This window comes from Staurois parvus, unplaced genomic scaffold, assembly GCF_062004578.1.
Source record: "Staurois parvus isolate SC_StPar_1 unplaced genomic scaffold, SC_StPar_1.0 ptg001270l, whole genome shotgun sequence".
NCBI lineage: Eukaryota > Metazoa > Chordata > Amphibia > Anura > Ranidae > Staurois > Staurois parvus.
Window position 1 is genome coordinate 441405 of NW_028319066.1, and position 144179 is coordinate 585583.

General features: G+C 45.2%; 2 protein-coding genes and 1 non-coding gene across 9 annotated transcripts in view; 1 reads left to right on the plus strand and 2 right to left on the minus strand.

The window, feature by feature from the left end:
* Nucleotides 1-558: 558 nt before the first annotated feature.
* LOC149437677 (interleukin-12 receptor subunit beta-2-like) lies at nucleotides 559-80916 on the plus strand. The gene is made up of 16 exons (XM_089660738.1): nucleotides 559-703; nucleotides 15099-15240; nucleotides 23595-23849; nucleotides 32160-32280; nucleotides 35915-36090; nucleotides 42187-42326; nucleotides 45495-45642; nucleotides 51704-51783; nucleotides 53414-53630; nucleotides 57837-58040; nucleotides 62025-62126; nucleotides 66151-66309; nucleotides 68544-68681; nucleotides 70725-70815; nucleotides 78232-78331; nucleotides 80374-80916. Exons 2-16 carry the CDS (start codon nucleotides 15165-15167, stop codon nucleotides 80815-80817), a joined length of 2451 nt encoding a protein of 816 aa, XP_089516864.1. The 5' UTR covers nucleotides 559-703; nucleotides 15099-15164; the 3' UTR covers nucleotides 80818-80916.
* Nucleotides 80917-100038: 19122 nt separating this feature from the next.
* The window catches only part of SERBP1 (SERPINE1 mRNA binding protein 1), a 47689-nt gene continuing 3548 nt past the window's right edge, over nucleotides 100039-144179 (minus strand). The window contains exons 2-8 of one of the 7 annotated variants that reach the window (XM_089660746.1): nucleotides 127202-127388; nucleotides 124281-124424; nucleotides 124107-124178; nucleotides 115616-115690; nucleotides 112699-112876; nucleotides 111073-111279; nucleotides 100039-105157 (exon numbers count right to left, since the gene is read on the minus strand). In XM_089660746.1, the coding sequence (XP_089516872.1) occupies nucleotides 105101-105157; nucleotides 111073-111279; nucleotides 112699-112876; nucleotides 115616-115690; nucleotides 124107-124178; nucleotides 124281-124424; nucleotides 127202-127388 (920 nt within the window). In that variant the 3' untranslated portion in view covers nucleotides 100039-105100. Of the gene's footprint in view, nucleotides 105158-111021; nucleotides 111280-112674; nucleotides 112877-115615; nucleotides 115691-124106; nucleotides 124191-124280; nucleotides 124425-127201; nucleotides 127389-144179 lie in introns of all 7 variants that reach the window. The other 6 variants (XM_089660742.1, XM_089660740.1, XM_089660745.1 and 3 more) reach the window with 6 other exon arrangements.
* On the minus strand, nucleotides 113380-113512 carry LOC149437679 (small nucleolar RNA SNORA21). The gene has a single exon (XR_016308028.1). It is a non-coding gene; the product is annotated as a small nucleolar RNA SNORA21 (small nucleolar RNA).

The window sequence follows — 144179 nt, forward strand, 5'->3', positions numbered from 1 at the left end:
GTCCAGCGGGGACCAGATATAGTGAATGCAGGGTCCGGGGAGACCAGATATAGTGGATGCAGGGTCCAGGGAGACCGGATATAGTGAATGCAGGGTCCGGGGAGACCAGATATAGTGGATGCAGGGTCCGGGGAGACCGGATATAGTGAATGCAGGGTCCGGGGAGACCAGATATACCGTAGTGAATGCAGGGTCCGGGGAGACCAGATATAGTGAATGCAGGGTCCGGGGAGACCAGATATACCGTATTGAATGCAGGGTCCAGGGTTTAGCAACACTTTAAGGACAAGCATACAAGAGCGCCCTTCCGCACCACAAATCCTGTGTAGGAGGCAAATCCTGAATAAATTGCCTTGAATCCTGATATGTAGGCTGCTGTGAGAAACTCCAGCCCCATGCTGTTGTTAAAAGCATGACCACAAATTACAGCTCTGAGCCCGAAATGACTGTGTGAATTGCAGGATTGTGTACTCAGGGGGCGGGGTTTGGTCTGTGGTTTCTGGGGCTGATATTCTGCGCTGTTCTGAGACGGCACCACAAAGAAGGCTGCAAGCGTTGTAGAAGGGATAGTACGTGTCATTTGGTTGGATGGATGGCTGTTGTGTGAAAATCTGAGTGTTGCACGCTCTTCATATGAAATTTACGTCTGATGCAGAAAATTGGAGAAACAATGACCTTCCCCCTACAGCAACAGGATCTGCAGGTAAGTACTGGAGCTTGCTGTACTTTTTGTCTCAGTATGGTGTCGGACAGGTATTTTACATACCATGTCTAATTGTCAGACCAATGTCCTGGGGAATAACAATCAAAGTAATCAAATCACAGGATGCAAGGAAGGAAACAGCAAAATACAAGCATTTGACATCTCTGGTTTGAAAATGCTAACTGCTTGGCTGTGTTTAGCTTCAATACTACTGGAGCTAGCACTGAGATCAGAATAGACTGAGTGAAGTCAGAACTGTTAAACATGCTTGCTTTCATAGCTTCCAACGGTCCCTGATTTGGAGGGACTGTCCCTCTTTTAGAACAAAATCCTTCTTTCCCTCTTTACTCCTCATTTGTCCCTCTTTTTGGTCTGATGTATAGACCTCTACAAAGAAATGTACATTTTAGTTACTAGAAATGTTATACCGCAGTAAACCGTACATCCGACCACTAAATAATTGGATTTGTTTGTCTGAAATGTCGGTATAAAGAAAATGTAGTGGTGAAATAAAATAATTTACGGGTCCAACCAATCATTTATTATTTATGGTCCATGTAACTTGGGGCATCGCAGGGGTATGTCTTTCACCTACGTATATACTTTATATGAACATGTTCCCCTTTCCCATCTCAGAAAGTTGGGAGGTATGCTTGCTATGGTAGATTCAAAATAAAAATAGCAATCCCCTGTGCTATTAGTACTCTAAAAAATAAAAACTATAAATAAAAAAATAAGTCAAATTGAATCAGGAAAGCAGCTACCACCCAACAGTGCAATCCCTCCACTGGGTTAACGAGTGCTTCCAATATGACATCACAAATCAAATATCATATAACCTCATACCATTGCCCTTTATCATAAGTAGATTCCCCCAGTATTTAGCATCCTTTTGTGAATGTTCAAAACAAAAATATATATATATACACACACATATACATACATATACTGTATATTACATATATAGATAGATATAGTGTGTATGTATATATATATATATATATATATATATATATATATACACACACACTTTTTTTATATACAGACATATGCAGTATATTACACTTAGATAGATAGATAGATAGATAGATAGATAGATAGATAGATAGATAGACTGTGTATATGTATATACATTTTTTATATACATACATATGCAGTATATTACACACATATATATATATATATATACTGTGTTTTTATATACATACATATACAGTATATACAGTCATGGCCGAAATTGTTGGCACCCTTGATATTTTTCCTGAAAATCAAGTATTTCACACAAAAAAGGTATTGCATTAACACATGTTTTGCTATACACATGTTTATTCCCTTTGTATGTATTGGAACAAATATAAAACAGAGGCAGAAAAGCAAATATGACATAATGTCACACAAAACCCCAAAAATGGGCTGGACAAAAGTATTGGCACCCTTAACCTAATATTTGGTTGCACACCCTTTGGAAAACATAACTGAAATCAGTCGCTTCCTATAACCATCAATAAGCTTCTGACACCTCTCACCCGGAATTTTGGACCACTCTTCCTTTGCAAACAGCTCCAGGTCTCTCTTATTGGAAGGACACCTTTTCCCAACAGCAATTTTAAGATCTCTCCACAGGTGTTCAATGGGATTTAGATCTGGGCTCATTGCTGGCCACTTCAGAACTCTCCAGCGCTTCTTTGCCATCCATTTCTGAGTGCTTTTTGACGTATGTTTGGGGTCATTGTCCTGCTGGAAGACCCAGGATCTTGGACGCAAACCCAGCTTTCTGACACTGGGCCCTACAGTGCGACCCAAAATCCTTTGGTAATCCTCAGATTTCATGATGCCTTGCACACAGTCAAGGCACCCAGTGCCAGAGGCAGCAAAACAACCCCAAAACATCATTGAACCTCCACCATATTTTACCGTAGGTACTGTGTTTTGTTCTTTGTAGGCCTCATTCCGTTTTCGGTAAACAGTAGAATGATGTGCTTTACCAAAAAGCTCTATCTTGGTCTCATCTGTCCACAAGACGTTTTCCCAGAAGGCTTTTGGCTTACTCAAGTACATTTTGGCAAACTGTAGTCTTGCTTTTTTATGTCTCTGTGTCAGCAGTGGGGTCCTCCTGGGTCTCCTGCCATAGCGTTTCATTTCATTTAAATGTCGACGGATAGTTCGCGCTGACACTGATGCTCCCTGAGCCTGCAGGACAGCTTGAATGTCTTTGGAACATGTTTGGGGCTGCTTATCCACCATCCGGACTATTCTGCGTTGCAATCTTTCATCAATTTTCCTCATCCGTCCACGACCAGGGAGATTAGCTACAGTGCCATGGGTTGCAAACTTCTTGATAATGTTGCGCACTGTGGACAAAGGCAAATCTAGTTCTCTGGAGATGGACTTGTAACCTTGAGATTGTTGATATTTTGCCACAATTTTGGTTCTCAGGTCCTCAGACAGTTCTCGTCTCCTCTTTCTGTTGTCCATGCTTAGTGTGGCACAGACAGACACACAATGCAAAGGTTAAGTGAACGTCTCTCCTTTTTATCTGCTTTCAGGTGTGATTTCTATATTGCCCACACCTGTTACTTGCCCCAGGTGAGTTTACAGGAGCATCACATGCTTGTAACATTCTTATTTATCCGCAGTTGTGAAAGGGTGCCAATACTTTTGTCCAGCCCATTTTTGGAGGTTTGTGTGACATTATGTCGAATTTGCTTTCTTTCCTCCCTTTTTTTGTTTTGTCCCAATACACACAAAGGGAATAAACATGTGTATAGCAAAACATGTGTTAATGCAATACGTTTCGTGAGAAATACATGATTTCCTGGAGAAATATCAAGGGTGCCAACAATTTCGGCCATGACTGTATATATATATATATATATATATATATATATAAAGTGTAGCTCTTAAAGCATAAAAAACCAAAAATGTACAGTCCAATGTAGGAGTCCCATACACCAACCAATCATCGTGCAATCTTCAATCGATATACTCATTCTTGTCATGATAGCCTTTCATACAACACTGCCCATCCATTCCCACATGGCTGGAACACAGACCTCACACATGATATAACAGCCTCCATGCAGCACCATTAATCCGTTCCTACAAAGCTGTAAAACAGCTAACTATAGCATCCTCCATGCAACGCTATTCATCCATTTCTATGAGACTGGAACACAGAGCTCACACTCTACAACAGCCTCCATGCAGCACCAGTCTTCCATTCCTACATGGCTGGAACACAGACCTCACACATGCTATAACAGCCTCCATGCAGCACCATTAATCCGTTCCTACGAAGCTGTAAAACAGCTAACTATAGCATCCTCCATGCAACGCTATTCATCCATTTCTATGAGACTGGAACACAGAGCTTACACTCTACAACAGCCTCCATGCAGCACCAGTCTTCCATTCCTACATGGCTGGAACACAGAGCTCACGCATGCTATAACAGCCTCCATGCAGCACCATTTATCCATTCTTGCGAGGCTGTAAAACCGAGCTCACTATAGCATCCTCCATGCAACGCTACTCATCCATTTCTATGAGAGTGGAACACAGAGCTCACACTCTATAACAGCCTCCATGCAGCACCACCCATCCATTCCTACATGGCTGGACCACAGAGCTCACACTCCTAACGTGCTCTCCAAAGTTTTTACTTAACCGTTTAAAAAATGGGTTTGAAAGCACCCTACGGACATCGCCCTTTAGCCAGAATACTTCACAAGATATGTTAGACATGTTTTTTTATATAAGACATGCCTTGCAGGATAATATATCAGCTTTTACATTCTTGTATTTGTTTCAGTTGCTGGCATAGAGTTCATCAATCACTTTAGACAGAATGTGTAAATATTAAAAAAATAATGCTTTGAGCCTATAGAATCTCTCTGCTGCAGTTATAAACCCTCCAAGACGACTGGCTGCAGGAGGCAGAAAACACTGAACCCCTGTGATCTCTTATACACGAGCATGCTAGGGGCATACAGCCTAAAATGCTGGCTTTTCCTGCTCAAGGGACGTCCAGGTGCTTTATGCATCCACCCATAGATGTGAATGGCTCTGCATGGCTGGAAATTGGTATACGCTGATACTCCTGTCAACCCACCTATTATGTACAGCAGTATATCCGCACACAGTCATTCATGTCTATGGGTGGCTGTAACCAGCACAGGGCTTCCCTGGCATGGAAAAAAGGCAGGATTTTATGCTGTACACCTTTAATGGACAATGTGTATGAGCCTCTGCTTACCATTTACTGATCCCAGTCATTAAAAGGCTTGACCAAATGTCAGCTGAATGCAATCGGCTTGCATGTCTCCCTATGAGACTGTGTAGAGGGGGAGAAGTTTATGAGGACAGATTAGAGGAACAGAATTTATTCTCTCTTGAGAAGAGGAGATTAAGGGGGATATGATCACCATGTATAATACATAAGGGGGGATATGATCTCCATGTATAATACATAAGGGGGATATGATCTCCATGTATAATACAAAAGGGGGGATATGATCTCCATGTATAATACATAAGGGGGGATATGATCTCCATGTATAATACATAAGGGGGATATGATCACCATGTATAATACATAAGGGGGGATATGATCACCATGTATAATACATAAGGGGGATATGATCTCCATGTATAATACAAAAGGGGGGATATGATCTCCATGTATAATACATAAGGGGGGATATGATCTCCATGTATAATACATAAGGGGGGATATGATCTCCATGTATAATACATTAGGGGGGATATGATCACCATGTATAATACATAAGGGGGATATGATCTCCATGTATAATACATAAGCGGGGATATGATCTCCATGTATAATACATAAGGGGGGATATGATCTCCATGTATAATACATAAGGGGGGATATGATCACCATGTATAATACATAAGGGGGGATATGATCTCCATGTATAATACATTAGGGGGGATATGATCTCCATGTATAATACATAAGGGGGATATGATCTCCATGTATAATACATAAGGGGGGATATGATCTCCATGTATAATACATAAGGGGGATATGATCTCCATGTATAATACATAAGGGGGATATGATCTCCATGTATAATACATAAGGGGGGATATGATCTCCATGTATAATACATAAGGGGGGATATGATCTCCATGTATAATACATAAGGGGGGATATGATCTCCATGTATAATACATAAGGGGGGATATGATCTCCATGTATAATACATAAGGGGGGATATGATCTTCATGTATAATACATAAGGGGGGATATGATCTCCATATATATTACATAAGCGGGGATATGATCTCCATGTATAATACATAAGGGGGGGGGGATATGATCACCATGTATAATACATAAGGGGGGGGATATGATCACCATGTATAATACATAAGGGGGGATATGATCTCCATGTATAATACATAAGGGGGGATATGATCTCCATGTATAATACATAAGGGGGGGGTATGATCTCCATGTATAATACATAAGGGGGGATATGATCTCCATGTATAATACATAAGGGGGGGATATGATCTCCATGTATAATACATAAGGGGGGACATGATCTCCATGTATAATACATAAGGGGGATATGATCTCCATGTATAATACATAAGGGGGGGGGGATATGATCACCATGTATAATACATAAGGGGGGATATGATCTCCATGTATAATACATAAGGGGGGATATGATCACCATGTATAATACATAAGGGGGGATATGATCTCCATGTATAATACATAAGGGGGGATATGATCACCATGTATAATACATAAGAGGGGATATGATCACCATGTATAATACATAAGGGGGGATATGCTCTCCATGTATAATACATAAGGGGGGATATGATCACCATGTATAATACATAAGGGGGGGATATGATCTCCATGTATAATTCATAAGGGTGGATATGATCTCCATGTATAATACATAAGGGGGGATATGATCTCCATGTATAAATACATAAGGGGGGATATGATCTCCATGTATAATACATAAGGGGGGGATATGATCTCCATGTATAAATACATCAGTGGTTCATATAGTGAACTCGGTGTAGAGTTATTCACCCTGAGATCATCACAGAGGACAAGGGGGCACTCTTTACTTCTGGAGGAAAAGAAATTTAATCTCCAAACACGGAAAGGTTTCTTCACAGTATGAGCTGTGAAAATGTGGCATAGACTCCCTCAAGAGTTGATTCTGGCCAGCTCAGTGGATTGCTTTAAAAAAGTCCTGGATTCTTTCTTGGATACACAGAATATAACTGGATATAACATTTATAGGTAAAGTTGATCTAGGGGACATCCAATTGCCTCTCGGGGGATCAGGAAGGAATTTTTTTCCCCTGCAGGAGCAAATTGGATTGTGCTTTGCTGGTTTTTTTGCCTTCATCTGGATTAACTGTGGGTGTAGGATTATAACTTTTTTTTTTTATGGTTAAACTGTATGGTCTTTTGTCTTTTTTCAGCCAGACTAACTATGTAACTATGTAAGGGGGGTGTCCATTCCTTCCACTCAGGTGTCAGATTACACTAAGCTCAAAGCCCCATGATGTTTTGTATGTGACGTCAGATCCCCCTGCCTGCTGGAGCTGAAAAATAGCCTTTGATCTGTGTGTTTTAGAAAGCTGTAGAGAAGAGAAGACTGCAGATAGACAGGTACAACGCATGTAGGAGCGTTTGTTTCATCTCTGTGTATCGCGTGAGGCTAGTCACTTCACTGGGTACATTTAAAGTGGTTTACAACCACTTTAAATTAACAATCAGTGAACGAGGTAAAAAAATACAAAACAAAAGGCAAAAAACAACACAGGGTAATAAGTGAGCCAGAAGGAGGAGTAGACAAGTGGGCTACGAAATGTCCAGGAGGTGAGAATGGTCATAGACGTATATCAGAGCACAGCCTTTCTCAGACAGGTTTCTGTGGAATTCTAGAGTACCTCCAGAGACTGTAGGGGGTTCCTTGAGCTGTTGCTGATTGAACCCCCATTCAATGGTACGTACATAGATCCAGGCCCAAAGCCATGACACCAATGATCTGTTTATCCCTCTGTAAATGGGGCATTCTTCTCTCTGGCTATCAATGTAAAAGGCATGAGGTTCAAACTGAGCTTCAGAATGGGGAAGAAAGGGAATTTAAGTGACTTTGAATGTGGCATGGTTGTTGGTGCCAGACGGGCTGGTCTGAGTATTTCAAAAACTGCTGATCTACTGGGATTTTTAAGCACAACCATCTCTAGCGAAATCGAGAATCTTCAGACCAGGCAACGTTTTTCCAATCTTCTATTGTCCAATTTTACTGAGCCTGTGCAAATTGTAGCCTCTGTTTCCTGTTCTTAGCTGACAGGAGTGGCACCCGGTGTGGTCTTCTGCTGCAAGGTTTGACATGTTGTGCGTCAGAGATGGTATTCTGCATATCTTGGTTGTAACGAGTGGTTATTTAAGTTACTGTTTCCTTTCTATCATCTGGAACCAGTCTGCCCATTCTCCTCTGACCTCTGACATCAACAAGGCATTTTCATCCACACAACTGCCGCTCACTGGATATTTTATTTTTTTCGGACCATTCTCTGTACACCCTAGAGATGGTTGTGCGTGAAAATCCCAGTAGATCAGCAGTTTGCGAAATACTCAGACCAGCCTGTCTGGCATCAACAACCATACTACGTTCAAAGTCACCTAAATCCCCTTTCTTCCCCATTCTGATGCTCGATTTGAACTTCAGCAAGTCTTCTTCACCACGTCTACATGCCTAAATGCATTGAGTTGCTGCCATGTGATTGGCTGATTAACAATTTGTGTTGCCAACAGGGGCGGACTGACAACTCATGGGGCCCCCGGGCAATAGGGGATCATGGGGCCCCTGTGTCCTTGCCCAAACTCAAAGTACACCCAAAAAAGCCTATAAAAGGTACCAGGGGCGTTTCATGGGGCCCTCCACTGACCCTGGGCCCCTGGGCAGTGCCTGAGTGCCCGAATGGTCAGGCCGCCCCTGGTTGCCAACCAATTGAACAGGTGTACCTAATAAAGTGGCCTGTGAGTGTAGTTCTAAACCCCGATGAAGGGGGTGAAGTTTGGCCCCTGAAAAGCGTTCTCTTTTTGTTTTGGAAAAAGTACCTTTGGACTATAGAACATTTATTTCTGTTGTTTCCTAGAAATAGAAAACCTGCATGATTCTAATATTAGTTTAGTTTTATTGCAATTTTAAAGTAAATCATGCTTCACAAAGAGATGAAAAACAATACGAAGTGACCCACATAAAAGAAAAATATATTTGAAATATATTTTAAAAATATTCTGTCCAAATATATTGACATATAGAAATGCTACAATTTTGGCCATATTCAATATATTTCAAAATATATTTCAATATGTATACTGTATGTTCAAATGCGTTTTTATTACAAAATATCTGAAAAATATTTTTAAAAATACATTTCAAATATACTGTATGTCTTTAAAAATACAAATCTACATTTTTGGAATGCATTTACAAATATATGTAAAAAAACATATGTTAAAATGACTTTTTTATATGTAAAAATAAGTATATATTTTGAAATATATTCTTCAGATTTTTTTTAACATATAAAAAAGTAATTTTAACATATATTTAACATATATTTGTATATGCATTCCAAAAATGTATATTTGTATTTTTAAAGACATACAGTATATTTTGAATGTATTTTTAAAAATATTTTTCATATATGTTGTAATAGAAACGCATTTCAACATACAGTATATATATATATATATATATATATATATATATATATATATATAAATATATTGAATACGGCCAAAATTGTAGCATTTTAATATATGTCAATATATTTGGGAAGAATATTTTTAAAATATATTTCAAATATATGTTTCTTTGATATGGGGAAACAAGCTGCTGCATTCAGCCTAAGAAAATAGGGAATGTGGGATGGTGGTCAGACAGTTGGAATTTTATTCTTACTCTTCACATCTCTGAACACATAAAAGGAAAGTATTGGGAGAGAAGTTCATAGGCTGTGGTGTACTAGAGGGTGCTAGTCCCAGGCTATCATATTTATCCTTTACTATACTGCTTAGCTATTGATCTGAAACCACTAGTTATAAGATCCCTTAATGGGGAACCTGTTCCTAAGGAAGAGTAATTTGCTGTGGTGCAACTCAGAAAGTAATTAAAGTGTATGCATGAACTATGTTTTTGTTAGTTTTGGATAGAATTAGAAAGGGTTAAAACCCCTGCCAGTGTATTTTTGCTGTCAGTCTCCTGTTGGGGAAATTTCCCTTCACTTCCTGTCCAAGCAACAGAAAGTAAAAAAAATCTTTGCGAAGTGGCTGGAATTTACTTCTTAGACAGTTGTCACTGGTGGAGGTATCCACTGGAAGATTTCTTCTGATATTTGTTCTGGTGACAACTCAGATATTTGGGATTTTTAATCACCTTGGCAATGGTCATCAAGACAAATAGGGGTTTATTTACTAAAGCTGGAGAGTCCAAAATCAGACTCCCTTCTGCATAGAAACCAATCAGCTTCTAACCTCAGCTTGTTCAATGAAGCTTTGGCAATGAAACCTGGAAGCTGATTAGTTTCTATGCAGAAGTGAGTCTGATTTTGCACACTCCAGCTTTAGTAAATAAACCCCATAGTGTCAGGATGCTAACTATACCAATGTGGACCCTGTAAGCGATACCCAATGAGAGATGGTAGGCCTCCCGAAGAAGAGCAGTCCTACAGCCGATTCATGGTAAAGCAGGGCATCACGGGACTGGTAAAACCTGGGAGCTGGATCTGCCAAGTAGGAGCCACGCTGCAGCAAACTGCAAGAGAGAATTCCTGGAAATGGGTCTAGGTTTACTATGGAATGGATAAGACCTGGGAGTTGGATAAGGACATGGAATAGGAGGATGATCCTTCATGAGAGCAGGTGACATGGGATCCCCCAGTGTTTAGAATCTAATATCCACCAAACGTTACCAGGGACTCTCTTGCAGAGGTTTGTGCTTTGCTGAGAGAGAGAATTCCTGGAAATGGGGCTAGCTTTGCTATGGAATGGATAAGACCTGGGAGTTGGATAAGGACTTGGAATAGGAGGATGGCCCTTCAAGAGAGCAGGTGACATGGGATCCCCCAGTGTTCAGAATCTAAAATCCACCAATATCTACCAGGGACTCCCTTGCAGAGGTATGAGCCTTGCTGTGAGCTGACCACAGCTCACAAACCCCTGGGTACGCCCTGCTCTAAGTACCACAGAGAATGAGTTGGAGGTCACTGGGAACAGTCCAGAAGTCAGGGCTGGCTGTGAACACAGACAGTCAATAGCAGGCCTGAGGTCTGAACAGGCAGCAGACAGGGATAACCAGGAACAAGTCAGAGGTCAGGATGGGCAGCAGCCATTGATAACCAGGAACAAGCCAGAAGTCAGGAAAGGCAATGGACAGGAATAATTAGGAACAAGCCAGAGGTCAGAACGGGCAGCAGAGATAATCAGGAACAAGCCAGAGGTCAGAATGGGCAGCAGACAAGGATAACCAGGAACAAACCCAAAGGAATCAAATCAAGGATACAGGCTGGATAGCAGGAAGGTGTACTGGGGGCTTGGCATTTAGCTTGCAAGAGCGTTGCTCGGGCAGCGAGTCAGAAGTTGCCCCGAGTTTAAATAAAGCAGGCAGAGGAAGCCGCTCTGATTGAGTATGACAGTTTCAGAAGGAGGTTGGGGCTGCAATGCTCTGATTAGATGTGGTGATGACATATCAGTCAGGAGGCAGAAATTGGACATGGCTACGACACTCTGGGTAAGACCTGGAGGTGTGGGTGGATGGGTGCCTTAGAAGCAAATGCGGTGCTGGAACAGGGAAGGCAAGTAGCACTGACATACATAGAGTGAATCTACCTAGTGGGGTCTCAGACAGCAACAAAAACCTATCCACATGGGACGCAGTTATATGGAAAGCTTCAGGTATCATAATATTATTTATGAAAAAATATATGTACCGATAGCCTACAAAAACACCACTTTGGTAAAAACAATTAAAACAAAGTGGAAAATAACCACATTGCCTAAAAAAAAATTCCCCAAAATTCTGAAAATACAAAAAGTCCCCATATCATATACAACGTTATTCACAATGTAAATTGCAGGTACACCCGGATCCACAGTCCTAGAAATACGCGTCTTAGCCACATGAAGGAGAGACAGTACTCGAGTGTCAACGGAAAATATATGACAGTGATGGCGTGATCAATAGACACCTCTTCCCTAGTGAAAGATCAAATGTAATCCACCAAGATACACACAACAAAATATTCCACTCCAAAAACCGTAGTCATATATGAATATTAGATATACATTGCTGACTCATGAAAGCTTCATCAGTCAGTTGGTGTTAATAGTTTGATCGTATGATATAGGCAAAGAACTGTTCTGAAGTTCCAGCAACATTTGTTTCGTATATATTTCTTTTTATTACAGGTATTTATATGCCACTGACAATTTATGTAGCACTTTACATATTGTACATTCACATCAGTCCCTGCCTTTAAAGTATAACTAAAGGCATGTTTTTAGTTTAGTTTTGGATGGAGTGGAGAGGGATTACAACACTTTTCAGGTTGTTGCTGTCTGTGCCCCTGTTAGAAAGATTCCCCCTCTCCATTTGTCCTGTTTACCATTATCTTCAAAAGTGAAAGTTAAAGTGTTACTAAACCCCGAACCCTGCATTCACTATATCCGGTCTCCCCGGACCCTGCATTTACTATATCCGGTCTCCCCGGACCCTGCATTCACTATATCCGGTCTCCCCGGACCCTGCATTCACTATATCCGGTCTCCCCGGACCCTGCATTCACTATATCCGGTCTCCCCGGACCCTGCATTCACTATATCCGGTCTCCCCGGACCCTGCATTCACTATATCCGGTCTCCCCGGACCCTGCATTCACTATATCTGGTCTCCCCGGACCCTGTATTTACTATATCCGGTCTCCCCGGACCCTGCATTTACTATATCCGGTCTCCCCGGACCCTGCATTCACTATATCCGGTCTCCCCGGACCCTGCATTCACTATATCCGGTCTCCCCGGACCCTGCATTTACTATATCTGGTCTCCCCGGACCCTGCATTCACTATATCCGGTCTCCCTGGACCCTGCATTCACTATATCCGGTTTCCCCAGACCCTGCATTCACTATATCCGGTCTCTCCAGACCCTGCATTCACTATATCTGGTCTCCCTGGACCCTGCATTCACTCTATCCGCTCTCCCCGAACCCCGCATTCACTATATCCACTCTCCCCAGACCCTGCATTCACTGTATCTGGTCTCCCCGGACCCTGCATTCACTATATCTGGTCTCCCACAGTACACACAACATGCAAATGCAATTATTTCAGTAAATATAAACTGCTAAATACCTTTTCTCATCAGCAGTATATAGTAGTCTTGTGACTGAGCACTGGTTAAAACTTGTAGGAGACGTTTTCATTCTGCTCTGACTGTCCTATGAGGCTGCATGACCCCTAACCCTCTGTCTGGACAGTGCTGATTGGCCCTGTGCTGATCACATGCACCCTCCCAAAGGAAAAAAAACCTCTCTAGCCATACACACTAAACTGATCATGTGCAGAGTGACTCCTAGAACTCTGTACTATCAGCAGATGGATTGGGGACAGTAGAAGAAGGGGAGGATCAGAGAAGACAGGCTCAAACAGCCTTTTTACACAATGAGAATTAACCCCTTAGGTTCCACAGTGAGTATAACAAGCATTTACTGCATATACAGACTGATTTTACTCTTGGGGTTTTAGTAACACTTTAAAGAAAATCCCAAATTTTGGGCTGTCCCCAGAACAGGAATAGAGAGGAAATCTTCCAATGGGACACTAGTCCTGGTGAAAACTGAAAGGGGTTATAACCCTCCCATATTCTATCTAAAATTAAAAAAAAAAAAGATTTTGTCTTTTAAAAGGAAGTGTGGGATTTGAAAAAAAAAACAATCATACCTAGGTGGATGCAGCATTGGCCCGATGCCAGCTGCCACTCAAACATCTGGGTGGATCCCAACATTAAAATCGGGATCCCTCCAGAGTCCAGGGTCTGGACCAGCTGACGTCAGCCGACAGAGGACTTTAGCCCACTGTCAGCTTAATACGGGTCACAGGAGTGCAGAACTAGGTACACTTGGGGCTGTGGATAAGGGGGTACCACCGGTCCTCCTGTACGGGGCCCAGGCCAGCAGGGGGGCCCAGCCAGCTGGGTGAATCGGATGTGGGCAGGGAGGGTGATCAGCAAGGCAGTGGGGGGATGGGCAATTACTGGAACTGATCCCCTATATCGCTCTCTCTAATGCAGCTGAAAGCTGGCTTCTTTCCCTCTGCATTCTGCTGGCATTAAGCTTCGGTAATTGCCCTCCAGCCACACCCATCACCCTCCCTGCCCACCATATGTTTCCCCCTGTTGCCCACGCCCCCTGCATGCCCACATCCCCAAAGTGCTGCCGGCTTCCCTCCTCTCCTTCCCACTGGCAGCTGCAAGAGAGTGGGGGAAGGGTCAAGTAAATATGTCACATTTACCAGCCCCTTCCTTTCCTGAATGAACACAATGTGTGATCTCTGGTACCGATCACTATGTTCATTCATAACTGAAGCATGATAAACTGTGCTTATTTGGTGGGGGGTGGTGGCCCTTTCAGGTTGGCTGTATGGGGCCTCTTGGTTTCTAGCAGCAGCCCTTGGTACAGTCCTATGACCCAAAGGAGAAGTAGGGCCAAAAGAGCTATAAATGGTTTGGACCAGCTTGGACATCATATCATACAGTACTTCACTAAGGGCTCGTTCACACTAGGCTGTTTTGCCAACGCTTGCCAAACGCCCCTATAGCGTTTGGCAAGCGTTGGTCCGGTGTTTGCGGAGCGTTTTTAACGCTCGGCAAACGCTCCGCAAACGCCGCATGCGCGGTTTAGCGGCGGTTGCTAGGCGTTTGCCGAGCGTTAATAACGCCCCACAAACGCCTATAATGCATTTGAGTGGTGTTACCGCTCCGCAAACGCCCCGCAACCGCGTCGCAACCGCACCGCAAACGCCGGCCGGGCGTTTGCGGAGCAGCACCATAGACGAGAATAGGAGGCTTCAAAGCCTCCTGACTCGACCAGAGGCGTCCGTTTTGCCGCGACGCGACGCAAACGCTCCTGTTAGAACAGCACCATGTGCTGTAATGTGCAGAGCTGGCAGAGGCGTTTGGGAAGCGGTAAAAACGCTTCCCAAACGCCTCTCTGCCGCCTGCACACAAGGCTAGTGTGAACGTAGCCTGACTGTTGTCTGTTTAGTGTTTAGATTTTCTTAAAATTGCAATGTCCTTTAACTACCATGTTTGTTCCAGGGTCCCTATGCAGAAGCACAGCATGCACCAAGCGAGGATCGATGAGCCACCTTTAATGTGACATTCATGGAGAGGCAGGTTTTCATATACTGGACGGCCTTTCATATCACCCTACTGTGTCAATTTATTAACGCATATTCAGGTCAGTAAAAGAAGAATCCAATTCTAATTATGGTTGAACTGGATGGACTTTTGTCTTTTTTCAGCCAGACTAACTATGTAACTAATTGGGTAGCAGCACCTTCCTTAACCACCTCCCGTCCGGCCGTTGTATATAAACGGCCGGACAGTGGCAGTGCCGGGGCGGGTGGCCGTTTATAAACGGCCTCCCCGCACCCTGCTTGTGCGCGCTCCCTGGGAGCACGCAGCACCGCGATCCGGTGCCCGGTGCCCGCTGTGTCACTTGTGACATCATTGCTTACTACATGTGAAATCTGTGAGTGATCACAGCGGTCACATGGTACAAGGCTATTCACAACAGCCTTGTACCATGTGACAAACTGTGACCAATCACAGCTCATTCAGTAGTTCTCAATGGCTGCAAGAATGCAGCTAGAGAGCAGAAATTATTGCTTTTACAGCCTTTATGGGTGTAAAAGCAATCAGTGTAAAAAAAAAAAAAATCTTCAACACCCCCCACAAGTAGTACAGTGTCTCTATGCTGACACTGTACTGCTAGGGTGACAAGTATGTAAAAAAAAAACATAAATAATAATATAAAAAAATTAAAAAAAATTTAAACATTTTTTTAAAAATTATAATTTTTGGTTATAAACTAATTTGGGTTATTTTTTTTTACTAAAAAGATAACGGCATAAATTTTGGCCAAGATTATGAAGAAAGATTATTTATTTGCAAAATTTTATAAGAAAAACACTTTTTTTTTTAAATTTTTTGGACTTTTTCATTTACATAGCAAAAAAAATAAAAAATCCCAGTGGTGAATAAATACCACCAAAATAAAGCTTTATCTGTCTCAAAAAAATTCTAAAAAATTCATATGGGTACAGTGTTGCATGACCGCTCAATTGTCATTCAAAGTGTGATAGCACTGAAAACTAAAAATTGGCCTGGACAGGAAGGGGGTAAACGTGTCCGGACTGGAAGTGGTTAAAGCTGAACTTGGGAATCATCAAATATTGTCTAAATCCATTTGTCATGCATAACCTTCTTGAATCTTGGTGTGCTTTGTGTATTTCCTGTAATAAAGACCGCTCACTGTGATGTCACTACTACTTTTACAGTGTAATATCTGGGTTTGGTGAATTTATAAGGAATATACGCGGTGGTATCAAAACGTTTCGAGACTAGCTCTGTTTACAAGAAAGTACTTTATTTAATCTACGTTTGCACACTATCACCTTCAGAATAGTCCCCTTGCACAGCAATACAGCGCTCCCATCATCCTGCCACTTCTGGAATATGTCCTGGAAGTCTTCTTTTCGAAGTGTGTCAAGCATCTTATGGATCTCTGCAATGTTGTCAAAATGGCGAACTTTGAGCTGGATCTTCATCTTTGGGCAGAGGGTGAAGTCCGCAGGAACCAAATCTGGTGAGTAAGGTGAGTCCAAAAATGAGATCATTGCAGCCTGGAGCAACACGGCGCATGTTCAAATCACACGTGAAGATTGCCTGGACTGTTCCGTATGACACACGGACAATGGGAGCAATGTTGTGGATTGTTCTCCGATGATCATCATGCACAAGTTGCCAAATGGTTTCAACACTGAACAGTTTCGGGGGTTGAGCTCGTTGAAGGTCTTCCAGTGATGTTCTTCAGCTCTTGAACTCAAAACACGTTGAACGTCTCATTACAGCATCGTCATAAACTTGCCGAATCATGTCAAACGTCTCTGTGGCAGATTTCCCCAGTTTCATGCAGAATTTCACGTTTGCTCTTTGTTCTAACATGCTGTCCATGATGAAATAGCAACCATGGTAACGCACATGATCAGAATAGCACCAGTTGCACAGCTCCCGATGTACTCAGAACAATGTCTCTTGGCATACTGATTTATGAAGGTAGGCACTCCCTGTGACTGTGTGTGCAGCCTTGTGCTGCTATCTTTTGCCATCTTACAAAACTAGTCTCAAAACTTTTTGATACCACCTCGTATATGTAAATGAAAGTTACAGCTTTAAAAAAAGAAAGCCAGAGACATGTCTAAATATAACCAATCATCATCTTCCATATTTGCTCTAGAGCTACATTTATGTCAATGCCATAATCTGCACCCTGCATGCTGAAAAGGCAAGAATTGTGGCAGCACAGTGGCTAAGTGGTTAGCTTTTCCACCTGGCAGTACTGGGGTCATTGGTTCAAATCCCAATCATGGCACCACCTGCCTGGAGTTTGCATGTTCTCCCTGTGCCTGCGTAGGTTTCCTCCAGGTACTCCAGTTTCCTCCCATAGTCCAAAGTCATGCTGGTAGGTGAATTGGCTCCTGTCTAAATGTGTATGTATAAATGTGAGTTAGGGACCTTATATTGTACACCCCTTGAGGGTTAGGGACTGATGTGAATGTACAATATGCAGGCGTACCTCAGTTTACAAATTTAATGTGTCCCCCGGGATGTTTCATATTGCGAAAAATTTGCGGTTTGCCATAGGAATGCATTGAAAACCAATTAATCCATTCCATAGGTCAGAAAAAAGTAACAAAAAAGGCTTTTATCTTTTCAAAACTCTTTATAAAGTGCACTTTAAAGGCATAAATACTGTACAGGGACATGATTAAAAATTAATTCGTAAATGCATTGAAAACAAATTAATCCGTTCCGGAGGTCAGAAAAAAGTGAAAACAAGTCTTATCTGTTCAAAACTCTTTATAAAGTGCACTTTAAAGGCACGGGGCTGGCGCTATAAACCTCCCAGGTGCAATGCATCCTGGGTAAATTTACTTCGTATTGCGAAAAAAAATTGTAAACCAAGGCATTACTTTCAATGGATTTTCATATGTAATGGCTTTCCCCCATGTATACATTATTACAATATACAGCGGGTAAAATAAATATTGAACCTGTCCTCATTTTTCTCAGTAAATACATTTCTAAAGGTACAATTGAAACGTTCGCCACATGTCAGTAACAACCCGTGCAATCCATACATACAAAGAAACCAAAATAAATAGGTTCAGAAATTAAGTTATGTGTAATAAAATTGAACAGCACAGGGAAAAAGTATTGAACACACTAACTGAAATTTATTTAATACTTCATACAAAATCCTTTGTTGGTAATGACAGCTTCAAGATGCCTCCTGTATGGAGAAACTATTCACATGCATTGCTCAGGTGTGATTTTGGCCCATTTTTCACACAAATAGTCTTCAAATCTTGAAGGTTCGGTGGGCCTCTTCTATGAAATCTGATCTTTAGTTCTTTCCATAGATTATCTATTGGATTGAAGTCAGGTGATCGGCTGGGCCATTCTAGCAGCTTTATTTTCTCTCTTTGACACCAATTGAGAGTTTCCTTGGCTTTGTGTTTGGGATCATTGTCTTGGTGAAATGTCCTCTCTCGTTTCATCTTCATGATCCTGGTAGATGGCAGCAGATTTTTATGAAGAATGTCTCGTTACATTTTTCCATTCATCCTTCTTTCAATGAAATGAAGTTTGACAGTACTGTATGCTGAAAAACAGCCCCACACCATGATATTCCCACCACCATGCTTCACTGTTGGTATGGTGTTTTTAGAGTGATGTGCAGTGCCACTTGACCTCCAAACATGGTGTGTATTATGGCATCAAAAGAGTTTAATTTTGGTCTCATTTGACCAGACTATATTCTCCCAGTATATCACAGGCTTGTCTAAATGTTGTGCAGAAAACTTTAAACGAAAGTCAACATGCTATTTCATCAGCAATGGAGTCTTGCGTGGTGAGCGTGCATACAGGCCATGGCGGCTGAGTGCATTACTTATTGTTTTCTTTGAAACAATTCTACCTGCTAATTCCAGGTCTTTCTGAAACTCTCCACAAGTGATCCTTGGCTCTTGGACAACTCTTCTGATAATTATTTTCACTTCTGTGTCAGAAATCTTGCGAGGAAGACCTGGTCATGGCCGGTTTATGGTGAAATTATGTTCTTTTCACGTCTGGATTATGGCCCCAACAGTGCTCACTGGAACATTCAGAAGTCTAGAAATTCTTCTGTAACCAATGCCATCAGTATGTTTTGCAACAATAAGGTTGGGAAGGTCTTCAGAGAGCTCTTTGCTTTTACCCATCATGAGATGTTTCTTGTGTAACACCTTTTTATAGGCCATCAGTTGAGACTAAACCAGCTAATATTAATTTGCACTGAAAAGGGTCAGGATTGTTTTCTAATTACTGAAAGATTTCAGCTGGTGTCTCAGCTTTCCATGCCTGTTTGCACCTCCTTTTCTTCATGTGTTCAATACTTTTCCCCTGTGTCATTCCATTTTATTACACATAACTTAATTTCTGAATTTATTTGTTTTAGTTTCTTTGTATGTATGGATTGCACGGGTTGTTACCAACATGTGGTGAAAACCTCATGTCAATAGCGCCTTTATAAATATCTCCTAGATTGTAAGCTCCCAGGATCAGGGCCATCCTATCCCTCTTGTATTGAACTGTATTGTTGCTGTATTGTCTCCCATTATATTGTAAAGCGCTGAGCAAACTGTTGGCGCCATATAAATCCTGTATAATAATAATAATAATATTACCGTATTTGCCGGCGTATAAGACGACTTTTTGACCCTTGAAAATCTTCTCAAAAGTCGGGGGTCGTCTTATACGCCGGTACACATGTTTAGGGGGGCTGCGGCATTAAGTACAGGGGTTTGCAGGGGCTGATGTCTCTTACCTGGATCCAGTCCCACGACGATCCGGTCCAGGAAGCGCGGCGTCTCCTTCAGTTCGGCCACTGGATGTTCGTGCGGCTGCTCGGCTCCGCGTCCTCACCGGTGATTGGCCGCCAGAACTGTAGCTCAGGAAAGGCACACAGGCGGCCAATCACCGGCGAGGGGGCGGAGCCGAGCGGCCCCGCGAAAATTGAGTGCCGGAGCAGCAGGTAAGTGTTCTGTGTAGAGGTGCTGCTGCAACCACATATGCTGGCTGCAGCAGCACCATACGAGAACAGGGTCAGCAAGTCTCAGTGGGAGGAATAGTGCCCCATCATTGGTGTCACTGATACCAATGATGGGGCACTATTCCTCCCACTGACACCAACGATGGGGCACTATTCCCCCCCCCCACTGACACCAATGATGGGGCACTATTCCCCCCCCCACTGACACCAACGATGGGGCACTATTCCACCCCCCACTGACACCAATGATGGGGCACTATTCCATCCCTCACTGACACCAATGATGGGATACCATTCCTCCCACTGACATCAATGATGGGGCACTATTCCTCCCACTGACACCAATGATGGGGCACTATTCCTCCCACTGACACCAATGATAGGGCACTATTCCTCCCACTGATACCAATGATGGGGCACCATTCCTGCCACTGATACCAATGATGGGGCACCTATTCCCCCCACTGATACCAATGATGGGGCACTATTCCTCCCACTGATACCAATGATGGGGCACTATTCCTGCCACTGATACCAATGATGGGGCACTATTCCTCCCACTGACACCAATGATGGGGCACTGTTCCTCCCACTGACACCAATGATGGAGCACTATTCCTCCACTGATACTAATGATAGGGCACTATTCCTGCCACTAATGCCAATGATGGGGCACTATTCCTGCCACTAATACCAATGATGGGGCACTATTCCTCCCACTGACACCAATGATGGGGCACTATTCCTCCCACTGATACCAATGATGGGGCGCTATTCCTGCCACTGATACCAATGATGGGACACTATTCCTCCCACTGACACCAATGATGGGGCTCCATTCCTGCCACTGACACCAATGATGGGGCACTATTCCTCCCACTGACATCAATGATGGGGCACTATTCCTCCCACTGGTGTGCATTGGAAGAGGGGTAGTCTTATACGGCGAGTATAGCCCAAACACTACATTTTAGCAGGAAAAGTAGGGGGGTCGTCTTATACGCCCAGTCGTCTTATACGCCGGCAAATACGGTAACTAAGAAAATTGGTGACAAGTTCAACACTTATTTTACCCGCTGTATACAGAGAACCACATTTTTTTAACACATATTAATAACACTATTTATATCAAACAGACCTCTTGGACAATAAAAAAAAAAAAGGCAATGCATTTCATTAAAAAAGAAAATCAAGTGCTTAACCCCTTTGCGCCGGCCGCACACAAATGTGCGGCCTCCCGGCGTCTGGGCATAGACGCCGAGCGGCCGCACATTTGCGTCCATGTAACTAAATACATGTGTGGTACTCACGGAAAGGTCCCGGTCCGCTCTTTCGAACGGGACCTTTCCCGATCATGTGACCGCCGTGATGCGTCATCACGGCGGTCACATGATTCCTAAGCCACGCCCCAACCGCCCCGCCTCCCGGCGTCTGAATCTCTTAAAGTCCCGGGAGGCACCGGGAGGCATCGGCGGGAAGGGGTTAAAAAAATAGAATTATCACTTAAAATGGCAAAAAAGCTTCACTTTAAAGCGTACCCAGACCCAAAACCAAAAATGTAATATATTGCAGCTTGCCAGTCCTTAGATGTGGTGGCTGCGTTTGTTTTCTTTTTAGGGTGTTTTCTCTTTATTTTTACTTGGTGATCTGGCCAGTAACACACCTCCTGTATTAGAAAGACAATTCACTGTATTGCATCAGGGCAATAGAAACAAGATAGGACTACCAAACCCCGTACCTGGTCCCTTTTCTATCCTACATAACTAAGGCCCCTGTGGGTGAACTCTGTTTGCATTGGCAGGAGATCTGTCGCTGATCCCTTGCAGATCAAAGCAGAGCAGGTGGATGACAGGGTTGTGTCCGTTGAGTTTATGCAGAGTGGACACAGACTGAGCCAGCTCTGCTGTATGTGAACTCTGATGTCTTTTTTCACCCCACTGCCGTCCAATCCGCCTAGAACCCTGACCCTACATTCAATCTATCTGATCTCCCCGGACCCTGCATTCACTATATCTGCTCTCCCCAGACCCTGCATTCACTATATCTGGTCTCCCCGGACCTTGCATTCACTATATCCGCTATCCCCGGACCCTGCATTCACTATATCCACTCTCCCCAGACCCTGCATTCACTATATCCGGTCTTCCCGGACCCTGCATTCACTATATCCGGTCTCCCCGGACCCTGCATTCACTATATCTGGTCTCCCAGACCCTGCATTCACTATATCCGGTCTCCCCGGACCCTGCATTCACTATATCTGCTCTCCCCGGACCCTGCATTCACTATATCCGGTCTCCCAGACCCTGCATTCACTATATCCGGTCTCCCCGGACCCTACATTCACTATATCTGCTCTCCCCGGACCCTGCATTCACTATATCCTGTCTCCCCGGACCCTGCATTCACTATATCCGGTCTTCCCGGACCCTGCATTCACTATATCCGGTCTTCCCGGACCCTGCATTCACTATATCCGCTCTCTCCGGACCCTGCATTCACTATATCCGCTCTCCCCGGACCCTGCATTCACTATATCCGCTCTCCCCGGACCCTGCATTCACTATATCCGGTCTTCCCGGACCCTGCATTCACTATATCCGGTCTTCCCGGACCCTGCATTTACTATATCTGGTCTCCCCGGACCCTGCATCCACTATATCTGGTCTCCCCGGACCCTGCATCCACTATATCTGGTCTCCCCAGACCCTGCATCCACTATAACTGGTCTCCCCAGACCCTGCATTCACTATATCTGGTCTCCGAGGACCCTGCATTCACTATATCCGGTCTCCCCGGACCCTGCATTCATTATATCTGGTCTTCCCGGACCCGCATTCACTATATCCGCTTTCCCCGGACCCTGCATTCACTATATCCGATCTCCCTGGACCCTGCATTCACTATGTCCAGTCCCCCATAGTACACACAACATATAAATGCAATTATTTTAGTAAATATAAACTGCTAAATACCTTTTCTCATCAGCAGTTAAAGCAGTCTTGTAACTTCAGCAAAGCACTGGTTAAAGCTTGTAGGAGGAGTTTTCTTTCTGCTCTAGAAGGATGTGAAACCTCTGACCCTTTGTCTAGACAGTGCTGATTGGCCCTGTGCTGATCATATGCACTCTCCCAAGAAAAAAAAAACCTCTCTAGCAGTACACACCAAACAGAGCATGTGCTTGCAACTACGGATTCATTCTGTATCTGGTGGTCATTTCAGCAAGAGGAGGGGCAGAGAAAACAACATCAAACAGCCTTTTTACACAATGTGGAGGATTAACCCCTTAGGCACCACAGTGAGTATAACAAGCATGCTTTACTGCATCTACAGACTGATTGTACTGTTGTGGGTTTAGTAACACTTTAAATAATGAAAAAGGTAAAAACATGTTTGAATAATTATTAAGTGGCTCCTTAATGTTTCATTGCTTGCAGAGACCTGTGACTACACTCAGATGGAGATCAGACCCAGCAACGTCGTCCTCGTAGGTTCCATCGTCACCATTACATGTACCCGTAAGAGCAACGGCAAGCAAGGTGTCAAAATCATTCATGGAGATAAGAGATGGGAAAATCGACACGGGAATTCCATCACCATTAACGACACCAGTTTAACTCCCAGCAGAATACCGTACTTGTGTAATGACGCCGCCAACAGGCTGCTCTGTGGAGCAGAAGTATATTTTGGATGTAAGTGCCCATCATACAACGTTGCTGTCACTTTAGGGCTCGCTCGCACCATCACGCCTTTTGTGTGCTACAACTCAGGATCACAGCACAGGTGGTTAATCTGAATTTTTACACCACCTCGACTTTCCATCTACAGCTGGAAATGTTGCTGCTCGGTTGAGAACACTTTGAAAAATGTCCCTTCCCTCCGAGCCCAGTGGGGGAACACCAGGGCCCAGTCACAAGTGCGACCTTTGTAACCCCAGTAGTTCCGCCACTGGTGTCAGTAATTTTTTTAAATTTTTGTTATTTTATTTTTTATTTTTTTTTACCATTTTTTTTTTTTTTTGCAATATTATTTTTTACTTTTTTTTTTTTTTAGGCACCCCGTTGGGGGACTTTGGTGAAATATCAGGGGTCTAAACAGACCTCTGATGTTCCACCTTTGGGACAGAGAAAGGAGACTGAGAACACAGCCCTCAATCTCCATTTCTGCAGCCTCAGCTGCACAGAATGAATGGACAGGAATAGCTCTCTGGGAGAGTGGAGGGAGGAACTAGACAGCACTGCAGGGGAAGGGGGGGCTGTAAAGGAGCACAGCAGGGGGCCTGAAAACATGGGGGGCCAAGGAGCACAGGGGCAGAGAGTACAGGGGGTGGAAAATGGGGGGGGGGTTGGAGAGCACTGGGGGCAGCGAAAGAATCTGGATAGGAGGAGTGGCTGCATATATTATTATTATTATTATTATACAGTATTTATAAAGCGCCAATAGTTCGCTCAGCGCTGTACATTACAAAGGGGGACAGAACATGTGACAGAACAATACCAATACAATGCAAAACATGAGGGGATCAAGGGCCCTGCTCTTTCGAGCTTACAATCTAGGAGGGAGGGGGTGGCGGCACAGGAGGAGATAGCTGTGGGGGATGGAGTGGTAGGAAGAGTGGAGGAGGTCGGCAAGTTAGCAGGGGGTGGGGTAGGCTTCCCTGAAGAGATGGGTTTTCAGGGTGCGCCTAAAGGAGAGGAGAGTAGGTGATAATCTGATGGGTTGGAGTAGGGAGTTCCAGAGGATGGGTGACACCCTGGAGAAGTCCTGGAGGCGGGCATGGGAGGAGGAGACCAGGGAACTAGAGAGAAGGAGGTCTTGTGAGGAGCGGAGTGTGCGTGTTGGGTGGTACTTGGATATTAGGTCAGAGATGTAGTACGGGGCAGTATGGTGGACAGCTTTGTACGTCAGTGTTAGGATTTTGAATTTGATCCGTTGCGCAATTGGAAGCCAGTGGAGGGATTGGCAGAGGGGGGTGGCGGAGACAGAGCGGTTGGAAAGGTGAATGAGTCTGGCAGCCGTATTCAGGATCGACTGAAGCGGGGATAGCCAGTGGCGAGGCAGGCCAGTGAGGAGGGAGTTGCAGTAGTCGAGTCGTGATATGATGAGGGAGTGGATGAGCTGTTTAGTGGTTTCTGGGGTTAGGAACGTGCGGATTTTGGCGATGTTGCGGAGGTGGAGTCTGCACGAGTTTGTTAAAGATTGGACTTGGGGCTGGAAGGATAGGTTGGAGTCCAGAATGACACCCAGTACTCTGGCCTGCAGGTCGGGTTTGATGGTGGAGTTGTTGGATGTGACGGAGAAATCAATGGGGGGTGGTGTCCGGGCTGGGGGGAAGACAAGAAACTCGGTTTTGGAGAGGTTCAATTTAAGGAAGTGGAGTGTCATCCAGTCTGATATGTCGCTCAGTAGATGTGTGATTCGGGCTGAGACCAAGGGGGTGAGGTGGGGGGTTGAGAGATAGATTTGTGTGTCGTCGGCATAGAGGTGGTAGTTGAAGCCGTGAGAGTGTATGAGTTGGCCAAGGGAGGAGGTATAGATGGAGAAGAGAAGGGGCCCGAGGACAGAGCCTTGAGGGACCCCAACAGAGAGGGGGAGTGAGGGGGAGGTGGTAGCATTATAGGTAACGCTGAAGGAGCGTTGTGACAGGTAGGATGAGAGCCAGGAGAGAGCAGAATCTCTGAGGCTGAGGGAGTGTAGTTTTTTGAGGAGGAGGGGGCGGTCGACTGTGTCGAAGGCCGCAGAGAGGTCAAGGAGTAGGAGCACTGAATAGTGGCCATTAGCTTTGGCGGTTAGAAGGTCGTTGGAGAGTTTGAGTAAGGCAGTTTCGGTGGAGTGTAGGGGACGGAAGCCGGACTGTAGGGGATCGAGGAGGTTGTTGTTGTTGAGGTGAGAGCATAGGCGGGTGTAGACTAGGCGCTCGAGGAGTTTAGATGTAAATGGGAGCAGGGAGATGGGTCTGAGGTTGTTCGGGTCATTGGCGTCCAGGGAGGGCTTTTTAAGTATGGGGGTGATGTGTGCATGTTTCAGAGGGGAGGGGAAAGTGCCTGAGGAGAGGGAGAGATTGAAGATGTGGGTGAGGGAGCGTAGGATGGAGGAGGAGGAAGGTCGTAGGAGTTGTGAGGGGATAGGGTCGAGGGGGCAGGTGGTGAGGTGGGCATCAGAGAGGATCTTGGAGACTTCCTCGATGGTAGTAAGGTCAAAGGTGCGGAGTGTGGGGGGAGCTTCAGTATGAAGAATGTAGGGTGGGGTGGAAGGGGAGGTCAGAGCAGTGGTGGGGCTGTGGGAGAGGGGTGATGAGGGGGTAGCTGAGTGAGGGTGAAGGGGGTTGGAGAGAGTATGAGCAGCGACGAAGTCCCTGCGGGTTATGTCGAGGGGGAGGGGGGATAAGGGGGTAGCTGAGTGAGAGGGGACGGGTTGAGAGGGCGTGTGAGTTGCGGCAATGTCCTTGCGAATTGTGTCAATTTTGTTTTTGAAGTGATTGGCAATCTCAAGGGCAGTGTGTGAGGTGCTGGGTGGAGGTGGGGGTGGAGAGAGTAGAGAGTTGAAGGCAGAGAAGAGTCGGCGAGGATTGGAGGAGAGGGCCTTGATGAGGGTCAAGAAGTAGGCCTGTTTGGCAGCATGGAGGGAGGAGGTGTAGGTGCGGAAGGCAGATTTATAGCGGGTGAAGGCTTGTTGGGATTGTGTTTTGCGCCATAGTCGCTCCAGGGCACGACTTTGTCGTTTGAGGGTTTTGGTGTGATCAGTCTGCCAGGGCTGGAGCGGTCGGGGTCTGATGTTGCGTGTGGTTAAAGGCGCTAGTGAGTCAAGGGCTGTTGAGAGCGCATTGTTTTAGGCGGTCAAAGCCAAGTCGGGGCAGGACAGGGGGAGGATGCGGTCATGGAGTTGATCAGCTGCAGAGTGGAGGGAGGCAGGGTTAAGGTTGCGGAGGTTACGGCTGGTAGTAGTGTGACATTTGGAGGGGTAGGCGTTGGAGGACGAGGAGATAGAGAAGGTGATCAGGTTGTGGTCAGAGAGAGGGAAGGGGGTGTTAGTGAGGTTGTGGGGAGCGCAGTGGTTGGAGAAGACAAGGTCCAGGATATTTCCGTCGGAGTGGGTGGTGGATTGTATGCACTGTGCAAGTGCAAAGGAGGAGGTTAGGTGGAGGAGACGGGCTGTGTCCGGGTTGTCGAGGTTGACAGGGATGTTGAAATCCCCAAGAATTATGGTGGGTAGCTCAGAGGAGAGGAAGAAGGGTAGCCAGGAGGAGAAGTCATCCAGGAAGCGGGGTATGGATCCAGGAGGCCGGTATATCACAGCAATCTTCAGGGGGGTTGGGGAGAATAGTCGGACGCAGTGGGCCTCGAAGGAGGAGAAGGATAGGGAGGGGGGGTTTGGGAGGACTCGGAAGGTGCTCTGCGGTGACAGGAGCAGACCAACCCCACCACCTTTACGACCGTTAGGCCTGGGTGAGTGGGTCCAGGTGAGACCTCCGTAGGAGAGTGCAGCAGGTAGAGTCAGTGGGCTGGATCCAGGTTTCCGTGATCGCCAGGAGGTTGAGGGAGCGGGAAACAAAGAGGTCGTGGATGGCGGTAAGCTTGTTGCACACCGAACGGGCGTTCAGGAGTGCACATGAAAATGGGGGGGAGATTTTAGGGAGCAGGGGGACAGATACTAAGTTGTGGGGGTTGCAGTAGGACGTGGAGGTGGGAGGGTGTTGAGTGGGTGAGGGAGGTGGAGGGCCAGGATTCGGGGAGATGTCCCCCGCGGCTAGGAGGAGGAGAAGGGTGAGAAAGGTGGCATGGGAGCGGGATGTGCAGGAGCGTGAGAAACTCCTAGTGGAGGTGTTGGGGTCAGTGGGAGAGTGGAGTAATAGGAGGAGGTGGTGGGTGCCATAGAGGGGTGAGGGAAGCAGTGAGGACACGATATACAAATGTTTGGGAGGGGCAGAGGGATATAGTGAAAGGATTTTGGGAATGGAGGAGAGGAAAATGAGAAGGAGGAGTGGAAGAGACATTTTGGGGAGGTGAAGAGAGCAATAGTAGGGAGATGATAGCAGTGAGGGGGAGATGTACAGGTTGTGGGGTGGAGCAGAGGGGTAAAGAAATGAGATTTGGGAACAAAGGATAGTAATATGATAAGGAGAAGAGGGGTGTATTATATAAAAGGCACACAGAGTGGGTCTCAGGCATGTAAGAGGTTTCCCAGGGTGTTTGCTTGCAGTCTTCCAGCATGCAGTAGAGCTTCTGGCTGTTGTTGTGTCTTCCTGCTGCTTGAGTTCTCCTGCTTTAGTTCAACTGCTGCGTTTAACTGCTTCTTCTATGCACTCGTTCTAAGCCGCACTCAATCTGAAGCCGCACCCCCATCAGAGACTGTGCCCCCCATCAGAGATCTCCCCCATGAGCTGATCTAAATTTATAGGGAGATGAGGAATTTAGAGGAATTGATTTCTAAATTTTCCTCCTGCAGTCACTGAATGCCTGCGGGAGGGAGAGCAGGAGAAGCAGGCATTCAGCAGCTACAGGAGGAAAATGTAGAAATCAATTCCTCTCTATGCAGTTGCCCCCATCGCTCCCTCTATCCAGGCATGCACGGGCCCCTGCAGCATGGGGCCGGGTTACAGTTGTGACCCTTGTGACCCCTGTAGGTACGCACCTGCTGTCTGCATTTGTGGCCGTGCACCTGAACCCACATGGATGTCAAATAGGGAGCAGCAGCTGTGTCTGTGTAGCTGCCGCATCCCAGTAGACATGAATAGGACTGCGTGCACGGTGATGCATGGAAAACCTGTGCATTCCCATGCAGGTAAACATACGCTTTAGTACAACCTATGTGAATGAGGCCTAAAATGGCAGTGTTTCTGTAAAGCTCCCCCCAAACCCCTGATACTCACCTTGCCAGTATGAGAGCCATGTCGATGGGATGTATGGTCAGTGTTATTATTAGGAAAGAGATTAAAATGCTCGATTCACACTAGTGTGACTTCAACTTCCATGTCACTTTCACCCTCTCTGGCACTCACATCCCAAGAATGTCGCAACAAAATAGTGCAGGAACCTTTTTAAAGTCGCTGCAACTTTAAGACGCACAAGTTGGAACGGGTGCCATTGAAATCAATGGGCTGCGACTTTGAAAGGCTTGAATGTAAGAATTTCCCTAATTGTCCCCCGGAAACCAATATGTTTTTTACCTTTCCATATTTCCAGCCTGGTTATCGCGTTCTTATTGATACTATTGGCAGCAGGCCTTACTTTTACCTCAGAGGCCAGGAAAATACCGATTGGCCGACCACCCTATCACCTATAATGTGATTTCTTCAGCCATTTTTATACTTGAGGCTTACTGTGGTAAACAACCACACAGGGCCTCTGCAGACAGGAAAGGCACCAAGTGTTGTCTACAACCTATCACCTAGAATGTGATTTCTTCAGCCATTTTTATACTTGAGGTCAACTGAGGTAAACAACCACACAAGGCCTCTGCAGACAGGACAGGCACCAAGTGTTGTCTACATGTATGGCTCACCTCAGTGTATGTACAGAGAAGTGTTTCCTGTGGTGATGGCCCACATACATATCAGCAGCCATCTTGAGATACTTATTGGACCTCTGAACTCAGAAAATCCTCTCCTTATCCATTTGCTTGAGGGAATCCCTGGGCAAGGGAATCCAGTGCCTGCCACTTTAACCTCTTGGCGCCAAATGTGTGGCCTCCCGGCGTCTGGGACTTGACGCCGAGCGGCCGCACATTTGCGTGCAATTAAGAAAAACATATGTACTGAGAGTGCAGGCCCTGCGCGCTCCCAGCACACGTTTGGTACTCACGGAACGGTCCCAATCTCCTCTTGTGATCGGGACCTTTCCCGATCATGTGACCAGCAAATCACGGTGGTCACATGACCCGAAAACCCTGCCCCGCCTCCCATGTTCTGAAAACCTTAAAGGGCCGGGAGGAGTTAAGATGAAACAGTCCCAGGTAAGGAGCAAATCAGGTTTCCCACCAGAGAGCTCTTTTTTCCCTTAGCTGGCCCAGGGGGTGTAGGAATACTCACTCAGTCTATGTCCTGTGAACTGATTTAGGTAGGTAGCTGCCTTCAGGCCTTCCACTGGGCTGACTGCTTTCCCGACTCTACAGGTGGTCCTCTCTCTGGGGGCCAGTGAGGCCGAGTGATCCTCCTTTCCAGCTTTCTGCCTGTAGGTAGGCCCATTTCCACTGGGCCCCCTCCCAGGCTCCTACATCTCAGCTTTCCTTATGTCTTCCACCCGAATTCTCCTGCTTCTGAGCAGACTCAGTCATACTTAAGGGCTGCTCTGGTCCCATGACAAGCCCCCTGCTTGGGCATTGGCCAGAGTCCTGTGAGTATGCATACCAGTCCCTCCCCACCCTCTACTTCTAGAATCTTCTCCACGATTCCAGAGCAGGGGGAGGTATTGTAGAATTGTGAATTGTAGAGCCTCTCAGTCCTGACCCAAATTGACCCAGCTGACTATTGCCCAGACCGCTACACATCCTTTCTGTATAAAAATTAATCAGCTATCTCCCACTAGCTAACTAGGATGGTGCTACACAAAAGCAAATGTTGAAGTATGTAACAATGATTGCGCCACACTTGTGAGGTATCGCTGTGAAATTTGGACTGAGAGCAATAATTCCCGGGCCATAATTCATGGTTAAATGGTTAACTAAACTGGCAACTTTTAACCACTTCCTGTCCGGCCCATGTATATAAACGGCTGGACGGGAGCAGTGGAGGAGCGGGTTGCTGTTCAAAAACGGCACCCGCCATTTTGGACTGTGCGCACTCCCTGGGAAAGCACGGCACCGTGATCGCTGTACAGGACCTCTGTGTGATTGGCCAATCAGTGATCACATGAATAATAATAAGCAAGATGTCACTTCTGACATCATTGCTTACTATGTGTGAAATCTGTGAAGGATCATAGAGGTCACATGGTACCACAGGTTATCCACAACAGCCTTGTACCATGTGAGAAGCTGTGACCAATCACAGCTCTCACAGTATTTCTCAATGGCTACAAGAATGCAGCCAGAGAGGAGAAATGATTGCTTTTACAGCCTTTACGGGTGTAAAAGCAATCAGTGTAAAAAAAAATCTTCATAACCCCCCACAAGTAGTACAGTGTCACTATGGGGACACTGTACTGCTAGGGTGACAGTATGTTAAAAAATCAAAATAAAACCCCATAAATAATAATATAAAATAAAAATGTAAAAACATTTTCTTGAAAAATTATAATTTTTGGTTCTAAACCAATTTGGGTTATTTTTTTTTACTAAAAAGATAACTGAATAGATTTTGGCCAAGATTTATGAAGAAAGATTAATTATTTGCAAAATTTTTTTACTCTTTTTTTCAAAATGTTTAGACTTTTTTATTTATATAGCAAAATAAATAAAAATCCCAGTGGTGAATAAATTCCACCAAAATAAAGTTTTATCTGTCTTAAAATAATGCTAAAAAATTCATATGGGTACAGTGTTGCATGACAGCGCAATTGTCATTCAAAGTGTGATAGGGCTGAAAGCTGAAAATTGGCCTGGACAGGAAGGGGGTAAAAGTGTCCGGACTTGAAGTGGTTAAAGTGTCACCTATGAAAAATTTTAGGCACCATAGTTTTTCACAATTTCATGTCTTGAGATGTTTGGTGTCAATTTACTCAACGCAACATCATCTTTCATTTTTTACCAACAAAAAAATTTTTTTTTTGCACCAAAATTAATTTTAGTGCATTTTGTATTGAAAATATGTGTTTGATAAATAGTTATGCAAATATTGTGCAACATAAAAAAAATTCTCTGCTTTCAGAAAAAAATATAATTGTTCAAGGGTTTTAAGTAATTTTCTAGCAAACAAAATAAAGATTTTATCGAGTTTGTGAAAAATGAAAAAAAAAGCCAAAGAGGCCAAACATGGAGAAATGTGTGTGTATTGGAGAGATGGACTAAATGTTTTTAAAAATGTATTTTGCCCCGACATAATGTACAATCTAAGCCCTGCTTTTCAGTCCCCCCAGATCAACCAAGAATCGTCTCTTGTGAACAGCAAGGAGAATCTGGAAATGTTTCCTGCTTGTGGGAGCTGAAGAGATATAGTGGGATCCCAAACATTTGTACCTTGCAGTTGCAGTTGAGTATCTGTTTACGTATTCATTTATATCCTATAGACAAAGTATTTATAGCCTCACTGAGATTTCACTGAATGCCATACCCTAGGTTCACACCTATGCAGGTTGCGTTTGAGGCATTTCTGCATTGCGTTTTGCATTTTTTTAAAAAAAAATTCTTGTTGCTAAGCAGATTTTAAATGCAAAATGCATAAAAAATGAAGCAAAAGCACATCAATAACGGAATACATGCAGCGTTCCCATTGAAATCTATAGAACCAAAAACGCAACGTTTTGCATTCAAAAAAGTCCCTGACCCTTTCCAAAAAATGCAGCGTGTGAAAAATGCAAAGATGTGAACCTGTCCCATAGGAAATCATGTTAAATGGACTGTACTGCGTTTCTGCAAAAAAACGCTTAGGTGTGAACCTACGATTAAAGAGATTGCAAACCCTTACATATACCCAATGAAGTGACTGGCCTCAGGTGATACACAGAGATGAAAAAAATGCTCCTAAATACGTTGTTCCTGTTTATCTTCAGTCTTCTCTTGTCTACATACATAAGGGGGTGGAGAACTGAAATTACACACTGAAGAGCTCAGTGAAGAGAGCTCTGAGACCTGATTGGAGGGAAGAGGCACACCCCTCTTCACACAGCACACAAGAACTGAGCTGAGACTGTCAATCTGCTGGAGGTCCCTCCCCTGTCACCATTTTTCTCTTGGTGTCAGGAAAACTTGTCAAAAGTGTTTTATGCTGATAGCAGAGGAAAGAAGCAGAAGACAGAAATGACACTTTATGCTCTTAATTGAGACAAGCACAAATTATAGAGGGATATGCTTTGTTGATATTTCATGTCTGAGGTTTACAACCACTGTAAGCTGGCCATAGATGGATCAGAATTCAGCTGGTTTAGCAGGGGCCAACCATATTTTAATCCATGTGCATCCACTTCAGTTGGACAGAAGTTGATCAACCGCCATAAATGCCTCTTGATCAGCAGCTGCAGCCAATGGCCACAGCGCTGATCAGTGTATTCTGACAGTGGGGGGAGTCTCCCCGCTACACCATTGTATTCTGATAGCGAGTAGATTCCCCCCGTTGTCAGAATACACCGATCAGCGCTACGGCCATTGGCTGCAGCTGCTGATCAAGAGGCATTTATGGTGGTTGAACAGAAGTCGATTGGCAGATTCCCCCATCCACCTCAAATTTGTGGATGGGGGAATTGGTTCAGTTTTATCATTTAGCCCGCTAGCTGAATGAAAAGAAACGGAACCATGCATGGCCAAATTAACGTGCCTACCCTAGTCATGGGGCAAACACACCATAGGGCCAATTGTGTAATCTGAGACAAGAGTGCCTTCTGTTTCTTAACTGTCATGCTGCTTTATTCTTTCTTTTATTTCTTTTAATAATTTTATTATTTATTTATATTATTTAATTTTATTATTTTTATTATTTTTAGGTGTATCTAAAGCCAAAACATTTTTTTCTAATTGATTGATTTAGAGAGAATTCCCTGCACTTCCTGTTCTTCCTGTTTTTCCATGGGACAAATAGAGAGGGTGGATCTCCTCAGCAGAGACAGAAACGTTGCAAAATTCTGCAGGGTTTCTTGTTCTACCTACTCTATCCAGACTGAAATAAAAAGGTTTTGCCTTTAGATACACTTTAACCACTTCCATACCGGGCACTTTTACCCCCTTCCTGCCCAGGCCAATTTTCAGCTTTCAGCACTGTTGCACTTTGAATGACAATTACGTGGTCATGCAACACTGTACCCATATGACATTTTTATAATTTATTTGAGTCAGGTAGAGCTTTCTTTTGGTGATATTTAATAACCCTTTTTTTTCTGCTAAACAAATGAAAAAAGACCGAAAATATGGAAAAAAGTGTGTGCCCCAAGGGGCTTGCAGGTGGCAGGGTCCTGGGAGGACATCCATGGACACCCTCCCAGAACTGGACGACCGCATTGTAGCTGTCTTTTCGCTATAGTGCGGTCAGCAAGTGGTGAAAGCAGCCAAAAATAAGATAAAAATAAATATCACATTAAAAGTGAAAGTAAAAAAACCAGCTTTTGTGTCAATAGTCACCTTCAATCCAGAAATTTCCCCTGCAGTGCTTTTTACTGCCGCTAGATGTCCTCAGTCTGATGGCCAGCATCATTCAACCCACTTTCTGTAAACCCAGCTCATTCTGGACCAGGGGCGGACTGACCATTCGGGAACTCGGGCACTGCCCGAGGGCCCAGGGTCAGTAGGGTGCCCCATGAGATGCCCCTGGTACCTTGGGTGTAGTTTGAGTGGGGGCGAGGACACAGGGGCCCAATGATCCCCTATTGCCCGGGGGCCCCATGAGTTGTTAGTCCGCCCCTGTTTTGGACATTCCCTTTCCAGTAAGGGGAGTAGCAGTATAGTGATTATCTCATCTCTCTGTTACTCTGCTCTCTCCTCCATTCAGCATGTTCCTTACCAGCACATTAAACAGATTGGCTCCTTGTACAGGGTTTGTCAGAGGCTGAGTATAGGTCAAGTTCAGGTACTTACACTGCTTGTATTTTAAAAATACATTTAATGTTTTAATGATTACAGAGTTGCACTCATTTGTGTCTTTTATATCTGCCTAGAGTTCGGATATAATAGACATATGGGGGTTTATTTACTAAAGCTGGAGAGTCCAAAATCAGACTCCCTTCTGCATAGAAACCAATCAGCTTCTAACCTCAGCTTGTTCAATGAAGCTTTGGCAATGAAACCTGGAAGCTGATTGGTTTCTATGCAGAAGGGAGTCTGATTTTGGACTCTCCAGCTTTAGTAAATAAACCCCATGGTATCCCATATATTATCCTGACCCTATTCTGTGGGAATTAATACATTCCACCAATGATGGACCACACCTCCCAAAGAATAGAGTCCCCTCAAATACCAGGGCCCATAGTCATTAGGCAAGAGGTTAGCCTGTAGTCCCCTCCAAAAGCCTCTGTCCTGGTTGGGTCTGCCAAACCATCCAATCCAGTGGCATCCCTAAGGGGGTTCGGGGGGTGCAGGCCGCAACAGGTGACATCATTACAGAGGGTGCAGGAGCAGGATGCCGACACAGTGACAGCTGCCTCCGCCCTGGTGTAGCGGTAAAGTGAGTATCCCCTGAAGCAACTGCGCATGTGCCGGTTTCAGGCTGAAGAAGCCGATCGCCGGTTCTGTGCTAAAGTCGGAGATTGGCTTCTTCGGCCTGAAACCGGCACATGCGCGGTTGGTTCAGGGGATACATATCTTCAAGGGATACTCATTTTACCGCTACACCGGTATTATTATTATTATTATACAGGATTTATATAGCGCCAACAGTTTGCACAGCGCTTTACAATATAAGGGAGACAGTACAATTACAATACATTTCAGTACAGAAGGAATAGGAGGGCCCTGCTCGTGGAGCTTACAATCTAAAGGTACCGCTCCTTCTTCTCTGGAGGGGTGACACCACATGTTACTGCACCGGGTGACACCAACCCCTAGGGAAGCCTCTGATCCAATCCACAAGTCAATGCTCCAAGGCTACATTTTCTCCAAGGTGACCCTTTTCTCATGCCACCCCTGTGGGGCGCCACACGAGTTATTCTTCCTACCAATGTACACTACTTATATATTCCAGGATGAGACAGAACAAGATTACGGAAAGCGTTTTGGAGAGCTGCCAGACTGGAACCAATTTGCTGACCCTGCCTGTGAGAGCCAATCCTGGAGGCGAGTACACAGCTTTGGTGGTGACCTCTAACTCCCTGGGAAACAACACTTCACAGTTCTACAACTTCACTTTCTATGATATAGGTGGGTGACAACTGATGGAATGATGTCATGTGGCCACTTAGATTTCACGTTTTTTGTTGAGGTGGGGTACATTGTGCATCTGATGACCATTTAGGGGTTTATGATGTTTTTTTTTTATTACATTAATATACCAAATACATAATGTGATTATTGTTATGATTATTATTTCTTCACTGAACATTTGTAAATAAATTCAGCAGCAGAGCAAGGGGTAGGAAGAGAGGGATTATAAGACTCTCTGCAGCTCAGGTAATACATAGCCAGAGCATCTTACATTGCATGGCTTTTATAGGTGGATTGTCCAAATGAAACTTCTGACCCATACCATGTAACCTTGGGCAGCCCATCCCGTATTATTTTCACTGTAAAATGATCAATGAGTGCAGAGACAGAAAATGAAGAGGAGATCCTGTCTAGTATGAGTGGGGCAGGACAGTGGCTAAATGGTTAGCACTTCCACCTGGCAGTACTAGGGTCATTGGTTCAAATCCCAGCCATGGCACCACCTGCCTGGAGTTTGCATGTTCTCCCTGTGACTGTGTGGGTTTCCTCCGGGTACTCCGGTTTCCTCCCACACTCCAAAAACATGCTGGAAGGTTAATTGGCTCCTGTCTAAATTGGCACTAGTATGTGTATGAATGTGAGTTAGAGACCTTAGATTGTACACCCCTTGAGGGTTAGGGACTGATGTGAATGTACAATATATACGTAAAGTGCTGCGTAAATTGACGGCGCTATATAAGTACCTGAAATAAATAATAAAAGGGGAGGAAATAAATAACGTGTAATTAGGACCCTGCATATGGGAGGTCTTGCTGACTGGCTTGTATACTCTGCTAACTTTCATTTCTCTGTATGGACCTTTTGTGGTCAGAGGCAGGAAGAGTCAATGCTAGAGACCTGCACACATTTCCTGTTTTCTGGCCAGCCCTGTGTATTTTGGTAAAATGTAATTTAAAGGGGAGTTCCATTAGCCTTGTTTCAAAGTCCTCCACGTGATCCAGAAATTGGACTGGCAGTGAATATGTAAGGGCATGAATAGGGGTTGCCCCTTGGAAGCTCTAAAGTTTGACCATATGTGAAGGACTTCTTTCTATACAAGGTTGACTATCTTGGGGGAGGGGCTGGAGAAGAAGACAACATTGATGCATGCTAAGCAAAGTAGGTTTCCATGTAAAAACAGATTTCTGGCAGTGAGCCTGCCCTGGACTCTTCAACGGATTCCCCCATCATGGTGGACAGTCGTTGAAACTTTTTGTTTTCTGGTTCTTCCTCCATGTCATGCACACATCACCCCCATACTTAAAAAGCCCTTTCTGGACCCCAATGACCCGAACAACCTCAGACCCATCTCCCTGCTCCCATTTACATCTAAACTCCTCGAGCGCCTAGTCTACGCCCGCCTATGCTCTCACCTCAACGACAACAACCTCCTCGATCCCCTACAGTCCGGCTTCCGTCCCCTACACTCCACCGAAACTGCCTTACTCAAACTCTCCAACGACCTGCTAACCGCCAAAGCTAATGGCCACTATTCAGTGCTCCTACTCCTTGACCTCTCTGCGGCCTTTGACACAGTCGACCACCCCCTCCTCCTCAAAAAACTACACTCCCTCGGCCTCAGAGATTCTGCTCTCTCCTGGCTCTCATCCTACCTGTCACAACGCTCTTTCAGCGTTACCTATAATGCCACCACCTCCCTCTCACTCCCCCTCTCTGTTGGGGTCCCTCAAGGCTCTGTCCTCGGGCCCCTTCTCTTCTCCATCTACACCTCCTCCCTTGGCCAACTCATACACTCTCACGGCTTCAACTACCACCTCTATGCCGACGACACACAAATCTATCTCTCAACCCCCCACCTCACCCCCTCGGTCTCCACCCGAATCACACACCTGTTGAGCGACATATCAGACTGGATGTCGCTCCACTTCCTTAAACTGAACCTCTCCAAAACCGAGTTTCTTGTCTTCCCTCCAGCCCGGACACCACCCCCCATTGACTTCTCCATCATGTCCAACAACGCCACCATCAAACCCGCCCCGCAGGCCAGAGTACTTGGTGTCATTTTGGACTCCAACCTATCCTTCCAGCCCCTAGTCCACTCTTTAACAAACTCGTGCAGACTCCACCTCCGCAACATCGCCAAAATCCGCACGTTCCTAACTCCAGAAACCACTAAACAGCTCATCCACTCCCTCATCATATCACGACTCGACTACTGCAACTCCCTCCTCACTGGCCTGCCTCGCCGCTGGCTATCCCCGCTTCAGTCCATCCTGAATACGGCTGCCAGACTCATTCACCTTTCCAACCGCTCCGTTTCCGCCACCCCCCTCTGCCAATCCCTCCACTGGCTTCCGATTGCGCAACGGATCAAATTCAAAATCCTAACGCTGACGTACAAAGCTGTCCACCATACTGCCCCGAACTACATCACTGACCTAATATCCAAGTACCGCCCAGCACGCACACTCCGCTCCTCACAAGACCTCCTTCTCTCTAGTTCCCTGGTCTCCTCCTCCCATGCCCGCCTCCAGGACTTCTCCAGGGTGTCACCCATCCTCTGGAACTCCCTGCCCCAACCCATCAGATTATCACCTACTCTCCTCTCCTTTAGGTGCACCCTGAAAACCCATCTCTTCAGGGAAGCCTACCCTGCCCCCTGCTAACTTGCCGACCTCCTCCACTCTTCCTACCACTCCATCCCCCACAGCTATCTCCTCCTGTGCCACCATCCCCTCCCTCCTAGATTGTAATCTTGAAAGAGCAGGGCCCTCGATCCCCTCATGTTTTGCATTGTATTGTTATTGTTCTGTCACATGTTCTGTCCCCCTTTGTAATGTACAGCGCTGAGCGAACTATTGGCGCTTTATAAATACTGTATAATAATAATAATAATAATAATAATGGCAAACCTCCCATATTCAGATAATGGGAGGTTTATTAGTGGCACTCTCCAAAGCCAATAAAAATTTTTTATATTTTTATTCCAGTATGCCGGATAAGAAATAGCTATAACAAACAAAACAGAGTGCGCATTGGCCTAGTGCATTATCCTTAACCCCAAGGGAAAATGTCACCAGCACACCGAGGATCACCAATATGGGTCCAAACGTTTTAATGAACGATCACATAGTTACAACAAGGCAACGTTTCGGAGTCTCTCAGGACCCCTTCATCAGGCATGTGACCATGCCTGATGAAGGGGTCCTGCGAGACTCTGAAACGTTGCCTTGCTGTAACTATCTGATTGTTCATTAAAACTTTTGGACCCATATTGGTGATCCTCGGTGTGCTGTTGACATTTTCCCTTGCTGATTCTGTTCGGTTCCAGCCGACGGTCGCTGCAGCACCCACTTATACACACAGCCATTTTTAACGCAGGAACATGTGCATTTGGATTGTACACTTGCATTATCCTTAACCCCTTCACGCCTAAGGGTAAAACAAATCTAAATGCCTAAGCACAATTTTGCAACGTTGACCTGTGTTAGTAAAACCGTACATATCATCAACACTACTTTGTACATCCAGGTGAATTATACCGCATTTTTTTTCAGGACAAATTGGGCTTTCATTTGGTGATAAATGGTAATGGATATCTCCTGATTTCTTTTTTTTATTATCAAAGGAAAACTGGCCCAAAATAGTAAAAAAAAGATATTTTTTTTAAATTTAGCTGTGTTTCTTGTTACTACCATAACCTACCACCAAAGAACAACCCAAAATAAATTCTCCAGCTCTTGACGATCGCAGTGATACCATATATGTGTGTTATTTGTTGTTTGTACCCGTAGTACAGCCCAGAATCAATAGTGCGCATTTGTTTTTGTATTTTTTTACCTAAAACATACAGACACTGACACCAAATTTTTTTTTAAAAATCCTGACCTTTGACCTTGACCTTTGACCCTGACCTTGACCCAAACACTAACCCTGGCACTGAATTAGATCAAACCTTGATCTAGGTATTTTTTCTTTACTTTTATTTTTTAATATTTATTTATTTATCTTTTTTTTTCCCCTTTATGCCAGGAGTTAGAGAGATACAATGCATCTCTCTCCTCCATTCATAGAGAGAAAAAAAACCAAGGGGGCTGTACAGTGACTGTTCACTATGATAACCAATCAGAGGCTATCACAGCGATCATGTGACCCGGAATCGGGAGTCCTACCTGTTACCTACCTATGTGAGTGCAATTTTACCATCAAATCTGCCTGATTTTAACCATCTACACTTAGAGTGGCGCTGCTGTCTCTTTTCTCTACCTGCATTAGGAGTATCTACAAGCTCTTACAGCCGGCTGCCTCCTCGGACAAGTCCATACTACTATAAGCCCCCCACTACAGATGGACTTGGACACCACCTTTACATGGACCTTCTACTAACCCCCATTGCTGATGGTCCATCCCCAAAACGCACACAGGGTAGATGCGTCTTAGCGCTCCCTCCCCCCACTCCCCTCTGAATGTACTTTTATCCTGTGCACAGCTGACGACATGTGCGGTTTAGAAACAGTAAGTCAATAGCCTGTAATCCACACCTGAACCGATCCACCCTGCTCAGAAATTGTAGAGGACTCTTTTTCAATCCTCACTAAATCCGCATTGCCAGTGACATGCAGTATGTGAACAGGAAGCAATGTTATTTCACGTCATGTGGATTGGATGCAGTTCAAACCACATCCAATCTGCATATATGTGAACTGGCACTTAGGCTGCTTTCTCACTGATCTGTTTTTCTTCCACTTTTGTGTTTAAAAAAGCGGAAGAAAAATGTGTGACCATGTATTCCTTTGGAACTCTTCACACTGATCTGTTGCGGGTCAGGTGCGTTTTTTTTAAAATCTCACTTGGTTCATTTTGGTGCAGTAAAAAAAATGCACCAAAAACGCACCTCCCCATTAAAATTAATGGAAAATGTGGCAAAAACGCATAAAAAGGTGCGGTTTTGGTTTACATGTCCTTTAAAAAGGCACGGTAAAAACATGGCAAAAATGTGGTAAAAGCGCATATGCGTATTTGCTAGGATCAGAGTGAAAGTAGCCTTATTGTCACCTTATTTATTTCAGGTACTTATATAGCGCTGTCATGTTACGCAGCACTTTACATATATATTGTACATTCACATCAGTCCCTAACCCTCAAGGGGCGTACAATCTAAGGTCCCTAACTTACATTCATATAAAAGGGACAATTTAGACAGGAGCCAATTCACCTACCAGCATGTCTTTGGAGTGTGGGAGGAAACCAGAGTATCTGGAGGAATCCCACACAGGCACAGGGAGAACATGCCGTGGTTGGGATTTGAATCAATGACCCTAGTGATGCCAGGCGGGAGTGCTAACCACTTAGTGCGCTGCCCACCTTAGGACAGGTAGTATGTTGGAGCTACAGACCACCTTCCCCTCTCCTCATCCCCATAACATAGAGAAGAGGTGTTCCTCAGAGAAACAATGCAAATTAATAACAGTGCAAGCATAGATACATTTATCAGCTTGCGAGATTTCTGGCAGGATCAACCGGTATATTTAGCATTTAGAAAACAAATACAACAAAACACTTTTCAAAATGGAGCAAACAGGGAAATATTATCAGGGTTTACATATATATTTCAGGATTTGTATGCAGCGCTCAAACTGAAATTGAGGGGTACCTAGACTACCTCTATGGACACTTAGTACGCAGGGGCGGACTGACCATTTGTAAACTCAGGCACTGCCCGAGGGCCCGGGGTCAGTAGGGGGCCCCATGAGATTCCCCTGGTACCTTTTTCCTAGGCTTTTTTGAGTTTGGGCAAGGACACAGGGGCCCCATGATCCCCTATTGCCCGGGGGCCCCATGAGTTGTCAGTCCGCCCCTGCTCTGAACATTTCTGGACTTTTTCAAGCCACAATACTCATATCACAGCTTGGGCAAGACACAAACAATTGAATCACTGCTATTGTTTGCTAGAAATAAAGACAATTGGAACAATATTTGCAGAGTGTGGCTACTAAACCTATATACAGTGTTTACATTAGAATTTCCCTTGACCTAGCAAATTTCCGTACATGACTCTTAACCACATTAGAGTTGTTTTTCTTTTTTCCTCAGTGAAACCACATCCACCAACCAACATAACCATCAACTGTCACCAGACATCGGATGACTGCTCTGTGACCATCCACCCAGATGGGGATATACAGCACACCAGGCTGAGATATCGGGCCAGCGATGAGGGAGGATGGCAAGAGGTAATTTTGTTTAAGGGAGTTTCCAGGATAAAGAAAAAACATAATTTGTGATCAATTTAAGTATTCAGAGAGGTCTCCACCACCAACAGCCTTACTGTAAACTATGGCAAGACTTTCACCGTAGATACAAGTTATAGGAAAAGTTGATTTGACACAAAGGGCTCATGTACACTGCAGCTGATAAAGTCACGTTTAGGAACTTTTCTGCATTTTTTTCAGCAGCCCCTGAACCCTCCCTAATGTTTTCCTATGTGTCCATGCAGACTGACGAGCGGACTGACAACTCATGGGGTCCCCCAGGCAATAGGGGATCATGGGGCCCCTGTGTCCTTGCCCAAACTCAAAAAATCCTATGAAAAAGGTAACAGGGGCATCTCATGGGGCCCCCTACTGATCCCGGGCTCTCGGGCAGTGCCCGAGTTTCCAAATGGTCAGTCTGCCCCTGGTTCAGAGACTAGTGTTGACTTGTAAATGCTTGTCTGAAGAGCTTGACATGTTAAGGGCTTTGACAACGCAATTACAAAGGTACTAACAGGGGCGGACTGACAACTCATGGGGCCCCCGGGCAATAGGGGATCATGGGGCCCCTGTGTCCTTGCCCAAACTCAAAAAAGCCTATGAAAAAGGTACCAGGGGCATCTCATGGGGCCCCTTACTGACCCCGGGCCCTCGGGCAGTGCCCGAGTTTCCAAATGGTCAGTCCACCCCTGTGTCCATGAACACATCGTTGTTTACAGGCAGTTGAGTTTACAGTCGTTTTTTTTAACACACCAAACTTACGTTCAGGAGTAGAATGTACCAGCGTTTCAAACGCCAAATGCTTGTAAACGCGGTTAACCGCGTGTATAAGCGTTTGCGTTTAGAAGCATTTTTTAACTGTTCCATATCCAGATGCTATCCAGAGCCTTTTTTCATCATCAGACATACATGCAAAGCGTTTTCCATGTATTCAAATGGACCTGGTACACCAGCGCAGTCAGTTCCAGGTTTTGCGTGAAGGAAAAAAATGGTAGAACGCGCCTGGTGGTGAGTGATCCAACTGTGATCTTTATACACGGATTGAATTCCGAAATAATTTTCTTTCGAAAAATTTTTCTAAGAATTTTCGTTCGAATTTCGCACCATTAGCGGGTCACAGAAACAGACGATTTTGAGTGATCGACCATCGAATTTGAGTGGTTGGGCATGTTGGAAATTTTTTGAAAAACAAACAAATTTTGAATCAATGATGGAAGAATTGGGCAAGAAATGTAAGTTAGAAAAGAAATGAGTGTGAGCTGTGACCTAGAAAGAAAAGAAAATTCTTGGCCACGAAAATTCTTTTGTGTAGCAACAAGAGCTGAAATGAAAGGTTGAATTTCAAAATCAATGGTGGCACCATCAGATTATAAAATTTCTGATTTTCTAAAGAATATTAGTTCAGAATTCGACCTGCATTAGCAAGGCCTTATTTTGCATCAGTGGCATTTATTTAAGCATCTGTGTGGCTCTTGGCTGCTTTAATTGATGTTACTGACTGCCTGTTGACATTGCAGTCCGGACGGCTTATTTTATTGATTGTTGTGTGTTTTATGTGTCTGTTTACCTTGTAAGGTTTCATTTTTTTATTAAGGTTTTCAATAAAGTTTTGTATTCATTTTAAATAATAGTACTCTGCTTGGGTTTATATAGAACTGTCTTTTTACAGTCTGCTCTTACAGCTGTTTTTAGTTTTGCATTTTGCTCGGTTATAACCCACATCTTTATTTACGATGAAACAGATTCATTATGTAGGTTGGTCTGCCTACTTATGTAGGCAATAGATGGGTTGAAAACCGGCGGTTTTAAAAAAAACACGAAAAATCGGTCGTTCGATCAGCCGACGTTACCACCAACGGTAAAAAAATCGGCCGATTTTCGTCCCATCTTCGGCCGGCATTTAACCCCATAATTACTTCTGTCCCTTGCAGAGAGCTCCGCTATTATATTTTACATGAAAGTCTTGCGGTTGCAACAATGTATCCATTTGTATCCATTTTGGATACAGATGTTATTATTTGGATACAAATGGATACATTGTTGCAACCGCAAGACTTTTTCATATAAAATATAATAGCGGACTGGAATTCTTCTTCTTCTTCCTCTTCTTTATTTTCTTATTGTTCTTCTTCTTCTTTTTCTTTTTCTTTTTTCTTCTCCTTGCAGGTCACAGCTCATGTTCAGATTTTTTATCGCTAAAACGATCGGCCGAATTGCCCATCATTGCCGGGGAAATCGGCCGATCGTCAAAATCGGCCGCAAATTTTCCAACATGCCCGATAAAAAAATGTGCAAAAAGCCAGAAAAAACGGCCAACCAATTAACCCACTAACAGTGCGAAAATCGGCCGATTTTTTTTTTTCGGACGAACAATCGGTCAATTTTTGGCCCGTCTATGGCCCCCATTAGGTGGCTACTTTTCCATGACTTTATTAGGTACACCTCTTCAATTGGTTGGTAACATAAATTGCTAATCAGCCAATCACATGGCAGCAACTCAATGCATTTAGGCATCTAGACGTGGTGAAGACGACTTGCTGAAGTTCAAACCGAGCATCAGAATGGGGAAGAAAGATGATTTAAGTGACTTTGAACGTGGCATGGTTGTTGGTGCCAGACGGCTGGTCTGAGTATTTCATAAACTGCTGACCTACTGGGATTTTGAAGCACAACCATCTCTAGGGTTTACAGAGAACGCCTTGTTGAATCTATACCACGAAGAATTAAGGCAGTTCTGAAGGCAAAGGGGGGTCCAACCCGGTACTAGCGAGGTGTACCTAATAAAGTGGCCGGTGAGTTTAGTTTCTGCACAGGAAGTGTCAGTTTCCAGACTACAGAGAGGTTATGCAATAACCCATACAGTGCCATGCCTCATACCTTAATTTTGAACAAAAACTGCTGACACAGAGATGTGAACTCTACTACAGGCTGTACAAGCAGAGCAGCAAATGACACCATGAAACTACATAATCCATGCACATGTTATGCAGGTGAAAAGGTGCAGGTAGGAAGGTTTATAATACCTTTTAAAGAAGAGCCTGTTTCAGGCCCCCACTGCTCATGGTGATCATAGGAACTGGACATTTGGCTATGGTTGACGTTGTACCAGTGTAGACAACTGATAATTCCTGTGTTAATATTTCCTTTTAGGCAGAAAACTCAATTAATAGAAGCTTCTCATTCTATCATCTCCACCCAATGACTCAGTATCACCTGCAGGCTGCCTGCAAATACCGGTATGGACAGGGAATATGGAGTGACTGGAGCCGGCTTGTGACCTGGGAGACACCAGAGAGCAGTGAGTACATTTTATATTTTGTATTTAAAGGGGAATTCTGCCTTATAACACTTTGTTTTCAATCAATACCAATATGTTACAAAAACTACTGCATTGTCATTTATATCCAGTGGCTTCCTAATGAAGTACCTCTACTTGCTAAAGTGCAGTGTCCTAAAATAATGAAGGGCAGGGGCGGACTAACCATTTGGAAACTCGGCCACTGCCAGAGGGCCCAGAGTCAGTAGGGGGCCCCAAGAGATGCCCCTGGTACCTTTTTCATAGGCTTTTTTGAGTTTGGGCAACAACACAGGGGCCCCATGATCCCCTATTGCCCGGGGGCCCCATGAGTTGTCAGTCCGCCCCTGATGAGAGGGCTTCCACTGGTGAACTCATCCTGAAAAAGCTAATTTCCTGGCTTTTCTACTGACCCAATGAGTTCACTGCTAAAGCTAGCCATACACCGATCGAAATTCCTCTGGTCCAGCAGGGACTGGCCAAATTTCTGTCAGAGTGTGACTGTCTCTGCTTGACAGAAGTCAATCATTTAATCTATTTCTGTCAAAGGGATGTGTTGGAAAAGTTTCTTCAATCAGCGGCTGCAGCCAATAAGTGGGGCTGAACGAAAAAAAACACTGTGTATGGCCAGCTTAAAGCAGGAAATAGATGGGTTGAAAATCGGCCGAAAATTTGTCCGAAAGAATAATCAGCTGATTTTTGGATCGTTAGTGGGTGAATTGGTCGGCCGTTTTTCGTGATTTTGACACATTTTTTTAATCAGTCATGTTGGAAAAAAAAACGGCCGATTTTGTCCATCGGCCGATTTTCACGGCAATGATGGGCCGATCTTTTTAGCGATTAAAAAAATGCGCATGAGCTGTGACCTGCAAGAAAAGAAGAAAAAAAAGATGAAGACAAAGAAAAAGAAGAACATCTGTATCTATTTGTACCCATTTTGGATACAGATGTTTCTATTTGGATACAAATAGATACAATGTTGCAACAGCAATACTTTTAAATGTCAAATATAATAGCGGTGTCCCTGCAGAGAGCTCCGCTATTATATTTGACATTTAAAAGTATAGCGGTTGCAACATTGTATCTATTTGTATCCAAATAGAAACATCTGTATCCAAAATGGATATAAATAGATACAATGTTGCAACTTTGCTATACTTTTAAATGTCAAATATAATAGCGGAGCTCTCTGCAGGTACACCGTTATTATATTTGCCGGCCGTAGACGGGTCGAAAATCAGCCGATTTTTTTTCTAACAATAGTGGTAACGTCGGCCGACTGACCGATTTTTCGTTTAAAAAAAAAGGCCAGTTTTCTCCCCGTCTATGGCCTGCATTAGGCTGGCCATACACTATACAATTTTCTTACAATTTCTGCCTAATTTCCTTTAAATTTTTACTTTAGATTAACCAAAAACCATATAATGTGAAGTAAAACCTAAATAACACTTTCAATTGTATCCAATTAGGCAGGCCCTTGCACTACATAGCTGAAGGTAAATCTAAAGGAAATTGGACAGAAAATTGTATAGTGTATGGCCATCTTAAGTCCCTGAGCAACTATGCAGATTAGAAATTCAAAAAAGTCATCAGTCATTTGTATATTTGTCAGTGACCCAAGGTATTGGAAGGTCAGCATGACAACCAGGCAAGGAGCAATTTTCGAGTGTTTCTTGCCCAGGGGCAGACTGAGAACTCATGGGGCCCCCGGGCAATAGGGGATCATGGGGCCCCTGTGTCCTTGCCCAAACTCAAAAAAGCCTATGAAAAAGGTACCAGGGGCATCTCATGGGGCCCCCTACTGACCCAGGGCCCTCGGGCAATGCCCGAGTTTCCAAATGGTCAGTCCGCCCCTGTTCTTGCCCAAGGTATTTTGATATTTTTTGGGCATGTGCAGCCCGGGTTCACACTGATGCAGTGCGGAATTTGCAGCGTTTTCAGTGCAAAGTCTGCACCGCATCAGAATCACACCACGTTCATGCAAACCGATGCGGGTGTGTACCTTTGAAGTTAGCAACACCCCAAAAGTGGTCTGCAAAACGCGGTGCAATGTGCAGGATCGGATGTGAATACCTGTGCGATCTGATTCTAGTGCGGACCAAAAAAAATGCACCTTTTTGGTGCGGGTGTGGTGCGAATAGAGCCATACACAATGTATGGCTCCAATCGCACCGCACACAAATCGCATGTGATTTGCACAGGAATGCGGTGCGGTTTCTGTGCGAATCACATGCGATATACCGCACCGCATATATGTGAACCCGGGCTCAGAGTCCACAACTGGTTATAAACAAGGAAGCTACTTATAAAAGTCTTCAACATTACAAAAAAGACCAGTTAAATGGGACTAACTACTACTAGCTATTACGTGCAATGCAGCAAGAGGAATGAGTCTCTGTGTAATCAGACAAAGATGTCTATCCCTCCCCCACCGCAGCATTCACAAGGTGTAAAAGTACATGCATGCTTGCTATTTTTATAGCTGAACTATCATAAGCTCTCTTATTCATCAGTTTTCAGGAAGCGTTAGGTTCTTGGTGAGGCGGTTTTCTCGAGGTGTGAAAACCTTTGAAGTTTCATTTTATTTTGTTTTTTTTTGCACATTTCCTTAAGTTTGCATTTTCTGTTATGTGCAGAAAGAAACGTGTCTATGGAATGTTCCAGATCTGCGCTCCTGGTACTTACCGTTCTTAGTTATGTAGGAGTTCTAAATGTAAAGTGGAACTAAACCCATCTGTTTTCGAAAAACAATTACATTCCCGGCACATGGCGAGAATGCTCACTGTCGCATTCGCTTTTGCTCTCAACCGAACTGTCAAACCAAGCTGGTTGGTGTCATAACCAATCACATGTGCAGCATCATGGCAGTTGCAGATCGAACAGAGGCTAAGATGGCCGCTTCCTTCGGCACAGTGGCTAAATGGTTAGCGCTTCCACCTGGCAGTACTAGGGTCATTGGTTCAAATCCCAGCCACAGCACCACCTGCCTGGAGTTTGCATGTTCTCCCAGTGCCTGCGTGGGTTTCCTCCGGTTTCCTCCCACACTTCAAAGACATGCTGGTAGGTGAATTGGCTCCTGTCCAGGGGCGGACTGATAACCAATGGGGCCCCCAGGCAATAGGGGATCATGGGGCTCCTGTGTTCTTGCCCAAGCTCAAAAAAAAGCCTATGAAAAAGGTACCAGGGGTATCTCATGGGGCCCCCTACTGACCCCAGGCCCTCGGGCGGTGCCCGAGCTTCCAAATGGTCAGTCCGCCCCTGCTCCTGTCTAAATTGTCCCTAGTAGGTGTATGTATGAATGTGCGTTAGGGACCTTAGATTGTACGCCCCTTGAGGGTTAGGGACTGACAATATATATTGTATATATACAATATATATGTAAAGTGCTGCGTAAAAAATTGCTGAGTATATAAGTACCTGTAATAAAAACTATAGGAGGGTTTAGTTCTGCTTTAAATATCAAAAAAAGAATAAAGCCTAGAGAATATTGGACGAATTATCATTTGTTTTTGGGTTGTTTTTTTTTGCATACTAGTCTCATATTGAAAATGAAGAGGTTACTAAAAATACCAAAATTCTCATAGGACAGAATACAACTTCAGAAGTGAAGTGTTTTTTCGTTTCTGAGCATGCGCGGTCTTGGTCACTTGATTTTTTTCGTACAAATGCTATGCTAATTACAAGAAAATTGTTCGTTCTGTTATCTTAAGAGACAGATTTTCGTGCTTGTCCCTGCGGATATTTTTACATGGACCATCATCGACTCTCGAAAGTTGTTTATATTGAAGGGGGACATGTGTTGAGCATTTGGTTTGTACTCACGGGGATTGGCATTATTTTATATGTGGGGTGACCGGGTACTGTGTATATTTTTTGTGTTCATACTTGTTTCAGGTCAGTGACTCAAAACATTGTCAGTAAGTCCACTTAATTTACCTCCAATATGAGTTTTTCTGTAAGGCTTTGTTAGCAAATTTGTTGGGCTTCTCATATCTCTTAGATTGTAAGCTCCCAGGATCAGGTCCCTCCTATCCCTCTTATATTGAACTGTGTTGTTGCTGTATTGTCTCCCTTTATATTGTAGAGCGCTGAGCAAATTGTTGGCTCGATATAAATCCTGTATAGTATTAATACTAACAATCAGATTATCAGATGATCACTCTGAAAGCTTTTTTTTTGTTCGATATTCTCATCGTGTGTACGAGGGTTTAGTTCCTATGTAACACTCCCTCCTTTCCCAAACTGGTATGCTGGAAATTTATTTTATTTCTTTTTTTGGAACCCCCCACTGCCATTGCGGCTATGGCCAGATTTAGGTGTGCCTGGTCCTTCAGCCTCATGGGATACTTACATCATGTCTCCCAGGAGGCTGCAGGATTGACACATAGAGTGGCCTTTGGGAGGACTGGTGTGGGGGACGGGGCTTGGTGCATCATCAGAGCCGGCTGCCTGCACCCCAAAAATTGCGGTGTAGGAGCCACTTTATGGCACCCAAGCAGTGGATCGCAGCGGGATGACGCTGGATTCACTGTGCTTGTGAATATGTGTTTTAACCACTTGACCTCCGGGCAGGGGCGGACTGACAACTCATGGGGCCCCCGGGCAATAGGGGATCATGGGGCCCCTGTGTCCTCTCCCACAATCAAACCACACCCAAAAAAGTCAGGGGCATCTCATGGGGCCCCCTAATGACCCAGGGTCCTCAGGCAGTGCCCGAGTTCCCAAATGGTCAGTCCGCCCCTGCCTCCGGGTGATTTACCCCCCTTCCTGACCAGGCCATTTTTTGCTATACAGCACTGTGTTACTTTAACTGATAATTGCACAGTCACACTGTACATAAACTACATTTATGTCATTTTTTCCCCCACAAATAGAGCTTTCTTTTTTTTTGCACTATAAACAAAATGACAATTTTGGAAAAAAAAACACAACATTTTTTTGCTATAAAACATATCCAACATAAGGGAGACAGTACAATTTCAGTACAGAAGGTAGAAGGAATATGAGGGAACGGCTCGTGGAGCTTACAATCTATAGGAAGGGGGAGGTGGTACAAAAGGTGATAGCTGAGGGGGATAATCTGGTGGAGGTGATTCAAGTACAGTTCTTAGGTGGAGGTGGGGTAGGCTTCCTTGAATAAGCGAGTTTTCAATGATCGCCTAATGGCAGACAGGGTTGGAGCTGACCAGACATACTGTGGTAGGGAGTTCCAGAGGATGGGAGAGGCTCTGGAGAAGTCTTGGAGTCAAGCTTGGGAGGAGGTGATGAGGGAGCTAGAGAGGAAGATATCTTGGGAAGAGCAGAGTGGGCGATTCGGGCGATATCTGCGGATGAGGTTGGCGATGTAGCTGGGGACAGTGTTGTAGATGGCTTTGTAAGCTGTAGTTAGCATATTGAATTTTATACGTTGGGTTAGTGGAAGCCAATGAAGGGATTGGCAGAGAGGGGCAGAAGTCACTGAATTTGTTTATGATATAAAGGCTTTAATGTAGTAGCAATTTTGGCAAACAAGAGGAAACTCCGGACACGGACTTGAAGAATACAAATGATTTATTAAAAACAGCGCTGTTTTGACTCAACAGATGGCTCATGCTCTTATCTGCTAAAGGAGTTATAGAAAACTGCTTACAAGCGTATACACAACGATTACGTCACAAGGAATACATTTCTTCTTTCACTTTCTATTACTTTCAACAGGCTTTCTAAACTCTGCAGAATAACCTTGGTCAGCAGCTGCAGATAAGAATCCCAGCTAAGAGCTGATACATAATAGTCACAGGAAATAAGGTGGGGGGGAAGATGAGCCAAAAACCTTGCAAGCAGATACTGTTAGAAATGTTACAGTTTAAAGGGGAACTCTACAATATCTGGGTACTACCACATTAGCAAATGAAACGGCACTTGGGGCTACTTTACACCCAGAAACCGTAACCTATCACAATGCACACTGTTATGCTGCTTGTGCTGGTGTTCAGTGCAGTATGCTGGGTAACCCATTGATAAAAGTCCAAGGTAATTCTAAAACTGCTGCACACAAATTTGTTTTTATTTCTTTTTAAACCAGGGCCACGTGGAAAGCTTGAAGTGTGGTACAAATTGCGCATCATCACCGACAAAACATGGGCCATCACCCTTTATTGGAAGGTAAGGAGGAGCTCTGCTCCGTAGTGCACAGTGCTGCTACTAGAAGAGAGCTTTGGTTTCCTAAACTGGACACATAGGATAACACGCTGAGGGGTTTACTGACTGTAGAAAAAAACATCAAAAGCCAAAAGCAGCCGCTGTAATGAATTTTCATGAATTCCAAGTGTAAATATTTTATGCATTGTTACATTGTTGCAGCTTGGATCAATGTAAGTATGCCTATTCTATACCAGTCTGAATCTGTGGAAGAGGCAATTCGCTGTAGTAGCTGTCACTGCTCCAGTGATTGCTGATGTCTTCCAGATCCCATGCTGAGCTGATGTCCTTCTGTATAGTAACCATAGGGGATTGCTCAGCATGGGTGCCATTCAGAGAACGTCTTGTTACATATAGTTACATAGTTAGTCTGGCTGAAAAAAGACAAAAGTCCATCCAGTTCAACCATAGAAAAAAAAAAAAGTTATAATCCTACACCCACAGTTGATCAAGAGGACGGCAAAAAAAACCCAGCAAAGCATGATCCAATTTGCCCCTGCAGGGAAAAAAATTCCTTCCTGATCCCCTGAGAGGCAATCAGATATTCCTTGGATTTACTTTACCTATAAATGTTAGTATCCAGCAGGGGCGGACTGACAACTCATGGGGCCCCTGGGCAATAGGGGATCATGGGGCCCCTGTGTCCTCGCACATGCTCAAACCACACCCAAAAAAGCCTATGAAAGGTACCAGGAGCATCTCATGGGGCCCCCTACTGACCCCGGGCCTTCGGGCAGTGCCCGAGCTCCCCAATGGTCAGTCCGCCCCTGGTATCCAGTTATGTTCTGTGTATCTAAGAAGCAGGGGCGGACTGACAACTCATGGGGCCCCCAGGCAATAGGGGATTATGGGGCCCCTGTGTCATTGCCCAAACTCAAAAATGCCTATGAAAAAGGTACCAGGGGCATCTCATGGGGCCCCCTACTGACCCTGGGCCCTCGGGGTTTCCAAATGGTCAGTCCGCCCCTGCTAAGAAGGAATCCAGGACTTTTATGAAGCAATCCACTGAGCTGGCGAGAACCAACTCTTGAGGGAGTCTGTTCCACACTTTCACAGCTCTCACTGTATAGAAACCTTTCTGTCTTGTACATTTGTTTTTCAGTGCATTCAAAGTGTTCTATAATTGGACAAGCTGAAGATTGTGATGTCACTGCCCCACCACTTCAGCTCATCCAATCAGAGAACACTTTTCATTCTTTGTGAAAAGCGTCACCTATGGAAAGTTTTAGGTACAGTAGTTTGTCGCCATTTCACAGGAGCACACAATTTTGAGTCTTGACATGTTTGGTATCTGTTTACTCGATGCAACCCCACATTTTATATTTTACCAGAAAATCAGGCATTCATTTGTGTTTGTGAGCACCGAATTCATTTTAGCATATTTTTCCTGAAATTATGCATTTGGTAAATGGCTGTGCAAATATCATGCAACATCAAAAAAGCATTTTATTCTCCAAGGCCTCTGCCTTCAGAAAATATGTAACGTTTGGTAGTTTAGAGTAGTTTTCTAGCAAAAAATGCTGAGTCTAACATGTGTGTGAAAAATTGAAAAAATTGCCCCGTACAGCAAGTTGTTAAATGTCTTTTCTTGCAGAGAATGAATGCATCAGAGGTCAGAGGTCACATTCGGTTTTATCAAGTGGCGTTTCAGCGGATGGATCAGAGCAGCCCGGCATCCATACACAACACCACAGACACATGGTTCAGCAAAGACATTGAGGCGGATGAGTACGTCATTGCTGTGTCAGCTCACAACTCAAAAGGAAACTCAACTCCCACACTGAGCAGAGTCACTGGTCGGGACCTTTCAGGTAACTGCTCTTCCCAGCAATGTGTGCCTGTGTGCACCCAGCAACGTCTCTGCTCCTCTCCCCTCCCCAGGCTGGAACATTGCATAGTCTATGAAAACCCCAACAATGAATTTCTCATATTTCTTCCCATTTGGTCTGTTAGGCTCCATGTACACGGGACACTTCTGAACGATGGAAACGTAGGTCAAAAAACGTCTGTTTAGCCGCGTTTGCATACCGCGTTTGTGCGTGTTTACGTTTAAAAGCGTTTTTTAAAGATAACCTCAGGAGACCTTCCAAAATGCCCAAAATGCACTGAAAAGCAGTAAAATATTAACTATTTCAGACATTTTGAGAGAAATAGAGAGCAGAAGCAGAGAGAGCAGTATGTGCAAAAGTACATGCAAAGCGTTTTCCCGGTACTCAAATGAACCCGGTACTCAAATGGACCCGGTACACCATACTTTGAGGTTTTGAATGAAAGAAAATATGTTAGACACTGCTGCAATAATTTTTGCACAGAAATGAGCTGGAACACATCCAAACAGCAAAAAAATAAAAAACAGACAGTTAATCTCAGCATATACTGCTCTCTCTGCTTCTGCTCTCTCTATTTCTCTCAAAATGTCCGAAATAGGTAATTTTTTACTGTTTTTCAGTGCATTCTGGGCATTTGGGAAGGTCTCCTGAGGTTATCTTTAAAAAACGCTTTTAAACGCAAACGCTCATAAACACGGCATGCAAACGCGGCTAAACAGACATTTTTTAACCTACGTTTTCCAGCAGTCAGTTTCCATCGTTCCGAAGTGTCCCGTGTACATGGGGCCTTAGACAGGAGCCAATTAGCCTACCTGTCTTTGGAGTGTGGGAGGAAACTGGAGTACCCGGAGGAAACCCACGCAGGCACAGGGAGAACATGCAAACTCCAGGCAGGTGGTGCTGTGGTTGGGATTTGAACCGATGACCCGAGTAATGCCAGGTGGAAGTGCTAACCATTTAGCCATTGTGCTGCCCCAAAGTCTTAAAAGGGATAACCAATGTGCAGATATTACGGAACTGTACTGCATGTTTTTTGGCCTTGACGTATGATTTATTATTGGACAGTTGTCACCATAACAAGTGTCCCCATTGGAACAATTCCCCCCCTACTCCTGTTCTGGTGACAACTTTTACATTTCAGGATCTCCCATCACTTTCTTTCTATAGTACAGATTTATTTTAATGAACACATAACGAGGCTATATAGGGTAATATCTTTTATATTTGCCTGAAGGTAGTCTTTAATCACTTAAAGATGGACCAGGCCATTTTTTGCTATTTAGCGCTGCGCTACTTTGACTGGTAATTGCACAATCATGCAACGCTGTACCCAGATGAAATTTATATAATTTTTTTAGAATGCTGGCTTTTTCTCTTCTCCCTCCCATCAGCTTTCACCTGCTGCAGAGAACCATGCAGGGGATCGGTTCCAGTAAGTGCCCCACATCACCCTACTTGTGTACCATATGATTACCCCGGCTGCCCTGGCCCCCCTGTGTGCCCCCACCCCCATAGTGCGTGCCACACATCGCCCTCCTTGTGCACCATATGATTACTCCAGCTGCCCTGGCCCCCCTGTGTGCCCCCACCCCCATAGTGCTGCCGGCTTCCCTCCTTTCCTTCCCACTTGTAGCTACAGTCTACAATACAAAACAATAGAATCCTTCAGGATGCAGTGTGGAGGAAGGTTCCAGTAAATATGTTACATTTACCAGCCCCTTCCTTTCCTGAATGAACACAATGATTGATCAGTATCGATCACTCACTGTGTTCATTCATAATTGAAACCTCGTAAACTGTGTTGTTATTTTGGGGGGGGGCTGTCAGGTTAACTGTATGGGGCCCCATGGTTTCTAACAGTAGCCCTGTGTACCATACCTACAACAAGCAGACACTTCTCGAGGCTGCAGGTCGGACGAACACTCTAAAAGAGGAACATCATTCCCCTTTTGTGAGGCTCTGTTCCAGCAGAGGGCGGTACTTCCCCAAAATGCCCAGGAAAACCTGACCACCAGTGTTAACCCTTACCTCCTAGGGAGTACCACCTCAGCAGGGCAAGCACAACTACACAGCGCAACACAGAAATCTAGACCTAGGCATCACTGAAAAAACAGTAGAACATTTTAACTCCTTCTGCGCTGCCTTATAGCAGAAACACTACTACAGGGCGGCACGGGTTTGTAAAATCACGTGTGTGTATGTGTATATATATATATATATATATGTGTGTGATTTTGCAGTTCCAGTAGGGGCGCATGTGCACCCTACCCACGCCGCCTCGGCTGTCAATCACTGTGTTCAAGCCTGAGATTCCCCACCGGAACCCAGCGATCTCCAAGTATTACTGACGGGGGAAAGAGACCTGTATGTAAACAATACAGATCTATCCCTTGTCAGCTCCTGCACACTGCTTTGTATGGCTCTGCATAGCAGAGTGCTTACAGTGAAACGCACACAGTCCACATCATAAAACAGCACAAAATACACAGTTAACCCTTTGATCGCCCCACGTTAACCCCTTCCTGCCCAGTGCCATTAGTACAGTGTCAGTGCATTTTATTAGCAATGATCACTGTATTGGTGTCACTGGGGATGTCAGTGACACCAAGCCAGTTCCCCCCCCTAAGTGTCAGAATGTCCAGCACAGTCCCGCTATAAGTCGCTGATTGCTGCCATTACTAGTTTTCAAATTCAAGTATATATAACTCCATTTGTAGACGCTATAACTTTCACGTAAACCAATTAATTTACACGTATTGGGATATTTGTTTAGCAAAGACATGTAATAGAATACCTTTTGGCCTAAATTTATGATGAAATGTGATTTTTTTTTTTTACTGGACATGTTTAACCTCCCTGGCGGTATTCCCGAGTGTAGCTCAAGGTAAGGTTTCAGTACCACAAGCGGTAAGCCCGAGCTACACTCGGGCTTACCATGCGGCGTTGCTCCGGGGTCCCTCGATCACTTACCTTGTCCTGCGCTCCCGCGATCTCCCCCCTGCAGTGTCTTTGGCAATGTCCTCCGGCCGATGCCGGCATCTGTCTTCCGTTCCCTGCGACGTCGGGACGTACGGGGGACGGAACGGCGGGAAATTTGAAAATATCAAAAAGTGACATTCACTAAATACACTAAAATCACATAGTATAACATTCCTGTATCAAACCATTTCACATACATGTTGTCCCGAGTGCTTTGTCCGGCGCTCTGCCTGCATTTTTACTGTTCTTTCTGCCTGGAAACTGAGAAACGTCCATGGCGTCCAAAAAGCGTCCCTTTAGGTCAAAAGCGGTTTTAGATCGGCTAGAGAACAGCGATAGTAAATCAGAACCACTTGCAGAATTGAGTGATAATGATTCGTGGGGGAAATTCATCATCAGACACTGAAAACGATTCTGCGACTTTGCTCAGCGATGTGTGAACTTGGCGCTATATTTCACATTTCAGTGTTTTTGGTTTGATTATATTATTGAATTAAATGTATTATTATATTATTATTTTTTATGATTATTTATTAAATTATAATTTATGATTTCGTGTTTCAAATTGTAACTTACCGGGAAAGTTTACTAGGCTCTTGTTCAGACAGATTTCAGTGAGTTATTCCTAAGAATTACAGGCCTACAATAAAAAAATACATATTTCCATGCAAAAAAAGTACCGCTTTGAGCACAGAAATATGGACATAATCAGACTGCTAGGGAGGTTAATAACAAAAAGTCAAAAATATTGTTTTGTTTTTTTCAAAATTGTCAGCTTTTTTTGTTTATAGCGCAAAAAATAAAAACAATGAAATACCACCAAAAGAAAGCTCCATTTGTGTGGAAAAAGGACGAAAATGTAATTTGGGTGCAGCGTAGCATGACCGCGCAATTGTCAGTTAAAATAATGCAGCGCCGTATTGCAAAAAATGTCTTGGTCAGGAAAGGGGGGTAAATCCTCAGGAAGGCAAGGGGTTAATAGAACATAAACATTTAACATTCACCTGCTTACATCCTGCCCACTCATCTTCCTTTTCTTTCCTTTGTGGGAAAGTTTTCTGACACTTAATCCCTCTATCAGCCCCGCCTCCAAATTACAGAATGTGCGTGATGGCGTCACTGATTCCTCTTCTCAACACAATGGAATTTTGTTACTTTGGGCATTTTGTTAAATGAGCAATGTCTGACTTTATCTTGTTTTCTTTGCAGTTCAGGGTTTACCGCCACCGACAAATGTCATTGCCACAACGAATGGTGCCACCAACAGCGTAACCCTCAGCTGGGACCTGCCGGCAAGACATGAAGATTTGGGCTGGGATCAGATTGTAGAATGGGAAGATCCTACGGAGGACAAGCTGAGCCATACCAACTGGGTGAATGTGGCCAGGTTTACCCGGAATGTAACATTATCAGGTGAATTCAGTTTGTTTTATACCCACTAGGTGGAGCCTTTCCTAGGATGGAAACTGGAGAATGCAACATTTTATTCTCATGTATGTTCAGATCTACAGTGAATGGGGTGATTGGGATGCAACTCCCGCCCAAGCCGAGTTGGGGGGGATCAAATCTCCTGATCTGCGTCAGTGACTCAAAGTACTGAAACCATTTACTCAGCATGGCAGCCAGGCAGCTAGCATTTTTAGTAGAGGTCAGGAATGGCAGCCAGGCTTTCTTTAACTACTTCTTGGCTGAATCCTCTGATCACTTTTGCGGAGCGGTTGGGTGATAATATCAGGATGTTTCACGGTGCAGCCAGCTCACCCTTTCCCATCAGGATCCAGTCTACAAGAGTGAAATTACAATTTAAAGTCATCTAAAGTGTTATTAAACCCACAACAGTACAATCAGTCTGTAGATGCAGTAAAGCATGCTTGTTATACTCACTGTGGAACCTAAGGGGTTAATCCTCTGCATTGTCTAAAAAGGCTGTCTTCTCTGATCCTCCCCTTAATCTACTGTCCCCAATCTATCTGCAGATAGTACAGAGCTCTAGGAGACACTCTGCATATGCTCAGTTTGGTGTGTATTGCTAGAGAGGTTTTTTTTTTTTCTTGGGGGAGTGCATGTGATCAGCACAGGGCCAAACAGCACTGTCCAGACAGAGGGCAGGGGTTCTGCATCCTCCTAGAGTAAATTGAAATCTCCTTCTACAAGCTGCAAGAAATGCTTTGCTGGACACTGATAGAAGTCACAAGACTGCTATATACTGCTGATGAGAAAAGGTATTTATATTTACTAAAATAATTGCATTTCCATGTTCTGTGTTCTGTGGAAGACCAGATATATTGAATGCAGGGTCCGGGGGGACTGGATATAGTGAATGCAGGGTCTGGGGAGACTGGATATAGTGGATGCAGGGTCCAGGGAGACCAGATATAGTGAATGCAGGGTCCGGGGAGACCAGATATAGTGAATGCAGGGTCCGGGGAGAGCGGATATAGTGAATGCAGGGCCTGGTGAGAGCGGATATAGTGAATGCAGGGTCCAGGGAGACCGGATATAGTGAATGCAGGGTCCGGGGAGACCGGATATAGTGAATGCAGGGTCCGGGGTGGAGACCGGATATAGTGAATGCAGGGTCCAGGGAGAGCGGATATAGTGAATGCAGGGTCCAGGGAGAGCGGATATAGTAAATGCAGGGTCTGGGAGAGCGGATATAGTGAATGTAGGGTCCGGGGAGAGCGGATATAGTGAATGCAGGGTCTGGGGAGAGCGGATATAGTGAATGTAGGGTCCAGGGAGAGCGGATATAGTGAATGCAGGGTCTGGGGAGAGCGGATATAGTGAATGCAGGGTCTGGGGAGACCAGATATAGTGAATGCAGGGTCCGGGGAGACCAGATATAGTGAATGCAGGGTCCGGGGTGGAGACCGGATATAGTGAATGCAGGGTCCAGGGAGAGCGGATATAGTGAATGCAGGGTCCAGGGAGAGCGGATATAGTAAATGCAGGGTCTGGGAGAGCGGATATAGTGAATGTAGGGTCCGGGGAGAGCGGATATAGTGAATGCAGGGTCTGGGGAGAGCGGATATAGTGAATGTAGGGTCCAGGGAGAGCGGATATAGTGAATGCAGGGTCTGGGGAGAGCGGATATAGTGAATGCAGGGTCTGGGGAGACCAGATATAGTGAATGCAGGGTCTGGGGAGACCAGATATAGTGAATGCAGGGTCCGGGGAGAGCGGATATAGTGAATGTAGGGTCCGGGGAGAGCGGATATAGTGAATGCAGGGTCTGGGGAGAGCGGATATAGTGAATGCCGGGTCTGGGGAGACCAGATATAGTGAATGCAGGGTCCGGGGAGACCAGATATAGTGAATGCAGGGTCCTGGGAGACCAGATATAGTGAATGCAGGGTCCGGGGAGACCAGATATAGTGAATTCAGGGTCCAGGGAGACCAGATATAGTAAATGCAGGGTCTGGGGAGACCAGTTATAGTAAATGCAGGGTCCGGGGAGAGCGGATATGGTGAATGCAGGGTCCGGGGAGACCAGATATAGTGAATTCAGGGTCCAGGGAGACCAGATATAGTAAATGCAGGGTCTGGGGAGACCAGTTATAGTAAATGCAGGGTCCGGGGAGAGCGGATATGGTGAATGCAGGGTCCGGGGAGACCAGATATAGTGAATGCAGGGTCTGGGAATACCGGTTATAGTGAATGCAGGGTCTGGGGAGACCGGATATAGTGAATGCAGGGTCTGGGAAGACCAGTTATAGTGAATGCAGGGTCCGGGGAGACCAGATATAGTGAATGCAGGGTCCAGGGAGACCAGATAAAGTGAATGCAGGGTCCTTGGAGAGTGGATATAGTGAATGAAGGGTCCAGGGAGACCAGATATATAGTGAATGCAGGGCCTGGTGAGAGCGGATATAGTGAATGCAGGGTCCAGGGAGACCGGATATAGTGAATGCAGGGTCCGGGGGGGAGACCGGATATAGTGAATGCAGGGTCCAGGGAGAGCGGATATAGTGAATGCAGGGTCAAGGGAGAGCGGATATAGTGAATGTAGGGTCCAGGGAGAGCGGATATAGTGAATGCAGGGTCTGGGGAGAGCGGATATAGTGAATGCAGGGTCTGGGGAGACCAGATATAGTGAATGCAGGGTCTGGGGAGACCAGATATAGTGAATGCAGGGTCCGGGGAGAGCGGATATAGTGAATGTAGGGTCCGGGGAGAGCGGATATAGTGAATGCAGGGTCTGGGGAGAGCGGATATAGTGAATGCCGGGTCTGGGGAGACCAGATATAGTGAATGCAGGGTCCGGGGAGACCAGATATAGTGAATGCAGGGTCCTGGGAGACCAGATATAGTGAATGCAGGGTCCGGGGAGACCAGATATAGTGAATTCAGGGTCCGGGGAGACCAGATATAGTAAATGCAGGGTCTGGGGAGACCAGTTATAGTAAATGCAGGGTCCGGGGAGACCAGATATAGTGAATGCAGGGTCCGGGGAGAGCGGATATGGTGAATGCAGGGTCCGGGGAGACCAGATATAGTGAATGCAGGGTCTGGGAATACCGATTATAGTGAATGCAGGGTCTGGGGAGACCGGATATAGTGAATGCAGGGTCTGGGAAGACCAGTTATAGTGAATGCAGGGTCCGGGGAGACCAGATATAGTGAATGCAGGGTCCAGGGAGACCAGATAAAGTGAATGCAGGGTCCTTGGAGAGTGGATATAGTGAATGAAGGGTCCAGGGAGATCAGATATATAGTGAATGCAGGGTCTGGGGAAAGTGGATATAATGAATGCAGGGTCCGGAGAGACCAGATATACAGTGAATGCAGGGTCCGGGGTTTAGTAACAGTTTAAGTCTCCTTAAAAAGAAACCCGAAGCATCAAGGGCACTCAATGAATCATGAAAACACTTTTAGCTGCACAGTGCAAGTCACAAACTCCACTGTAGGTTTTATCTGAGTTTTGAATAATCTCTTACAGCCAGATTCAGCAAGCCTCTGCCATGTGCCTCTAGAGCAGTTACACTAACAAGTTAAAGCCAAACTCCAGCTTACATTTTATAAATAGTTACAGCAAACAGTTTTGTTCCTTCTGGGATAAAGGTTGTCTGTAAACAAATAAAAGCTGCTGACTGTAAGCACCCCTGCTAGTGTTTAAATGGTTTGTCTCAACCCTCCAACTGCCACATCTGCAGAACAGCTTGTTCTGTTGAAAAACAACAGACTTACTGGCCAGATCACCAAGTGCAAAAAAAGGAAAGAAAGCCTAAAAAAAAAGAAAACGAATGCAGTCGTCACATTTAAGAACTGGAACCTACAATGTAATAAATGCTTGCATTTGTGTTTAATACTGCTTTAAGTATACACTGTTACATAAATGCCATATTGCCCAGTAAAGGATCTATTCTGGCAATTTACCAAGAATGTTTCTTTTTGCAGGACACTATAAGCCATACATATGTTATCAGTTCTGGGTCTACTTTCTGCAGGAAGGAAGAGCGGGAGTCCCTGGAATGACAAGGGCCTCAACACAAGAGAGAGGTATAGCACCCTACCTGTCATCTATATGTTATGTCAGACATACGGGGGTTGATTTACTAAAACTGGAGAGTTGAAAATCTGGTGCAGCTGTGCATAGAAACCAATCAGCTTCCAGGTGTTGGGTTCTTTCACACAGGCGTTCTGTATGTCCGTTTTCATCTGTCCGTTTACAGATGAAAAACGGACACCCATGTATTTCTAAGGACTAGCGCAGGGGTCTCCAAACTTTCTTAACAAAGGGCCAGTTTCAGGGGCGGACTGACAACTCATGGGGCCCCCGGGCAATAGGAGATCATGGGGCCCCTATGTCCTTGCCCAAACTCAAAAAAGCCTATGAAAAAGGTACCAGGGGCATCTCATGGGGCCCCCGACTGACCCCGAGCCCCCGGCAGTGCCCGAGTTTCCAAATGGTCAGTCCACCCCTGGCCGGTTTACTATCCCGAAGACTGTGGGCCAGACTGTGGCCAGTGGGAGTAGACGATGCCTCGGGCTTGCTGGTCAGTGCAAGTTAACTTGCATAGTGCCTATGGTCTGAAGGAGGAGGATCAATGCCCCGTCATCTGTGTCAGTGGGGGGAGTAGTGCCCCCTCATTGGTGTCATTGAGAAGAATAGTGCCCCATCATTGGTGTTAGTGATAGGAATAGTGCCCCATCATTGGTGTTAGTGATAGGAATAGTGCCCTATCATTGGTGTCAGCGGGAGGAATAGTGTCCCATCATTGGTATCAGTGGAAAGAATAGTACCTCATCATTGGTATCAGTGGGAGGAATAGTGCCCTATCATTGGTATCAGCAGGAGGAATAGTGCCCCATCATTGGTGTCAGTGGAAGGAATAGTGCCCTATCATTGGTATCAGTGGGGGGAATAGTGCCCCATCATTGGTATTAGTGGGAGGAATAGTGCCCCATCATTGGTGTCAGTAGGAGGAATAGTGCCCCATCATTGGTGTCAGTAGGAGGAATAGTGCCCCATCATTGGTGTCAGTATGAGGGATAGTGCTCCATCATTGGTATCAGTGAGAGGAATAGTGCCCCATCATTGGTATCAGTGAGAGGAATAGTGCCCCATCATTGGTATCAGTGAGAGGAATAGTGCCCCATCATTGGTGTCAGTAGGAGGAATAGTGCCCCATCATTGGTGTCAGTATGAGGGATAGTGCCCCATCATTGGTGTCAGTATGAGGGATAGTGCCCCATCATTGGTGTCAGTATGAGGGATAGTGCCCCATCATTGGTATCAGTGAGAGGAATAGTGCCTCATCATTGGTGTCAGTAGGAGGAATAGTGCCCCATCATTGGTATCAGTGAGAGGAATAGTGCCCCATCGTTGGTGTCAGTAGGAGGAATAGTACCCCATTGTTAGTGTCAGTGGAAGGAATAGTGCCCCATCATTGATGTCAGTAGGAGGAATAGTACCCCATTGTTAGTGTCAGTGGAAGGAATAGTGCCCCATCCTTAATATATTAAAATATTAGTAATAAAAGTTATAAAAAATGTCCAAATAAATATTTGTGCCAAAATAAAGTCCCAATCCAAAAGATGAAACATTTTCAAATCCAATGTGCTCAAAATTCAACAAAATGGTGCTGTATACAGAAATTTCAGTGTGTTCACACCATCCGTGACATGTAACATATACTGCACTCACCAGATATATTGGACCAAGGGCAGACTGACAACTCACGGGGCCCCCGGGCAATAGGGGATCATGGGCCCCTGTGTCCTTGCCCACACTCAAAGCACACCCATAAAAGCCTATAAAAGGTACCTGGGGCATTTCATGGGGCCCCCTACTGACCCCGGGCCCTTGGGCAATGCCTGTATTGGACTCTCTAGAATTAAGAGTCAGATATGCCTTGTGGATATTAGATATCCTCCACAATTGGGATTTTCACTGCTCAGAACAAAGGGATCTCCCACACAAATCGATAGGTGTAAAAAAGAAAAGACTGATAGTGTAATACTGACAAAAATTTTAATTATTAAAAATCAAATGCATCATATGCACTCACGTGTTTACCATGAAAAAAACGCCTTATGGTCACTTTCCATGACAAAAAAATCGATATCTGTCAATGAAGGTTCCTATAGCCTGTACACTGGCAGCAACGGTCTGATCAGACACAGCAAAGATGGCTCTGGAGCGCAGCATCCAGCGTGCGCTCCACTAACCAGATATGACGTCAAGGCGTGGCATAGGAAACCGGGAGTTACATCAACGCGTTTGCCCCTCCTCCAGTCCCTGGATTATTATTATTATACAGTATTTATATAGCACCAAAAGTTTGCTCAGCGCTGTACATTATAGAGGGGGACAAGACAGTAACAAAACAGTACACGAGGGGTTCGAGGGCCCTGCTCTTTCGAGTTTACAATCTAGGAGATTGGGACTTTATTTTGGCACATATATTTATTTGGACATTTTTTATCATTTCTATTACTAATATTTTAATATAATGTTTCTTTATATTGTTTTCATTAAATGTATGTGCTGTGTTTTTCACTTCACAATTATTGTTTGATATTTTGTCAACAAAGAGCAGCAGCATTGGATAAATTGGATAAGGGTTTAATTATTTGTTTGGCGCAGGTTTTTTATTTATATTAGCAGATCTCTTTAACCTGAACAGCTGAGAATGCTGATTTTCCTTCTCCTGATTTAAAGGTTTTGCTAGTTTTAAACATTCAATGATTTCAGTGAATACCAGGGGTGGACTGACAACTCATGGGGCCCCCGGGCAATAGGGGATCATGGGGCCCCTGTGTCCTTGCCCAAACTCAAAAAAGCCTATGAAAAAGGTACCAGGGGCATCTCATGGGGCCCCCTACTGACCCCGGGCCCTCGGGCAGTGCCCGAGTTTCCAAATGGTCAGTCCACCTCTGGTGAATACATACATGGATTAAAATGTTTAGTGTCTGCTGAAATTTAGATTTAAAGCAGAACTCCAGGCAAAAAGGATAAAATGAATAGTCCATTAAAAGAAAGAATTACAAAACCAGCAATATTCAGTTTCAATCCAGATTTCCCCACTTATTCAACCCACTTCCTATGAATCCAGGTCATACTGGACCCTCCCACAGCCTGTACAATGAAAGGAGAAGCAGCACAGTGATGAGCTTGCCACTCTGTCACTCTGCTCTCTCCTCCTATCAACATGCTTCTTGTCAGCACATTACCTGTGTAGCTCCTTGTGCTGCTTCTTCCTCTCTCATTCCAAGCCTGCTGGGTCAAATTTGTGTACTTACACTGCTTGCATTTAAAAACACATGTAATGATGTACTAATGATTACAGAGCTGCATTAGTGTGTCTTTTATATCTGCCTGGCGTTCAGATTTAACTCTTTAACCCTCCTCTGCCCAGGATATCTATTTTGGGCAGAATGACACAACATCAGGGGAGGACTGACCATTTGGAAACTCGGGCACTGGCCGAGGGCCCGGGGTCAGTAGGGGGCCCCATGAGATGCCCCTGGTACCCTTTTCATAGGCTTTTGTGAGTTTGGGCAAGGACACAGGGGCTCCATGATCCTCTATTGCCCGGGGGCCCCATGAGTTGTCAGTCCGCCCCTGCACAACATTTCAGTTTTACAGACTCACTCTAATGTCCTTAAGGCAGGCCATAAGCCATGCAATTTTCATTTCTGCAACCAGGGGTTGCAGGAAAGAGAATCACTTGATTCCCCGATCAACACAGTCAGTTTTGATGGGGGAATCCCTCCCACAGAGCGTTGTGTGTTTCTGGCAGGGTGGGGGCATGGAGCGGAGCCGTCCCTGCCGGGAGAACACAGTGATTATAGCCCCTGTCAATATTTGCATGTTAACATCAAACGCACTGGTTGTACCAAAGTTGTACAATTGACTTGGGTGCCAGCAGCCTGCCCATAGATGATTCGAATCTCGGGCCGGTCCCTGCTGAACCATCTATGGCTGGCTTAAATAAATCTGTATTCTGATTCTGTGTTGTCATTCATGTCCATATATTTTGTGATCTCTTATCTTCTGTCACCTCCTGTCTGTTCCCAGCTCCTGAGACTGCTTTAGAAATAAACGTCAATGTGAACAAAGATGGCCCCATACTGGTCACCTGGAGGGGGATTCCACCAGAAAAACAAATGGGCTGTGTCCTTCATTACAGCATCTACCTGAAGGATCAAATGTCAAGTTTGACCAAAGAGGATAAAAGTAAGTAGGGCCAGAATTTTGGAAAGTGTCCCTTTGGCCATGACTTTCGGAAGAAAATTCTCTGGGAGGGTACAGGCTGTCCTTATTCCTTTTGTCTTATCGCTTATCACTTCCAAATATACGCAGGCAGGTGTTCCCCATAAGAAGATTTCCCTTCAATTCCTGTTCTGGTGACAGCTCAGCATTTTGGATCTTCTCAGCACTTCATGCCCCATTGATCAATTAGGGTGACTCTTCCTAGTGGGGACATCAGTAAAAGTCCAGCAAGGGTTCTAACCACCGACTACCAAAACAAAAAAAATAGGTTTGGGATTTTGATACACTTTAACCACTTGAGGACCTTGAGTGTAGGAGATACATCCTAAACAACCTTGACAAGGCTTTCAGGGTGCATCTTCTATCAAACCTGGAGTTTAGCTTTTAGACAAGTCATCACTCACCTCTGTAGCTGCAGCCACTGTGGAGTAAAAGTATTGCTCATGCAGGGTAATTGAATGGCAGGGGAGCACTGAGTAGGTAAGTAATGAAAGAATGCAAAAAAGTGGCCATTGCCCCAGTCTATAACTGGCTTTTGCAGCAAGGACAAATGAACAGGTGATGCATGTCAAAAGAAAAAGGGAGAAAAGAGAGTTCCTGGTCAACTTGCCAGCCAGCTTGCCAACAACCGAATTAACCTAACAGTATGTGTTAAAAACAGGGGTTTAGTTAGCACACATTTGCAAATACATACGTAAGCCACAGAGCCACGTCACGACACCCCGATATTCTGTGGTCCTAACTCTACAAATTTTGAGAGCCCCCATAGTAGAGACACATGTATTTAATGGATAGATCAAGGGCAGGTGGACCTGAGGGAGCCCACCCCTCTTTAAAGGCACAGGAGTGCACTGGACACCCAGCATGTAGCACAATGGCAGCTAGGGTGTTCTAGTGCACCCACTTACCTACATAATGTAATGAAAGAACCTGTCACTTTGGCCTGAATTGGGCAAGCAATGGTTATAATCTCAGTGACATTATCATCTCCTATGGAAAAATGCTCTGCTCCTGGGCACCATGGAGAAGGCATATATTCAGTGGCGTCCCAAGGTAGGTGTGGCCCGCACCGGGTGACACCGACTGCACGGGTTGACACCGGATCCACTCCACGAAAAGGTGAGTTGTAAAGCAAGCCGACGATCCCCGCAGGATGGATCCGATCCATCCTGCGTGGATCGTCGGCTTTCTTTACAACTCACCTTTTCGTGGAGCGGGTCCGGTGTCACCCCGTATAGGTTTCATGCTGACGATCCCCGCAGGATGGATGGGATCTGCAGATTGGGGAGCATAATGGATCGGACCCTGATCCGTTATGCTCAATCCTCAGATCCGAACCATCCTGCGGGGATTGTCAGCATGCAGCCTATACGGGGTGACACTGGACCCGCTCCAAGTAAAGGTAAGTTGTAAAGAAAGCCGACGATCCACGCAGGATGGATCGGATCTGCAGATTGAGCATAATGGAATGGAGTCCGATCCATTATGCTCAATCCGCAGATCCGATCCATTCTGCAGGGATCGTCGGAGGGGGTGTCACCAAGTGTTACTGCACCGGGTGACACCAACCCTAGGGACGCTTCTGCATATATTATTATTATTGTACAGGATTTATATAGCACCAGTTTACGTAGCACTTTATAATATATAGGGGGACAGTACAATTACAATACAGTTCAATGCAGAAGGAATAGGAGGGCCTTGCTCACGGAGCTTACAATCTAATCCATATACTAGTGCCGCATGTCACAACCGTGGGAGCCATTATTCCATAGGGAGAAACAGCAACTCCCAGCTGCACAAACAGGAAGACTGTATAAAAAGGAAGAATAAGGGACCTGTTCAGGAATACAGTGGGCCAAAAAAGTATTTAGTCAGCCACCAATTGTGCAAGTTCTCCCACTTAAAAAGATGAGAGAGGCCTGTAATTGGCATCATAGGTAGACCTCAACTATGAGAGACAAAATGAGAAAAAAAATCCAGACAATCACATTGGCTGATTTGGAAAGAATTTATTTGCAAATTATGGTGGAAAATAAGTATTTGGTGAATATGAAAAGTTCATCTCAATACTTTGTTATATATCCTTTGTTGGCAATGACAGAGGTCAGACGTTTCCTGTAAGTCTTCACAAGATTGGCACACACTGTTGCTGGTATGTTGGAAAGGTCTAAAAATATTTATTTACATGTTTTCAGTATTGTACAACCAATCTCAGAATTACCGGTATGAGATCGACAAGGGAAGTATGAACGGCAAGTATGTGCTGTGGATGACCTACTCCAATGGAGCCGGAGAGACGACCTCCAGACAAGAAATATATTTTACAATAGATGGTAAGAACACTTTAAAAAAAAAATATTTTTTTTAATGGAATTTATGCTCTGTTTACACATTTACAGTATTTTCATACGATCAGCTCCATGTAAATAATAAAGTTGTGTATAATTTATTGTGTTATATTATATTTCAATATAATTTGTTATTATATATGAAGGGGGGGGGGGGGAAGTCATACTTATTACATATGTGGGCCCTGCTTCCTGCTTGGAGGGGTTATACAGTGTATGCTCCAATCTGTCTGTAGAGAAGGTTTGTCCAGAAAACATCAGACTTTCCAGAACATCAAATGGTGATCACAACTGACTGCAAGCAGACCGGAATCCACTATGGTTGAAATCTCAAGCTGCAATAGTTTTCTTCGATTTGTTTTCAATAAACTATCAATATTTTGTGCCCAGTTTTGACTTCATAATCAACCTAATTTTGGTGGTTAATCAAATGTTTCGGCGGCAGATTGCTTCATTTCCGGTGATTAATAGCAATTGTACAGTTCCTTGAACAAGGATTTCCACATTTTCTCATGTTACAACCAAAAACGTAAATGTATTTTATTGGGATTTGATGTGATAAACCAACAAAGTGGCCAATAATATGTGATAGACCAAAGTGGCACATAATTGTGAAGTGGAAGGAAAATGATAAATCCACTAGATTTTAGTTGGGGGAGATTAGAGTAAAGGGGGCCGAATACAAATGCACGCCACACTTTTCGCATATTTATTTGTAAATTCTGAAAACCATTTCTCATTTTCCTTCCACTTCACAATCATGTGACACTTTGTGTTGGTCTATCATATAAAATCCCAATAAAATACATTTACATTTTTGGTTGCAACATGATGAAATGGGGAAAATTTTAAGGGGTATGAATACTTTTTCAAGCCGCTGTATTTGAAAATCCTGGTGGCTTAACCACTTGCCTACCGGGCACTTATACCCCCTTCTTTACCAGGCCAATTTTCAGCTTTCAGCGCTGTCGTACTTTGAGAGCGCATTCTGGGAGGATGTCATATGACGCCCACCCAGAACTGGCCGGCCGCAGTGCAGCCGTCATTCGGCTATCTGCGGTCGGCAAGTAGTTAAAGGAGTTGAAAATTGTTAAGTGCTTTTCTCTTTCTCTCTTAGGCTTGGTTCACATCTGCGCGGGTGGTGCCGCTGTGGATCCCCATGAAAATCCTTGCATCCGCACCACCCGCACAGGGGAATGCAGACCCGTGGGCAGGTGCCATTAGTTCTAATGGCACGCCACCCGCACTGGAAAACGCAACTGTACTGGGAACCGAGGTTCCCGTGCGGGCTGCGTTTTCAGAAGAAGTGCAGGGCCTTCTTCCCTGCGTGTCACGGGGCACAGGAGTCTGTTCAAATGAAAAGTTATAATCCTACACCCACAGTTGATCCAGAGGAAGGCAAAAAACCCAGCAAAGCATGATCCAATTTGCTCCTGCTGGGAAAAAAATTCCTTTTCCCGAGAGGTAATCGGATATTCCGTGGATCAACTTTACCTATAAATGTTGTATCCAGTTATATTCTGTGTATCCAAGAAACAAACCAGGACTTTTTTAAAGCACTCCACTGAGCTGGCCAGAACCAACTCTTGAGGGAGTCTATTCCACATTCTCACAGCTCTTATTGTGAAGAAACCTTTCCGTGTTTGGAGATTAAATTTCTTTTCCTCGAGATGTAAAGAGTGCCCCCTTGTCCTCTGGCATGACCTCAGGGTGAATAGTGCATGAGATTCGGAGTGAACCAGCTTTAGTAAATAAACCCCATGGTTGCCAATTGTTCTGAGGTTCCTGGGACATCCTCAACCCGGAGAGTTTCCCTGACTGAATGCCAATACAGACAGCGTAATTGCCAAATTTCTATTTTTTTCGTCGATGGTTCCCTGGTTGTCACGCTCATCCATTGACCCTACTTCATTTTTCTGCCGCAGACTTGGAACAAAGTTTGCAGCCACTTAATGTGAATCTGTTGCTGTGGTATCACATATCTGTGCAGGTTTTGAGGATTACATTCTGCTTTCTTTGTTTTTTCAGGGCCCCAAGAAGAATATGTGATTGTTTACACGTTCCTTGCTGTACTCGTATTAGTATCTTTTTTATTCCTTCTCCTAAGCATGAAGCAAAGGTACGCATGAATACGCATTTTTTTAAAATATTTATCTTTACCCCTGACCATTGGTCCTTTTTAAAAAAAAATTCCAACATAAGATGTTGCATGGGCTTTCCAAAGTTGCAAGCTGCAATTGGCTGTTACAGTGATCATATGATCAGGAGGCTATCCTATAGGCTCCAGACTGTCACTGTGTGACCACAGTCATGGTGTTGTCACCTCTGGCCAAAGCTCATACTTCTCTTCTGGATTACAGGGGTGCACTTTTTTATTATTATTATACAGGATTTATAAAGCGCCAACAGTTTGCTCAGCGCTGTACACTATAATGGGAGACAATACACGAGACAGTACAGTAACAATATGATTCAATACATGAGGGGTTCGAGGGCCCTGCTCCTTGGAGCTTACAATCTAGGAGGGAAGGGATAGTGGTACGGGAGGAAATAGCTGTGGGGGATGGAGTGATAGAAAGAGTGGAGGAGGTTGGCAATTAGCAGGGGGTGGGGTAGGCTTCCCTGAAGAGGTGGGTTTTCAGAGTGCGCTTAAAGGTGAGGAGAGTAGGCGATAGTCTGATGGATTGGGGTAGTCAGACCCCAGCGCTTCTCACCAAACTCGTGACCGAAGGACTAGCAGATCTAAAACCGCGATGTCACGTGCATAACAATGCCACACCCAGCTGCACCCTGAACAACGATTTTCCAGCTAATTGGACCACAATCGATGTACCAGCAGCCTGAGCGATTGTTACTGGGTCAGGTTAATTACGCAATTAACCCTTCACACTGTCACCACCTTTTTGTACAGAGAAAGAGGAAACTCGGCGATATCAGTTATAACACTATAATGGTTGAGGTAATCGTCTGTATAACACGGTTATACAGAGGGTTAAACAAACACAGTAGCGTTCTCCTTAGAGGCAGGAATTCGTAAATTGCAATAAAGCGCTACAACAGTTCAACACTTTCAGAAGGAAAGATTTATTACTAAAAGGTCAAATGGGTGCAATAAAAATATTTACAGAAAGGATGTAACTAAGATATATATATATAAATATACAGAGACTAACAGCACAGCAAAGAGATATCAGAGGGAGGTGAAAGGGTTAAGGTACTTGCCAAAGTCCTGGGTTAGCAGATCCAAGTTTCAGAGCAAAAGGGCACGGGTCTCCCCAGGTGGTACTAATGTTAAAATGGGAGACTTCTTCAACTTCTTCCTTTTTCTTAGGCCTGACAGCCTAATTTGTAGTTCCCCAGCAGGGGGTGTCTCTGAAGTCAAGGACCAATACCCCGTTTAGGGCGTGGAGGTCAGGGTGTGGACCTAAACTAGAGCCAAAATCTTTCCTAACTCATATTTTGGCTCATAACTCTTCATATGCACCAGTGACACTCCACCCGCGGGTAAATTATTATGCAGACATGTCTGAGGATTGATTAGATATGAATTATGAAATTATACACTGAACGGTTCACAACATCTACTTTTTGGCTTTCCTATGTATTCGAGACAAGGCAAGTGACCTATCAAATTGTTCGTCTTCTCTTAGCCAATCTGACGATATTCCAAGATATGAGACATAGACATGGATTTTTAAAAGTGTTAGCTGGTCTCGCCTTCCTTGGAATGTCTTGAACTCTGGGAAAGCTTGCCTTATCTTATACGAGGTGTTACATTTTACAGGTTCTTTGGACAGCTGGGCCCCAGCTCCCTTGGGGACTTTATAGCTCCTAGCCCCCTGCTGGGCCCTGGCCTCCTGTGACACTCCTAACACACATACACACTGGCCAAATGTCACTGTGACTCTCAGAAAGGGAGGGGGAGAATGAGGGGGAAATATGTTTGTCAGGATGGATAACCCCTTTGCCAAGATGGAGGTTCTTAACAAAATGGAGGACTGCGTCAGTCTCCGGGTATACGCTGTTACAGTAGGGAGTTCCAGAGGATGGGGAAAGCCCTGGAGAAGTCCTGGAGACAGGCATGGGAGGAGGAGACCAGGGAACTAGAGAGTAGGAGGTCTTGTGAGGAGCGGAGATTATGTTTTGGGTGGTATTTGGATACCAGATCGGTGATGTAGTTTGGGGCAGTATTATGAACAGCTTTATACGTCAATGTTAGCATTTTGAATTTTATCTGTTGGGCAATCGGAAGCCAGTGGAGGGATTGGCAGAGAGGGGTGGCGGATACGGAGCGGTTAGTAAGGTGGATGAGTCTGGCCGCAGCATTCAAGATAGACTGAAGCGGGGATAGCCTGCGGTGAGGTAAGCCGATGAGGAGGGAGTTACAGTAGTCGAGGTGTGATATGATAAGGGAGTGAATGAGTTGCTTAGTGGTTTCCGGGGTTAGGAACGGTCGTATCTTGGAGATGTTGCGGAGGTGAAGTCTACACGAGTTTGTCAGCGAATGGACCTGGGGCAGGAAGGATAGATTGGAGTCTAGGATGACACCTAGTATTCTGGCTTGAGGGGAGGGACTGATGGTGGTGTTGTTGGTCTTGATGGAGAAGTTGGGGGAGGGGGCGCAGGCTGGGGGGAAAACTCGGAGCTCAGTTTTGGAAAGATTTAGTTTGAGGAAGTGGGGTGACATCAAATCCGATATGTCGCTCAGTAGGCTTGTGATACTTGTGCTTTCCTGTGACCCAGAATCAGCCTGCTGTTGGCTGACGTCACAGAGCCGGTTCAGGTTCTACTGGGATCTTGATGATAATGTTGGGATCTGGCCATATGGCTGTGCAGAACCACAGGGGAACCCAAAACATCAGCAACCCCTAAGGGGGTAGTGCTACAGGGGTTATGAAGTTCCACTTTGAGATAAACACTACAATGACAGCTCAACATCTGAGCTCACTAAAACACAGTATAGGTTTCCTGTAAAATCAGTTTCATAATAAATCACACAGAGCTTGTACTGGGTTCACTGAGTCATTGTGGGTCTGAGCAACCACCTAAAATACCAGAACTTGAACAAATTACCAGCACAGAGGCAGGTTTACAATGTATCTGCAAACAAATTTGCAGAGAAAAAAAAATTAGTTGTATTTCTATAAAAACAATGAAAAATTTAAATTATTAATTTTTAGTCAGCAGAACTTTCACGTCTTCTACACAACGGGAATTTTATACCAAGCCTGACAGAGGTTCAGACAACAGATGAAAATAGGGAAGACAATTGTATTTGTGAAAAATTACACAGGCATCTTCCAGGAATTCTTTTACTGCGGTCCATGGGTGAGAAATTGCACCACTTATAGTCACCGTGCACACTGGATGTTTCTACAGCAGCTATTTTTTGGCTTTTGAACTTTTTTTTCTACAGTCAATAAACCTCCTAGCATGTTATCCTATGTGTCCATCCCCGGCGTGTTATCCCGTGTGTCCATCCCCGGCGTGTTATCCTATGTGTCCATCCCCGGCGTGTTATCCTATGTGTCCATCCCCGGCATGTTATCCTACGTGTCCATGTGCACATAGACTGTAATCAACTTTTTTTGGCTGGGACGTATTTCGGCTTGGGAAAAAAACCCCAGGACTAGTGGGTTTCTAGAGGAGTTTTTTAGCTGTAAAAATGCTCTACCGCTGTAAAATGGCGCAAACCAGCATTTTTGGACTTTTTTTTACCGAAAAACACGGCTAAACGCTAAAAAAAAAGCTGAAAAACCCACGTTTTTAACGTGACTTTACACAGCTAACGTTACCAGCGTTATCAAAACACCCGGTGTGCATGGAGCCATATACTGGGAAAGGAATTGTGACTATTTAGCCCAGGGGTGTCCAACCTTTTGACTTTCTTAGGCCACATTTGAAGAGGAGGAATTGTCTTGGGCCACAAATAAAATACACTAACAATAAGGATAGCTGATGAGCAGAAAAAGTCGGGCAGATCACAAGTTAACGATCACCAATATAGATAATGTACCTTATCTGAGTAATAAAACTTCATTTTTTGTAATATATTTTATGATAAAAGTAAAAGAAGGAAACATAAAATGAGTATGATATTTAATAGTCAGATATTTTGGGGTTTATTTACTAAAGCTGGAGAGTCCAAAATCAGACTCCCTTCTGCATAGAAACCAATCAGCTTCCAGGTTTCATTGCCAAAGCTTCATTGAACAAGCTGAGGTTAGAAGCCGATTGGTTTCTATGCAGAAGGGAGTCTGATTTTGGACTCTCCAGCTTTAGTAAATAAACCCCTTTGAGTCTAAATTTGCCCCTTGTGTGCTTCATCCTTGACAATAGTTGCTCACAAATATAGGTACTGCTGGAAACTGATGACATGAATAAGGTGTGATTGTGAAGAATGGGAGATTTTTCTTTGAGAAGATAAAACATATAAAAGTCCAGTAAAGAGACACTTCCAAAACTTTCTTCAGCTGTATGTGCTTGCTAAGTGTAAATACATTTTTGCAAAAAACTCCAAAAAAAGTCAAGTTTACAATTTTGTGTTGGGCTGCATTCATAGCAGTTGTGGGCTGTAGGCTGGACACCCCTGATTTAGTCCTTTTACTACGCAGAACAATGTATCTGTATTTCACAAGGGCAATTATAGACACAGTATGGACTTGCAAAGGCTTCCCCCACCATAAAACCATACGGGGTATGAGCTATAGGATCAAATAAAGTCCTCCTGAATTTGTACCGAATATTTATCTAACTCGCATTTTGAATTAAAAACTAGATAATGTATGCTTGTTCCAGAACTGGCAAAGTTGGAGCTACAAACAATGTTAAAGAAGTGTGGTATCAGGCAGGCAGACAGGAGAGGAGTGCAGGGTACGATGGTGAGCGGTATGTACAGGAGAGGAGTGGGGAGGGTACGATGGTGTGAGCGGTATGTACAGGAGAGGAGTGGGGAGGGTACGATGGTGTGAGCGGTATGTACAGGAGAGGAGTGGGGAGGGTACGATGGTGTGAGCGGTATGTACAGGAGAGGAGTGGGGAGGGTACGATGGTGTGAGCGGTATGTACAGGAGAGGAGTGGGGAGGGTACGATGGTGTGAGCGGTATGTACAGGAGAGGAGTGGGGAGAGTACGATGGTGTGAGCGGTATGTACAGGAGAGGAGTGAGGAGGGTACGATGGTGTGAGCGGTATGTACAGGAGGAGTGAGGAGGGTACGATGGTGAGCGGTAAGTACAGGAGAGGAGTGGGGAGGGTACGATGGTGTGAGCGGTATGTACAGGAGAGGAGTGGGGAGGGTACGATGGTGTGAGCGGTATGTACAGGAGAGGAGTGGGGAGGGTACGATGGTGTGAGCGGTATGTACAGGAGAGGAGTGGGGAGGGTACGATGGTGTGAGCGGTATGTACAGGAGAGGAGTGGGGAGGGTACGATGGTGTGAGCGGTATGTACAGGAGAGGAGTGGGGAGGGTACGATGGTGTGAGCGGTATGTACAGGAGGAGTGGGGAGGGTACGATGGTGTGAGCGGTATGTACAGGAGAGGAGTGGGGAGGGTATGATGGTGAGCGGTATGTACAGGAGGAGTGGGGAGGGTACGACGGTGAGCAGTATGTACAGGAGAGGTGTGTGGAAGGTAGGATGGTGTGAGCGGTATGCACAGGAGGAGTGCAGAGGGTACGACGGTGAGCGGTATGTACAGGAGAAGAGTGCGGAGGGTACGAAGGTGAAGAGTGCGGAGGGTACGATGGTGAGCGGTATGTACAGGAGAGGAGTGTATGATGGCAACCTCACCTTAGTAGCAGAGTTTGGATATTCCTCACCCAGTTTTAAAGTGGCTGGTGAGCGGTATGTACAGGAGAGGTGTGTGGAAGGTAGGATGGTGTGAGCGGTATGTACAGGAGAAGAGTGAGGAGGGTAAGACGGTGAGCAGTATGTACAGGAGAGTGCGGAGGGTACGACGGTGAGCAGTATGTACAGGAGAGTGCGGAGGGTACGACGGTGAGCGGTATGTACAGGAGTGCGGAGGGTACGACGGTGAGCGGTATGTACAGGAGAAGAGTGCGGAGGGTACAACGGTGAGCGGTATGTACAGGGGAAGAGTGCGGAGGGTACTATGGTGAGCGGTATGTACAGGGGAAGAGTGCGGAGGGTACTATGGTGAGCGGTATGTACAGGAGAAGAGTGCGGAGGGTACTATGGTGAGCGGTATGTACAGGAGAAGAGTGCGGAGGGTACGACGGTGAGCGGTATGTACAGGAGTGCGGAGGGTACGATGGTGAGCGGTATGTACAGGAGAAGAGTGCGGAGGGTACGACTGAGCGGTATGTACAGGAGTGCGGAGGGTACGACGGTGAGCGGTATGTACAGGAGAAGAGTGCGGAGGGTACGACGGTGAGCGGTATGTACAGGAGAGGTTTGTGGAAGGTAGGATGGTGTGAGCGGTATGTACAGGAGGAGTGTGGAGGGTATGATGGTGAGCGGTATGTACAGAAGAAGAGTGAGGAGGGTACGATGGTGAGCGGTATGTACAGGAGAGGAGTGCGGAGGGTACTATGGTGAGCAGTATGTACAGGAGAAGAGTGAGGAGGGTACGACGGTGAGCGGTATGTACAGGAGGAGTGCGGAGGGTACGAAGGTGAGCGGTATGTACAGGAGAGGCGTGCGGAGGGTACGACGGTGAGCGGTATGTACAGGAGAAGAGTGCGGAGGGTATGAAGGTGAGCGGTATGTACAGAAGAAGAGTGCGGAGGGTATGAAGGTGAGCGGTATGTACAGGGGAAGAGTGCGGAGGGTACGATGGTGAGCGGTATGTACAGGAGAGGAGTGTATGATGGTAACCTCACCTTAGTAGCAGAGTTTGGATATTCCTCACCCAGTTTTAAAGGGGCTGTAAAGGCTGACTTTTTTTTTACCTTCTTTTACCTTCTCAATTTATGACAAAATTAGATTTTTTTAACTTTTTTTTATTGGACATGTTTAATGGCAATAAGTAAAAAAAATAAAAACCGCAGAGGTGATCACATACCACCAAAAGAAAGCTCAATTAGTGGAGAAAAAAAAAAGGACAAATTTCATTTGGGTGCAGCATTGAGTGACCACGCAATTGTCAGTTAAAATAACGCAGCGTCGTAACGCAAAAAATGGCCTGGTCAGGAAGGGGGGGAAATCCTCAGGAGGGCAAGGGGTTAAAGTCCAGAATTAAATATTTGTAATCAACAGGAAATCAAATGCATTTTGGTGATTGTAAGGGTCCCCTTTTCTTTGGGGCTGTTTTATTCTGGATTTTTACAAATAGGTGGCACTGCTACCTTCTAACCTTCCTCTGTAAAACTTGTATATGACAACTGAGGCTAGAACGTACGATGCGAAATGGCAGTGATTGGATATTTCTTGGTAGGATCTTTCCTTTGACTGTGGCAACTTAGAGCATCCGAGACATGATAGCACCTGACATTTACTGCAACCTTTTTAGATCTTATAAATGTTGGTTGTGGAGTTAATTGTACATTTTTTTTTCTTTTTTTTCTTATCCTAGGCTACTTATGTTGCTCTCAAAGATTCTACCAAATGTATGCACCAACGCGGTTCCCGATCCAGCCAATTGCGAGTGGGCAAAAGAGTGCATCTCCAACAAGGTACAAGACTGCATGAGACTTTCCACACATTAGCAGGGTTTAAATTGAAAACTTGAAATTAAAGTCTGTAGCTACTTCACCTCCAGGGCATTTCTGGCACTTTTTGTTTACATGGTAAAATCACTATTTTTTGGTAGAAAATGTCTTAGAACCCCCAAATATTATATATAATATATATATATATATAATATATATATAATATATATTTCTTTTTTATTATTATTTATTTTATTTTTTTTTTTTAAAGCAGAGGCCCTAGAGAATAAATTGGTGGGTTTTGCATTTTTTTTTTCAATGTCACACGGTATTTGGGCAGCAGTTTTTCAAACGCAATTTTTTGGGAAAAAATACACTTTTTAAAAAATTTTAGTGCATAAAAACACAATACATAACCCATTTTTTGTAAAGTATAAAACATGATTTTACACCGAGTAAATCGATACTAAATATGTCACGCTTTAAAATTGCACACACCTGCACAATGGAGAAAACTACGAAAATTTACCAATCATAGGCGACATTTAAAAGCCTTTACAGATTACCACTTTAGATTTACAGAGGAGTGTAGTTCTAGAATTACTGCCCTTGTTCTGACGACCGCACCTCACGTGTTGCATGATCGCTGTGTGCATGCGGGACCGTAGCATGCGTTTGACTTTGCACACAAGCATGGGGGCATGGGGCACTTAAAACATTTTTTTTTTGTTATTTTTACACTTTTTTTTTTTTTTCATCACTTTTAGTGCTGTCACAAGGAACGTAAACATCATGTGACAGCAATAGACACGACAGGAACTCCTAATGAAGAGTTCTGGGGTCTACAAGACACCAAACCCCTCTTCTGCATTTAAAAGCATTCAAAACACCAAGATTGGTGTTTCTGAATGCTTTCATTTTTTTTTTTTAAAATAGCGCCATTAAGTTCCGAGAAAACCAGAAGTGATGTCTAGTCATCACTCCCACTTTACTCTCTGCTTTTTTTTTGGCTGTCTGGCCGCTTGGGTCACCCGGTGGCATGGGAGATCCCGAGAGAGCAGCGTAAGGATGTCCCCTCCAGCTGCTTGTACAAGCAATCGAGCGGCTGGTTAAAAAGAGGAGCTCCATCCAAAAGGAGAAGTTCCGCTTTAAGGACTGCTCCCCCGCTCCCCATTAAGGATTGGCACCTTTGGGGGGCGGGGGGGGGGAGCGGGTACCCGAATTTGACAGGTACCCGCTCCCACTTCCGGTCCTAGGCGACCGGAAACGGAAGGTGTCCTCCCTCCCTATAGTCTTTTGGGACACATGACAGGTCCCAGAAGACTGCAGGACCATTCATGAAGCGCAGCACTACTCACGCATGCGCAGTGGATACCCGGCTGTGAAGCCGCAAGCTTTCACAGCCGGGTGCCCACACTAAAGATGCCGGCCTCCTGGAATACAGGACAGCAGGTGAACCAGGCTGCAGGGGACACACCGCAGGACAGGTAAGTGGCTGTTTTTTAAAAGGCAGCAGCTACAGTTTTTGTAGCTGCTTTTTATTTTTTGACAGGGTGAGTGGAACTCCGCTTTAACTGCTCAGATTGTACAAGAAAGCTGACTGCTGGCTTTAAAAAATGGTACCTGGGTGATGCCTGCAGTTGCACCTTCCGTGCAGTTGCAGGCATCACTCCGGTATCACTTGAAGCCCAGCAACGTACGGGTACACTGCTAGTCCTCAAGTGGCTAAAGAAAATAACACTTGCCTAACCTGCAGCCCATACGATCGCTCTTTCTTCTCTGTGGTTGAGCATGCTTTCTGGGTGTGTCAGATGCCTGGTCCCCCACTTAGAGCTGTGATTCAATTCTCCAGCCCCTATATTACTACTGTGTCCTGTAAAAAAAAAAAATGTACAGGCTGGTGAATTAAATTGAGAGGCTCACAGTGTGCAGTGAAATCAGAGTAAGCAATTCCAGTACAGAAGAGCAACCGGTACAACTGTGTAACACCAAAGGTAAAGCTGGATTTCTATTCTAGTCTATTGGCAGCCAAAATAATTGGAACTGATATTTCTCCCTTTCTCTAGGATAAACTCATGAGCTTTCCCAGCCATAGCTCCAGCACCTCCGACTGTGAAGAAGCTGAGACACTGGAAATTGAGGTGCTAAGCTTTGAAGAGGAGATTCACTATTGCCCAACATACACCATTAACCCTCTACAGACTGTAAATCACCAGGAGAAAGTTCTGTGCCTTCAGCAGGATACGGAGATTCTACAACCCTGCTTGCATCAAGCAGAGCAGAACCTGTACAAGTCAATAGACTTTCAACCGGCAGGAGGGATGAAGGTGCAAACGTCAGACTACTTGGTCAATCACGTCATTACGATGGACTATTTGCCAAAAAACATACAGACTGTGTACGAGGATAAGAGTGAAGAGGACCTGTTCCATTCACAGTTCCTCTTGCCATCCTGGGTTATGGCTTCAGGAACAATTAAATTGGACACTGTAAGGATTGACTTTTCCTGACGAATTGTGAATTTACTGTCAAACTACTCCAATTGCTACTTCGGGATTACTTCATAAACATCTAAAAAAAAAAAAAAAAAAAAAAAATCCTTAAACTATGTAAACGCTAATAGTGAACTTTTTTTATTTGCTGTTTTTGGACCATTGACTATGCAATTGAAAGTGGGTTTTTTTTTTTTATGTCTAACACAGGGGTGCCTAACCCTCGGGGCCACAGACCGGTGCTAGTCTGTTGCCTGCTGGCGGCCAGGCAAGCCAGCACAAGCTGCACTGCCACCCTCCAACCAACAGAGGGCACCTACTCCCTTCCCTCTCTGTGGTCATGTCAGTGCTACACAGGAAGGAAAGCTGGGCCAGGGACCCCCAAACCCCACTCCCCCCCAGTCCATGGAGGGGTTGTCTTCCAAAAGGCAGGTCCCTGGTGATGGGGACCACTGATCTAATTGATAAGTGCAAAAAAAAAACCCTGTTGATCCTGACACAAATCCATTGAGCTCCTAAGGTCCTGTGCATTCTGCACTCATCTCAATGTTATCAGGAAGTGTGTTCGTACTACAGAGAGGGGCAGTGCTCTGTAGTTTTTATTCATGCCCCATCCTACCATGACCACGATACTCCTTAATAGATACAGTACAGCAAGCATTGTGACTGTAGGACCAGGGGCGGACTGACCATTTGGAAACTTGGGCAATGCCCAAGGGCCCGGGGTCAGTATGGGGCCCCATGAGATGCCCCTGGTACCTTTTTCATAGGCTTTTTTGAGTTTGGGCAAGGACACAGGGGCCCCATGATCCCCTATTGCCCAGGGGCCCCATGAGTTGTCAGTCCGACCCTGTGCAGGACAGGATATGGGATAATGGCAGGATCACCATGTGAAAGGGGGAAAAAAAAAAAGTTTGACAAGGAAACAAAATACAGCCAACCACCTCTGTGGACTGGTGAACTGCAGTATATTATTATTTTTTTTTCTTGGGTTTAGATACATGTTAATTTATGATACAAAAAAAATTTCCATTTCGAGCTCTAGCAACCTTTGAATGAAAGCTAGCAGAAAAAAAAAGAAATTTTGACTTAAATTGGTTGTAAAACCTCTCAGTGAAGTGACAGAGAGATGAAATCCTCCTACATAAGTTGTAGCTGTTTATCTGCAGCCATCTTTCCCCTACTTCCATTCAAATTGCAGAATTTACACAGGATCTCTCAGCTCTGAAAAACAGGGGGAGAGTGAGGAGAGCTCTGAGAGCTGATTGGAGGGAAAGGACAACAACAAATGCCCCCCCCCCCCCCCCCGTGGTGTATTTAGGTTTTGTGTTGCCCTAGGTAACACAAAAATTGGATGCACCCCCACAGAGAGAGCCTGACAATACCCCGCCTCCACACCTGAGGGAGCCTTCCACTAACACACATTCCCCCCCCCCCCCTTCCCTAGAGAGAGAGAGAAAAAGACAAAGCCAATTACCTTCACAGCTCCAGACATCCCCGGGAATGAGAGTTGGGCTCTACATACACCATCAAGCAGCCCGCAGCCTCTTTTGGATCCTACCTGGTCCCGATACTGTATGTGTCCCTTTTTCTGTCCTTTCTTCCAGGGGGCATCACAGTTTCCCCTTCAGAGGCTGGGGTAAAGAGGCAGCTCCTTAATGGCAGGAGTGGGGACCACAGTGGTCCAGATGGGACAGCAAGTTGGTCCAGATCCGGACCGCGGTCCACCATTTAGTTATGCCTGCTATAGAGGGATATGCTTTGTTCATATTTCATGTCTGAGGTTTACAACCACTTTTAACTGTAAATTCTATATCTTGGAGTACAGTACAGGACACGGACTCGATATTCATAGACCCCGGTTCCGTCAGGTGATTGGCAAACCTATTGCAGACATGCCCTCTGGCCACTCACCTCCGTCTGAGTACTCAGTTTTTTTTAGCAAGCAATGCAGAGCAACATAGTAACAGAGGGGAGGGTGTCCTGTCCTATACTTCAATATATGAAATGTACAGGCTAGTAAAAACTATTTTTATTTTAATCGTACAGCACAGACCCTGGGACAGTTCAAAGCAATGAAGAAAAGGGTGGGCAAACACAAGGCAAACAGCAATAACAAGGATCAACTGCCCCAACTCAGAGTGCTGCAGCAAGCACCTTGCAGTGCTGAAAAGGTGGCAGCCTTACAAAGCTGGGCAACGGAGGCTTGATATCGGAATTCCAGGAAACTCCTTCTGACATGGTAGCATGAGCACATATTAGTGCAGAAGGTGCTTTGTCCTTTAGGGTGTGAGCCCTTGAGATTAGTTGCACCTAGCAGTGGTGAATCTTGATGCAGGATGTGCCTTGTGAGGTCTTGATTGTAGGAAGAAAAAAAAAAAAGTCTTTCTTCTGGATAGAAGCTGTAGCTTTGAGGTAGACTATGCCCCGAGGGTCTTTGGCTGACACCATCTTAGAAAGAAAGGAATTGGTAGGCACAGGACTACTCTGTCCTTATAAAGAATGTGTAATGGCTTTTTGCAAGAGAACTGCTAACCCAGAGACATACCTGACAGATGTGGTAGCCACCAAGAAGTCTACCTTGCAGGAGAGATCATCTAAGATGGAGGTTCAAAGGGTGGTTTCTGCAGGGCAAAGAGGACCAAGTTGAGGTCCCAAGGAAGAACATGTTGCTGCAAGGTCGGTTTGGTTTGAGAAATGCTTTGAATAAAAGGTCTTTACAAGGAGAGTGAAGTCAGAGGTTTTCGGAAAAGAATGGACAAGGCCAAACCCTGTCCTTTACGAGTATTTAAGGCCAAATTCAAGCCCCGATTGTAAGTGTGCAAGGTACAGAGTAAGCGCTGAGAATGAAATGCCTGTGTTCACACCAGACAACGAATTTCCAGGTATGGTAATAGATCTTTTTGAAAGTAACATTCCTTGCTTTTAGCAACGTAGGAATGACAGACTGAGACACTCTCCTCAAGCCAGTATCTAAAAAGCAGGAAAGGAACAGAGAAGCCTTGAAACGACAGGTGTAGCCTGTTTGTAAGGGGGGGATGGGGGGGTTGTCTCCTAGATGTCAGAGTGTGTTTGTGTACCAGGCTCTTCTAGGCTAGTTTAGTACAGAATCACACTTTTTTCTCATGCTCTGTTTTGCGGAGCAGTTGAGGCAGATATTGCACTGGAGAACATGCATAAACTAACTTGAACAGAGTAAAGAGAACCATCAGAACATCCAATGACAGTGGTGCTAAAGGATCCTTTCTCATGGTCACATACAGAAGGAACTTGTTGAACCTGGAGGCCAGAATATCTATGTCCAGATTGCTTCATCTCTGACATATAAGGTTGCAGATGTCAGGGCTCATTCCTTTGGTCCAGGTGATGACTAAGGTAAACCACCTTCTAATGGACCACTCCTAGGATCTGAACAACAGCGATTACTAGACAATGCGTTTCTGTCCATGAGACAATCAAACTTGCTTCCTTTAAATCTGCATGACGCATGGCCCCCACTTAGTGAATGATATAGGCCACTGCTGTGGAATTGTCCATAGCACCTTGATTGGGAGTCCCTAAAGAAAAGGAGTCTAGTGTTGCAGAACCATTTTTACCACCTTGAGCTCCAAAATGTTGAAGGGGAGCTTGCCTTCCTCAGGTAACAATGTTCCCTGAACTGTGGCAGATTGGAACACTTCTCCTTAGCCTGAGGACCCATTCACACCTGAGCAAGTTGTAGCTCAAAGCTTCAGAACGCTTGAGGAGAAAAAAAATCAGTTATTCTCAGTGGAGATGGTTCACATCTGCACTCCAAGTCTCCTTAAGCCATACGCCTGAAGCTCAGATAAGTTCTGGAGCTTTTTTGTCGCTCAAATCAGGCAGATTTGAAAGTTTTTAATTGCATAGAAACGCCCGATGCCGGTGTTTTTCTACTCACTGTGTGTGCTTCACTGTAAGCACACTGCTTTGCAAGGCTGTGCTGTGCACAGCCATACAAAGCAGTGTACACGAGCTTGCAGGGAGAACTGTTGTTTACTAACAGTTCTCTCCCCCAACAGAGATCACTCGGCGATCACTGGGCGTCGGCAAGTAATCACAGGCCAGGACCTGACAGCCGCGGCCACTAATGGCAGTGTGGGTAGGGCTTGCACGCCCTACCCGGAAATGCAAAATCACACATATATATATATATATATATATACACACAGTTGCAAGGAAAAGTATGTGAACCCCTTGGGATTACGTGGAGTTTTGCATGAATTGGGCATAAAATGTGCTCTGAACGTCATCAAAGTCACAACAATAGAAGAACACAGTCTGCTGAACATAATACTACACAAACATTAGATGTTGCCATGGTTTAATTGCACATAACATGTAAACATTCACAGTGCAGGGAGAAAAAAGTATGTGAACCTTTGGACTTAACTGGTTGACCCTCCTTTGGCAGCAATAACCTCAACCAAACGTTTCCTGTAGTTGCAGATCAGACCTGCACAACGATCTGGAGTCATTTTGGACCACTCCTCTTCACAAAACTGTTTCAGTGTAGCAATATTCTTGGGATGTCTGGTATGAATCGCTCTTTTAAGGTCATGCCACAGCATTTCAATCGGGTTGAGGTCAGGACTCTGACTAGGCCACTCCAGAAGGCGTATTCTGTTTTGTTGAATAACTTGTATGCTTTGGGTCATTGTCCTGTTGCATCACCCATCCTCTGCGGAGCTTCAGTTGGCGGACAGATGGTCGTACGTTTTCCTGCAAAATGTCTTGATAAACTCTGGAATTCATTTTCCCATCAATGACAACAATCCGTCCTGGCCCTGAGGCAGCAAAGCAGCCCCAAACCATGATGCTCCCTCCGCCATGTTTTACAGTGGGGATGAGGTGTTGATGTTGGTGTGCTGTGCCTTTATTTCTCCACACATAGTGTTGTGTGTTCTTCCCAAACAACTCAATCTTGGTTTCATCTGTCCACAGTATATTTTGCCAGTAGTGCTGTGGAACATCCAGGTGCTCTTTTGCAAACTTCAAACGTGCTGCAATATTCTTTTTGGACAGCAATGGCTTCCTCCGTGGTGTCCTCCCATCTACTCCATTCTTGTTTAATGTTTTCCTTATTGTAGATGTGTCAACAAAAATGTTAGCATGTGCCAGAGATTTCTGTAGGTCTTTAGCTGACACTCTGGGATTCTCCTTTACCTCATTCAGCATTCTGCGCTGTGCTCTTGCAGTCATTTTTACAGGACGACCACGCCTAGGGAGAGTAGCAACAGTGCTAAACTTTCTCCATTTGTGGACAGTCTGTCTTACCGTGGACACATGAACATCAAGGCTTTTGGAGATACTTTTGTAACCCTTTCCAGCTTCATGCAAGTCAACAATTCTTGATCGTAGGTCTTCTGAGAGCTCTTTTCTGCGAGGCAGGGTTCACATCAGACAGTGCTTCTTGAAACCAGTAAACCCAAAACAGGTGTGTGTTTTTTAAGGGCAGGACAGCTGTCAACAACACATCCAATATCATCACACTGATTGGAGTCAAGGTTGGCTCACTCCTGGCTCCAATTAGCTCTGGGAGAAGTCATTAAGCTAGGGCCTCACATACTTTTTCCCTCCCTGCACTGTGAATGTTTACATGTTATGCGCAATTAAACCATGGCAACATCTAATGCTATGTTGTGACTTAGATGACGTTCAGAGCACATTTTATGCCCAATTCATGCAAAACTCCACGTAATCCCAAGGGGTTCACATAAGTTTTCTTGCAACTGTATGCGATTTTGTGCACCGGTGCCACCCTGTAGCAGTAGATCTGCTATAGGGCAGACAGGAAGTGGTTAAAACCCTAATAAATAAAAAAAGACAAAATACTAACCCCTAACATCTAACACTTTACCCTAAAAAAAAATAAATGAATGAATAAAAAGATTATGTAAAAGCTAATAAAAAGCTGAAAAACCTAGCAACAAATGATGCAACAGATGACATTTTTCTCTATTAGCTAACAGAAAAAACACCAAAGCTCTAATACACCAGTAAAACGCTGTATGAAAACGCACATACAGTGATATGCTAACGTGTGAATCCAGCCTAAGAGACTTTCCAGTGGTATGGTATAAACAACTTGCCCATTGCCAAGGCTGGGTTGGAACTCCACCACACTAGGGTGTTCCTTGCTTGGTTGAATAGCAGCATAGGCACATCAAGACAGGGAGCATGTTTGTTCATTGCCAACATGATGTGCTGAAGGGGCTTTGAATTGAATTGTGTGAATGAAACAGCCTCAAAGGTGGCCACCGTGAGGCCCAGAACCATTCTTGAGAACCTCACAAAGGTTTTTTTCTTTGATCTCAAGGCCTGGGCTTGACATGAGACAGACCATTTTGTTTCCTGGAAGAAAGGCTTTTGCTTGGGCTGTGTCTACATAAGACCCAGGCACTGCACGTGAAGGAAAGATTGTGGACCATATTTTTGGAAATGTATTTCCCAGCTAAAATCCTGAATACAGGATTCTGTTGGTTGATCATTGCCCTAGGCCAAACTGCTGCAGTTTGACAAACAGAAATTGCAGCAATAGCTGGTTACAGAGTTGAGCCTACAAAAGCAACTTTTTTGTCAGCAGAATATTTGAACCAAGGAACATCTTTTGTAGGACAGAAACAGCAGGGTTTACTACTTGAACAGACCATTTTTTGTGAACTCTTTTTCTACTAGATAAGAGTTCTTGGAGGGGTGCACATTTGTTTTCTGGATTCAGCCAATATCTAAAGATTGCCCATTCTATTTGTTCATGAACAGGGACGGTCTTTTAAGACTTGGCAGGTATCTTAGTACAAAAAGGGGCATGGTGAGACAGAGGAGAATCAAGTGCGGCACGCAGCAGAAGTAAGCTTATCAACATTGGCAAGCATGTTGCGTGAAGTTGAAGGTGAGAACGTTCCACAGCCCCCACTAGCACTGCTTCCAGGTCCTCTTTATTCCCCTATTTTTTTTACCCCTTTTCAGAGCAGGCATATTTGGATCCAACTGATGTTGGGAGGGTGGGAGTGGAGAAGGAGCCTGCCGCTTTTGAGCTCTGGGCAATCATGGCTGTATAAAAGCCTTTAGTTGTGATATAGCTGCAGAAACATCTGCCTTAGCCATGTAGATTGTGTTGCTTGGCTGAGATAATGCTAGAATTGGACATAGGGACTGGTGTTTAAAAATAGGGTCCTGCTCCAGTGCAAGGCAAGCATTGTCACTTAGCAATTTGAGTGTTTTTTAGGCCTTCACCAGAGGAAATGTTTGAGTTTTTGCCATGGCTCACTTGTGCCTGGTTTCCACCACTGCTACCAGTGAGAGTATTTTCCTGTGGGGTACACGTAGAGTAAGATGCGTAAAGAGTAAGCATGTCCAAGAATATGCAGCAACCCGGTGATAATGGTCCTGTGCTGAAGTCTGCATGGCCTGAGGAAGAGCCCGAGTACCTAATAAATGGCTCAAGGTGGAAGTGGCGGTAAAGTGTGTGACCTGTGGTAGGATGTAACTCCTGGTCATCAGCCTAAGCTCTGAGTGGTTGAACTTTAGCCCGAAATTTTAAAACTTTCCCCTGTATACTGTATGTGAATAAGTCCCAAACACAATCCTGGTTTCCTTATAGTTTTAACATATAAACACTAGTCCAGATACATATAACAAGTGTAAAGCAAGTAATAGAGAGATGTTATTTCATACTTGCTGTTGGATTAGAGTAACAGTCAAAGGATACAAGCTGAGCCTGTCTTGCCTGTTCACACTGCTGATCCACATATAGGGTGCAGGCTTCACCCATCACAGTGAATATACTCCCAAAGGGGTCTCAAAAGTCTGGGTTCCATAGGGATAGACTATAGCCCTGGATCTGTATAGCACTCTGTGGCCAACTACATTTATTGCACCATGTGCCAAGATGATCGCTCACACAGGACCCAGTGCCCAAACCACGTGACGGTACCAGCCTAGAACACAGGAACTATAAATATTAAAACCTGTGTTCTGTATGACGATTTTTTTTATTCAGTGAAGGATATTTCATATTTATAAATTGTGGGATATCCTGAAGCAGTCGACAGAGGCAGGCACATCCCAACAATGAACAGACTAGCACAGCCCAACAGAAGAGCTAAGCGTTCAGAGAGGCACATGAAAAACCTTGATCCTGAACCCCATAACATCCAAGGGAGAGAACCAATGCATGTCTGAAGGGCAGACAGAAACCTCACCAAAGTGGGAACTGGCCAAGAAGAACCGTGAGGAAGACCAGGATCTCCAAGAAAAAGAACAGTGGTCCCTAAACCCCCCTTAGAAATTCAAGGTTCAGTCACATGGAGTAAGCATGACAAATAGGTTAAGGTACACAGGAGCTTCCAATAAATGGATTGGGCAGGAGATAAAAGGTAGATTCCCTCACCAGAATTTCAAACAATACTGTTCTGATAATTGGAATTGAGCATAGTCCTCAGTTTGGTCTGAAAAAGTGAGAGCTGCTCCAAGGCAAGCCTTAAAAGAAAAAAAAAAAAAAAAAAAAAAGGGATAAACTTGCCTCCAGAAGATGACTAGACTTGCCTTCAAGTGACTAGACTCGACAGGAGACCTCAATGGACCAGAGGTAGGTCTGCTAGTATTTGCAAGGACATAGAAAGGTAGGGGGTGAAAACTGAGGCACACCTTCATGCTGAATGCTTATCTGAGGGATTTAGCAGGTTTTCTTTTGTTTATTTTTTACCCCTAACCTTGTGGGTGACCAGCAAACCAGGTTTAGAGGTTCTAGTTGTGCAAATTCCAAGATTAAGTACACCAGAGGGTGCAGACATTTTTTTCTGTCAACCAGTAGGTTGAAGAACAAAAAACAACTTGATTCCCCCATTCCACACATTTGATGTGGATTGTGAAGTTCTCCCTGCTGAGCTATTGTATTGACAATCGGGACTTCCCCACCATCAGAACACACTGATCGAGTGGCAAACATCTGACATAGTACATAGTGATACAGAAGTCAATAGGTGAATGAACTTCTGTCCAACTACCCTGTCTAGACATGGATCAAATTCATTCAGTCCCTGCTGAACTGCCTAAATTTCAATTCATTATAGCTGGCTTTAGCAGACTTACGCTTAGATTTCTTACACTGAAGCAGGTGGACTGTCTGTGATCTGGCAATATCCATAACACCAAGTGTAGGCTCAGAGAGGTGTCATCCCTTGAAGATCAATCAAGTCAGGTGCCTGTTGGAGTGTTTACATCCCAGCACTTTAACCAGAGAGCTCTGTACTTTCATACAAAGACAATTCTGAATGCTTCCAGCAGGCCATCACAGCTGAAGGACAGAGCTCCAGCAGTTTGTTCTACACACCATTAGGAAAGGAGCTGCTGTCAGAGTCAAGAGAGCTTAACAGTGAGGTTTTTAGACCTTTCTTGAAGCCTGCAAATTAGGGGAACAGACAGATTAGGGCAAAGGGCCTATCAGTGAGAACTGGGTTTTAAAAAGGGAGTCTAGCTGTTGGTCAGTAGACTCCTTGGCTGTAAGAACACCCTCTACTGGTTTAGTGGTTTGCCTGTCAAGGTGGATCACTGGCAGAATCACAGTAGGTATAGACCACGGTTTGGAGAAACCCTTCCCAACAGGAACAGATCAAGTAAGAATTTGTGGGGTGTCCTCAAAGAGCAGGTGTAATGGGAAGGTCTTTGCATGCAGTAGGTACAGAGTCTTCAGAGACCGGGGACAGTGGAGGCCACAGCTCTACAGGACTCCCCCCAGACAGGAAACCTTTTGCACGACCCTCTTCTTATCACAAGACAACACATCAAGTTGCACTGCTGAAGGAAAACAGGAGGGCTGTCGCAGTTAAATCACAAATATTTCAGGTGATTAGAAATAACCACACCATAGCTGACTGGAGAGGTGTCCAAGAATCAGGAGCTAACGTGAGTCTATCAGCAAGTTTTGCTTGAAGAAGAATCTTCATGAACACATTGTAAAGAAGAGGTAGGAGCAACATCACACCTCCTAAAGAACAAAGAAAAAAAACCTATGCAAGCTAAACTGGGCATGTTGGAAAAGGGCAGGATTTTGGCTTTTAAGGGCTAGTCTTCATATGATCATATCTCCCCCCCCCTTATGTATTATACACGGTGATCATATCCCCCTTATGTATTGTACATGGAGAGCATATCTCCCCCACCCCCTTATGTATTATACATGGAGATCATATCCCCCCTTATGTATTGTACATGGAGATCATATCCCCCCTTATGTATTGTACATGGAGATCATATCCCCCTTATGTATTGTACATGGAGAGCATATCTCCCCCACCCCCTTATGTATTATACATGGAGATCATATCCCCCCTTATGTATTGTACATGGAGATCATATCCCCCTTATGTATTGTACATGGAGATCATATCCCCCCTTATGTATTGTACATGGAGATCATATCCCCCCTTATGTATTGTACATGGAGATCATATCCCCCCTTATGTATTATACAAGGATATGATCACAATGTATAATACATAAGGGGGGGATATGATCTCCATGTATAATACATAAGGGGGGGATATGATCACCATGTATAATACAGAAGGGGGATATGATCTCCATGTATAATACATAAGGGGGGATATGATCTCCATGTATAATACATAAGGGGGGATATGATCACCATGTATAATACATAAGGGGGGATATGATCTCCATGTATAATACATAAGGGGGGATATTTTCTCCATGTATAATTCATAAGGGGGGATATGATCACCATGTATAATACATAAGGGGGGATATGATCTCCATGTATAATACATAAGGGGGGATATGATCTCCATGTATAATACATAAGGGGGGATATGATCTCCATGTATAATACAGAAGGGGGGGGATATGATCTCCATGTATAATACATAAGGGGGGATATGATCACCATGTACAATACATAAGGGGGGATATGATCTCCATGTATAATACATAAGGGGGATATGATCTCCATGTATAATACATAAGGGGGGATATGATCACCATGTATAATACATAAGGGGGGATATGATCTCCATGTATAATACAGAAGGGGGATATGATCTCCATGTATAATACAGAAGGGGGGGGGATATGATCTCCATGTATAATACAGAAGGGGGGGGATATGATCTCCATATATAATACATAAGGGGGGATATGATCACCATGTATAATACATAAGGGGGGATATGATCTCCATGTATAATACATAAGGGGGGATATGATCACCATGTATAATACATAAGGGGGGATATGATCTCCATGTATAATACATAAGGGGGGATATGATCTCCATGTATAATACATAAGGGGGGATATGATCTCCATGTACAGTGAGGAACAGACGTATTTGAACACCCTGCGATTTTGCAAGTTCTCCCACTTAGAAATCATGGAGGGGTCTGAACTGTCTTGCACTGCTGAACATAAATATTTGAACACCAAAGAAACAGCAAGAATTCTGGCTCTCAAAGACCTGTTACTGTGCCTTTAAAAAGTCCACCTCTACTCCACTCATTAACCACTTGCCTACCGGGCACTTATACCCCCTTCCTTACCAGGCCAATTTTCAGCTTTCAGCGCTGCCGCACTTTGATTGACAATTGCGCGGTCATGCAACATTGTACCCATATGAAATTTTGATCATTTTTTTCTCACAAATAGAGCTTTCTTTTGGTGGTATTTAATCGCCACTGGGCGCTTTACTTTTTGCGCTATAAATTAAAAAAAGTGCAAAAAATTTGAAAAAAAAAAAAGTTTATTTGTTTCTTTTATAAAATTTTTCAAACAGGTATTTTTTCTCCTTCACTGATTTGCGTTGATGAGGCCGCACTGATGGGCACTGATAGGCAGCACTAAAGGGCACTGATAGGCAGTACTAATGAGGTGGCACGGATAGGCGGCACTGATAGACAGCACTAATTAGGGGTCATGGATAGGCGGCACTGATATGCAGCACTGATAGGCGGCACTGATAGGTGACACTGATGATGGGTACTGATAGACGGCACTGACTGGCATCACTTCTGGGCACTGACTGGCGGCACTGACTGGCACAACCCCTGGGCACTGACTGGTGGCACTGACTGGCAGCACTGGTGGGTGGCACTGGTGGGTGGCACTGGTGGACAGCACTGGTGGGTGGGCACAGGTGGGTGGCACTGGTGGGCACAGGTGGGTGGCGCTGGTGGGCACAGGTGGGTGGGCACAGGTGGGTGGCACTGCTGGGCACATGTAGGTGGCACTGCTGGGCACAGGTAGGTGGCACTGCAGAGTGGCACAGGTGGGGGCACTGCTGGGCACAGGTGGGGGCACTGCTGGGCACAGGTGGGGGCACCGCTGGGAATGGGTGGGCGGGGCTAGTGGGCGCACAGCTGATCGGAACTTGCGGGGGTCACTGCTGGGCACCGATCATCAGGGCACTGATCATCAGTGCCCTGATGATCGGTGCCGATCCCCGCTCTGACAACTGCCGGTTCTCGGCAGTACTTTCCTCACGATCTGACAGCGTGAGGAAAGTGCAGCCGAGAACCGGCACTTGCATTTTCCTGTGATCAGCGTGTCATTGGACACCGCTGATCACGTGGTAAAAGGCCGGTGGGATCGGCCTTTCACCACATCTCGTGATCAGCTGTGTCCGTAGGGCACAGCGATCACGGAGATCGCCGGGTGCGCGCCCCCTGGGTCGCGCAGGAGAGCGCGTTCTGGGAGGACGTCATATGACGTCCACTCAGAACTGGCCGGCCGCGGTGAAGCCGTCATTCGGCTATGCGCGGTCGGCAAGTGGTTAATCTAACTTAGTAGCACCTGTCTGAGCTCTTTAAAGACACCTGTCCACCCCACAGTCAGTCAGACGCCAACTACTACCATGGGCAAGACCAAAGAGCTGTCATAAGACACCAGAGACAAAATTGTGGACCTCCACAAGGCTGGAAAGGGCTACGGGGCAATTGCCAAGCAGCTTGGTGAAAATAGATCAACTGTTGGAGCAATTGTTAGAAAATGGTAGAGGCTAAAGACGACTGTCGGTCTCCCTTGGACTGGGGCTCCATGCAAGATCTCACCTTGTGGGTTATCACCGATGATAAGAAAGGTGAGGAATCAGCCCAGAACTACAAGGGAGGAGCTGGTCAATGACATGAAGAGAGCTGGGACCACAGTTTCAAAGGTCACTGTCGGTAGAACACTACGCCGTCATGGTTTCAAATCATGCATTGCACGGAAGGTTCCCCTGCTCAAGTCATCACATGTCCAGGCCCATCTGAAGTTTGCCAATGACCATCTGGATGATCCAGAGGAGACATGGGAGAAAGTCATGTGGTCAGATGAGACCAAAGTAGAACTTTTTGGTCTAAACTTCACTCATGTCTGGAGGAAAAAGGATGAGTTGCATCCCAAGAACACCATCCCTACTGTGAAGCATGGGGGTGGTAACATCATGCTTTGGGGGTGCTTTTCTGCGAAGGGGACAGGACGACTGCACTGTATTAAGGAGAGGATGAATGGGGCCATTTATTGTGAGATTTTGAGCAACAACCTCCTTCCCTCAGTCAGAGCATTGAAGATGGGTCGTGGCTGGGTTTTCCAACATGACAACGACCCGAAGCACACAGCCAGGATAACCGAGTGGCTCCGTAAGAAGCATATCAAGGTTCTGGAGTGGCCTAGCCAGTCTCCAGACCTAAATCCAATAGAACATCTTTGGAGGGAGCTGAAACTCCGTGTTGCTCAGCGACAGCCCCGAAACCTGACAGATCTAGAGGAGATCTGTGTGGAGGAGTGGGCCAAAATCCCTGTTGCAGTGCAAACCTGGTCAGGAACTACAGGAAACGTCTGACCTCTGTAATTGCAAACAAAGGCTTCTGTACCAAATATTAAACACTGATTTCTCAGGTGTTCAAATACTTCTGTTCAGCAGTTCAAGACATTCTTTAAAAATCATACAATGTGATTTCCTGAATTTTTTTTAAAAATTCTGTCAAGAGTGAGAATGCACCTACAATGTGAATTTCAGACCCCTCCATGATTTCTAAGTGGGAGGGGTGTTCAAATACTTCTGTTCCCCACTGTATAATACATAAGGGGGGATGTGATCTCCATGTATAATACGTAAGGGGGGATGTGATCTCCATGTATAATACGTAAGGGGGGATGTGATCACCATGTATAATACGTAAGGGGGGATGTGATCACCATGTATAATACGTAAGGGGGGATGTGATCTCCATGTATAATACGTAAGGGGGGATGTGATCTCCATGTATAATACATAAGGGGGATAGGATCTCCATGTATAATACATAAGGGGGGATAGGATCTCCATGTATAATACATAAGGTGGATATGATCTCCATGTATAATACGTAAGGGGGGGATGTGATCTCCATGTATAATACGTAAGGGGGGGATGTGATCTCCATGTATAATACGTAAGGGGGGATGTGATCTCCATGTATAATACGTAAGGGGGGATGTGATCACCATGTATAATACGTAAGGGGGGATGTGATCACCATGTATAATACGTAAGGGGGGATGTGATCTCCATGTATAATACGTAAGGGGGGATGTGATCTCCATGTATAATACATAAGGGGGATAGGATCTCCATGTATAATACATAAGGGGGGATAGGATCTCCATGTATAATACATAAGGTGGATATGATCTCCATGTATAATACATAAGGGGGGGATGTGATCTCCATGTATAATACATAAGGGGGGGATGTGATCTCCATGTATAATACATAAGGGGGGGATGTGATCTCCATGTATAATACATAAGGGGGGATGTGATCTCCATGTATAATACATAAGGGGGGATGTGATCTCCCTGTATAATACATAAGGGGGGGATGTGATCTCCATGTATAATACATAAGGGGGGGATGTGATCTCCATGTATAATACATAAGGGGGGGATGTGATCTCCATTTATAATACATAAGGGGGGGATGTGATCTCCATGTATAATACATAAGGGGGGGATGTGATCTCCATGTATAATACATAAGGGGGGATGTGATCTCCATGTATAATACATAAGGGGGGATATGATCACCATGTATAATACATAAGGGGGATATGATCTCCATGTATAATACATAATGGGGGATATGATCTCCATGTATAATACATAAGGGGGGATATGATCTCCATGTATAATACATAAGGGGGGATATGATCTCCATGTATAATACATAAGGGGGGATATGATCTCCATGTATAATACATAAGGGGGGATATGATCTCCATGTATAATACATAAGGGGGGATATGATCTCCATGTATAATACATAAGGGGGGATATGATCTCCATGTATAATACATAAGGGGGGATATGATCACCATGTGTGACCTGTGGTTCATACAGTGAACTCTGTGATGACCTCAGGGTGAATAGTTCTACACAGAGGACAAGGGGGCGCTCTTTACATCTGGAGGAAAATAAATTTAATTTCCAAAACACGGAAAAGTTTCTTCACAGTGAGAGCTGTGAAAATGTGGAATAAACTCCCTTGAGTTGGTTTTAAAGTCCTGGATTCTTTCTTGGATACACAGAATATAACTGGATATAACATTTGTAGGTAAAGTTGATCCAGGGAATATCCGATTGCCTCTCGGGGGATCAGGAAGGAATTATTTTTCCCTGCAGGAGCACATTGGATTATGTTTTGCTGTTTTTTTTTGCCTTCTTCTGGATCAACTGTGGTTGTAGGATTATAACTTTTTTTTTTTTTTTTTTTAATGGTTGAACTGGATGGACTTTTGTCTTTTTTCAGCCTGTGTTGCTTGTTCTAACAAAATCAACGCTTGATTAGCCAGACAACTAGGATTTTGTAGGCCAGCACATTGCAGTCCTCACATTTTTCTCATGCCAGCTTTAAAAGGTACCTGTTGTTCAGACCCGCAGTGACTGTGAACCCAGTATAAGCCCTAGGTAGTTTCCGATTAAAAAGAAAAAAAAAAACAAAAACATTTTACAGGAACGATTGTTTTTAGTGAGTGCATATATTGAACTGTCACTGTAATGTGTACATTAAACTCCAGGCAGGGAACACACATTGACACAGCCGTGTTCCATCAATATCTATTTACTTGTATAGAAGTTTAAGTACCTGAAATGGATCCAGCATCAGGCTTAGTACCTGTATGGGGAAAGAACAAAAAGAGGGCGCACAGGCCTAGTGCATTACCATAAAAAATGTTTAATAAAAAATAAAGTAGGTGTTGTACTCACAAACGACAATATAGTCAAGGCACATCATAGAAGAACAGCTGGATCAACACCGCGCTGAGTAACAGTCCACAATAGGGAGTTTAGACATCCAAAAGGCTGACGCGTTTCGAGGACTTGCCTCTTCCTCAGAGCACGCAGAGCTCGAAACGCATCAGCCTTTTGGATGTCTAAACTCCCTATTGTGGACTGTTACTCAGCGCGGTGTTGATCCAGCTGTTCTTCTATGATGTGCCTTGACTATATTGTCGTTTGTGAGTACAACACCTACTTTATTTTTTATTAAACATTTTTTATGGTAATGCACTAGGCCTGTGCGCCCTCTTTTTGTTCTTTCCCCATTCAGTATATTTGGATTCCCCCGGTCCATTTGAGGGCAGCAAGGTGTGCATGTTCCAGGACATTCTTAATGTGGTTGTAGCATCGAGTCCATCCCCAAGCGCAGGAGCATTTGTGTTTGCTGGTTCTTAGTACCTGTATAGCAGAGCTCCGGCCTGGGGAGAAAAAGACTGCAAACACAGCTGTGCTGTAGTGCTCATGGGCTATGCTGAAAGGGAACATCCTGGCATGAGGAAAGAGTAGAGAGATGTCCTCAACAGTCTTCTGCTTCTCCTTTTATTGGCTACGGGGAGAAGACCTGAAAGCGTTTCCTAAATTGTATTTTTTTGTGTTTGTTTTTGGGGGGGGTTTGGATTGAACATGTCCTCTGACCTTTCAGACAGGGCTAGGCAGTGCTGTATCAACCCTAAGACTGTATGTACAAGTAATAACAAACCAACCTTTGGCAGATAAAACAGCTCCCATAATATGTATTTAATTTATTTAGCAGTTTGCCTGACGTTCAGTAATAAATGCTGGCGCATGCTTCAGAAGGGAACATCCATGGCTGGAAATGAGCATTAGACTGAATGTTGCTCCCTAAATGGGTGCAGTTCCCTTCTAGAACACGCAGCATAGATTTTCGGGACGTGGCGCCCTCCGTTTGTGGGACGGGGAATTCCTTCTTACAGAAGTCAAAGCTGAACATTGAAGACTGCACAAAGAGGAGGCAACCCGAATGACAGCATGAAGAGCATCCTTGGTCCATAGAACATCAGCTGGGAATTCTTCCAGAGAATTGTAACTCAATGCTCCCTTTACCAACCGAATCTCTAGAGATGGAATATATGTACACAACTACCGCAGGTTAGTGCATACATGCACATCCCAGCCACCCAAACCCTCCAAATGCCAGGCCAAGTTCTCACACAACAAGAGGTGAAGCTTGCTGCTACAATCCCATCACCAAACAATCCTGAACATGACCAGCCTATAGGCAGCACAAGCTTCAGTACATTGAGGCCCCTTTCTCACGGACAGCCTGGTTAGGTCTGCCGGTCCATTTTTCAGGCAGACCTGCCCAGACCCTTCAACCCCCTCGATGGGCAGTCAAAGGTAAAGAGCCTTGTGTCTGTCTGTTGACACCAAGCTACCTCTGATCCGGCAAAAACAAAGGGAAGGGGATCCGTTGCCCCGCTATCTGGCTGGATCAGATCGGAGGGCAGTTCAGTGTAAACAGACAGCTGGCCCATTTACATCCAACCGCCCATAGAGGAGAGCGGGCAGCGTCCATGTTGCTCTGCATAAGGGGAGCGGACATGGACCGGTCATCCAGCAGCTCAGTTCAGCAGGCAGATCCCCTACTGAGCAAAAAGAGATGTGGCCCGTGTGAAAGGGGCCTGAAGGAAGAGCTTTGCTTGTCAGAGGAGCCAGGCCAAAGGAAGGTTTGAGGTGTGCTGCATGTCCTACCAGCCTACCCCAACACAGACTATCCCCGCTTCAGTCTATCCTGAACTCAGCGGCCAGACTCATCCACATTACCAACCGCTAGGTATCCGCCACCTCCCTCTGTCATTCCCTCCACTGGCTCCCGATTGCCCAATGCATTAAACATTGACATACAAAGCCATTCATAACGCTGCCCCAAACTACCTCACCGACCTGATACCCAAATGCCACCCTACCCGTAATCTTCGCTCCTCACAAGACTTCCTACTTTCTAGCTCCTCCCACACCCGACTGCAGGACTGCTCCAGGACTTCCCCCATCCTCTGGAACTCACTACCCCAAACCATCAGACTGTCACCTACCCTCCTCACCTTTAGGCACACCCTGAAAACCCATCTCTTCAGGTAAGCCTACCCCGCCCTCACCTAACAGCTGATCTCCTCCACTCCTCCTACCACTCCATCCCCCACAGCCATCTCCTCCTGTACCACTATCCCCTCCCTCCAAGATTGTAAGCTCCAAGGAGCAGGGCCCTCGAACCCCTCGTGTATTGTATTGTTACTGTATTGTCACATGTTCTGTCCCCCACTATAATGTACAGCGCTGAGCAAACCTTTTGGCGCTATATACTGTATAATAATAATAATGTCCAGGTACCTGTTGAACTTGGGGCTTTTCCTTCCCATGATGGTCTTTAAAGCGGCGGGGAAGTTCCGCTTTAAGGAATGCTCCTCCGCTCCCCATTAAGGATTGGCACCTTTGGGGAGCGGGTACCCAAATTTGACAGGTACCCGCTCCCACTTCCAGTCTGATCACCTAGGCGGAAGGTGTCCTCCCTCCCTCCCTGTAGTCTTTTGGGACACGTGACAGGTCCCAGAAGACTACAGGACCATTCATGAAGTGCAACGCTACTCGCACATGCTCAGTGGGTACCCGGCTGTAAAGCCGCAAGCTACCCCACACACTGAAGATGCCGGCCTCCTGGAATACAGGACAGCCGGTGAAACGGGCTGCGGGGGACACACACCGCGGGACCGAAGGACAGGTAAGTGGCTGTTTTTGAAGTCAGCAGCTACAGTTTTTGTAGCCGACTTATTTTTTTGACAGGGTGAGCGGAAGTCCGCTTTAAGCCTTTCATTAAAGTTAAAGGTTTTCTTGTTTTGAGAGATCAGAATGTAAAAATAAAAGCTGCCACAGTATCTCTCATGAAACCGGTGAGAGCATGAAAATTAACCTTTAATTCAATAAGCATCCACCAAAGACAGATTGGCTTCACAGTTTCAGTTCACACATATAATGGACTTTAAAGGCAAATTTACAACTATGAAACACAGACTGAGCCAGATGGGGTTTTTTTTTTTGTTTGTTTTTTTTTAGCCCACCATCCATATAAATTTTACTTGCAGAGGGGGCGTGTCTTATCGTCACACTGGGATTATCAGGCTTCAAAACAGTAGGAGAAAAAACCCCAAAATGTTCAAGTGGAGTTGTTGTAGCTTTTGGCCGTGACACAGATCGGTGCTTGGGCCAAACAACCCAACAAAACAAATACACGCAAGTTTCAGGAGAACCAAAAAAAGATGGGAGATAAAATCCTGAATCTAACTTCCTGACTTGTAATTCATTGGCAGGACATAGATTGCCTCAGGGTGGCCATACACCGGCATTGTCACCACGGATTGTGCTTAGTGCGGGGTGCCTCTCCTCACCTGAACTATGTTCTGATCCTGCAACAGATGGAACGCTCCAACGTCACGTGTTTCCAGCATGTCAGAAAACCAATCCATTCGGTAAATTGTGAACCTTTTACTACTCTGGTCAATGCTTTTGCCTCCAAATTAATGCAAGCGAGGATCAAAACGGTTTAGCATTTAAATGCTCAGATTTGTATGGCCACCCTAAAGCTGGCCATACACATTCTATTGTACAAACTTTATACAATCTTCTTTAGATTCGTCAACTCGAAGTGTGCGGTCCTCTACCTAGAACAACCCATGTAATTCCCATGCCAGCCGGCGGCCCCTTTGCACTGCACATTTGTTCAAGTGTATGTAAACCCAAATCGATTATTTTTTTTTAGTATTTGTGGCATTCGTGCCTCACTGTATAGTTTTCTTAAAGCCGAATTCCAGGAATTCAGCAACTTTGTAAACTGCAGGCATACCATGAGATAAACCCAACGAGGTGCCTGCCGCCTGTAGACTTGTCTATTATTCACATTGGACAGGTACATTGTGTTCCAGGAAGATGATCTCCAGAGATCTGGCTGCTCATTGCGGGGGGAGCTCTGGCTGCTCACTGCAGGGGGGAGCTCTGGCTGCTCACTGCAGGGGGGAGCTCTGGCTGCTCACTGCAGGGGGGAGCTCTGGCTGCTCACTGCAGGGGGGAGCTCTGGCTGCTCACTGCAGGGGGGAGCTCTGGCTGCTCACTGCAGGGGGGAGCTCTGGCTGCTCACTGCAGGGGGGAGCTCTGGCTGCTCACTGCAGGGGGGAGCTCTGGCTGCTCACTGCAGGGGGGAGCTCTGGCTGCTCACTGCAGGGGGGAGCTCTGGCTGCTCATTGTGGTCTCCGTTCCTTCAAGAACAGAATCGCTGGAACTGCTATGCCGCCTCCTCCCTTCTGCTCATTCACAGAAGCCTTTGTATTTTGTGAATGAGTTCACATAATGCAAAAGCTTCTGTGAATGGGCAGTAGAAGGAATAGCCACAGCTGCTATGTGCTTCTCTCGCTCAGTGCTGGAACTGCTATGCCTTCCCCCCCACCTCCTGGCCATTCACAGAAGCCTTTGTATTTTGTGAATGAGTTCACATAATGTAAAAGCTTCTGTGAATGGGCAGTAGAAGCAAGGAACAGCCGCAGCTGCTGTGTGCTTCTCTCCTTCAGTGCTGGAACTGCTATGCCTTCCTACTCCCGTCGTGGCCATTCACAGAAACCTTCGTATTTTGTGAATGAGTTCACATAATGTAAAAGCTTCTGTGAATGGGCAGTGGAAGCAAGGAACAGCCACAGCTGCTGGGTGCTTCTCTCCTCAGTGCTGGAACTGCCATGTCTTCCCCTTCTGGCCATTCACAGAAGCCTTCGTATTTAGTGAATGAGTTCACATAATGTAAAAGCTTTTGTGAATGGGCAGTAGAAGGAACAGCCACAGCTGCGGTGAGCTTCTCTCCTTCAGTGCTGGAACTGCTATGCCTTCCCCTCCCCTCCTGGCCATGCACAGAAGCCTTTGTATTATGTGAAGTCATTTACAAAATAAGGCAGCTTTTGTGAGTGGGCAGCAGAGGGGAGGGGTGGGCACAGCTACTCTGTGCTTCTCTCCTACAGCCTTGAATGTCCCATGTATTCTCTGGAGAGTATAATGAACCTGTCAAAGTTAATAGAGAAGTCCCAAATGTGACATTAATACACTTAATTGGACTTGACTCTTTCCAAAGTTGCTGAATTCCTAGAATTCAGCTGTAAATTATCTTCTTTTTTTGTGAATTTGTTGCTTTGTTTCTTACCTTGAAATCCTTGCAGTAACAGCACTTCCTGTTGCAGGTTGACAACAGTAAACCACTGCCTTAGAATCAACTGCATCATTACGCTCCTTCAATTGACTGTTAAAAACCAACTAAAAGCAGCAACATCAGCAGCCTGTTGTGTTCTCCAGCTGCTAGGCAGTGGTATAGCATTGCCAGCCTGCAACATGAAATGCCATTACTGACAGGATCTCCAGGTAAGAATTGTTTTTTTTTTTTTTTTTACTTTTTTGCGAACCTGTTTCAACATTTAAAATGATTACAGATTTTGGGTTTACATACACTAACCCCATCCCACCAGCTATATGTGTCAACATGGACACGAGCCTTATTCCATGCTGCCACATAAGCCCACGGCAGGCATCACCGGTTCTTCCTGGAAGCGTTCAATTGCGAGCCCCCAGCCCGGCAATGATCTGTCACCGTCAGCTCCTGGTCTCGGTAACAGTGCTAAGGCGGTAGATCGGGCTTACATGCATTTCGGTAAAAGGACCTCTTACTTAAAAAGCTTATAAATGGCCGTTTCACCCAGCAGAAGTACATGCACATTGAATCAAGAGATGCAACTGTTACCAGAACGGTTATCAAACTGCTTTTCTAAGCTTCTCGGTAACAATTTTTTTTGGAATACATTTCTTACAAAGACTTACAAGGGCACTTCATTATCCCAAGGGGAGCAACTGTACTTCGCTGCACGAAAAATATCCCACCCTACCCTGAACAAGACATACACCACTGAAAAACTTGCCTCCCTTTTCGTGAAGGCTTATTTCATCTAGAAGGTTAATGTGCAGAAGTTTATAATACATCTGGTTTGTAGATTCAAAGTAAATTATATCTGATACAAAATAATTTCGTCATGGCCGGTCGGTCAAAAAACAAAAAAAAAAAAACAAAAACAACAGATTGCTACCGACTTGCCATTGCTGGAAAGACCATGTACAACTAGCAGAGTACCCCCGCCGCAAGTCTCTAGAGAGCAGACAGGCCTGCCCCCCCTCCCTTTTCTCGGTACACACCAGTTTGATATTTTGTCGACTGTACAACGTTTATAAAAATAGGGCGATAATATTTGTTTTCAATTCACCTACTTAGATAAGAACCTACAAATTTCAAAGCCTGCTAAAAAGTGTAAAAAGAATATTAAATAAAATGACAATCTTATCCTAACAAACACTGTAGACAACTTTTTTTTATGCTTTTCTTTTTTATTCTTTTTGTGTTTTTTTTTTTTTTCTCTTTAACTTTAGATAATCCTGTCGCATCTTTTTTTTTTTTTTTTTTTTGCTTTCAAAGTGGTCATTTTTTTTTTTTTTGTTTAAATCGTAGGAACAATTTAAATAATCTATAAAAAAATAAACCCTAAGGGGAGCAAGACTCGTGTAATATCCCCTGCAAAAGGGAACATTCAGTTGTCAACCAGTGAAACCGAAAAGGCTGAAAAATCAGATTGTTTTATTTCAAACTGATATGGAGGAGAGGTGTTCCAAGTCAAAAACACAATCCCCCCCTCCCCAAATAACATGATATAAGTTATTCCACTTTAAAAGAGGGCTTTCAAGCACTCCGGGCAATAGTGCGCCCTCAAGCTGTTAAAGAGGGTACTGCATTTCCTACCAGGGCATGCTGCGATTTGAAGTTCTCAGGGGGGTGAAGATGAAGCCCCTTATCTGCTTTAATTTGATAATTGTCCCACCCCAGTGCTCCTCATACAACCCATTTCCTATTACAAGGGCTGCAGCGTTTCTTTTGTTACAAAAGCAAAAAATTTTTTTTGCTGCCTGCCAATTAGGAATCATTGGTGTGGCCATCCTTGGAAAAAAAAAAAAAAAATCTCAAATGTCAATTTCCATTACAACGCTTGTCCTGCTCCATATTCATTTACAATTTGCATTTTACAGCTATTGGCGGCTGAAATAAAAGTAGTATTAAAGAACAAGCTGCAGGACTGTGCAACACGAAAAACAAGCACGGAAGCCGGCAATTCTTTGTTGAAGCAGAGCTGGACAAATCCTAGGAAGCCAGGCCCACCGAACACCTACAGATTACAAATGGGGCCTTTTTTTGAGCCTCTTCTGTGGGTGTCGGTGAAAGCCCGTTATTGGGTGGTGCTTAGAATCCTACGGGAATTTGTCCACCCCCGGTTTAAAGGATATTAAAGATCACCGTCACCAGTACCACCACTAAATGCTAAAAAATGACCTTCCCAAATTGAAATTAGGTATATCAGTTAAAAATGCCAATAAGTTTTTGGTTTGTAAGAAAAGCAGGGCAGGTGACAAGACTTTAAACCAAAACCAATTCCAAGGAAAAAAAAATAAAAATTCTAAATGTTAGCAAGAAACTAAAGCCTGAAAAAAAATAAAAAAATAAAAAAAATAAAAGTTTAGGAATAAAAACACAGATGAAGTGAAAACGTTAACTGGTACACACTGTCCACACCTATATTTCAAGTTCGGAAACGCATATTTTCAAGCAGCCATACAAAAAAAGTATCCATGAAGAATGCTGAATCTCTGGAAAAATTATGAAAACGTCCCTGCTACCAGTACGTATCTAAATACAAAACTCAACTACCGTATGGTTGCTCCTGTGTAGCGAGAGAAGTCCATTGTTTAAAACAGATAAAATTCAGTCCATAGGTGTGAATGGTATGATCGACAGTCTTTTAAATTTGTAGTTGTTTAGGATCCTTAAGCATGCAAGCCTCGTAGAAAGGGGAGCCGCGAGGGCACCAGGGGTGGACTTTAGCCATCCAGTTTACGACAGAGCTGGGAAAGCCTCGGGGTCATCTACATCAGGAGCAGAGACGCTAGACTGCAGGAACAAAGAGAAACAAACGATTATGCAGAATTGGGTTATGGACAGCAAAGCACATTAGCAGCATTGATAAGCATCTTCACATGTTCTCCTGACTGCACTACAAAGCTCAGCAGTAACATTACATGTCAGGGCCCAGCTTACTACAGGCATGTATATAGTGTCAACAATTCATGATGTACATTCACATTAGTACCTGCCCTCAAGTAACTACAATCCAAGATCGCCATCTCACATACACTTAGACAAATTTAGAGAGGAGCCACATAATCTACCAGCATGATGTAAACTGTGGGAGGAAATCCATGCAAGCACAGGGAGCATATGCAAACTCTATACCAGACTTTCCCAACCAGGGTGTCCAGGCACCCTGGGGTGCCTTGAGGTTTCTTCAGGGGTGCCTTGGCAAAATGTATAAAAATTACCAAAAACTTGTATACAAGCCAGCGGGTGGAACAAGCCGGCCTTTTAGTTACACAAAGCCACAGGCTTTCATTGTGCACCATAACGACCTTCTAACCGCCAGCATCCTGACAACCAATGACATCATCAGTTGATGAGGATGTCAGCTGTCTGCACAGCATCCTAGTTTTGACCCTCCCCTGCCCCTTTCCGTCAGTACTGGTGTCACTGACAGAGAAAAACTGCGGGAGAAGAGAAACCCTGGAATACTAGTCAGTGCCAGTGTGCAAAAGTGTACTTGCTTTGGAAGATTAAATCCCCTCTAATGTTGGGTGTCCTACATGTGTGGATGTTGCTGCGTTATAGAAAACTATTAGAACAGGTTTTCACATTTTAGAATGGGGTGCCTCGGGACTGTCGCTAATTTCAAAAGGGTGCCTCAAGGACTGTCCATAATTTTAAAGGGTGCCTCAAGGACTGTCCATAATTTTAAAGGGTGCCTCAAGGACTGTCCATAATTTTAAAGGGTGCCTCAAGGACTGTCCATAATTTTAAAGGGTGCCTCAAGGACTGTCCATAATTTTAAAGGGTGCCTCAAGGACTGTCCATAATTTTAAAGGGTGCCTCAAGGACTGTCCATAATTTTAAAGGGTGCCTCAAGGACTGTCCATAATTTTAAAGGGTGCCTCAAGGACTGTCCATAATTTTAAAGGGTGCCTCAAGGACTGTCCATAATTTTAAAGGGTGCCTCAAGGACTGTCCATAATTTTAAAGGGTGCCTCAAGGACTGTCCATAATTTTAAAGGGTGCCTCAAGGACTGTCCATAATTTTAAAGGGTGCCTCAAGGACTGTCCATAATTTTAAAGGGTGCCTCAAGGACTGTCCATAATTTTAAAGGGTGCCTCAAGGACTGTCCATAATTTTAAAGGGTGCCTCAAGGACTGTCCATAATTTTAAAGGGTGCCTCAAGGACTGTCCATAATTTTAAAGGGTGCCTCAAGGACTGTCCATAATTTTAAAGGGTGCCTCAAGGACTGTCCATAATTTTAAAGGGTGCCTCAAGGACTGTCCATAATTTTAAAGGGTGCCTCAAGGACTGTCCATAATTTTAAAGGGTGCCTCAAGGACTGTCCATAATTTTAAAGGGTGCCTCAAGGACTGTCCATAATTTTAAAGGGTGCCTCAAGGACTGTCCATAATTTTAAAGGGTGCCTCAAGGACTGTCCATAATTTTAAAGGGTGCCTCAAGGACTGTCCATAATTTTAAAGGGTGCCTCAAGGACTGTCCATAATTTTAAAGGGTGCCTCAAGGACTGTCCATAATTTTAAAGGGTGCCTCAAGGACTGTCCATAATTTTAAAGGGTGCCTCAAGGACTGTCCATAATTTTAAAGGGTGCCTCAAGGACTGTCCATAATTTTAAAGGGTGCCTCAAGGACTGTCCATAATTTTAAAGGGTGCCTCAAGGACTGTCCATAATTTTAAAGGGTGCCTCAAGGACTGTCCATAATTTTAAAGGGTGCCTCAAGGACTGTCCATAATTTTAAAGGGTGCCTCAAGGACTGTCCATAATTTTAAAGGGTGCCTCAAGGACTGTCCATAATTTTAAAGGGTGCCTCAAGGACTGTCCATAATTTTAAAGGGTGCCTCAAGGACTGTCCATAATTTTAAAGGGTGCCTCAAGGACTGTCCATAATTTTAAAGGGTGCCTCAAGGACTGTCCATTTTAAAGGGTGCCTCAAGGACTGTCCATTTTAAAGGGTGCCTCAAGGACTGTCCATTTTAAAGGGTGCCTCAAGGACTGTCCATTTTAAAGGGTGCCTCAAGGACTGTCCATCATTTCAAAAGGCGCCTTAAATGAAAAAAGGTGGAGAAACCCTGGTCTATGCCAGGGTTTCTCAACCAGGGTTCCTCCAGAGGTTGCTAGGTGTTCCTTGAAGAATGAGCAATTCCTACCTGTCAAATAAGCCCCCACTTTCACCATTGATCCTTTTAGCTATTTGCAAAGGGCGCGATTCTTCCTAATGACCTCAAGTGTGTGAGAACCATTCTTCCCACCAACCATCACACTAAAGTATCATGATCTGTAGGTATAACAACATTTAGCAGTGGTTCCCAGAGATCAGAAAGTTATTTTAGGGTGCGTCATTTTGTCACTTCTGGGTCTGGGAACATCTAAGCAGAGTGAAGACGAGGCATGGAGTGCATGGCGGCCATTATAGAAATCTTACATGCTGGAAACACTGGTGCCAGTCTATAGGCACCTGCACATGTGAGTGCAATTTAGCATTTCTGTGTAATTGTTTCTTAATTAAAATACTACACTTAGAGAGCCATTTACTTGTTTGATTCATTTAATGGCCAGCTGCATTACTGTGGGAGGAATATCTTTAAAGCGTCAATAATGCATCATATTGTGATCCTTTACATGTGGCTATTACTAATGCATTTCCAAAGGGGGGAAATGGAGAGCATTTGGTCCCCTATAAAACCTATACAAGGCGTATTTGACCACCGTAACTGGGCTCAAAAGACCTGGGGAGTGAGCCATCCACATTATGATTGTGAGCACGCGGTGAAGATAGTCACTATCTGGTTCTGCTTTGATTTGGCACAGATAGAAGAAGCTGCAAGGATTGGCACTTCATATATGGACGTTTTCACCATTCACCTATATCTGTTATATATTGATAATATTGGTTTGCTGTTGTATAGAATTACCAGGTTTGGTTCATGCACTGTGAGGCGTATACCAAATTTGTGGTACTTTATATAGGGATCTTTGGTCTCACAAACTGCACTTTTATTTGGTTTATTTTGACATAATGTAGCGCCCACCTATTCTATTATAATTGCATATTTTAGGGGTTCATCTGTGTTAAGGGTGAGGAAGGCTGTTTTATACAGATAGTAGCCTGGCCAGGATTTAATCTGAGGAGGCCAGCGCTGCAAGGCAGAAGGGCCAACCACTATGCTGGGGGATTCCTCTTCAGTTATGGGACTGACTCAAGACAGTTCCATAAAGCACAGCATGTCTTTAGCAAATTGACATTTGGTCTATGTCCCTGGGAGCGCGCAGCACTGCGATCCGGACCCCGTTGTGTCCTGCGGACACAGTGGAACACCGATCGTCATACGGGACCTCTGTGTGAGGTCCCGATCATGTGATCACCGATTGCCCAATCAGTGATCACATGCAAAGTAGTATGCAAGATGTCACTTCTGACATCATTGCTTACTACCTGTGAAATCTGTGAATGATCACAGAGGTCACATGGTACAGGGCTATTCACAACTGCCTTGTACCATGTGACAAGCTGTGACCAATCACAGCTCACACAGTAGTTCTCAATGGCTGCAAGAATGCAGTGTCCAGACTGGAAGTGGTTAAGTTCCCTGCCAGTCATTTTATACACAAATCCTGCTGGAAATTACCTTAGTTTCTGTGGCTTCTCTGAAACAAATCTTTGGTTACTTTCACACATACCATGCTGTCATAAAGATACCCTTTCATCAGTGAAAAAACCCCCAAAAAACGAATCACCTTGTAAAATCCATATACAAATTCCCCTTGACGCCTCAATAGCATTCAATCTTTGCTCACTTGCAAAGCCGCCAGGACCTTCAGCATCTGACATTGTGTAATGCCTTCATCTACCACATCACGTGTGTGTTCCTTCAGGGGCACAGGGACATAGCAAACACTATGTGTGGACCGGGGGCCCGGGGTGGGGGTTTTATTGCATGGCAACATTGTCATGATTTTACAGTGTAGGGTGGACGGCATTGTTGCTTTTTGTACTTTGTTATGAAAGTGCCAATAAACATTACGTTTTAAGCCGCCCACAGTATGTTCTCCTGAGGACTTCTTTACCTACTGGTCAATGTATCTACTGCATAGGGACACAGCAGATGGGATTTGGTGGTGGTGGGGTTGATGGGGCACACAAAGGGCTGGCCGCATCAAACATTGCAATGATGGTGGTGATGGCATTATTCAATATTTTACAAAAATTGGTATTTGTTGATACAGAAGACCCTGCGGGATTGATTTACCAAGACTGGAGAGTGCAAAATATGGTGCAGATGGTCATGGTAGCCAATCAGCTTCTAACTTCAAACCTTTCAATTAAGTCAGTGTTTCTCAACTCCAGTCCTCATGGACCCCCAACAGGTCATGTTTTCAGGATTTCCATTATTTTGCACAGGTGATTTGATCAGTTTCACTGCCTTAGTAATTACCACAGCTGTTTCATCTGAGGGAAATCCTGAAAACATGACCTGTTGGGGGTCCATGAGGACTGGAGTTGAGAAACACTGAATTAAGTTTTGATTTAAAAAAAAACAAAAAAACCTGGAAGCCGATTGGTTTCTATTCAAAATCTGGTGCAGCTCTGCACTCTCCAGTTTTTGTAAAACAACCCATAGGTATCAAAATGTTTTTACATGTTCCCCTACCAACATTAGAACTCAGAACCACTGCTGGAGGGTCATGTAGCTGCTGCCAACACATAGAAGCATACTGCTCCTGAAGGAACAAAATCTGAAGCAGATGTAGATTATATGAAAACATAAGGTCAGCTTTTTTTTTTTCTTTCTTAAAAGTACATCTGAGCAAAGTATTAAAAAATATTCAGTACATCTCTATTATACATGTATATTTCTCCCGTTATTATTATTATACAGGATTTATATAGCGCCAACAGTTTGCTCAGCGCTTTACAAAATGAAATCTTTTGTGTCTGTGCACGAATGCAGAAAAATACCTGATTTGCCAGAAATCCATTGTTTATAATATACTGTTTCAGTTGACAAGACACTGGGAGGGAGATGTACTAAAACTGGTGCAGCTGTGCATAGTGACCAATCAGCTTCTAATTTCAGCTTGTTCAGTTGAGCTTTGACAATAAACCTGGAAGCGGATTGGTTACCATGCACAGCTGCACCAGATTCTGTGCGCATATGGTTTAGTAAATCTACCCCAATGCTTCTGTTGCACTGAAATAACAAGAAACGCAGTCAGGACTGCCAGACGACATCTCTACTGGACTACAGAACACCTTCCTCTTTGGAACACAAAGGGGGGAAAGATCTGTAGTGGAACAGATGATATATAAGCAAAGCCGAATATACTGAGTGGGAGTTTAGTAGAGAGGGTCAGCATTGTCAGCTTTCCAAGTTATGACCTCACAGGATTTCTGGCAGATCAGTGGCCATTTGTAAAGGGATAATATAATCCCAGCACTGCAGATGTACTAAATGTTTTTTTTGTACACATTAAGGAATTGTGAGAACAAAAAACAGTAGAATACTATGCATCTTGACAACATAAGCAAAGGAAAAGTGGAAATATAGAGTAAAGCAGTAAGGGGCATGCTTTAGTTTTCTGCCCAGCACTAGAAGAAATGACAGCTAGAATACAATTTGTGGGCAAAGGATAAAGCATCTTTATTATTTACCTCTAGTTTCCACAGATCAGCCTCAACGTCCGAGCACACAGACTGAATTACCTTGTCAGATCTACCGCCACGACTGGGCCTTCCTCCTCCACCACCACCACCACCACCTCCACCACCACCACGTCCGCGGCCACCTCTTCCACCTCCGCGTCCACGGCCGGGACGGCCAAGATCTCCGAAATTGATCTCAAGTTGGGAAGTGATATCATTTGCAGGTTTGCGGAAATGGTGATCCAAACCTTCAGACTCCGCGTGAACCTGGAAAAAATAAAAATAAAAAGTCATATATCCTATCAAGTCAAAAAAACATACAATGCAGAGTAGGAAGACTAATGAGCACTGTGATCTCAGCAGTTAGTGGTTGTGGAAGAGGTTCTGATTACCGTATTTTTCGCCGTATAAGACGCACCTGACCATAAGACGCACCTAGGTTTTAGAGGCAGAAAACAGGAAAAAAAAAAATTCTGAACTAATGGACTGCAGACACAGTACAGGAGATGACCAGAGACTGCGGACAGCACAGGGATGACCAGAGACTGCGGACAGCACAGGGATGACCAGAGACTGCGGACAGCACAGGGATGACCAGAGACTGCGGACAGCACAGGGATGACCAGAGACTGCGGACAGCACAGGGATGACCAGAGACTGCGGACAGCACAAGGATGACCAGAGACTGCAGACAGCACAGGGATGACCAGAGACTGCGGACAGCACAGGGATGACCAGAGACTGCGGACAGCACAGGGATGACCAGAGACTGCGGACAGCACAGGGATGACCAGAGACTGCGGACAGCACAGGGATGACCAGAGACTGCGGACAGTACAGATGACTGCTGACCTTTGGGGAGGTGGGGAGCGGGTACCTGAATTTGACAGGTACCCGCTCTTACTTCCGCAGAGTTTTTGTTTGATCTTACCTGTTCCTCCATCCAGCCGCGCGCTGTCTTCCCGGCTTCTGTAATGGCGCTCGGCATGACAGCCGGGTGCCCAGTGCGCATGAGCGAGAAGCACTTGCGCTTTGTGATTGGTCCGGCGGCTTCTGGGATCTGTCATGTGTCCCAGGTACCGCCTTACCATTCACAAAAAGCACCGCTTCTTGCGCATGCGCACTTGGCACCCGGCTGTCATGCCCAGTGCCCACACTACAGAAGCCGGGAAGACAGCACGCCGCTGGATAGAGGAACAGGTAAGGTCCCGCTGCAGAGCTGAGCGGCCGGCCCGGTATTCTGACACAGCCGCGGTGGAAATACCGGACCGGGCCGCTCCATATTCACTCCATAAGACGCACTGACATTTCCCCCCCAGTTTTGGGGAAGAAAAAGTGTGTCTTATACGGCGAAAAATACGGTAATTGGCTATTCCATTTAGTATCGTATCTATAATTAACATTATTACACAGGATTTATATAGCGCCAACATTTTGCTCAGCGCTTTTAGGTATTGCCTACCAGATTTATACAAAACCTGATGTCTAGAAACAAGCATTTAGAACAAGCTGCTCCTAGCTAAACTCTAATTCTCCTTCAATTTTACAGCACTGAGGTAAACCTACCCCTGAAATCCTATGAAGAATCATTTCAGAATGACAACAACTTCTGAGCAGCTGGTGTGTAAGCACATAGCAATGTAATATAACTGCCAGACCTACCCCTTCTGAAGCACAGCTCCATACCTCCTCACTCTTGGACTTGTGAAGAACGAAACCTTTCTTCCATTGGCCGTCAGCACCTTCGTTTGGTTTTCGGATGTTGAATTCAACTTTGGAGCGTGCTTTGTCTTGCATTGCCTTCCATTCATCCAAGGTCATTTCCTTGGGTCCTTCTTCCTTAACTTCTTCCACCTCATTTTCCCTGGAACACAAAAGTCACAGAATGTGGACAGGGATCCCCATATGCTGACAATGTGTCTTCACATGGTGGCTGGTGAAGGGACAACATATAAAAAGATATCTGGATCATCTTCACAATACAACTTTTATACTGACCCCCGGAAAAGACCTGTGTTTAAACCGATGCTATACAACAGGACAGAGTTTAAAAGCCTACAAAATTACAAAAAATAAAACTACCCTTGCACTGTCCACCCCCCCCCCCCCCATCCCCTTTCTCCCATATTCCGTGTCCATTGAGAAGGATCCTGGGAGAATGGTGCTTCTACTCCACAGATGCATGTTCACACTGTGCTCCAGGGATGCTCCTATACCAACACGGATGGAGGGTAAACACTTCCATCTCACACCATTACATCATCATTGGCACCCATGGCGGAGCAGAAGAACTTATGTTCATGATGTAAAGTTGTTGAACACTACAGACAGATTCTGGTGTCTAGAGATTAAAAATGCTGGCCTAGAAAATGTCACACCACCGATTGAAGCAGTATGGCACATGTAGCCAACTCTTCACCCAAAAGCAGTGCATTGATCTCCTCTTCTTCGACAACTCGAAGTGCCACTAAACAGACACAACAAGTGCTTTTAGAAGAGGTGGAACTTCATCGTACTCCTGGTACTCTAGCGGTAAAAAGCATTTAACCTTTGCAGTGCAGAAACAACCCCCCCCCCCCCCCCCCAAAAAAGGGTTTTTTTTTTTTTTGTTTTTTTTTTTAATTCCTGAAGTTGGGCTTAGACCCCTTGCCTACTAAAAATGCATTTATAAACATTCTGGTATTCAAGGGATAAAACTAAATCTCATGGCTGCTGGTGTGAGCTTGGTATCTATTACAGCTGGTGATCCGCTTTCATGTTAAAGAGATCCCAATCGTTTTTATGGGGCTCTGAAGGTGACTTCGGCTGGCCATACACTATACAATTTTCTGTCCAATTTTCTTTAGATTTATCTTCAACTGTGTAGTGCAAGGGCCCACCAAATTGGATACAACTGAAAGTGTTTAGGTTTGACCTCATATTATATGGTTTTTGGTAAATCTAAAGCAATTTTCTAAAGAAAATTGTATAGTGAATGGTCAGCCTAAAAGGGTAATATGCTGCATAGGCAGTGAATAGGTTTTAAAAATATGACCGCCACTAGCAATGTTAAAGAGGAGCTCCAGTCGCCCTCCCAAAAAAATAATATACTGTATGTGCTGACTTACTATAAGGACACTTGCCCGTCCAGGGATTTAGCACTGTCCTCACCTGAGCCGATTTTTTCAATCTGTTTCAGGTCCAGGCATCAGCATCTTAACTACAGGAAACTGGCGGTGAAGCCCTGCGGCTTCAACACTGCGCATGCGGCACTTCGAGATGGTCCTGCAGTCTTCTAGGACCTGTGATGTGTCTCAGAAGGCTGAGGGAGAAAGGGGGGGGGGGGGGGGGGTTTGCACAAACTTCCACTCGGATAGCTGCAGTAGTGGGACCAGGTACCTGTCAAAACCAGATACAAGTCCAACTCATTTCCTGGCTGGAGGACATCCATGATGATCTAACCCAGGATTAGATAGTGTCAGCACTCCAGCGGTGATGAAACAAATCCCATCATGCTTATGACTCTAGTTAATGCCTGTGGGAGTCAATCCGGCAATATCTCATGGGATTTGTAGTTTCATCACAGCTAGCGTGCCAAGGTTGCCTACCCCTGATCTAGCCTTTTCCTCAAGCTCTGATGAAGAAGGGACTCCCTTCGAAACGCGTCAACCTGACAGTCTTCCCTCGTGACAAGACTCGGGCTGGTCTCACACTCCTAGAGTTTTGTTGAGGATCTTATACGCTTGCTTGTTATACTTCTCTGAGTATATTTTTAAATTCAATAAAATCACATTTTATTGAGGTAATGCGCACGGTTGGTGCGCTTTTTTGTTTCACTTTACAGTACTGGCCGGGCTTCCCCAGCCTTGTTTAGAGCCGTACAACTTTTTATGCATTGGTGGTGAATTTCTACAAGTTTCTGTTTCCATCTATCCTTGCTCTGGGTCATAGAGCGCAGGAGGTGTTTTTGTTTCCACTATTTATTTCAGGTACTTATATATCGCCATCAATTTACGCAGCGCTCTACATATATATTGTACATTCACATCAGTCCCTAACCCTCAAGGGGCGTACAATCTAAGGTCCCTAACTCACATTCATACATACACATACTAGGGACAATTTAGACAGCAGCCAATTAACCTACCAGCATGTCTTTGGCGTATGGGAGGAAACCGGAGTACCCGGACGAAACCCACACAGGCACAAGGAGAACATGCAAACTCCAGCTGGGGGTGCCGTGGTTGGGATTCGAATCAACGACCCTAGTACTGCCAGGTGGAAGTGCTAACCATTTAGCCACTGTGCCTGCCCACTAGCCATTTCCTCATCAGCCGGACACTCCCTGGCCCAAGCCCTTTCATTTATTGGATGTAAGTTTTCAATCAGAGGCTCAGCATCACACGTGGGTATCACCTAGGGTGGCCTGCTGTTTTCAGGAAGCTACGTGTAGCCCCTCTCGCTATCCATGATCTGCCCTCATTGCATAGAAAACAAACACCCAATGATGATATGGGTCTAAAAAGGGTTATGTAATACCAGAAACAGGTTTTACTTATTAGAAGTGAAGAATGAACCAGGGAGGCAAAATATAAACAGACGAAATACCAGCTTTAAGACTTACTTGTTCTCGGAGTCTACCACGGGCTGATCTTCTGTTTCAGTTGTTTCCTCAGTGACAGTTGACTGGTCCAGTTCGCTGGAAATTAAAGATGGGTGGAATTTAAGGGTTTTTTTTCATTATTATATAGAAAAGGCATTTTCTGCATCTGTAAACGGCAGAGCAGAACACTACAAACAGCTTTACTCTTGATATTTGTTTTTTTAAAGCCAAAATAAACCTGGCCATACAAGACCTCAACATACCTGCAATTTCCCCCACTTATCTGGGGAATATCTAAGTGGGCAAAATGCTAAGTAGCTGGCCATCTCTGGCTTCAATTGTTGTCTGAACCACCGACTTAAAACAAGCATGCAGCAAGTGAACACGATCTGTATATTTGTTTAAAGTTAGTGGCAGAAAGTACTGATGTCAGTCAGAAAGCTAACATTTTCAGGACAATGGCAGCCTACAGATTCTTCTGCATGCCTCAGTACAGGTCTGCCCTTAGGCGCCCATTCAGACCTGTTTGATGCAGAAAAGAACAGCAAAACGTTGCGCTATCAGCACATCAATTTACCATTGAAAATAACGCCACGGTTTACAATTTTTTTTCTCAATACGAAGTGTATGTCGGTGCCGATTTTTAAATGCAATTGCTGGCTTTTTTTTTTTCCTCTTCACTATAGCTGTCACTTTTCCCAGAGTTAAAGGAAGCTTTGTTTCTTTTAAGAAACTAAAAGGAAACATTGTTTCTTTTAACTTGGGGAAATAAACTAAAAAGAAACTTTCTTTTAGCTGGGGGAAAGGGACCGCTGAATCTCTGAGCTATAGTGAAGAAAAAACAAACAAACAAAAAAAACAGTAATTAAATTTAAAAACCGGCACCATACTACTAAAATGTTTACAATGCACTTTCCCATACGGACCGACTATCAATTCGTTTCTTGTTCTAGGTAGAGAAAACAAGCCATCTCTGCTTGCGTGTCTGAGCAGCATAGCAGTGTTTTCCCAAATTAACATATGGCAAATCAGGCCATTTAAAATTGCATAGATGACAGAACGCATAAGCAAACGTTGAAACGTTCGTCCAATCAAAATCAGCAGATTCGGACAGCTGACACTCTATATGAACCTTGATTTGCCATCTATCTCGGTGTCTGTTCTGGTGTGCAGCTTTCACTAAAAGTAACCGTTTATGTATGGATTCATTAAAAGTTCAATTCAAATTCCTCAGATTTGTAAAAGATATTGATCTATACAAAAGCTGCCACACTAACCACGGGGCAATTGCAGGGGTCATCCCAACAGAGTCCAGCACCCTCTTACCACAATTTAAGGCAACACCCTGCCAAAAATATACACACTGCGAAAAAGTAGCTACTCAACTGCTTCATGTGAAATTATCTCTGAATGACACGCTGGGTGTGGTGCAAGTGCTGCATATTACTTCACAATTCATAAATTGTGTTCATACGGCAGATAAAAGTACAGCAAAAAAAGAAAAAAATGCACATTACACAGCAGAGTAGTGTGTAGTAGAGAGACTATATGGTCGGTGCTTGTGCCTTGAGACATTGGGTTCCCTATCCCCAGACTCGCCACCAATCGTGTCTAATACAGACATGAGACCGCATGCTCACTGGGGAACAGATGAATGGTAAATGTGGTCTTACTTCATAATGACTTGTGTGACAAACTAATAGTCCACATACAATTTTATTCCAATGTAGGGTCAGGTAGCAGATCACGGGGAATCAAAGACTTTTCAGATGTCCAAATGTTCCCACTTCATTGGGGCTTAAAGATGGGAACAATGTATATGGACTTAAAAAAATGAAAATTTTTTTAAAGAAAAATGCTTTTAAAATTGCACTGACCTTCACAGAGAGAAACACAAAAATGCGAAAGGTGAACACCATACACCTTCCCCACTGTACTGACCTCTGGCGAGGTAAATCAGATTCCAAGTACAGTGAGTATTTATGGTATTATTTTGACCAATATACAAAGGACTCCTCTGCCACTGGTTTGGCATACCTATTGCCTCACCTTTAAGCATTGATGAAAGGGGCAAGTGTGGACAGGACTGGATTTACATCTTAGGAGTCTATAAGCAGGAAATCCTCCCCTCCCCCCCCCCCCCAAAAAAAAAAACAAAAAAAAAAAACAAAAAACCGTAAGACCGACTTTCTTCTTAATAAAATATCTATGTGTAAAAGGGGAATGCTGCAGACTCTGATGTAAAGGGAAAAACTGCAGACTGTGATGCAAAAGAGAGTATCTGATGTAAGGGGGTCTCTGGATACTAGAGCCCCCCCTTACACAACAGTCTCCAGAGTTCCCCTTGCATCAGAGTCCTCCTTTACATCAGATTCCGCAGGGTTCCCCCTTACAGTGCAAGGGGGACCTCTACAGACCCTGATGTAAAGGGGAACTCTGATGTAAGAGGGACACTGCGGACTGTGATGCAAGCGGGAAACTTTGATGCAAGGTGGTTTCTGGTCACCAAAGCCCCCCCGCCTTACATCACAGTCAGCAGTGTTTCCCTTTACATCAGTGTTCCCTCTTACATTAGAGATCCCCTTTACATCAGGGTCTGTAGAGTTCTCCTTTACATCAGAATCTGCAGGGTTCCCCCTTACAGTGCAAGTGGGACCTCTACAGACCCTGATGTAAAGGGGAACTCTGATGCAAGGGGAACACTGCGTACCATGATGCAAGGTGGTCTCTAGTCACCAAAGCCCCCTGCCTTACATCATAGTCAGCATTTCCCTTTACATCAGCGTCCGCAGTGTTCCCTCTTACATTAGAGTTTCCCCTTTACATCAGGGTCTGCAGAGGTCCCCTTGCACTGTGGGCGCTAGTGTGACTCAATTCATCCTGGAAAACAACCAGGGCATTGCATTGGGGCTAGGCATCTCTCTGCCCATACAGACTGGCCCCTCTGGGAAGGGCGCTTGTAGCCACATGCCTACAGAGCCTAATGGGAAAGTTGGACCCCTGAAATGCACTGGCTACCCTTTTTTTTTTTTTTTAATATTCTACCTGATACTACACAGGAAATAAACTGTATTTGGACTATTTTGTGATCTAGTAATACAAACCAAGAAAACTGGGAATCCTCTAGTAAAAGCTGCCAGTCCAGTGACCAGGCAACCAGTACTAACGCCACAATACTATTGGATATTAAAGCGGACTTCCACTCACCCTGTCTAAAAAAAAGTCAGCAGCTACAAAAACTGTAGCTACTGACTTTTTTAAAAAAAAAACCAGCCACTTACCTGTCCCTCAGTGTGTCCCCCGCAGCCCGTTTCACCGGCCGTCCTGTATTCCAGGAGGCTGACATCTTCAGTGTGGCCACTGCGCATGTGAGAGTAGTGCTGCACTTCACGAATGGTCCTGTAGTCTTCTGGGACCTGTCACGTGCCCCAAAAGACTACAGGGAGGGAGGGAGGACACCTTCCGCTTCCGATTGCCTAGGCGATTGGACTGGAAGTGGGTACCTGTCAAATTCGGGTACCCGCTCCCCCCCCCACCCCCCAAAGGTGCCAATCCTTAATAGGGAGCGGGGGAGCAGTCCTTAAAGCGGAATTTCCCCCTTATGGGTGGAGCTCCGCTTTAATACCAATATGACCAAACTAGGCACAGACTATCCACTTTCCCAAGTGACTGCATAATGTAACTTTTAAAGATTTAATAATCCAGCTACACTTGTATGAATGGGTTTTTGTAGCACCCTAAACAGTACATTGAATAGTTTTTCTTGGATGCTTGACCAGGAGAATGGCTGCAACACGTTTATACTAGATAACTTGTCTATGGCTGCCAACAGATTCTCTTCAACAGGCTTAATATGGGGGGAAAGCTTATCATGCTGCACAGCAAGTGCTTATCAGCCCAACACCGCAGACCTCAGGGTGCCACCAGCAGACACACAGACACGTACACACACACACACACACACGTACGTACGCACACACATACATACACACACATACAAAGCAAGACCACTTTAACATAGCAAGGCCAACTGCAATGCTCAGATATTAGCAATGGATTCTATACTTCACATGCAAATGATTTGATTGCTAGCAAATCCCAAGTACAAAAAAAGTTTGAATTATCCTAGCAAACGTGAAAAAGTGATGCAGCTTCAGCTAGAAAGTAAAAATTCTGCAACAGCTGTAAAGCAAACTCATCAGAAAAGAAATTGAGCATGTCATTACTGACCTACTGAAAATGCTAGTTGCCTGGTTATGCTCACCCACTGGCTGTGTGTCCCGGATCTAAAATGTATTAGATTAGGAAAGTCCTTGTTCTGGGCCAATGCCTCCGTGTATTAAGGGAAGAAACACCTGCCAGGTGACTAGCATTTTCAGAAGGAAGGATTAGCAGTGGAATCCTCTTGTTTTTATCATGACAGGCTTCATTTAATACACCTTGCAGGTACTTTCCACCTCTATCCAGGGATGCACTGAAATTTCGGTGGCCAAAACATTGCGACTGAAAACACCTCTTTCGGCCGTAATGAAAACAAGGACTGATACAGTTGCCGAAAAAACCCCGCCCCTCGCCGCCACCAGAAGCCGCTCGGTAGTTCTCAGCCTTACCTGAGAAACCATCAATCGATCACGGCACCGGGCAGAGATGAGTGAAGGAAAGATGACCTCCACTCATCTCTATGCCCTTGGAGGACCGGAGCGACGTCACTTTTCGTTCCAGCCATTTATTTCTTTTTAAATCACTAGATCAATACATTGTAGAGGAGAGATGTGGGGTCCCATTGGCCCCATATCTCTCCATAAAGAGGACCTGTCACTAATTATTTCTATCACAGGGGATGCATGCATTCTTGTGATAACAATAAAAGTGATAAAACATTTTTTTTTAAAAAGGGACAGTGCAAAAAAAAAAAAAAAAATGTATTTATTTTTTTTAAAGTTAAACGTGCCCCTGTCCCCCCGTGCTCGCACATAGTGGTGAATGCATACATAGGCCACGCCCACATAGGTAAATGGTGTTCAAACCACACACACGTGAGGTATCGCCACGAACGTCAGAGCAAGAGCAATAATTCTCACACTAGACCTCCTCTGTAACTTCACAATACTAACCTGTAGAAATGTTAAAAAGTGTCACCCATGGAGATTTCATTTCCGCAGTTTCGCACCATTCCACCAGCGTGCGCAATTTTAAAACGTGACATGTTGGGTATCTATTTACTCGCCGTAACATCCTCTTTCATATTTTACATATAGATTGTTTTTTTTATAATCAAAGTGTGTTTTTCACCAAAAATTATATATTCATATTTAAAAACTGCGCATTTCGGTTTCTGTTTTCGGCCAAGGGCATTTTGAATTTTCATTTCTGGCACCAGAATTTTCATTTCGGTGCACCACTACCACTATCCTGTGGTTTTTAGCCATGCCTTTCTAGCCTCCAGCAGATATGATATTCTTCAAAGATACTTCAGAGCCACGCATATCACTTGGAAACAAACCTTGTGCCACTGGGGCAGCACGGAAGTGCGTACAGCCGCATCACTCCCCTGTTCTGTGCTGGGAGTGTGCTCAAGCATGCTCCTCCAGCACTGTGACTGCACTGTCACGGACAGCACCAAGTCACTTTTTATGATCAGAAGCCTGCAGGACAGGGCCCTCAGTCACGTTATCACTCTGACAGCCAATCACAGTGATCAAATAACAGTTAAGCCCTGGTGGTAAGATCCCCTAAAAAGGCCAGCTCCAGTCGGCATACCAGGCTGAAAATGTTGTTTTATTTTTTTTTTCTTATGGTCAAAGTTACATGAATACGAGTAATATCCAGTACACTAAGGGGCCCATTTAGAACACAGAGCAGATATAATCTGCAGCAATACTCTATGGTCTGCATTTAAAGTGTTACTAAACCCACAACAGTAAAATCAGTCTGTAGATGCAGTAAAGCATGCTTGTTATACGCACTGTAAAACCTAAGGGGTTAATCCTGTGCATTTTGTAAAAAAGCTGTTTGATCCTGTCTTCTCTGAACCTGCCCTTCTTCCAGTGTCCCCCTCCTATCGCCTGATAAGCCATATCGTGAGGAGACACTCTGTACATGCTTAGTTTAGTGTGTATTGCTAGAGGTTTTTTTTTCTTCTTGGGAGAGTGCATGTGATCAGCACAGGGCCAATCAGCACTGTCCAGACAGAGGTCAGGGGTCCTGCACCCTCCTACAGCAGAATGAAAACGCACTCCTACAAGCTTTAACCAGTGCTCGGATGGACACTGATAGAAGTCACAAGTCTGCTCTAACTACTAAAGAGAAATGGTATTTAGAAGTTTATTTGTACTAAAATAATTGCATTTCCATGTTCTGTGTACTGTGGGGGCCAGATATGGTGAATGCAGGGTCCGGGGAGACCAGATATGGTGAATGCAGGGTCCGGGGAGACCAGATATAGTGAATGCAGGGTCCGGGGAGACCAGATATAGTGAATGCAGGGTCCGGGGAGACCAGATATAGTGAATGCAGGGTCCGGGGAGACCAGATATAGTGAATGCAGGGTCCGGGGAGACCAGATATAGTGAATGCAGGGTCCGGGGAGACCAGATATAGTGAATGCAGGGTCCGGGGAGACCAGATATAGTGAATGCAGGGTCCGGGGAGACCAGATATAGTGAATGCAGGGTCCGGGGAGACCAGATATAGTGAATGCAGGGTCCGGGGAGACCAGATATAGTGAATGCAGGGTCCGGGGGGACCAGATATAGTGAATGCAGGGTCCGGGGAGACCAGATATAGTGAATGCAGGGTTCCAGGGAGACCAGATATGGTGAATGCAGGGTTCCGGGGAGACCAGATTTGGTGAATGCAGGGTTCCGGGGAGACCAGATATAGTGAATGCAGGGTTCCGGGGAGACCAGATATAGTGAATGCGGGTTCCGGGGAGACCAGATATGGTGAATGCAGGGTCCGGGGAGACCAGATATGGTGAATGCAGGGTCCGGGGAGACCAGATATGGTGAATGCAGGGTCCGGGGAGACCAGATATGGTGAATGCAGGGTCCGGGGAGACCAGATATGGTGAATGCAGGGTCCGGGGAGACCAGATATGGTGAATGCAGGGTCCGGGGAGACCAGATATGGTGAATGCAGTGTCCGGGGAGACCAGATATGGTGAATGAAGGGTCCAGGGTTTAGTAATACTTTAAGGCCCATTCATAAAATACAAGCTTTAGTATCCTACAGAGCTCTCTCCGTGATTGGAGGAGAGTTAGTCAAAATGACATTATGAAGGTCTGGCATGTGACTTTTTACACTAAGCGTTTATAGGGCTCTATAGGTTGCTAAGAACATTTGTAATGCACACAGATGTCCCCTGCTTTTAACCAGGGGTATTGGCCATAGTAAAGGTATATTACTGCTTTGTAAGTCAACCCCCTAGAACTGCTTCACACCAGTGTGACTTGTCCATGCGATTTGACAGTTGCAAATTGCATGACAAGCCACACCCTATTTTTCGCAATGGAACCGTTCAAATTGGTGCGACTTCGACTTTGCGGTACCGCACAGATATGAAAAAAAGGTTCCTGCACTATTTTATGCAATTTCAGGTGCAACTTGCATTAAGTTGCACAGATGTCAGGCAAGCTGCACCTGAAATCGCACCGACCTGCGGCTTTGAAAATTGCGTGACTTCAAGTGAAGTCATACGATTTCAAAGTCAGATTCAGTGTGAACCAGGGCTAAATCTGAATTGAAAATGAACAAAAAACCTTGTGGTATTCAGCACACATTGACAATAGATTAGATCCTCAAATGCAACTAGACCACCCTGTTAGTAGTCAATTGCAGTCATTTTGAAGATGGTTTCAAAGGGTAAAATCTCTGTAGGAAGGGTGGCTCCTCCTATGAAGTGGCTCATCTAATGTGCATTGCACCTGCTCATCTAGTGAGTAAGCAGACAAGTCCCCAGAGTGCATCATTTCTTGCACAGATTGCCATGATCATCTCTTAATAGTGAATGGTCCGCCCGACAATGACCAGACTTTGGCAACCTTACCTTTCAAACAGTGCGAGACCAGTCAATGCAGGCCGCATGCAGCTACCTTTTTGCATAGGCCTACTTCGTTGTGTGGCTAAATCATGCTAGCAGCGACCATATTAGTGGAGGTTCAGGCTATCAGATATTCAAAGAAAGACCCTCGTCACAATTAGTGTAATCTATTGATCAAAGGGGGGGGGGGGGGCAAGGATATGTCTGATGTAAACGTCATATGATGCTACAAGAGATGTCAAATGAGAAGCTCATTGCTGCTTTTTAGAGAGTTAAAACTGCTGATTTTAGGGACAGGTCCACTACAAGTGGTATAAATGTACATTCAGTCATGCAAGAGCAACTTTCCGATTCTACAAAAAACACAAAACCAACCCATTCTAAATCTCTGCAAACCCAAAGTATTTTTACAAACTCTCCACCCAGTGCACAAGCAGAAGGAATAACCACAAGGCAGCTACTACAACCAACCTCAGTTCATCCTTAACAGTGCCCCAGTTGTGAGATCCGCTGCCTCCCCTCTTGTCCTCATGCTTCGGGCCACTGAAAGAAGAACTAATGAAAATGAGTTACATTGTCAGTGTTTGAGAAGGAGTATCGGGGAAAAAAAAACAACAAGAAGAAAACAAAGCAAAATCCACTTACGCTCGGTCGCTTCCACTATGCCTGTCAAATTCACGTTTGCCACGGGAGTCAAAGCCATCACCTCTGCCTATGCCACGTCCACGGCCGCCGCGTCCCCTTCCACCGGGGCCACCACGACCACGTGCTGGCCTTTCGCCAATAGGCCTGGAGGGGAAAGATGAAAATTGAAGTATACAAAACAGCAAGTGTTAAAGCTATTCTGTTGCTATATGAATGAAATAGAACCGCCTTGAAAAAAAAGGCAATGGATACACCTTACCTGCCCCGCTGGCAATGGTAATAACCAATTCCCATACTATAGAGAAATCAAGATAGGCGTGCATATGTTTACCTTCAGCACAGGGGCGGACTGACCATTCGAGCACTCGGGCACTGCCCCAGGGCCCGAGGTCAGTAGGGGGCCCCATGAGATGCCCCTGGTACCTTTCATTGGCTTTTTTTGGGTGTGGGTGAGGACACAGGGGTCCCAGGGGGCCCGTGCCATTCCTTCAGATCTGTGTGCCGTGGTCCGGGACTACAGCATGCATGGGAGTGACGTCATCGCAGCCCGGCCTGTCAGACAGCCGGAGCTCACAAACCTGAAAGGAAGACCGGGTGAAGATGGAAGCCTCTGCAGCAGTGACAGCGTGCTGCTGGAGGGCTTTGCTTTAAGGTACGTTTTATATAATGAGCTAGTATAAGATGCATACTAGCACATTATGACATTACTTTGCAGTGGATTCCCCCCCCCCCTTCTTTTCTTCTTTCCAGCGGTTCACTACCGCTTTAAGAGCACTAAAATGTCATCTCAGTCTGCTGCTAGTTTCTCTCTTATAAGCCTGAGTCACTTTTTACACATTTTCCTGACACCGAGACTAAAGGGTGACAGGGGGAGGGCACAGCCTGCGATTGAAGGCCTTTAGCTCTGTTCCTGTGTGAAGGAGGGTGCATCCCTTCCCTCCAATCAGTTCTCCCCACTGTTATAAAACTCCCCCCCCCTCTGCTTTTCAGACCTGAGAGATCCTGTGTAATTTCTGCACTTTGGATGGATGTAGAGAACAGATGGCTACAGATAATCAGGTACATCTTATGTAGGAGGATTTGTTTCATCTCTCTGTATCACCTGAGGCCAGTCACTTCACTAGGTATATGTAAGGGTTTACAACCGCCAAGTTTTAACCCCTAGACACCGAGCGCACACAAATATACGGCCTTGATGCTGAGTGGCTGCATATTTGAGTACCATTTGAAAATACATACGTGCTGAGAGCGTGCGCCCTGCGTGCCCCCAGCACACGTCAGTGCCTCACGGAAAGGTCTCCATCTCCCCTTGCGATCGGGACCTTTTACGATCATGTGACCACCGTGACAGCGAATCATGGCGGACACATGACCCTAAAACCCCGCCCCCTTAAACCTCTTAAAGGGTCAGAAGGCGCCGGCGCAAAGGGGTTAAACACCAAACGTGCTGCAATAATAGAAGGCGAACAAGGTAGGAATACTCAACCACAGCTAAGTAGGCAAAGCAAAATAATGTTAAGGAATAAAAATTCAGGCTCCATTTTAACCAGTTCAAGTCTGGCCCATGTATATAAACGGCCGGACGGGGGCAGTGCAGGAGCGGGTTGCCGTTCGTAAACGGCGGCCACCAATTTAGAACTGTGCGTGCTCCCTGGGAGCACGCAGCACCACGATCCAGAACACCGATTGCGGTACGAGACCTCTGTGTGAGGTCCCGATCATGTGATCACTGATTGGCCAATAATAGTAGTTAATTAATAGTAGTAAGCAAGATGTATATTCTGACATCATTGCTTACTACGTGTGAAATCTGTGAATGATCAGAGATCACATGGTACAAGGCTATTCACGACAGCCTTGTATCATATGACAAGCTGTGACCAATCACAGCTCACAGTATTTCTCAATGGCTGCAAGAATGCAGCCAGAGAGAAGGAGAAATGATTGCTTTTATGGGTGGAAAAGCAATCAGTGTAAAAAAAAAAAAAAAAAAAAATCTTCATCACCCCCAAGTAGTACAGTGTCACTATGGTGACACTGTATTGCTAGGGTGACAGTATGTTAAAAAAAAAAAAAAAAATATATATATATATATATATATATATATATATATATATATATATATATATATATATATATATATATATATAAAAAATAAAATGTTAATTTTTTTTTTAAATTATAATTTTTGGTTATAAAACTAATTTGGGTTAATTTTTTTTTTTTTACTAAAAAGATAACAGAATACGTTTTGGCCAAGATTTATGATGAAATATTTGCTAAATTTTTTAAAACCCTTTTTTTCAAGATTTTTGGACTTTCATTTACATAGCAAAAAAAAAAAAAAAAAAAAAAACAAATCCCAGTGGTGAATAAATACCACCAAAAAAGTTTTATCTGTCTCAAAAAAAATTCTAAAAAATGCATATGGGTAGTGTTGCATGCCCGCGCAATTGCCATTCAAGGCGAGACAGCGCTAAAAGCTGAAAATTGGCCTGGACAGGAAGGGGGTAAAAATGTCCGGACATGAAGGGGTTAAGGAAATATGAATTTTAAACCGAGTGTAAGTCAAGATCAGGGGCGCACTGACTATTTGGAAACTCTGGCATTGCCAGAGGGCCCGGGGTCAGTAGGGAGCCCCATAAGATGCCCCTGGTACCTTTTTCATAGGCTTTTTTGAGTTTAGGCAAGGACACAGGGGCCCCATGATCCCCTATTGCCCGGGGGCCCCATGAGTTGTCAGTCCGCCCCTGGTCAAGATGCCAATCTTAAACAAACCTTAAACTATTCAAATATATCTGATTAAAGGCTTTCAAGAAGTAATGCAAACAAACATTTTGCTAGAGCAGAATTCAGTGATAAGCTTTTGGACATTTGCTAATTAGCAGAGTGCTGAAAACTTTTCAGAGCGCAAAGATTACCTGTCCACAGAAAATTCCCCTCCGTCACCCTTCTCTTCGGCTGGTTTCTCGAAACGACGTTCGCGAGGAGGCCGCCTGTCTGTTTGCCTTCTGTCGATGGGCTTCCCTTCGCCCTGAGGGGCCTGTGAAGTTTGCTGCTGTGGTGGTTGTTGTTGCTGGTCGGGTCTCCTACCGACCCTCCTGATTCCTGTCACACACAAAACGGCACATGTCAGTATATCAATGGTGCAGCCGACTCAAACAGAGCATGTGATAAAAGAACATTGCGCTTCTCAACCATCTGATTTGACGAGCAGCCGGGGGCCCAGACATATCATTAAAGCATGTGATGCCGACAAACTAGAAGATTGCTGCCCTGTTGTAGTGACATTGCCGCCAATCCTCACTTTTTAAAATAAAACCCATTTCCTGGCTGTCCTGCTCATCTCCTGGCTCCAGTCCCGTCTCTGCGCAAGTATTCAGATTAGGAGTTCCCACATTATTTATTTCAGGTACTTATATAGCGCCATCAATTTACACAGCGCATTACATATATATTGTACATTCACATCAGTCCCTAACCCTCAAGGGGAGTACAATCTAAGGTCCCTAACTCCCATTCATACATACACATACTATGGACAATTTGGACAGGAATCAATTCACCTACTAGCATGTCTTTGGAGTGTTGGAGGAAACCGGAGTACCCGGGAGGAAACCCACGCAGGCACAGGGAGAACATGCAAACTCCAGGCAGGTGGTGCTGTGGTTCGAACCAATGACCCGAGTACTGCCAGGCGGAAGTGCTAACCATTTAGCCACTGTGATCTGTATACTTAGTCCCAAGACTGAAAATCGCAAACAGGCATTTTCAGGAGGTCAGCAACTGCAGATTCCATTCTGCATCTCAGAAAAATTCTCCTTTGGAAGCAAATATGTTACCAAGAATGCCTGTGTGAAACATCGAGGATAGAAGCTGCCATTTTAATGCGAGAGATTTAAAAGTGAATGCAGTAAAAAGCCCAAAAACAAAAAAATGTATTATATTGCAGCTTACCAGTTCTTACCCCTGGTTCACATTTATGCGGCCGTGTTTTGCACGGACACGAGAGCCCATTCATTTGAATGGACTCCTGTGCCCTGTGACACGCAGGGAAGAAGTCTCTGCACTTCTGAAAATGCAGCCCGCACAGGAACCTCGGTTCCCAGTACGGTTGAGTTTTCCAGTGCGGGCGGCATGCCATTAGAAGTCATGACACCCACCCACGGGTCCGCATTCTTCTGTGCGGGAGGTGCGGCTGCACGGATTGTATTTCGTGCGGATCCGCAGCGGCACCACCTGCACATATATGAACCTAGCCTCAGATGTGATGGCTGCTTTAGTTTTTTTAGACTTATTTTAGGCTGGTGATCTGTCCAGTAAGTCTGTTTTTCAAAAGCACAAGCTCTTGCAGATGTAGCAGTTAGAGGAATGAGACAAACCATTTAACACTGACAGGGGTGCTTACAATAGTCAGCTTTTATGTAAAACCTTTATTTCATAAGAAAGAAAAAAAAACTTGTTTGCTGTATCTGCTTATAAAGTGTGAAATCTAGTTTGGCTTTAATTTGTTAGATGTACTAGGAGGTTTAGCTACACCAATACCCCCCCCCCCTCCCCAATTAACGCTGCTGTTCAGATGTGCCCCCTGTGCTCCTTCATCCAGGGTGAGGGCACTTCAATACAGGAGCTGTGTTACTTGCCAGATCAGGTGAAAACAGAGGGAAAAGAAGTATAAAAACACCTTTTTGAAAGCTGCTGGAAGGAGTCATGCTGGACCAATGACTTGCTTACTAGCTCTGAGCTTCAAGTGGTATAAGTGGCTGGAAAAGCTCAACGTTTTTTACCTTCATGCATTCTACGCACAAAGGTGTAAAAAAACAACAAAAAAACAAAAAAAAAAACTCTGTGCAGCAATCCGCCCCTAATACTCAACTAAGCTCCCTCTCGATCTGGCAATGTGCACTGGAGTCTCAGCTATCCCGGGACTCCCTCTCCTCATTGGCTGAGACAGCAGTAGGAACCACTGGCTCCCGCTGCTGTCAATCACAGCCAGCGAGCCAATAAGAATAGAGATGGGGCAGGGCTGAGCCGCGGCTCCGTGTGTGAATGGACACACAGATCAGTGGCTGGGGAGTGTGCATGCTCGGGGGCACCAAATTGGGAGGGAGGGGCCAGGAGTGCAGGCGGGGGACCCGAGCGGAGGATGATCCGGGCGGCTCTGTGCAAAACCACTGCACACAGCAGGTAAATACAGACACGTTTTAAGAAATTAATAAATAATAATTAAAGTCTTTAGAATCACTTTAAACCCAACACCAAAAATCTAATATTTTGCAGCTTACCAGTAATTTGATGTGGTGGCTGCATTAGTTTTCTTTTTTGCTTCATGGCAGTTTAAACTGCATGTCCAAGACAATTTATTTTCTTGGTTTTGGATAAAGTGGGCAAGTGTCCGTATATAGACAGGTTTATCTGCCATCTGGTGCTCCATTACAAATATTTCCCATCACTTCCTACCTTGCTGGCAATGTTTTACATGACAGAAAGTGAGAGGAACTCTCCAAGACTAATGCCGGCCATACACGGGTCGAAATCAGACAGATTTTTCGCCCAAAAATCAGACCTAAGAATAAATCGGCCAATTTTCGCTCTTTTAGTGGGTCAATGGCACCAGCCGATTTTCGTGTTTCCTCCCTTTTTTCGGTGATCGGGCGTGTTGGAAAATTTGTGAAAAACGACCGATTGTTGACTCAACGATGGCCAAACCGTACGATCGTTTTTCCGAAAAAATATGCGCATGAGCCGCGACCTGGAAGGAGCAGAAGTTTTGCCTGTTATATGGGGTGAACTTTATGACTTGGTCGGCTGGTTTTTAAAATCATTGATGGCGCCATCGGATTACTGAGCGAACGTTTATGATTTTCGGATGAAAAATCGTTCAGAATTCGACACATGTACGGTCGGCATAACAAAAAGGTTTTTCTTGTTAATATGGAAAGTAGTTGCTAAAAGGTCACCTAAAAAATGCTTCCTACCCCATTAAAGATGTATACATGAACTGAGCTATCAGCCTTGAGCATGCCTGCCAACCCCCCCAAAACATTTCCAAAGCCGATACTGGACAGATTTAGGCGGCACTAGGGTATGGTTTCTTTCCTGCTGCTAGTTCTACATACGACAATTCCTTACAGTAGTCAACAGAGATAGGAATGGTTTCAGCAGGGGCCTTCCAACTACAGCCTCCAGCTGTTGAGAAACTACAAGTCCCATAAGGCATTGCAAGACTGACAGCCACAGACCTGACCTCCCAGAGGCATGATGGACCTTGCAGGTCAACAGCTGGAGGGCTGTAGTTTGGTGACCCCTTTGGGCAGGGAGATAGGCAAGATCTATTGTGGACTGGCAATCAAGGAGCAATGTTGACTGCAGTAGAATTTGGGGCCGAAGTGATGCTACTGCATTAAGCTCTAGTTCCCCATTAGATTGTAAGCTCCCAGGATCAGGGCCCTCCTAACCCTCTTGTATTGAACTGTATTGTTTCTGTATTGACTCCCTTTGTATTGAAAGAAACCAATGGGCAGCACTGTGGCTAAATGGTTAGCACTTCCGCCTGGCAGTACTCGGGTCGTTGGTTCGAATCCCAACCATGGCACCACCTGCCTGGAGTTTGCATGTTCTCCCTGTGCCTGTGTGGGTTTCCTCCGGGTATTTCTGTTTCCTCCCACACTCCAAACACATGCTAGTAGGTTAATTGGCTCCTGTGTAAATTGGCCCTTGTATATGAATGTGAGTTAGGGACCTTAGATTGTACGCCCATTGAGGGTTAGGGACTGATGTGAATGTACAATATATATGTAAAGCGCTGCGTAATTGATGGCGCTATAGAAGTACCTGAAATAAATAAATATTGTAAAGCGCTGAGCAAACTGCTGGCGCGATATAAATCCTGTATAATAATAATAGTAAATGTAGCCAATGCAAACGGTGAAAACAAGAATATTTAAAGTGGTTCTAAAGACAGAATGTTTTCTACCTTAAAATGATAAGTTCACCTTTGGGAACATGTTACATGTTCTACCCGGTTTTTAGGGTGGAACATGTTCCCATAGCTGAAGCCACGCCCGCCCCCCACCTTTTGACAGGGAGAAGTTTCCCGTACTGTCAGATTTTAAAACAGTGAGGCTGTGTGAGGCTCCACCCACACGGCCGCATCATTCATTCAGAGTTCAGTGAATGAATGTCGACAAGTCCCGGCAGCTTTAGCGGCGGTCGGCTTGTAGTTTTCATTGAACTACCATGGAGCTGTGGAGCGTGGTGGTAGTTCATTGAAGTACATCCTGTACGACAAGCAGATATTCTGACAGGTCTGCAGGAGACCTGCATGGCATCAGCGATCTACCGATCGCTGCTGCAATGTTTTCCAGGTTCTGGCAGACAAAAACAATAAATGTACTTTTTACCTGCAAAAAAAAAAAAAAAAGTGCATTTATTAATTTTTTATCAAAAAGATGAACTTATCCTTTAATGCATTCTATGCGTGAAGGTAAAAAGCCCTCTGGGTGCAGCAACTCCCCCCTCAGCTACCCTTCTACTTACCCGATCCTATCTTGATCCAGCGATGTGCATGACAGCAGAGGCTCTCCCAGGTGTCTCTCTCCTCATTGGCTCACAGCAGCAGGACCCAGTGGCTCCGGCTGCTGTCAATCACAGCCAGTGTGAACCTATCCTTTAATGCATTCTATCCTGTTAATCATATCCCGTTATGATTCAGCACGAGATCATTTGAAACACGTTAACAGGTCCTGTCTTCATGTCCTGGTGTTTTGTGTGTCCTATGGATCAATAAATACACACTATATTCATCTATCCTCCGGTGTGCGGCTGACCCTTCTGCCTGTTGCATTGTGTGTGGTGGTGAGCCAGAGCCTGCACCCGTTGTGGATTGATCTGGATTGTTTGCCTGAGCGGTATACCTTTGATCGAAGGTAAAAAACCTTCTGGGTGCAACTCTCCCCTCAGCTACCCTTTTACTTACCTGAGCCCCATCTCGATCCAGCGATGTGCATGACAGTAGCGGCTCTCCCAGGTGTCTCTCCTCATTGGCTCACAGCCAGAGCCACTGGGTCCTGCTGCTGTCAATCACAGCCAGTGAGCCAATAAGGCGAGAGTGAGGCTGAGCCACGCCCTGCGTGTGAATGGACGTCTATTCCCATGCTCGTCTCCAGGACTTCTCCAGTTTCCCCATCCTCTGGAACTCTCTACCCCAATTTATCAGACTATCACCTACTCTGCTCACTTTTAGGCGATCTCTGAAAACCTCTCTCTTCAGGGAAGCCTATCCTGCCCTCAGCTAATACTGGAATCTTCTACTCCTCCTACCGGTCCATCCCCCACAGAAACTACCTTTTGTACCACTAGCCCCTCCCTCCTAGATTGTAAGCTCCAAGGATCAGGGCCCTCAAATCCCATTTGTATTGAACTGTATTGTCACCCGTTATATTGTAAAGCGCTGAGCAAACTGTTGGCGCTATATAAATCCTGTATAATAATTCACAGGCGTGTGGCTCAGGAGCGAGGCTGCTAAAGTGCCCCCATAGCAAAAAATTTGCTATTAGGGACAATTGGGAGGGGGAGGATCCAGGACAACTGGCAGGGAAACCAAAAAGAAGAGAATTGGGACTGCTCTGTGCAAAACCATTACACAGAGCAGGTAAGTAACTTATTTTTTTCATTACAACCTTTAAATCACTAACTGAACTGCAGCAAGTGAGGAAAAGGTCTGGTCAAGACACACATTGGAGGTCGCCTTTTATATTGCAGATCATTTTTGTGGAAATGAACAGTTACAGAACGTGTGCTACAGACCATATTAATGTTCAGTTCTAACCTACAGCTCAGCTGTAATTGCCGTCATCCCTGGAACATGTTCAAGAATAGGACTGCCATTTGCCTTCAACAGAATGGGGACCTACTGCCATGTATACCGAGGTATGTGGGCAAAGTAAGGTCACCAACATCTTGAATGGGTTCCAGGGTGAAAACCATACAAGGCTTGGTAATTGACAGCACCCCCTGGGCTCCCACAACACACCAAGAATAGACGCTCGCTACTACGACTGCTGAACTGGCTGACAACAGCTGCTGGGAGCCATAAAGTGGGGCAAACATGGATTAGATCCTGCCTGCCAATTACAGCTCAAATAACCAATTCCATCCACAGCCTTAAAAACTTGAATGTGAACAAGAAATTAAACTTTATAGGTATCATCCTTCTCAGCTCACAATTACTGCCTTCAACTTTTATACCTGGGTGCGGCCACAAAAATAGCTGGCAATTACACCAGACATGTTATACTGCGAACAATGGCTACCACACCCATGAAAACAGCGACAGGGGCTTCTTCATCTGTTTAGACGCCGAGACAGCCAAACAAGCCGCATAGTAAATCCATCAATGCTTCTACAGCAATGAGAAGAAAAAAAAAAGTCACAGCGCTGGGAATACGGATTATTGTGACATTCTTAGAAAGCACCGGGATAACATAAGCTCAAAAAGTAAATGGCTTGACTTATCCAAAGCAAATTATTTTTATGATTGAGCGGGGGAAGGGTTAAAACGGCTGTCAGTTTATTTTTGCCATCTGTGTCTCATTAGGGAGACTTCCCTTCACTTCCTGTCGACGCAACAGGAAGTGAAAAGAGAACGCAGACAGAAAGCAGCAAGTGATCAGTAATCCTAATATTCTACAAAGAATGGAAATTTTTTTTAAAAAAAATTAAAAGCAATATTTAAAATAAAAGGTAATGGTTTATTGTACACAATTTTTTAGCAACCTAAATGTCATTTGGTTTGCATTTACATATATTTTGTCACAGGCCTGATGAAGGGGTCCTGCGAGACTCCGAAACGTTGCCTTGCTGTAACTATGTGACGTCACATGCCTGATGAAGGGGTCCTGCGAGACTCTGAAACGTTGCCTTGCTGTAACTATGTGACGTCACATGCCTGATGAAGGGGTCCTGCGAGACTCTGAAACGTTGCCTTGCTGTAACTATGTGACGTCACATGCCTGATGAAGGGGTCCTGCGAGACTCCGAAACGTTGCCTTGCTGTAACTATGTGACGTCACATGCCTGATGAAGGGGTCCTGCGAGACCCCGAAACGTTGCCTTGCTGTAACTATGTGATCATTCATTAAAACTTTTGGACCCATATTGGTGATCCTCGGTGTGCTGGTGACATTCTCCCTCGGTGATTTTGTTCGGTTCCAGCCAACGGTCGCTGCAGCACCCACTTATACACAGCCATTTTTAACGCAGGAACGTGTGCGTTTGGACTATACACTTACATATATTTTAGGGCTCATTCACACCAGCAGATGCGCTGAATGAATTGAATGGCACCTGGGGTATGCTGGGAGAATATCAAAGCATCGATCCTGAAGCATCACAGGGTTTATTTACTTTTTGTGCTAGCATTTTGTTGAACTGTCACAAGTGACATTTCATTGGGTTCCATTTACCACGGGAGTGTTGCAGTGGTTTGTGCGTATGCAGTACTTCTTCCAGTGCACACCACCAGCCCATGTAGAGGTATGAGCTGACACCATAGGACCTTGTCTTTGTATTAGGGCTGCGTTGGGCAACACTGGTATTGACATGGTGGTGGTGTGAATGAGCCCCTTAATGTTTCATCACAACACAAAAGAGGATCTCGTTTTCATGGCCCATGTTAATGTGGACTGACTGCACTCCATAAAACATCGGCTACTCCACAAACCTGCCTGATGGGTTTTAAAGTGACATTAAGCGATATTCCTATTATCCAAAGAGAATCCACACAAATCAACTACTTATGGTAGAACTATAGGCCTTTTTTCCTTTCCCCCCCCATTTTGGATAGAGTGACGCCCGGTTCACATATCGCCGTTCCTGCGGTCCACTTTTTGCACGGGCACGAGAGCCCATTCATTGGAGGTGGAGCGACGTCCAGTCTGGTGTGTCGCTTGGTGGGTGTGTGATTCGGGCAGAGACTGAGGGGGTGAGGTGGGGGGTTGAGAGGGGTTGGGCTCCATTTCCTCCACCCCCCCTCTTCCAATCCCTCCTCTGGCTTCCGATTGCACAACGGATCAAATTCAAAATCCTAACACTGACGTACAAAGCCGTCCACCATACTGCCCCAAACTACATCACTGACCTAATATCCAAGTACCACCCAACACGCACACTCCGCTCCTCACAAGACCTCCTTCTCTCTAGTTCCCTGGTCTCCTCCTCCCATGCCCACCTCCAGGACTTCTCCAGGGTGTCACCCATCCTCTGGAACTCCCTGCCCCAACCCATCAGATTATCACCTACTCTCCTCTCCTTTAGGCGCACCCTGAAAACCCGTCTCTTCAGGAAAGCCTACCCCACCCCCTGCTAACTTGCCGACCTCCTCCACTCTTCCTACCACTCCATCCCCCACAGCTATCTCCTCCTGTGCCACCATCCCCTCCCTCCTAGATTGTAAGCTCGAAAGAGCAGGGCCCTCGATCCCCTCATGTTTTGCATTGTATTGGTATTGTTCTGTCACATGTTCTGTCTCCCATTGTAATGTACAGCGCTGCGTGAACTATTGGCGCTTTATAAATACTGTATAATAATAATAATAATTTGAATGTACTCCCGTGCCCCGTAGGGAAGAAGTCCCTGCACTTCTGAAAACGCAGCCTGCACGTGAACCTCGGTTCCCAGTACAGTTGAGATTTCCAGTGCAGGCTAATGAGGATCCACATTCTTCTGTGCGGCTGCACGGATCCATAGCGGCACCATCCGCACATATGTGAACCTAGCCTAAGGGAGGGTATAACCTGTCAGATTTTTTTTTTTTTGCCATCTGTGTCCCATTGGGGAGATTTCCCTACACTTCGTGTCCCATAGCCAAAACAGGAAATCCTGGAAAATTAGGGTAATTCCCAGGTCACCCGAACTAGTGTCCCTTTGACATAACTACCCCTCTATTACTTTTCTGGGGACAACCCAAAATTTAGGATTTTCTTTTAACTTTCAATGATAATGGTAAATAGGACAAAAAGGGTTAATCTCCTTAACAGAGGCACAGACAGCAATAAAAACCTAAAAAGTGTTCTAACCCCTCTCTGCTCTGTACAAAACAAAGTTGCCTTTAGTTATACTTTAAGGCAGGGGTGGGCAACTGTGGCCCTCCAGCTGTTGGTGAACTACAAGTCCGATCATGCCTTTGGGAGTCATGCTTGTAACTGTTTTGCAATGCCTCATGGGACTTGTAGTTCAACAGCTGGAGGGCCACAGTTGCCCACCACTGCTTCAAGGCTAGGTTCGCAGCTACAATCCGCACGAAAATCCATGCAGCCACACCACCCGCACAAAGGAATGCAGACCCGCGGGCAGGTGCCATTAGCTCTAACGGCACGCCGCCCGCACTGGAAAACGCAACCGTATGAACCGAGTTTCCCGTGCGGGCTGCGTTTTCAGAAGTAGTGCAGGGGCTTCTTCCCTGCGTGTCAAATAAATGGGCTCCCATACCTGCGCAAAACGCAGCCCGCACGGCCACATATACGTGTACCAGGGGAAAATGGTTCTGTAATTCATTTCGCATTGAATTGTGTTTTTCTGCCTCCTTGTAATATCCTCTGGGGACTTCTGAAAATCTACTTTCCCCCCCTCACTTCCTCTTGTGTGCAGCAAGTAATGCATGTTAGTTGCGGTTATGTACACTGCTCTATAAACACTACACATCCCATAATACATCTCAGGAGCAAGCAAGAGGGTGGCTGCGTACCTATATACAGTGGGACCATGGAGAAAAAACATATCCCACCTCTAACACCCCTCGGTCACATCAAACCTGGCTTTGAAATCATGCACCTTCACTGTACGTCACTCAATTTCAAAGTTGGGTTACATGCAGATTTCAGGACCGATTTGGAAGACATCTGACACAGACGACTATGCAAATCGCACCAAAAGTAGTACATGTACTACATTAGAAATCGGTGCGGCTCCAACCAAGTCAAAACCTAATTGCGGATAATAGGGTGTGACATGGCATGCAATTTGCATCCAGAGTGACCGGGGACTAAGGCTACTCACACCTGTGCATTTTGTAAATGTGTGTAAAACCCTCCATCTTAGACTGTAAGCTCCCAGGATCAGGGCCCTCCTATCCTTCTTGTATTGAACTGTATTGTCTCCCGTTATATTGTAAAGCGCTGAGCAAACTGTTGGCGCGATATAAATCCTGTATTATAATAATAAACCCATGTGTGACACATTTATGGTGCCATTCTTTAACAGGACCCCACACACAGCCGATGCATAGTTTTCTGCAAGAAAAATGTGTGGAATTAATGTGCAAAAATGAAGGCAGCAGTTACATGAGCTACTTTGCAGTGGGCAAGGAAGACCATTACAATGAAAGGGCTGTCCTAGGAGTTGTTCTGCAAAAAAAAACAAAACAAAAAAAAGTGCAAACGAATGCACTTGTTAGGTGTGAATGGGGCCCAGCAGAAGTCAGGTCACAGCAGCGGAGGATTTGGAGGAGTCTGAGAGCAATAGAATGCACTTCAAGCTGGCCATACATTGTACAATGTTCTTTCCTTTAGATTTACCCTCAACTGTGTAATGCAAGTTCCTGCCTGTCTGCAGCCAAATGGAAAGTCCTCATGCACACGGGACGTTTTTTGCAGCAGCTGTTTTTGTCCTTTGGCGTTTTTTCTACAGCCGTAAACCCCCCAGCGCATTATCCTGCATGCCCGTCCCCGGCGCGTTATCCTGCGTGCCCGTCCCACGGCGCGTTATCCTGCGTGCCCGTCCCACGGCGCGTTATCCTGCGTGCCCGTCCCACGGCGCGTTATCCTGCGTGCCCGTCCCACGGCGCGTTATCCTGCGTGCCCGTCCCACGGCGCGTTATCCTACGTGCCCGTCTCACGGCGCGTTATCCTACGTGCCCGTCCCACGGCGCGTTATCCTACGTGCCCGTCCCACGGCGCGTTATCCTACGTGCCCGTCCCACGGCGCGTTATCCTACGTGCCCGTCCCACGGCGCGTTATCCTACGTGCCCGTCCCACGGCGCGTTATCCTACGTGCCCGTCCCACGGCGCGTTATCCTACGTGCCCGTCCCCGGCGCGTTATCCTACGTGCCCGTCCCCGGCGCGTTATCCTACGTGCCCGTCCCCGGCGCGTTATCCTACGTGTCCGTCCCCGGCGCGTTATCCTACGTGTCCGTCCCACGGCGCGTTATCCTACGTGCCCGTCCCACGGCGCGTTATCCTACGTGCCCGTCCCACGGCGCGTTATCCTACGTGTCCGTCCCCGGCGTGTTATCCTACGTGTCCGTCCCCGGCGTGTTATCCTACGTGTCCATGCACACAGACTGTAATCAACGTTTTTTGGCTGGAAAAAATCCCAGAAATAGTGGGGTTCAAGAGTTTTTTTTAGCCATAAAACCGCTCTAATGCTGAAAAACGCAGCAAGCCAGCATTTTTGGACTTTTTTTTGATCCCCCAATTTTTTTGGGGTCAAATAAAGCTCTTAAAATATGCAAACACGAAAAAAAAATTGCTAAACGCAAATGCAAAAAAAAAAAGCTGAAAAAGTCAAATTTTTAACTGTTACCAGTGTTATGAAAACACCCCGCGTGCGTGGAGCCTCAGGTTTGACCTCAAGATATGTTTTTTTGTAAATCTAGAGAAATTGTACAAGAAAATGGTATTTTATCCCTTTTTATTTTATCCACGCGTAGATTTTCAGACGCGAATATTCATAAACGTCGTACGAAAATGCTTTGAACATTCGATGAATTAACAGATACGTCTTAAAAATTGTCTTTTGTGTTAAACATTCGACTAATTTCTGAAGGAGAACATTGATTTGACCCCCACTAATGAATAGAAAATCACATAAATATTCCCAGAACATAACTGTATACACGGCCAGCCTAAGGCTGGATACACATGATGAGTACATAGCGGAATGGATTTTTGGTATCACGAAGACTAGACTGTAAGCTCTTTAGTCCAGAGCTGATCCAGCATCCTATTTGTAAAGGAAGCAATCTGTCATCGTATACAAAAATAAAGCCCTACACGTATCTCTACCCGTGAGACTACAAGTGCCAGCATTCCCCAGCATTGCCTCTCTCCGTGCAGAACACAGGCAGAGCACATGTGCGGACAGGCCGCTGCACGAGTCACATGGCCGTGATAAACAAGCCCCTCCCCCCTATCGCGCGCTGATCGCTCCCCTCGGCCGTGCAGTGACAAGCCGGGCCCCGCCTTTCCGGCACCACGTGATGAGCGGCCCATCTCCCGCCACCAGCCCCGCTCCGCCTTCCCCAGTGACAGCACCACGTGCTGGTCCCCGCACTGCCCTCCCCCGGAAGCGCCGCACGATCCAGGCGTGGTACGGTCTGCGGGAACACGTGCTGGGGACAGCGGACTCCGCAATCCGCCAAGGCCGCCATCGCTCAGCCTGCGGGGTCCGATCTGCACGACACCGGAAACATGAACTCCCCTCCCCCACCCCAAAACGACGCCTCGTCTGTATGCAAGGCCGGAACCGGTTTCCAGGCTTGATTCCAGTAAGGCGTGCTGGGAACACCGCGGGCTCGCTCCCGTGTCTCATCGGGGTGATTTCCCTTCACGTCCGGTCCTTCAGAGACAACAGGAAGTAGGGACCTCTTTCCAAGTGAGGGGGATCTTAGTTGTCACCAGCACAAAGTCCCTCTTGGAGGATCACCCCCCCCTCCCCCGTCCCAATGTATGTCCTGGTGACAACTCAGGCAGATTCCCCATCACTCTGACTGGGGACACAGGCAGTGTGCATCCCCAGCACCCAGACAACCCTCCCTTGCTAAATACAAACCTGAAGAATACTTGGGCCAACTGTACCCCCCCTCACCACAATTGGGGGATGACAATACACAATACAGTGGCCATACACATTACAATCTGATCATACAATCTTTGTAGATTTACCAAAACCATGCAAAATGAGCACCTACCTAATCTATCCACCCAGCCAGGGGGCCCCTTGTAGTGCCGGATTTCTGGTAGATCTAAAGCAGATTGTAATGTGTGTGGTGAGCAGAAGATCTACCATCGATTATGTGACGGCCCGCTGGATTATATATCGGATGGATGGATGGATGGTTTAGGATTGTCACAATACATACACACTATGCAGCCCACAGTCTTTATTGCTTTTTTTTTTTTTTTTTTTTGAATGGGCTAAACAATAAAACTTGACTCCCCCCAATCCACATATTCCATGTGGGGGATCCCCCTCTGATATTGTATACAGACAATGGGGAGACTTACCCCAACCCATCCCCCCCCCCCTCCAGAATACACTGATCAGTGCTGCCAGCTATAGTCTGCATCGCAAATGGGGGGGGGGATGGGGGGGAAGTCTCCCCATTGTCTGTATACAATATCAGAGGGGAGGATCCCCCACATGGAGTATGGTGGAGGGGGGGGGGTATCAATTATCTATTGCACTGATCTAGGGTCTGTGGCCGTGATACCCGACATGCAGAGGGAGAGGGGGGGGGGGGGAGGGGTGATGGGGGGAGGAGAGGGGGGGGGAGAGATCGATCATCTATTGCACTTATCTAGGGTCTATGGCTGTGATACCTGACACCCAGCGATTTGGGGGAGAGGGGAGGGGGTAGAAGAGAGGGTCGAACAGGGCAGCTGTACAAAGTTGATCGCAAGATCGACTTCTGTACAACCAGAGAGCCCACACATGCACCAAAATGTATCCTGTCCCTGCGGCCATTACAACCGGACTGTACAATCATCTTTAGCTGCGCCAAAACTAAGAGGAGGACCTATCTCATCTATCCAATCACGTAGGCCCTGCGCTACATACTTGTTGATCTAAAGGAGATTGTACAATCAGATTGTATAATGTATGTCCAGCCCAAAAGCCGTATAGCATTGCACCCACGATTAGAATGGAGATCCTAGCTGTCTGCAGATTCTGCACATCCATGCAACCCCCCCCCCGTGCATGCACTAGCAGTTCCAGCACATACACAATCCCCCCCCCTGTATATAATGCAGGACACCCGACCGACTGCAGGTGTCACCTGATGTGCAGCACTGTACCCCGTGTACATGGCCCAGCACAGGATACACTGTATTCTTCCTCCTTGTATAAATCGTACGCGGCGTACCCCGCGCGGGGGTCTGTACGCGGCGTACCCCGCGCGGGGGTCTGTACGCGGCGTACCCCGCGCGGGGGTCTGTACGCGGCGTACCCCGCGCGGGGGTCTGTACGCGGCGTACCCCGCGCGGGGGTCTGTACGCGGCGTACCCCGCGCGGGGGTCTGTACGCGGCGTACCCCGCGCGGGGGTCTGTACGCGGCGTACCCCGCGCGGGGGTCTGTACGCGGCGTACCCCGCGCGGGGGTCTGTACGCGGCGTACCCCGCGCGGGGGTCTGTACGCGGCGTACCCCGCGCGGGGGTCTGTACGCGGCGTACCCCGCGCGGGGGTCTGTACGCGGCGTACCCCGCGCGGGGGTCTGTACGCGGCGTACCCCGCGCGGGGGTCTGTACGCGGCGTACCCCGCGCGGGGGTCTGTACGCGGCGTACCCCGCGCGGGGGTCTGTACGCGGCGTACCCCGCGCGGGGGTCTGTACGCGGCGTACCCCGCGCGGGGGTCTGTACGCGGCGTACCCCGCGCGGGGGTCTGTACGCGGCGTACCCCGCGCGGGGGTCTGTACGCGGCGTACCCCGCGCGGGGGTCTGTACGCGTTCACACACACGACGCTACTTTGTACAATAGAGGACAGAGGTTCCCATCAGTTAGGCTGCATGCACACTGGGGGAGAAAAAAAAAGCCAGTGCTCTTAGGAGGGGAAATGTGCACATTGTGTGTTTTTTTTTTTTTGCTCTAGTGTTCAGGAGCATTTTTTTTCCTTCTAGAAAAATGCTCTCATAAAAACAAAACAAGGTTTTTTCTGCCTCTAAATGCTGGGCTTACAAAATGCCTGTAGACTACATAATGTGCATGGACACATAGGATAACATTAGCTGCTTCTACAGGCACAATGCTGACCTCCTCTGGGTGCAGGAGCTGTAAGTCAGCATTCATGGAGCCTTCCTTATTATAACTGGACTAGAACTCATCCCAACCACCCCCACTTCTGGAACAAGTCCACCCATCCCATGCTGGCTGCAGAATGCCATCAACTACCAGCACCAGGGTCCTGGAGCTTAAAACGGATCGCCTGCATAGGCAGCGCCAGAGGACAAACACAGGGGTCTGCACACATGTGGGGGTGCCCCTGTGGACATACAAGGGGGTCTGGATACATGTGGAGGTGCCCCTGTGGTCATATACGGGGGTCTGGATACATGTGGGTACCCCTGTGGACATACACGGGGGTCTGGATACATGTGGGTACCCCTGTGGACATACACGGGGGGTCTAAATACATGTGGGTACCCCTGTGGACATACACAGGGTCTGGATACATGTGGGTACCCCTGTGGACATACACGGGGGTCTGGATACATGTGGGTACCCCTGTGGACATACACGGGGGTCTGGATACATGTGGGTACCCCTGTGGACATACACGGGGGTCTGGATACATATGGAGGTGCCCCTTTCCCCAGTGTCAACAGTCTACATCCCTACAAACTATTAGACATTAAATGGGACGCTTCCTCTGATTTGCCCCCCAACTGTTTTCAAATAATTTTGCATTTAAAACACTCTGTGGTTTCCTGCGGGTCTTTCCCGACTCCTGGCCTGATTCCTATCCCGTTCTCCATCCTGCATTGTTACTAGTTTTACACAGAAAAAAAAAACACCAAAAAGGTTTTGCAAGCCTGTATGTATTTATTATTTTTTAACAAAATCACACATGGAGTCTGTGGGCCCCACTAGTGGAGAGCTAGGAGGGTGTCCCCCAGTGCCCCAAATACAACAGGCAACAGATACAAATGCAGGCCTACACTATAGAAAACCTCCCCCTGGAAGTGAAAGTAGATGACAGCTCCCCCTGTACTGGATACACTTAGTGGGTGGAGCTACTGGGAATCCATAGGGCCACAAGTAGCACTTCAGGAAAGTCCCTGGGTGGTGGGTAGGTAGAGCTGACACTGGACTCCAAGCTTTGGTACAAACGTACTGAGCAGCCAATATAAAACTGCCAAAGCCTTACTCTGGGTATTTCTGGTAAAGATGGCTTCAATGGACTCTGCTCACACTCTGGCACTTCCACCATCAGGCAACTGCCATTGTCTACTTCATAGTAGTTGCTGATTGGCTGACACTTGTGCTGACCCCTACAGCTTCACCAATCAGCAAGTTGCTGACCTGCAAAAAGTGTTCATAGTATCTACAGACCGACTTCAGGGTCAGCCCATTTCCTCTGGGTCAGCGACTCACAGTAGTAAACCATGAGGATCAGCATGGTGGGATCTAGAATGGGACGGTGACAATGACAGTTCTCACATTTCTAGCAAGGCAGGCTTCCCCACTCCTACAATATAAGCAGCATCTCTATATTACTCCCCACTGCCTCCATGATTTGGGGGAGGAGACCCTTGACATGCACACATAGAATTTGGACACCCAAGTGTTAAACACCCTTACAATGGAGGAGCAAGCCCTCAACGAATCAGCATGGAAGGGGGAAGGGAGGGGGGCTGGGAGTCAAGGAGGCCTACCATACATCCTGCACAAAGGCCACTATGTTGCAGAGTACCCCTCCCCCGGAGCATGAGCACCACTGATAGAGACCCCTAAATGACATTATAGGAGCCACTTCAGAAGTACAGGAAACAAGGACCCCAATATGGTGACACTATGTGCTACATACATTCAGTATAGAGGTGCACTGAAATGAAAATTCTGGTGCCGAAACCGAAAATCCAGGATGCACTTGGCTGGAAACCAAAATGGACAGTTTTTAA

Excerpts from the sequence above, each read along its gene's own strand:
- LOC149437677 (XM_089660738.1), top strand. The coding sequence starts at position 15,165 with ATGGAGAGGCAGGTTTTCATATACTGGACGGCCTTTCATATCACCCTA. Across the intron at positions 15,241-23,594 it reads ATTTATTAACGCATATTCAG|AGACCTGTGACTACACTCAG; the intron begins GTCAGTAAAAGA and ends CATTGCTTGCAG. Across the intron at positions 42,327-45,494 it reads ATGAGGGAGGATGGCAAGAG|GCAGAAAACTCAATTAATAG; the intron begins GTAATTTTGTTT and ends ATTTCCTTTTAG.